The 128,602-nt window shown below is 45.9% G+C and overlaps 5 protein-coding genes across 6 annotated transcripts; 2 read left to right on the top strand and 3 right to left on the bottom strand.

Moving 5' to 3' along the window:
- Positions 1 to 4,601: 4,601 nt before the first annotated feature.
- ARL9 (ADP ribosylation factor like GTPase 9) lies at positions 4,602 to 14,528 on the bottom strand. 2 transcript variants are annotated; one of them, XM_056848738.1, is made up of 5 exons: positions 14,347 to 14,528; positions 9,877 to 9,883; positions 8,474 to 8,669; positions 7,233 to 7,408; positions 4,602 to 4,781 (listed from the first exon to the last, which is right to left on the bottom strand). In XM_056848738.1, exons 1-5 carry the CDS (start codon positions 14,526 to 14,528, stop codon positions 4,602 to 4,604), a joined length of 741 nt encoding a protein of 246 aa, XP_056704716.1. The 2 variants fall into 2 exon arrangements, with proteins under 2 accessions (XP_056704716.1, XP_056704717.1); XM_056848739.1 differs by lacking the exon at positions 9,877 to 9,883 and having other exon boundaries at positions 8,474 to 8,642; positions 14,358 to 14,528.
- Positions 14,529 to 21,701: 7,173 nt separating this feature from the next.
- Positions 21,702 to 53,008, bottom strand: SRP72 (signal recognition particle 72). The gene is made up of 19 exons (XM_056848504.1): positions 52,600 to 53,008; positions 47,916 to 48,036; positions 45,193 to 45,316; positions 42,345 to 42,488; positions 42,017 to 42,128; positions 41,497 to 41,528; positions 36,991 to 37,115; positions 36,822 to 36,879; positions 35,726 to 35,857; positions 33,877 to 34,005; positions 33,365 to 33,437; positions 32,667 to 32,731; positions 32,147 to 32,242; positions 30,743 to 30,846; positions 29,091 to 29,168; positions 26,372 to 26,509; positions 24,217 to 24,254; positions 22,832 to 22,991; positions 21,702 to 21,905 (listed from the first exon to the last, which is right to left on the bottom strand). The coding sequence occupies exons 1-19, from the start codon at positions 53,006 to 53,008 to the stop codon at positions 21,725 to 21,727; spliced, it is 2,319 nt and encodes a 772-aa protein (XP_056704482.1). The 3' UTR covers positions 21,702 to 21,724.
- Positions 53,009 to 58,572: 5,564 nt separating this feature from the next.
- LEPROTL1 (leptin receptor overlapping transcript like 1) lies at positions 58,573 to 67,316 on the bottom strand. Its single transcript, XM_056848665.1, has 4 exons — positions 67,280 to 67,316; positions 62,310 to 62,385; positions 60,881 to 61,067; positions 58,573 to 58,809 (listed from the first exon to the last, which is right to left on the bottom strand). The coding sequence occupies exons 1-4, from the start codon at positions 67,293 to 67,295 to the stop codon at positions 58,693 to 58,695; spliced, it is 396 nt and encodes a 131-aa protein (XP_056704643.1). The 5' UTR covers positions 67,296 to 67,316; the 3' UTR covers positions 58,573 to 58,692.
- A 3,400-nt stretch (positions 67,317 to 70,716) lies between these two features.
- Positions 70,717 to 106,593, top strand: SARAF (store-operated calcium entry associated regulatory factor). The gene is made up of 6 exons (XM_056848502.1): positions 70,717 to 70,804; positions 74,374 to 74,552; positions 78,817 to 79,201; positions 81,924 to 82,023; positions 84,814 to 84,929; positions 106,466 to 106,593. The coding sequence occupies exons 1-6, from the start codon at positions 70,717 to 70,719 to the stop codon at positions 106,591 to 106,593; spliced, it is 996 nt and encodes a 331-aa protein (XP_056704480.1).
- A 5,183-nt stretch (positions 106,594 to 111,776) lies between these two features.
- Positions 111,777 to 124,324, top strand: REST (RE1 silencing transcription factor). The gene is made up of 3 exons (XM_056848923.1): positions 111,777 to 112,699; positions 117,225 to 117,308; positions 122,563 to 124,324. The coding sequence occupies exons 1-3, from the start codon at positions 111,787 to 111,789 to the stop codon at positions 124,314 to 124,316; spliced, it is 2,751 nt and encodes a 916-aa protein (XP_056704901.1). The 5' UTR covers positions 111,777 to 111,786; the 3' UTR covers positions 124,317 to 124,324.
- The last annotated feature ends 4,278 nt before the right edge of the window (positions 124,325 to 128,602 follow it).

The following is a 128,602-nucleotide window of genomic DNA, read 5'->3' as shown; positions in this document are numbered from 1 at the left end:
GGGACTTCAATGCCATAGAGTCCAATGGCCAACGCAGCCCTTTTCTCCAGGGGAACTGATCTCTGTCGGCTGGAGATCAGTCATAATAGCAGATCTCCAGCTAGTACCTCTGGCGGGTTGGCAACCCTAATAAACAAGTACATACAAGATGCATACACCTTCACTGCAAACCATGCAGAAGACTTCTGAGCTGATCTGCTGTAATGATGAGCAGGGCCAAAACTGGAGGGGGGGTGAGGAGGGTAGCCGCTGTCCCTGTGGCATGCAGAGACGGTGGCACAACTGCCCCTCCTACCAAGCTCGTTCTTCCTGCAGGCAAAGCAGTTCTCTACATATAGTATGACCTCACCTAGAGTATTGTGAGGTTAGACCTCACCTAGAGTATTGTGTTGTTTTGGGCACCGCAATTTAAGGATGTAGACAAGCTGCAATGGGTCCAGAGGAGGGCAAAAAAGATGGTGAGGGGGTCTGGAGAACAAGTCCTATGAGGAAAGGTTGAAGGAGTTGGGTCTGTTTAGCCTGAAGAGGAGAAGACTGAGAGGGGATATGAGAACCATCTTCAAGTACTTGAAGGGCTGTCATATAGAGGAGGGTGCCAAGTTGTTTTCTGTTGCCCCAGAAGGTCGGAACAGAACCAATGGGTTGAAATTAAATCAAAAGAGTTTCCGTCTAAACATTAAGAAGAATTTTCTAACAGAGCGGTTCCTCAGTAGAACAGCCTTCCTCCGGAGGTGGTGAGCTCTCCTTGCCTGGAGGTTTTCAAGCAGAGGCTGCTAGATGGCCATCTGTCAGCAATGCTGATTCTATGACTGTAGGCAGATCATGAGAGGGAGGGCATCTTGGCCATCTTCTGGACATGTAGGGGTCACTGGGGGTGTGGAGGAGGAGGTAGTTGTGAATTTCCTGCATTGTGCAGGAGGGTGGACTAGATGACCCTGGTATTCCCTTCCAACTCTGATTCTATGATTCTATAACTAGCTCCGTTTCTATTTGGTATCTGAGGAGGAGCTTGTAAGTAAGAAAGCAGGAAAGACTGTAAGAAGAGTGTAAGTTGTATGTGTGGTGCATTTGTATTTCTGTTGCAATTGTTTTTTAAAAAAATAATAAAATATTACTGTATTTTCTGGCGTATAAGACTACTTTTTAACCCAGGAAAATCTTCTCAAAAGTCGGGGGTCGTCTTATACGCCGGGTGTCGTCTTATACGCCGAATGCTGAATTCCGAGCCGGACTGGAGAATCTGCCTGGGGAGCCGCCTCCGCTTTGTCCATGTCCACCGGAGGAGGGAGGGGAGGCGAGCCCGGCGAGGGCGCTCACTGCCCAGCTCGGAGTCGGAGCCAGGTGCGCCGGGGTGCACGGAGGGAAGTGCTCGGCTGTGCTCCAGCGGCAGCGCAAGGCAGGCATGCGGCTGGCTGGCCGGCTGGCCGGGGTGGCCACTCTCTTCTCCTGGCACAGGGTGTTTTGGCTGCCGCCTAGCACACCCAACATGCCCCCTTTCCTCCCCGGCCTCCGCTTCAGCTTCTGTCTTTATGGGCTCCCCTCCCCTCCAAACCCTCCTTTAGCCCCGCCCTCCACGGGCCGTCGGCTAAGTCCTCCCCTCGCCTTTAGCCTCGCCCTTCTCGAGGGCCCTTACTCTCACCCCCGTCCCCCTCTTCTTCCCCGCTCCCTTCTCCCCTCGCCGACTCCCCCTGAGAGCCATGTCCCGCCGCTCCGGGTCGGCACACACTCTTCCATGCTGGGAGGTCGGCCCCCGGCCTCCTCCTGTTCCTCCCGCCAGCCCCGCCTCCCGGCGCGCTGCCAGCTCGTCCAGCCGCCCCCGCCCCCTCTTTCTCCCACCCCGGTAAGTGGTGTTGTTTCCCCGGGGGTTGAGCCGCCCGAGGACCGGGGGTGGCCGCGGGGTTGGGGCGCAGTCCCGAGGGCCGGCCCCAGGCCGCGGACTCGGGACAATCCCAAACTCTATTTTAACTGTAAAAATGGGGGGTCGTCTTATACGCCCATTCGTCTTGTACGCCGGAAAATACGGTATTTAAAAAAAGCAAGCACACAAGGACAAAAATAAATCTGATTTTATAGAAAGGAACTGCTTTGGTATACAAGTGAGAGAGAGAAAAAAGTTCCTAGAAAACCTCTGAAACTTTTCAAAGTTTAGAAATTTTCTTCAGTGTTTGCAAGAGGTACAAGTCAGAAGCTGTTTTTCTTAAAAGTTCTTACAATTGGATCCATGTGGTTAACCTCCTGAGAATGTTATTAAGGGGCGGGTGGGCAGAGGAAATGGGAGTCAACGTCAACGCGATGCATTTTTCTGTACTGATGCTGCTTACTTGAGGCATTCGATGTAATGTTTGAGACCTTCAGGGAAGCCGCTTCATACAATGGAGGCAGTGTCTCTGGAAGTGAGTCGTCAGCAGCAGTGGGGGATCATTCAAAACAGAGAAGCAAGTGGGAGATGTGCTCTTTTCTTCTTCTAGGGGAGGGAGTAGATCAGAAACACGCAGCCTCTGCCCATCAAACCGGGATCCTCCATGCTCTTTCTTTTCTTTGTTTCCCCGTTCTTAGACCGAGGTCTTGAACAATAAAAACCACAAAACCGAAATAAGCCCCATCTCTAAAAACACCTCCCTTCGACTCTTCTCTGCAGCCTCCGGAAAACGAGCGACAAAATAAGTACGCTGGGGGGTCAGAGTCCTCTAAGAGGAACTGAACCTTTTGCTCCAAAGTTGCTCGAGATGATGCGGACCATTTGCTAAAACACGGTGTAATCCATTTTAGCCTAAGTTGGTATGAGTAAGGACAGTGCAAAAGGATATGTACCAAGGAGTCCAATGACTGAAGAGGGCAGGGACGCAGCCGGTCTGAAAAAGGGATCTTAACATACGGCCCAGCAAAACCATTGAAACAGGGCAATTAAATCGTGAATGCGTAAAGATCCTCCATGCATGAATTCCACAGAGCTCTGACTAGTAGATAAATGGCCTTTCCGGCCTTGACAGGGCAACTCAGAAGAATACAGAAAGCTCCAGCTTGGGATTCCTCAACCTCGTCCAGTAGAAGAAAATGCCGACACAAAGAAAAGCCGGATCCTCTCAAGTTCTTACGAGCTGCAGTTCTTTTTTAGGGGCTCCCCCCGCCCCTCTTTACACAGTGCAATCAATGAGACGGCAATTTGAAAGAGGCTGGAGGGGGTCGATACTCTCTTAACCCCCCCCCTTAACCATTTCCCCAGCCTTCTCCAAAGCTGCTTGTGGGAAAGAGAAAAGAATATCCATTATCTTTCGCCTCAGTGGCAGGGGGCAGATTTTTTTGGACAAAAATTTCATGCTAAGAAAGTGTTGGGAAGCCTCTTTTCCCTCAAATCACAGCCTCCGCAGCGACATGTATAAAAGGGCAGCAAAAAGTCTCGCAAAATCACCACCTTTTCTTGAGACCTGCCCAAATGTTAACAGAATAATTCTACTTATGGTGTGGTAAGGAATGAGCAATACATTAATTCCTTCAAGACTGGCGCATGAAGCAAAAGCGCCATGCGCCGCTTTTGGCCCTTCAGCCCTTTTCCTCCCCTGTGGGTTCTTCTAAGCCCAAGTTTAACCAACTGAGGCCTCAGCCACACGCAGCCAAAACAGAGGCTCTGCCTGCAGCCAGTCTGCCGTTTTCCCCTTCGAGATGGAGCAAAGGAGAGTTTTTTTCTCTGCTCTGGCTTACAAGGGAAAGCCCTGAGACAAGCCTTTCGGACTAAAAAAAGGCCCCAAAATATCTGAGCTGAAAAGGCCATGAAGATGTTCAAAAAAAGCAGCACCCCCTGAAGTATACGCAGCTAGAGGTTCTGTTCCTTGTCTCTTGGCCCTATGGCAGGGGTGGGGAACATCAGGCCCGGGGGCCAGGATCCACAAAATCATTTGCTCTGGCCCTTCGTGGGTCCTGGCAGATCTCTAGCTCAGAAGGATCTAAGACTGGCAATCCGCCCCCTCCCGCGGACAGGAATAGCCTCTATTCAAGGCGGATGTGAGTTTGTTTTATTGAGAAAAGGAACCTTTTCCCCCCTTGCAGAAGAATCGTTAGCTATGGAGCTGCTAGGACTGCCCAAGAAACTGTGTTAACCCTTTCCCACCTGGACCATAAAGAACTGTATTCCCTCTGTACTACAAGTCGGTTGGGGGCAGAAGTGGTGACAATGGAGGGGTTAAAGGGGGCAGGGAAGGAATGCACGCGCGGGGGGGGGGGATTCTTAGCCAGTGTGACCTCATTTCACCCCTGCAGGCGGAGGTAGCAGGAGCCAGCTGTAGAATCCGGCCCCGACCATGCGGAGCAGGAGCAACTCTGGCATGCGGCTGATGGCTGCGCCCGACTGGTGCAACAGGCCATCCTGTGCCACCAGGTGAGTGAGTGCGCCACCAGTTGGATGCCTGCCTGCTTGCCTGCGCCCGGGGGGTCATCTGGGGCAGCTGCTTGCTTGGGGCTTGGTCAGCTAATTTTTAAGTTGATAATTTTGTATGGGATGCAGTACCTGAGGATCAACACTGCGAAGTCCAGATGCAAAGTAATGCTATTTGACGGCTGGAAGCGGTGTATCCAAGAACACTCTAAGTCCCGTGGAGGTGCCCCAATCACACCGCTTCTGAGACCAGCCCTGCAATCAGTTCCCGCGTGTCCTTCATGCCGGAAGAGATTTCGGAGCCGTCTTCTGCCACGTGCGTGCCAATCAGGAACATCTTCCTCTCGTCCCCAATGTCGGACAATGCCAAAGCCTCGTGAATGTCCGTAATGCAGTATGCCCCTTCGAGATCCTGCCCGAGAAAAACAAAAAAGCAACATCACCCTTTGGTTTTATTTTATTTTTTCCTAAAAGGATCATCAGCTTGTCCAGAGTACCACCAGCAAAGGTTGATAATTAAAATGGAATACATTCACCAAGCCGGGGCCACCACAAAGAATGCTCAGGTACAGTCAGATGCCCATTTAGAAGAGAAGAACAGTTGGTTTTTATACCTTGGTTTTCTCTATAAGGAGACTCAAAGTGGCTTACAATCAACTTCCCTTCCCCTCTCCAGAACAGACACCTAGTGAGGTGGGGGGGCTGAGAGAGTTCAGAGAGACAGCGTGATGTAGTGGTTAAGAAAGGTGGAGAACCGGGTTTGTTTCTCCACTCCTACACATGAAGCCAGCTGGGTGACCTTGGGCCAGTCACAGTTCTCTCCGAACTCTCAGCCCCACCTACCTCACAGGGTGTCTGCTGTGGGGAGAGGAAGAGAAGGTGATTGTAAGCCGGTTTGAGACTCTCTAGAGCAGGGGTGGGGAACCTTTTCCCCCGCCAAGGGCCATTTGGATATTTATAACATCATTCGCGGGCCATACAAAACTATCAACTTAAAAATTAGCCGACCAAGCCCCAAGCAGGCAGCTGCCCTGGATGACACACACACACACACCGGGCGCGGGCAAGTAGGCAGGCATCCAACCGGTGGCGCCAGTCTTAGATCCTTCTGAGCTAGAGATCTGCCAGGACCGACGAAGGGCCGGACCGAATGATTCCCCGGGCTGATGCTCCTTACCCCTGCCCTAAAGGTAGAGAAAATTGGGGTATAAAATAAAAACAACTCTTTCTCTTCTAGCCCAAGGTCACCCAGCAGGCTTCACGTGGAGGAGTGGGGAATCAAACCCGGTTCTCCAGATCAGAGCCTGCCGCTCTTAACCACTACACGCTGGCTGTTTGCACGGTGCTCCTTTCAGGAGGCCTAACTCTGACGAAGGGAGTGGCATCGGTGAAGCGTATCGAGAGAGGCGGCAGATATGCAAGTCCCAGGCCGCGAAGGGCTTTATAAATCCAAACCAGTGCCTAGTACTGAACCAGGGGATTAAATGGCTGCCAATAAAACAACTGTAAAGCGGATGTGATCAGCTCACCTTGCCTTGTGCCTGGTAACAAATGAGTCACACCGTTTCGTATCAGACGAGGTTTCCGTACTGTCTACAAGGGCAAGCCCATAAAATCTGAACCGTATGAATTGTAAGCAGTAGCTACTACAATACTGGGCAAGTGAGTACGGTAACTTTGTATTCATTGTGTATGAATTTTAATAATAAATAGCGGTTAAAATGTATGTTATGATTGCTTAAACAACACGCCTGAAACACTGATTAAAAATACAACTGAGGAAGTGTTTTTACACGGAACGGCTTGATGTGCCTCTGGAGGAGAATATCCATCTTGTGCATCATTGCTGGACTTTTTCCAAGTGCAACAGGGTTGGACTTTCCCTATGAGACTGAATTACATCAGTGTAAAAAAAATACACACAATAGGCCTAAGGCCAAACTTACAAACTGATGTTATAGCTGCAATAGCAACTTGTTAAAATTTGCAAAAACAGTCTTGAAATATATGTATCTTTGTTTGTTTGTTGTTTAGATAGGTTATGTTAAGTTAGACACTGGGATATATTACACTTGGGTGTGTTTGTTAGACAATTTTGTATTTGGTATCATGTTATATTGGCATTAAAGGTTTTATATGAATTTTGTGGCTGTACTATGTGAATTGTGACAGTGATAGAAGGGCAAGCCCTACATACAGTGCATTACAAACGATGGTGGACTTAGTTCCTTCCTGCACAGGAATATTTGAACATGAGGCATAAAACTGGACATCTTAAGAACTGATACGCACACTAAAGAGATGCGGCCTGCAAATGATCAGCCCAGGAACCCCTCGTCAAGAACAAGAGACGTGCCCCCCACTTTTCCATTACAAAAGCCACCCTTAACAATGAACACATCGCCTACTTGCCTAGTCCCTTTAACTGGAGATGCCAGGGATTGAACCTGGGATCTTCTGCATGCTAAGCAGATTCTCTACCACTGAGAGAATCTGCTTGGCTTGCAGAAGGTCCCAGGTTCAATCCCCGGTATCTCCTGTTAAAGGGACTAGGCAAGTAGGTGATGTGAAAGACCTCAGCCTGAAACCCTGGAGAGCCATGGGGAGGGGCTGTGGCTCAGGGGTAGAGCATCTGCTTGGCATGCAGAAGGGCCCAGGTTCAATCCCCAGCATCTACAGTTCAAGGGACTAGGCAAGTAGGTGATGGGAAAGACCTCTGCCTGAGACCCTGGAGAGCAGCTGCCGGTCTGAGTAGACAATACTGACTTTGATGGACCTTGATGGTCTGATTCAGAATACGGAAGCTTCATGTGTTCATTGTCAAGGTGTGACTTCCGCCATGAATTCCAGAGCTCACGATTACCTGCTTATTGGCGAGGATCATCACGGGCAAGGTCGAGTCACTCTGGACTAGCTGATGAAGCAGCTTCTTTGCAACGGGCATGCGCTCGTGATCGGCCGAATCCACAACGTATATGAGCAGCAGGACTCGCGAGAGGTACATCTTCCAATAGGATCGCAGAGACTCGCTGCCCCCGACTGCAAGGAAGACGGCAAATCAGCAAAATTGTACGCTAAGGCTCCCCCTCCCCCCAGTTCAACAGGATTTCTTCCCTGTGGGGAGAGCCAGCGTGCTGTAGTGGTTAAGAGCAGTGGTTTTGGAGCGGTAGACTCTGATCTGGAGAACCGGGTTTGATTCCCCACTCCTCCACATGAGCGGCGGAGGCTAATCTGGTGAACTGGATTTGTTTCCCCACTCCGACACATGAAGCCAGCTGGGTGACCTTGGGCTAGTCTCAGCTCTCTCGGCCTGTCCTACCTCACAGGGTTTCTGTTGTGGGGAGGGGAAGGGAAGGTGATTGTAAGCCCGTTTGATTCTCCCTTACGTGAAAGTTGGCATATAAAAACCAACTCTTCTTCTTCTGAAACAGCCATTTTCAGACTGTGTTTCTAGGATCTTGCTGGCTCGATGGAAGCTTGTAAGGCAGGGCGTCCCCAAAAGGTTTGAGCCTGCAGGCACCGCTGGGAGTTCTGACATAGGGTGGTGGGCGCAGCCACAAAATGTGTCTAAGATTTCAGTGCCATTCCATATTGCCCTGGTAATACTGGGCACGCTTTCTTCCAGGACTACATACATGCCTGTCGTGACTGAGCTTCTCATAGAAACTTAAGAGTTGGAAGGAGCTTTATAGGACAGCTTTTCTTTTAATTTTAACTTCAGTAAAAATACACACACGTAACATTTTTCTGCATATCTGAAGTATGCAGAAACTCAACCTCTTTTGCAAGTGGCCCCATTTCTCGGGTTGCCAACCTCCAGGTACTAGCTGGAGATCTCCTGCTATGACAACTGATCTCCAGCCGATAGAGATCAGTTCCCCCTGGAGAAAATGGCCGCTTTGGCAATTGGACACTACGACATTTAAGTCACTCCCCTCCCTAAGCCCCACCCTCCTCAGGCCCCGTCCCCCAAAAAACCTCCCGCCGGTGGCAAAGAGGGACCTGGCAACCCTATCCCATTCCACTGCTCTACTACAGACCGGCACAAGACCATCCAGTTGCTATTAGAAGAGACGGCTGGTGGTGGGGAGATAAAACACTTACTTTCTAGAAATTCCACCTTGGAGTTCTCTGTGCTGACGCAGACTGCATTGAAGCCCTCGGTGGGAGCCGTGCTGTGCTTCACTTGGTTAGCTGTCAGCGAGTGGAGAATGGTGGTTTTCCCAGCGCCATCCAGGCCCAGAACCAAGATCTGCTTGCTTTGGGGCTTTTGCTGCAAACGTACAAGGCAACACAACCACTCACGAAGACAGTACGGACCTGAACTGGAAACCTGCACGGAGCAATTTGTACAAGTGTATCTGGTTTGGGTGCCCTGACCTGGGTGACCCAGGCTAGCCTGATCTCGGGCGAAAACGCACGGTCGCTTTATCCTCCTTTAATCCCTGTTTTAGCCAGGATCGAACGCACATGCGTATGCATTCGATCCTGGCTGAATCCTGTCTGAAACAGGGATTAAAGGAGGATAAAGTGACTGTGCGTTTTCGCCCCTCGGATGAACTGGATGGCCCAGGCTAGCCTGATCTCGTCAGATATTAGAAGCTAAGCAGGGTCAGCCCTGGTTAGTATTTGGATGGGAGACCGCCAAGGAATGCCAGGGTCTCCATGCAGAGGAAGGCAATGGCAAACCGCATCTGTTAGTCTCTTGCGTTGAAAACACTGCTGGGTTGCCATAGGTCGGCTGAGGCTTGGCGGCATTTGACACACACGCAGATGGTCTGTATGACCCCAGTCAATCATCTCTGTTCTAAACCAGGGCTTCTTAAACTTTTTTCACTCGCGACCCCTTTTCGCCTGAAATTTTTTTATGTGATCCCAGGTATATAAAATAGGTGTACAAATCAAATATTTACTGAGAATACATCATAAAGAAATTTATTTTAAAACAATTCTTTGGTATACATATAATTTAACCATTTATTAAAGACAAAAGCAAATTTGCATACTGTTGCCAAATTTTTCACAACCCCCACATTCAGTTACACGACCCACAGTTTAAGAAGCTTTGTTCTAAACCACAGTTCACCATTCCAAGGATTCCAGATTACAAATGGTAACTTGAAGAAGAGGAGTTGGTTTTTATATGCCGACTTTCTCTACCACATAAGGGAGACTCAAACCGGCTTACAACCACCTTTCCTTCCCTTCCCCTCCCCACAACAGACACCCTGTGAGATAGGTGGGGCTGAGAGAGCTGTGACTAGCCCAAGGTCACCCAGTTGGCTTCGTGTGTAGGAGTGGGGAAACAAATCCAGCTCACCAGATTAGCCTCCGCCACTCATGTGGAGGAGCGGGGAATCAAACACGGTTCTCCAGATCAGAGTCCACCGCTCCAAACCACCGCTGTTAACCATTACACCACACTGGCCATATATTACCATCACCCTCGTCAGGAGAGCTAGATTGACCCACCGGAGAATTTCACATTTCATGCTCCCCTTTTGTGCGACCTCTCTCGCACGCAAACATGCTTGGGTTGAAAAGAACACACACTCCCCAAAAATCTTAGCACATCTTAATAACTACGATCCATCAAAATTCAATTGTCTCGCTACAAGAGATTAACACAGCTGCTTTTTCTGGTTTCAGGACATTTAAATGCCATCGAATAATATATATTTTTTTAAATACAAAACTGATTCTGAAAAACATTCAATCATAAAATGCCAATCAATCCAGGACTTAACTACAATGAAAAAATCTGCTGAGAGGAGGGGTCCTCATAATACTACAACACGGGGTCATCTGCTAAAGCTGGAGGGTGAGAGGTTCAAAACAGATAAAAGGAAGTATTTTTTCACACAACGCATAGTTAAATTGTGGAACTCCTTGCCCCAGGATGTGGTGATGGCTGCCAGCTTGGAGGGCTTTAAGAGGGGAGTGGACATATTCATGGAGGAGAGGGGTATTCATGGCTATTAGTTAGAATGGATACTAGTCATGCTGCATACCTATTCTCTCTAGTATCAGAGGAGCATGCCTATTATTTTGGGTTCAGTGGAACGCAGGCAGGATGGTGCTGCTGCACTCGTCTTGTTTGTGGCTTCCTAGAGGCACCTTATTGACCACTGTGTGAACAGACTGCTGGACTTGATGGGCCTGGGTCTGATCCAGCAGGGCCTTTCTTATGTTCTTATGTCATGCTTTCTGTACTATTCTGATCCTTCCAGGAGACATTACTGCCAATGCAGTAGATGCACATTACATTTCCCACCAATGGAAGGGGGACGGGCAATGTCTGCTGATTCCCCCTTCCCACCGCAGAGCCTGTTCCAGAGGGCGCCCCAGCTCCGCAGCTCCTCCTAGTTGAGTCAGTTACTAAAACTATACTTTCAGAGCAATCCTAAACAGGTCTGGTGTCCTTGTATTTATTCGTTTTTTTATTGAATTGTGTAAATATTTTAAATGCTTTTTAACGTTTGCGGCCCTGGGGACTCTATTTGGAGAAACGTTTTAAATAAAGAAACAAATGCTCAGAAATAAGTTTCATGATATTCATGAAAGGCGTCTTTAGGATCGTGGCCTTAATCTGGATAGTGCATACTGTTAGGGTGATTATCTTAATCTGTTAGTCACCAAAGCAAGAAGAAACCAGCAAGCGATCACGAAAGAAACTAAACGGCATGAAGTTGCTCATTACAAAGTCTGTTCTGTGTTCAGACCACCTTAATTCCTGTACTTCTGTCAAGGTAAAACAAAGGTGGGAAAGCTTCTATTCTGATCTGTCTTTCCAGTCTGGCATTAATAGGATTCCACTCAACCTATGCTAGTCTAATCTGTCCTTGGCCTCAAAACAAGAAAAGTCGCCAGAGGAAGACTCCCTGCTGTGGATTGGTCTACAGAGCAGAAAATTTGTGCCTCAGTACAGGAGTGATCCTGGAGAGAAATGAAAAAGAACCCAACACCAAGGGATAGCTGTGAATCTGCAGAAAAAAGGAGTTAGGTAGTAGTAGTAGTACTAGAAGAAGAAGAAGAGCTGGTTTTTATATGCTGACTTTCTCTACCACTTAAGGCAGAATCAAACCAGTTTACAATTACCTTCCCCTCCCTACAACAGACCCTGTAAGGTAGGTGGGGCTGAGAGAGCTGTGACTAGCCCAAGGTCACCCAGCCGGCTTCATGTGGAGGAGTGGGGAAACAAATCCAGTTCACCAGATTAGCCTCCGCCACTCGTGGAGGAGTGGGGAATCAAACCTGGTTCTCCAGATCAGACTCCACCACTCCAAACCACCGCTCTTAACCACTACACCACACTGGCTCTCCACACTAGCATATCAGGGAGAAGGCTGCAACACTTTTCCCTTACACACCAGCTTTCTATATGCAGGGATTCCTGTTTTTTTAAAATATTACATTTGTATTCCGCCCTTCCTCCAAGCAACTCAGGGCAGGATGCAAGGTTTCCCTCTGCCATGTTATCCTCACAACAACCCTGTGAGGCAGGGTGCAATCTGTCATCGGTCGAGGTCACCCAGTCAGGTTCACAGCTGGGTAGGGATTTAAACCCTGCATCTCTGCAGCCTAAGCCCAACACTCGAATCACTAAATCACTATGGAGGGAAGAAAACTCAGTGACAGAAGCTCCACACTATAAATGGATATGAATGAGATTTTATTGCACATGAAGTGGGGTGTAAAACAAACGCTTGCAAGTTTTTAAGTTTTTAATACGCCTCGGGAATCCTCTTTATTTTCACTCCAAGAGGGTGTGGGTGAGTGTGTGTGTGCTACAACAGAGACCATTTATGCACGTGAGGTTTTTGCCTTGGATTTGCTGCTCTCTAGATGCACATTTTCCCCATCCAAATTCTCAAAACTGTGCAGCGGGGTTTTTTTTATTTATTTAGTTAGTTTTAAGGATGGGAGAGATGTGCATCTAGAGAGGAGCAAATCCAAGGCAAAAACCTCCCATGCATAAATGGCCTGTGCTAATCTGTTGTAGTTTTCAAGGTGTGCCAAGATTTTTTTGGAGGGGAAATGTGCATCTTAAAAGGTGGGGGAAATGTGCATCTGAAAAAGTAAAGGTAGTCCCCTGCGCAAGCACTGGGTCATTCCTGACCCATGGGGCTATGTCACATCCCAACATTTACTAGGCAGACTATGGCCATTTCTGCATGGGAGGTTTTGCCTTGGGTTCTCCGCTCTCTGGATGCACATTTTCCCCATCCGAAGTCTCAAAACTGTGTGTGTGTGTGTGTGTGTGTGTGTGTTTATTTATTTATTTAGTTTTAAGGATGGGAGAGATGTGCATTATGAGAGGAGCAAATCCAAGGCAAAAACCTCCCATGCATAAATGGCCTGTGCTAATCTGTTGTAGCAAGACGATTGAGTTGATGGATCCTAATTTTTAAGGTGTGCCAAGTTTTTTTGGGGGGAAATGTGCAAGTTAAACGGTGGGGGAAATGTGCAAGTTAAACGGTGGGGAAAATGTGCATCTTAATAGGTAAACTGCGCAAGCACCGGGTCATTCCTGACCCATGGGGCGATGTCACATCCCGACGTTGACTAGGCAGACTATGGCCGTTTCTGCATGGGAGGTTTTGCCATGGGTTCTCCGCTCTCCGGATGCACATTTCCCCCATCCGAATTCTCAAAACTGTGTGTGGGGGTGTGCGCGTTATTTATTTATTTATTTAGTTTTAAGGATGGGAGAGATGTGCATCTTGAGAGGAGCAAATCCAAGGCCAAAACCTCCCATGCATAAACGGCCTGTGCTAATCTGTTGTAGCAAGACGATCGAGTTTTGATGGATCCTAGTTTTTAAGGTGTGCCAAGATTTTTTGGGGGGGGAAATGTGCATCTGAAAAGGTGGGGGAAATGTGCATCTGAAAAGGTAAACTGCGCAAGCACCGGGTCATTCCTGACCCATGGGGCGATGTCACATCCCGACGTTGACTAGGCAGACTATGGCCGTTTCTGCATGGGAGGTTTTGCCATGGGTTCTCCGCTCTCCGGATGCACATTTCCCCCATCCGAATTCTCAAAACTGTGTGTGGGGGTGTGCGCGTTATTTATTTATTTATTTAGTTTTAAGGATGGGAGAGATGTGCATCTTGAGAGGAGCAAATCCAAGGCCAAAACCTCCCATGCATAAACGGCCTGTGCTAATCTGTTGTAGCAAGACGATCGAGTTTTGATGGATCCTAGTTTTTAAGGTGTGCCAAGATTTTTTTGGGGGGGAAATGTGCATCTGAAAAGGTGGGGGAAATGTGCATCTGAAAAGGTAAACTGCGCAAGCACCGGGTCATTCCTGACCCATGGGGCGATGTCACATCCCGACGTTGACTAGGCAGACTATGGCCGTTTCTGCATGGGAGGTTTTGCCATGGGTTCTCCGCTCTCCGGATGCACATTTCCCCCATCCGAATTCTCAAAACTGCGCGTGGGGGTGTGCGCGTTATTTATTTATTTATTTAGTTTTACGGATGGGAGAGATGTGCATCGAGAGAGGAGCAAATCCAAGGCCAAAACCTCCCATGCAGAAACGGCCTGCGCTAATCCGTTGTAGCAAGACGATCGCGTTTGGACGGATCCTAGTTTTTAAGCTGTGCCAAGATTTTTTTTGGGGGGGGGGAAGAAACGTGCATCTTAAACGGTGGGGGAAAATGTGCATCTTAAAAGATCAAGGTTGTCCCCTGCGCAAGCCCCGGGTCATCCCAGACCCATGGGGCGGTGCCACATCCCGACGTTGACTACGCAGACTATGGCCGTTTCTGCAGGGGAGGTTTTGCTTTGGGCTTGCTGCTCGCTAGAGGCACCTTTTCCCCATCCGAGTTCTCAAAACTCTGCAGGGGGGGCTGATGGTTGAGTTTTGAGAATCTGGATGGGGGGGGGGGAAAGGTGCATCCGGAGAGCAGCAAAGCCCCCCAGGCCTAAGGGCCCCCCTTCCCCCTCTTCCCCCTTCCCCTCTCCTCCGCGCCCTGCTCACCTGTGCCGGCGGCGGCGGCGGCTCGGCGCGCTCCGGGCGAGCCCTTGCCGGCGGCGGGGAGCCCGGCGGAGCCTGGGGGGCCCGACGGCTCCTCCAGACGGCCACGGCCACCCCGCCGGCCACGGCCAGGGCGCTGCCCACCAGCGCCCAGCGGCGCAGGGGGCCCGGCATGGCTGCAGAGGGGAGGCGCGGGGCAGGGCGAGGCGGAGGCCGGCGGGGACCCCGCCCCGGCCGCCAGTCCCTGCAGCCTGGCCTGGCTCGCTCCTCCTCCTCCTCCTCCTCTTCCTCTTCCAGCCTCCTTTCCCTCTGCCAGCTTTCTCTTGCGCGTAGCCGCCTTCCCCATTGAGAAGGCGGCCGGACCCCCCCCCTACCCAAAAAAAGCCCCATTCCACGCTGGTGTTAGATGCAAAAGCATCCCCCTATCCCTTGGCACAGATCTGCCAAGAACAAGGGACCATTCAGGTTCTTCCTTTAGAACACTGGTTCCCAGCCGGACCCCCAGGGATCCACGCGAACTAAATTCAGGTCCGCGAAACAAAGTTACCAACCCATAATAAATTAATATTTTCAATTAAAAGTTCTCTATTATAAAAATATATATTCAAATATTATTCTAAGTTTAATGTTTGACTAACAGTTATGATTAAAGTTTATTTTCAAATTCTCGGAATTTTTATTTTGGACCTTGGGGTCCCTGCGCCGAACAAAAAAGTCCTAGTGGTCCCTGGTCGAAAAAAAGGTTGGGAACCACTGCTTTAGAAGCAAGAGGGTTTTTTTAATTATTATTTTTGCCAGCAAAAATTGAGAGAGGTTTCAGCCATCCGGCCGCAAAAGGGAAACTCTCCGAACAAGTCCCCTCCTCCTTTTCACTTTTATACAGCTCTGGAGCTCTTTGTTGTCACTGGAAAAGGCCGTCATGATAGGAAAGGTTGGGGGCAGCAGGAAAAGAGGAAGACCCAACAAGAGATGGACGGACTCAATCAAGGAAGCCACAACCATCAACCAAAAGGGAGGCTGCAGCCAAGAAATTAGAAGGAGACTGAGACCGGGAAGGGCTGCCATGAAGGAGCTAGAAAAGATTTTGAAGTGTAAGGATGTGTCACTGGCCACCAATACTATATTAACTCATGCCATCGTATTCCCTATTACTATGTATGGGTGTGAAAGCTGGACAGTGAAGAAAGCTGATAGGAAGAAAATAGATTCCTTTGAAATGTGGGTTTGGAGGAGAGGGTTACGGATTCCGTGGACTGCCCAAAAAACAAATCAGTGCTTTATAGATCAAATCAAGCCGGAACTGACCCTAGAAGCTAAAATGACTAAACTGAGGCTGTCGTATTTTGGTCACGTCATGAGATGACAAGTCACTGGAAAAGACAGTCATGCTAGGAAAAGTTGAGGGCAGCAGGAAAAGAGGAAGACCCAACAAGAGATGGACGGACTCAATAAAGGAAGCCACAGCCTTCAATTTGCAAGATTTGCAAGGCTGTCAAAAACAGGACATTTTGGAGGACTTTCATTCATAGGGTCGCCATGAGTCGGAAGTGACTTGATGGCACTTTACACACACACAGAGCTCTTTGTTAGATCAAATTTCTTTCTGACGTACATTGCACACGCCCTGTGATGTGTTCGTACCCCCGAGCTCATTTTACGACTAGCTCAACCCTTGTTTTTCTTGCACAAGCATGTATCAGCATATGACCTCATCTTAAGAATACACCTGTTCGGCAGAAGTACTGCTCCCTACTGGCTTAAATAAATAACTACAGCTTATAAATATAAATGATCTTCTTATAGCTTGTGAGTGACTATTAAATCAAAATAAACAAATGCTACACTTCCAACGCTGGCCCAGTGCCGGAGTGACGTCTAAGCTAAACAAGCTACAGCTTAGGGCCCCACTCTCTTTTGCCACCCCGCAAAAAAATTAAAGTGTTGCAGTAAAACGGGTTCACGGGGGAGAGGGAGACCCAAGATGGTTATCAAGAGTCCAGTAGCACCTTAAAGACTAACAAAAATATTTTCTGGCAGGGTGTGAGCTTTCGTGAGCCACAGCTCACTTCTTCCGATACAGCTAGAATGTGAATCCATCTGTCTTTAAGGAGAGGAGAGTGAATTCAGACAAGCGTTAGTATGTAAATGTTAACAGTATGTCAATGTGAATAGCAGGCGTGATGGGGTTAGGTGTGGTGTGCAGAAGAGTCTGTGATGTCCAGGGGAGAGATGGATGTGGAGAAATCAGCATTGGTCATGAGCCATGAATGCAAGGTCTTTATTCCGCCCAGGTAAATGCACTGACTTTACTGCAGACTAACACGGCTACCCACTGTGAATGATCAAGAAAACAGTTTATTTGCAGCTGCTGACTCAGAGGCCCTAATGGGCAGAAATTGCTGAGTCCCGATTATACTGGGGAAGAGATATTTATCCAAATTCAAGTTATGACAATACATCAACAAGTTATGCATATCGGATTGTATTACAGACAGAAAGGCAACTCAGTACAGTTGCAGTTTCATCCAGTTTCTCCTATCATTGCTTATCGTTCACTCTGACACTCCATGACTCTTAGCCCAGTTACCCAGTGCACAGAGCAGGCTTGTAGCTAGGCAGAAATTCCTTCCCTGGCAGTCTGGAAGCCAATTATTACCAGGAGATCTCTGGGGTACTGTCACAAAAGGGGAAAAAAAACTGGATGTACATTTCCAAAATATAATGATGTGGTAAAATGGTTTGTAGAGGATAAAAAACAAACAAAACAAAACCTACATAACAGCAACAGTGTTTTGTGTTGTGTAGGCTCCTATGATGTAAGTAATGCCCCCCCCCCCTGCTAACCTGCTCACTAAAATATCACTGGTTTGCTCATTTCCACATTTAGGGTGCCTACATTCTGCAATGGACTGGTTGCATGGCAACATGTAGCATGCAGCTGCAGATTGCAGTGCAGCACAGTTGAATGTAGGTCAAGCTGTTGTACCTGTTATCTAATATTAAAGAGTGCTTGTAGACTGATGATACCTATTAGGTCTATAAATTACCATATAGCATATATTCAACACAAAAAACAGCAACAATTTGTTGTTGACAAAGGACAGCTGGACATATAAAGGGCCCCATTACCTTCAATAGCTTAGGGCCGCATCAAACCTAAATCCGGCCCTGCACTGGCCATATCTAGTAGGGTGGCCAGGTCCCTCTTCCCCACCGGCGGGAGGCTTTGGGGGCGGAGCCTGAGGAGGGCGGGGCTTCAATGCCATAGAGTCCAATGGCCAAAGCGGCCACTTGCACCAGGGGAACTGGTCTCAGTAGGCTAGAGATCAGTTGTAATAGCAGGAGATCACCAGGTAGCACCTGGAGGTTGGCAACCCTAGATATCTTCCTCGGGTTGCCAGGTCCCTCTTTGCCACCAGCGGGAGGTTTTGAGGGCAGAGCCTGAGGGGGGCGTGGTTTAGAGAGGTTGGCAGCCCTAATTAGACGAGGAATAGAGAACAAAACTGCTGTTATCATACTGTGTGTGTGTGTTAAGTGTCGTCAAGTCGCTTCCGACTCATGGCGACCCTATGAATGAAAGTCCTCCAAAATGTCCTATCTTTGACAGCCTTGCTCAGGTCTTGCAAATTGAAGGCTGTGGCTTCCTTTATTGAGTCAATCCATCTCTTGTTGGGTCTTCCTCTTTTCCTGCTGCCCTCAACTTTTCCTAGCATGACTGTCTTTTCCAGTGACTCTTGTCGTCTCATGACTTGGCCAGCTGTCATACTGCCTGTGTGCAAATCTATGGTGAGACCACACGTGGAATACTGTGTACAGTTCTGGTCCCCACACCTCAAAAAGGATGTTGCAGAGCTCAATCAGGTGCAGAGAAGAGCAACCCAAATGATCAAGGGGCTAGAGCAGCTGCCCTATGAGGAGCGGTTAAAACACTTAGGGCTGTTTGGCTTGGAAAGGTGGTGGTTAAGGGGAGACGTGAGGTCTGTAAAATTATGCATGGTATGGAGAGAGTGGACAGGGAGAAGCTTTTCTCCCTCTCTGGTAATACCAGAACACAGAGGTCTGCTGAAGCTGGAGGGTGAGAGAGTAAAAAAATAACTAGAATTATTTCTTCACACAACGCATAAACTGTGGAACTCCCTGCCCCAGGATGTGGTGATGGCTGCCAACTTGGAAGGCTTTAAGAGGGGAGTGGACATATCCATGGAGAAGACGGCTGTTCATGGCTACTAGTCAAAATGGATACTGGTCATGATGCATACGTATTCTTTCCAGGATCAGAGGAGCATGCCTATTATATGAGGGGCTATGGAGCACAGGTAGGATAATTCGGCTGCAGTCGTCTTGTTTGTGAGCTTCCTGGAGGCACCTCGTTGGCCAATGTGTGAACAGACTGCTGGACTAGATGGGCCTTGGCCTGATCCAGCATGGCTATTATGTTCATTTCCAGCTGTTGGACCCCCCCCCCCACATACACACACAGCTACAAGTAGGGTTGCCAAAACTCCAGGTGGTGGCTGGAGATCTCCCGCTATTTCAACTGATCTTCAACCAATAGAGATCAGTTCACCTGGAGGAAATGGCCGCTTTGGCAATTGGACTCTATGGCATTGAACTCCCTCCCCAAACCCCGCCCTCTTCAGGCTCTGCCACAAAAATCACTAGGTATTTCCCAACCTGGGGCTGGCAACCCTAGTTTTCCGTGCTTTATGTAAATTGTTAGTCAATGGGAAAGACTTGTAGCAGATGCTTAGTGCTGTATATAAACAGTACCAAAAGGGATTTTCCCTCTTTACTAAAAAAGTTCACCATGGGAATGTTCTTACCGTGCAGAAAGACTGGTGTGAGAAAGCCAACTCAGAACATGGTGCCACAAAGTGACTTCACACGCCTGAGCTCCACCCTGCCCAGCCGCCAGCCCCAAATCTCCAGTCGTTTCCTAGGCCAGAGTCTGCAACTCTAGTCCTAGGAGGATGTTATCTCGGCTTAGGATTGCAGAAATATTAATGAAAAATGAGCAAGACTATGTAGGTTGCATTTCAAGCTTGCAAACTGGTATATTAGTATACACCAAGGAAATAAACCTGGGCCTGGGTTGTAGTAGTGCTGTTTCAGCTATCAGGCAGGCCTACTCCCCCGCAAAAGGAAGACCAGGAAACATACATATACAGCATGTCAGGTTAGATTTCCCTGAGGTGCTACTTTTCTGCATGCGGGGAAGGAAGAATGTTTGATCGTATGAACTTGCAATCTGAAGTTGCAGAGGCCAGGTGCAGGAATTGTGATGAGAGTCAGCTGACAGGATACCTACCCTCAGGAAAGAAGCAATGGAGGTAGAATTTTTGGTGAACTGTAACTCCTTTCCCCCCCAAGTTCAAATTCATAAATGCTGTGTAGTAAGCTCAATTTTGTCATTATTATTTTCATTCTAGGAGGCATATTCCTGAAAACAACAGCGTTGAGGGGAAAAGTTCCGGGTGAAGAGCTGATAACCCTTTTTTCCTGCTGACGTTGAATATGGTTACTTCAAAAATGGTATTTCCCAAGCTCAGTTTTGTCATATTTGTAATACAAAATTAAAATGGCATGTTACATTTCTTCATAACAGACTGATTCTTCAGCAATGTCTATTGCTTACGGGAACAAAATGTATATTTATTTACTACATTTCTACAGTGCTTAACCTCGCTGCTCTAAGCAGTTTACAGTAAAAAAAAATCTAGTACATGTTTATAAGTCAAAGTAACAACAAGTTGTACTGTGAGATTTGTTGCTAGTAGACTCTGATCAGTTATGTGCCATTTCTTTTCTCCCAAACAGCTGTTGCCAGGTTGATAAGAAGTGTTTTCACAGGTTTTTATGGGAAAAGGAATCATATTTGTTTTGGCAACTACAGTTCCAGCAAGTCTTATCTTCACATGATTGCTAGCACGCACACAGTGAAGGGAACTCAAAATAAAGGGGCAACCCTGTCTCAGCCTCGACCGTGTAGACGGGAGACTTCCCCCTTCCTTGTGGGGGAAATTGATTGCTACACTGATGCTTTTGTTATGCACTTGTACCCTGGGTTCCAATTCAGTGCCTGTGCTTTGAAACTCACCAGCTGATATCATCCAAGCTGTGCACCCCCCATTTTGTGAAGCAAGATGTGTAATGGCCAGAGGAAGTGTTTTCAGTAGTGATGCCCTGTTTATGGAGCATACTCTTGAACACATGAAGCTGCCTTATACTGAATCAGACCCTTGGTCCATCAAAGTCAGTATTGTCTACTCAGACCGGCAGCAGCTCTCCAGAGTCTCAGGCAGAGGCCTTTCACATCACCTACCTGCCTAGTCCCTTTAACTGGAGATGCCAGGGATTGAACCTAGGACCTTCTGCATGCCAAGCGGAAGCCACAACCCCTCTTCCCACCAGGATCTGCCTGGGAACCAGCTTGCCTGCTCAGCAGAGGGCAAAGACATCCCTATTCGCCCAGGCTTCTCAGTCCTGTCCCCCAACCAATCCATCTGACTGGAGATGCCGGGGATTGAACTTGGGGCCTTCTGCATGCAAAGCAGATGCTCCATCTCCAAGTGCCACAGCCTCTCCCTCAAGGCTTAGTCCCTCTTATATCAGGGGGAGAGCAGGAGGAAATCGACTCCTCTAGCAGAATGGATCCTCTGGACCAGAGGATCCCAAACTTTTTGAGTCATGGAGCACTTTTCAGGAGAGAAATTCATCATGGAGTACTAATTTTCACCTAGCACCTATATGCTAAACCGAACGACAGTAGTATTTTTCTTTCCAATCTCTTCACGGAGCACTAGGAGATGCTTCACGGAGCACCAAGTGCTCCCTGGAGCACAGTTTGGGAACCTCTGCTCTGGACCAATTCCAATGGTTCGTGGACAAGTCTAATCACTAGCAGCAAAGTCCTTACTTCGGGGAGGGGCTGTGGCTCAGTGGCAGAGCCTCTGCCTGGCATGCAGAAGGTCTCAGGTTCAATCCCCGGCATCTCCAGTTCAAGGGACTAGGCAGGTAGGTGATGGGAAAGACCCCTGCCTCAGACCCTGGAGAGCCGCTGCCGGTCTGAGTAGACAATACTGACTTCGATGGACCCAGGGTCTGATTCAGTAGAAGGCAGCTTCATGTGTTCATGTACTGACATACCCTTTACCCAGCGGTCAAGACCTGGATTGTCAGATTGTGTGAAGACCCTCCAAGGGTGCCAGGTGCAACTGAAAGGAACTGCAGAGAGCAAAGTGCAAAAGGGAAAGGAGGGGGGGAAGAGACATGCATTCAGGCCCGTCCTGCTTTTTGTTGTCCTTTATTTTATTCTTGGTATTCACAACTGGGTGTGTGTGTGTTAAAATGCAACTGCCCACTTGCCGCGATCACCAGCCTCCTTTCCCGCCTTTCTTTTTCTTCTGCTGCTGTTTCTTCTTGGTCGCTGCTGCGCCAACAGGCTTTTGGTGTCTGGGGGGTATCATGTTGCTCGTCGACGCAGAAGGGGCTGCAGTGACGGTGCCAGGCCGTGGGGAGGTGGGGGGGCTGCTGGCGGTCTTGCTGGCGTCCCTGCAGACAAGGGGGCAGTGGAGGACAATCAGCACGAGGCCAGAGGCGCCACAGATTCTCCGGCTGCCATTTGAACGAGGGGCATAAAACACCCTGAAATCCCTCCCTCCATCCTAAAAGGTAAAGGCAGTCCCCTGTGCAAGCACCGGGTCATTCCTGACCCATGGGGTGACATCACATCCCGACGTTTACTAGGCAGACTGTGTTTATGGGGTGGTTTGCCACTGCCTTCCCCAGTTGTCAACACTGGGTACGCATTCCCCACTCCTCCACACAAGCAGCGAAGGCTAATCTGGTGAACTGGATTTGTTTCCCCACTCCTACACATGAAGCCAGCTGGGTGACCTTCGGCTAGTCACAGCTCTTAGAGGTCTCAGCCCCACCTACCTCATAAGGTGTCCGTTGTGGGGGGAGGAGGAGGAGGAGGAGAAGAAGAAGAGTTGGTTTTTTATATGCCGACTTTCTCTGCCACTTAAGGGAGAATCAAACCAGCTTACAATCACCTTCCCTTCCCCTCCCCAGAACAGACACCCTGTGAGGTAGGTGGGGCTGAGAAAGTGTGACTAGCCCAAGGTCACCCAGCTGGCTTCGTGTATAGGAGTGGGGAAACCAACCCAGTTCACCAGATTAGCCTCCACCACTCATGTGGAGGAGTGGGGAATCAAACCCAGTTCTCCAGATCAGACTCCACCGCTCCAAACCACCGCTCTTAACTACTACACCACGTTGGCTCTGGTACAGAAAGTCGGCATATAAAACCCCTCTTCTTCTTTTTGTTTGCCAAAGACCGTGCAGGATGGTCATCCACAAGCAATAGCTACAAGATCCTCAATTCACGGAGTTGGAAGGGCCATAAAGGCCATCCAGTCCAACCCCGCTGGTCAGGGGATATCGGAAGGACCGAAAACGCAGACCTGGTTACTCACAGTTCAGAGGTCACTGCCGATGTCGCTCCTTGGGTCCCTTTCCCGATCTGATCCTTCTTCTTTCCCTTCTTCCTCCCCCGGTAGTAGGAACGTTCCCGCATGGGAAGCCAGCGCTCCGGGTCGGGAGTCACTTTAGGATCGTAGTTCTTTGGCAGTTTTCCTAAGACACATTCAGCATAGGGGAGTCACATACCCTTACCCTGGTAAGTAAACAGCTGAGCTGCAGGAAAACTCTGACTAGTCTGAACCAGAGCTTAAGTGCCATAGCAAAGGGCAGACGTATTGTTGAATGATCGCACAATGCTTTTAAATTCCTTTCCAGCAAAACATATTTTTTCTGTTGCAATCGACATCCTCTACCTAGCCTTTCACAGGCTTATTCAAGAACACCTAGCAAAAGTTTCTAAACACAAAAAGTTTAAGGTAAAGGCAGTCCCCTGTGCAAGGAGCCCTGTGGCGCAGAGTAGTCAGCTGCAGTAATGCAGTAAAAAAGCTCTGCTCACGACCTGAGTTCGATCCTGACGGAAGTTGGTTTCGGGTAGCCGGCTCAAGGTTGACTCAGCCTTCCATCCTTCCAAGGTCGGTCAAATGAGTACCCAGCTTGCTGGGGGTAAAGGGAAGACGACTGGGGAAGGCACTGGCAAACCATCCCATAAACAAAGTCTGCCTAGGAAATGTCAGGATGTGATGTCACCCCATGGGTCAGGAATGACCCGGTGCTTGCACAGGGGACCTTTACCTTTTTTAGTCCCCTGTGGAAGCACCGGGTCATTCCTGACCCATGGGGTGACGTCACATCCCAATGTTTACTAGCCAATATTTACAGGGTGGTTTGCCATTGCCTTCCCCAGTCTATCTACACTTTACCCCCAGCAAGCCGGGTACTCATTTTACTGACCTCAGAAGGATGGAAGGCTGAGTCAACCTCGAGCCGGCTACCTGAAAACTGACTTCCGCCGGGATGGAACTCAGGTTGTGAGCAGAGTTTTGACTGCAGTACTGCAGCTTACCACTCTGTGCCACGGGGCTCTTAGGACCCGTTCAAGTTTAACTGCGTTTAAACCCAAGAGACCACAGAAGGAGCACTGCTGGACCAGATTCAAAAGCTCGTCAACCTGTTTCCGGTACCTGGGAGCCGGATGCTTCTGGGAAGCCTACAAGCAGGGAGAGAAAGCGACAGCCCCTCCTCCTCAAGCCGTGGTTCACGTTGCACAGTTGCTGGGCGTTTCTCTGCTCTAAGTGAATTCTATCTGAACTTGGTTGAATCTGTTTGGAAAATCCTTAACACACGCAGGCAATTTTTAGGTCTCTTCCCCCACCCCATGTCACTGCGCACCTCTCAACTCATCAATTAGCCAGACAGCTCACAGCAGCAAGGCACTCACCTTTCTTCTTCTTCTTCTTCTTCTTAACATCTCCTTGGCTAGAAAACAAAATGAAGATACATGAGCCTGTCTGAGATGCAATGTAGAATAGAACAGAAATTTAATTTATACCCCACCCTCCCCTGGCAAGGTCAGGCTCAGGGTGGCTAATATCATTCATATAGAAACCCTCCAATATATATATATATATAATATATATTAGAAACCCAGATAGATAGAAGATAGAAGATGGATGGATAGAAGATACACAGATGGATAGAAGATAGATGGATAGAAGACAGAAGATAGACAGATGGATAGAAGATAGATGGATAGAAGATAGACGGACGGATGGACAGACAGACATCTTGGAGGGTTTCTAAAGGGCCTAAATCTTTTTCCAGATCCAGAGAAGCTGCTCTTTCTCTTATCAGATGCCAATCCTGATGTTGCCTACAAGGTGTCACTCTTTGCTTTAGCAGCCAAGAAAATCCGAGCTAAAGCTGTTTTTAATCAGGGAACTTAACATATTTAAATACTAGCTTCTTTGGAGGGGGGGGGGGGTCAGACTGTTTTAAAGTTATTTCAGTGTTATTTTATGTTATTTTAATGTTCTGTTATGGTGGATCGTGATGGCCTTTGGCTGCAGACAATAAACTTTATATCGCATATATGTATACATGGTACAAAAAATTTAAAATACAGTTTAAAAGACTACATTCAATGCATTAAAAGCAGAGATAATGGAAGATGGGGATTTTTTGGGGGGGAGAAGCAGGTTAGCCTGTATCTGCAAGAGACATCCTGGGATGTATCCAGATATCCAGATTTCAAAGAGTGGGACTTTCCTGCTCCAGCCCAGTGAGTGTTTGTTCCTGGGGGTCAGTAGAGGGACCAAAGTATGGGTAAAGGTGTGTGTGTGGGGGGGGGGGGTATGAACTGGGAGGGGGGAGTTGGTGGAAACCTCTACCCCTTCTTCTGCAAACATGAGGATTTAAAAAAAAAATTAAAAAAATATATATAATAGGACACAGAAAAGAGAGGGGGGGAGGGAAAATTATATATATATCAGTGTCCGAGCTTTTACATAATTTACAGCCTCATTGTTTTGTCAGAGCCTTGTGGCGCAGAGTGGTAAGCTGCAGTACTGCAGTCAAAAGCTCTGCTCACGACCTGAGTTCGATCCCGACAGAAGTTGGTTTCAGGTAGCCGGCTCAAGGTTGACTCAGCCTTCCATCCTTCCGAGGTCGGTGAAATGAGAACCCAGCTTGCTGGGGGTAAAGGGAAGATGACTGGGGAAGGCACGGGCAAACCACCCCGCAAACAAAGTCTGCCTTGGAAACGTCGGGATGTGAAGTCACCCCATGGGTCAGGAATGACCCGGTGCTTGCACAGGGGACCTTTACCTTACCTGTTTTGTCAGTTGTTCTAGACAATTGAAACATCTGAACAATTCTCTAAACTGCTCTAAATAATTCCTAATCTAACAATCTTAATCATTATTCTCTAATGAGTATTTATAGCACGTGACTAGTAATCATATAAGGGTTGCTACTTTGTCTTACATTCAGTCATTAAATTCATCCTAATCAAATGTGCTAGTCTACGACCGTAACAACAATAAACTAAACATCCTAATCAAATGTGTTAGTCTAGCCATCAGTGCAAAATCAAACAATTTATTAATCCACTCTGGGATGTCTGGAAGTGAGCTAGATTTCCAATATGTACCATAAAGAATTCTGGTGGTGGTAGTTGCATGTTGACAAAGGTCTTTATGGACTGAGTTCACTTGAGGGGCCGTTATGCCTAGCAACGTGTATTTAGGATCTAGTTCGAAGTTCGAACAAATGAGGAATTGAACGGTCTATTTTGGGGGTAGGGGCCATCAAGCCGCAGCCAATTTATGGCGACCTTGTAGGGTTTTCAAGGCAAGGGACTTGAGAGGTGGTTTTGCCATTGCCCGTCTCTGCGTAGCAACTCTGGACTTCCTTGCTCATCTCCCATCCAAGTAATACCCAGAGCCGACCCTGCTTAGCTTCTGAGGGCTGATGAGACCAGGCTAGCCTGGGCCAGCCAAGTCTGGGCAGGTGTTCTGATAAAACCCATTTATTCTGTTTACTAAGCTCATCCTGTTTACAGCAACATTACTTGAGAGGCCTTTTTTTGTTTTTACCCTTGCTCTTTTGGTTGACTCTCGTTCGTGGGCTTCCCTCCTTTCTTCCGGACGAAGGTCGCCCCGTGCGAGTTTTCCAGCGCATCCACGTCTACTTTCAAAGACATCGTGTCCGAGGAGGGCAAGTGCTTGCTAAGACTGCCAGGAGAGAAGAGTTTAGGAATAACAGGAACGCAGGAAGGAAGAGGAGGTGAGGCGCTATTTCAAGGCCATCCAGTTCAACAGAGGCAACAAGGGAGGCTCCAAGATGAAGAAATCTGAAGAATCCCTGGCTGCACGGTTAAATTGTGGAACTCCCTGCCCCAGGATGTGGTGATGGCTGCCAACTTGGAAGGCTTTAAAAGGGGAGTGGACATGGTCATGGAGGAGAGGGGTATTCATGGCTACTAGTAAGAACATAAGAACATAAGAAAGGCCCTGCTGGATCAGACCAAGGCCCATCAAGTCCAGCAGTCTGGTCACACAGTGGCCAACCAGGTGCCTTTAGGAAGCCACAAACAAGATGACTGAAGCACCATCCTGCCTGTGTTCCACCGTACCCAAAATAATAGGCATGCTCCTCTGATACTAGAGAGAATAGGTATGCAGCATGACCAGTATCCATTCTAACTAATAGCCATGAATACCCCTCTCCTCCATGAACATGTCCACTCCCCTCTTAAAGCCCTCCAAGCTGGCAGCCATCACATCCTGGGGCAGGGAGTTCCACAATTTAACTTTGCGTTGTGTGAAAAAATATTTCCTTTTATCTGTTTTGAATCTCTCGCTCTCCAGCTTTAGCAGATGACCCCGTGTTCTAGTATTATTGGAGAGGGAGAAAAACTTCTCCCTGTCCACTCTAGTAAAAATGGATACTAGTCATGATGCATACCTATTCTCTCCAGGATCAGATGAACATGCCTATTATAATAGGTGCTGTGGAACACAGGCAGGACAATGCTGCTGCAGTTGTCTTGTTTGAGGGCTTCCTGGAGGCACCTGGTTGGCCACTGAGTGAACAGACTGATGGACTTTATGGACCTTGGTCTGATCCAGCATGGCCTTTCTTATGTTCTTATGATGCGTACCCATTCTCTCCACGATCAGAGGAGCATGCCTATTATATTAGGTGCTGTGGAACACAGGCAGGATAATGCTGCAGTTGTCTTGTTTGTGGGCTTCCTGGAGGCACCTGGTTGGCCACTGTGTGAACAGACTTCTGGACTTGATGGGCCTGGTCCTGAGCCAGCATGGCCTTTCTTACATTCTTATCCATCAGTAGAGAACGTGGTATGGAAAGGGGTGGGGTAGTGGCGGCTTCTCCATTTGTCCTCTGGCCCTACTCTGGTGCAGCAGGCTTCTAAAAAGGGAGAGGAATGCTTGGCAAGGACAGCCAGGGACCAAAACCAGAGCAGCAGTTCTAATCTTTGTTCCAGAGGAACCCTGAGGTCAAAAGACTGTCTCTATTGGTCTTCCTGTGCAAGTCATAGCCACAAGGGTGTTGTTGCCTCACAACACACAAACACATGAATACATGAAGCTGCCTTATACTGAATCAGACCCTGGGTCCATCAAAGTCAGTATTGTCTACTCAGACCGGCAGCGGCTCTCTAGGGTCTCAGGCAGAGGTCTTTCACATCACCTACTTGCCTAGTCCCTTCAACTGGAGATGCCGGGGATTGAACCTTGGACAATGTGAAACCCAAAAGCCTTGGCCAGTGTCCTCTTCAAAGCACATGACTAAACCCAGAACGTGCCCTAGAATCCTCTGCGGTGCAGGGGTATTTTCCAAGAGGGGCTTAGGGGTTCATCAGCAGTCAAGATGGAAGTTTTACTCTGAAGGTGGATAACTTTGAGTTGGCTTTTATACCCCACTTTACCTTAAGGAGTCTGAAAGCGGCTTACAATCATTTCCCTCCCCCAACAGTCACCTTGTGAGGTAGGTCGGGCTGAGAGAGTTCGGAGACAGCTGTGACTAGCCCAAGGTCACCCAGCTGGCTGTATGTGTAGGAGCAGGGAAACAAACCAGATCACCAGATTAGAGCTCGCTGCTCATGAGGAGTGGGGAATCAAATCCGGTCCACCAGATTAGAGTCCGCCACTCATAGAAGAGGTTTTTTTTATATGGTGACTTTCTCTCCCTTTTGGAAGAAGAAGAGTTGGTTTTTATATGCCGACTTTTCCTATCACTTAAGGAAGAATCAAGCGGGCTTACAATCACCCTCCCTTCCTCTCCCCACAACAGACACCCTGTGAGGTAGTTGGGGCTGAGAGAGCTCTAAGAGAGCTGTGACTAGCCCAAGGTCACCCAGCTGGCTTCATGTGTCGGAGTGGGGAAAACAACCCGGTCCACCAGATTAGAGTCTGCCACTCACGTGTAGGAGTGGGAATCAAACCTGGTTCTCCAGATTAGAGTCCGCTGCTCTTTAACCACTACACCAAGCTGGCTCTTGAAGAGTACCAATGAAGCAAGAAAACAGATGGATTTGAGTCCAGTAGCACCTTAGAGACCAACATGGTTTTCGGGGCATAAGCTTTCATTAGTCAGAGCTCATGCCCTGAAAACCATGTTGGTCTCTAAAATGCGACTGGACTCGAATCCAGCTGTTCTACTTCATACCAACATGGCTACCCTCTGAAACCATCTTTGTTGTAGCAAGGACGCCCATTTAAGAAAGCAGGAGAGGAATGCCTCTTAATACCCCCCACCCACCTCCCTCCACCAACCTAGGAAGGATACACTTTCGCTTTCTCGGGATCAACCAAGGAGTATGCCGAGATGAGCTGGGCCAGGGTATGGATGTCCTCCGGGTTTTGCCTGCAAAAAATTGTCACGGCTGTAAGCCATCTAGGATAGAGACTGTGTCCAGAGGAGGGCAACAAAGATGGTGAGGGGGTCTGGAGACCAAGTCCTATGAGGAAAGGTTGAAGGAGCTGGGTCTGTTTAGCCTGAAGAGGAGAAGACTGAGAGGGGATATGATAACCATCTTCAAGTACTTGAAGGGCTGTCATAGAGAGGAGGGTGCCGAGTTGTTTTCTGTTGCCCAAGAAGGTCGGACCAGAAACAACAGGTTGAAATTAAATCAAAAGAGTTTCCGTCTAGACATTAGGAAGAATTTTCTAACAGTCAGAGCGGTTCCTCAGTGGTACAGGCTTCCACAGGAGGTGGTGAGCTCTCCTTCCCTGGAGGTTTTTAAGAAGAGGTTAGATGGCCACCTGTCAGAAATGCTGATTCTGTGACCTTAGGCAGATGATGAGAGGGAGGGTATCTTGGCCATCTTCTGGTCACTGGGGGTATGTGGGTGAGAGGAGGTAGTTGTGAATTTCCTGCCTTGTGCAGGGGGTTGGACTAGATTATCCTGGTGGTCCCTTCCAACTCTATGATTCTATGTAAGCAATCCAGTGTAGCATACCACTTCTGTACAATGGCAACTGAGTTATTCCTAGGGTTTGCCAATCTTCAAGGGGGGGGGCCTGGCAATCTCCTGGAATTACGACTGATCTCCAGACTACATAAATAGCTTATTATTTATTTTAAAAATCATTCCACTTCTCCTGGAGAAAAAGGCTGCTTTGGGAAGGTGGGCTGCATGGCATTGTACCCTACCGAGGTCCCTCCCATCCCTCTACCCCACTCTCCCAAGCTCCACCCTCCAATCTCCAGGGATTTCCAAACCCAGAGTTGGCAACCCTAGTTATTCGCCAATTCACTTCAAAGAGCGACAAGCAGGTTTCGAGAAACACACAGCCTTTGAATTTCTCTTTTGGAAGAGCAATCCCAAGCTGAAGACCCAGAAGATACATGGGTGATCGGTGGGAAGAAGAGTTGGTTTTTATATGCCGACTTTCTCTACCACTTTGGGGTAGGTGGGGCCGAGAGAGCTCTAAGAGAGCTGTGACTAGCCTAAGGTCACTCAGCTGGCTTCATGTATAGAAATGGGGAAACCAATCCGGTTCTCCAGATCAGGGCCCACTGCTCCAAACCACCGCTCTTAACCACTACACCACACTGGCTCTCAGACTCCCCATCTCAGCAAGGTACTTGGGCTGGAGGAAGGGAGAACCACAGATGGCACTCTGTTAGGTAGTGAGGGGCCTGCTTCACAGGGTCATTTTTAAAATCAAGGCCAGAAAATCAAGGCTCTCCTTCCCTGAAGGTTTTTAAGCAGAGGCTAGATGGCCATCTGTCAGCAATGCTGATTCTATGACCTTAGGCAGATCATGAGAGGGAAGGCAGGAAAGGTTGCATCAGTGTTTGGCTCTCGTGGCCCTTTCTTGCATGCTCAAGGTCACCCAGCGTCCACCGCTCACGTGGAGGAGTGGGGAATCAAACCTGGTTCTCCAGATCAGAGTCCACCGCTCTTAACCACTACACCATGCTGTAAGACTTACTTCCACAGCTCCTCGAGATCGCTGATGGCTTCCTTCTTCCGGCCGTGCTTCAGCTTAAAGTTAGCCGCTTCCCTGATGAGCAACAAATGAACTGAAGACTTTGGCTGAAAAACAGTAGCTGCTTATGTTATGTTTATGCAACTGGACACAATCGATAACGGTCGCTTCTCTCTGCCACACACTGCTGAAGCAGGTTCACCCACCCAGCCCTCAGGGGACCCCGGAAAGCCAGCGCCCACATGCAGGAGTGTGCTTTGCTTCCAGGGGCTGCAATATCAACTCTTCCCTAATGTGGTACCTCTCCATGTTTCAGGAAGTACGCACGGCAGACGGGAGCCACCATTGCTGCCAGAAGCCAGCTGCCTGTGCCCCGGACAGGGGAGATGCGAGGGGCGCTGGAGCCTGCTCCTCTTCTTCTGTCCCCCCCTCCTTGGAGGGGTGAGGCTGTGGGTTGTTTGCCCCCCCCCCCACGTGGCTGCCCCAGTTGCCCATCAGCTAGGACTGCCCCTGACAGTAGAATTACCCCATCCCCAGCTGAAGTTGCTTGGAAGAAGAAGAAGAGTGGGTTTTGTATATCCTGACTTTCTCTATCTTTTTAAGGAGAATAAAACCGGCTTACAATCTCCTTCGCTTCCTCTCCTCACAACAGGCACCTTGTGAGGTAGGTGAGGCTGAGAAAGCTTGAAGAAGACTGTGACTAGACCAAGGTCACCCAGCAGGCTTCACGTGTAGGAGTGGGGAAACCAACCCAGTTCACCAGATTAGAGTCCACCACTCCTAACCACTACACCACACTGGTTAGGCCAGAGCAATAAAACACGTCGGGAGGCAGTGAGCAGAACTGAGTGTAAGAATTGGAGGCTTCATAGAGCCAGCATGGTATAGTGGTTAAGAGCGGTGGTCTGGAGTGTTGGAATCTGATCTGGAGAACCAGGTTTGATTCCCCTCTCCTCCACATGAGCCGTGGAGGCTAATCTGGTGAATTGGGTTGGTTTCCCCACTCGTACACATCAAGCCAGCTGGGTGAATTTGGGCTAGTCACAACTCTTAGAGCTCTCTCAGCCCCACCTACCTAACAGGGTGTCTGTTGTGGGGAGAGGAAGGGAAGGTGATTGTAAGCCAGTTTGAGTCTCCCTGAAGTGGTAGAGAAAGTCGGCATATAAAGACCAACTCTTCTTCTTCAGTTCCAGTATGCAGGAGAGCACTCATTCTCTCATGGAATGGTGTCTGAGAAGCAGCATTGAAGACCATCTCACCAACACCAATGAACCGAAGGCATGAGAAGTTCTCTTTTTCCTGCAACAGTGTACACTCAAAATGAATCCCAAAAAATGTGCATGCGCACACACAGATACATACGCCAAGCGCCCCATCAACTGGTATCCCATCTAACAATTTACTTGCCTGGAACTTTTGATACCACTCAATGGTTTGTGTCAAGACCTCAATGGCGCTGTCGATGTCTTCTTCGTGGCTGTACATTGTTACCAAGGCTGAAACCTGCAACCGTTCAAAAGGCAACTTTAAAACCAAGTTATTGAGAAACCTGCTCAAGGCAGCTTGCGACTAAGATGACAAAACAATGCCACGAAAATGCAACCATTCAGAAATGAGCCGGAGGATTCGTCTATCGAACACCAGAATGGTGAGAATGTGTGACCATTTAAAAATATTTCTGTTATACCGACATCTTTAATACTTTATTCAAAGTGACGTTTGAAAATAATAAAATCACGCTGATGTATCACCCAACCAAGATCAAAACATCCCATTCACAGTGCAATCCTGTGAAGAGTTACTCCAGTCTACTCTCACTAAAAGCAATGGTCTTAGACTGGTGTAACTCATCTCAGGACTGCACTGTGAGATTTGCACAAGGCACCAGGAGTGATTCTGCACACGCTTAACTCAGGCAGCGACTCACCATGCCTGGCTTTTGCCTCAGCTCTTCTATGCTCCTCAAGATGATGCATGCTTTGGTAATGTTGCCTTAGACAAAACAAACACAAAAAGCGTTGTTACCCATACAGCCTTTTCCCAGCTCCCTACCGGGGGGCTTTGAAACAAGAAGGAACCTTCTTTTCGTTCGAGATGGGTGAGAAAGAGATGCAGAAACCTTTAACTAGGCCGCTGTGTATGCCATAGTTCTACAGGAGCCAGGTTCTTGGGAATTTCAACTTGCATTTAAACATAAAACGGCCACGTTTCTAGCCCTTATGACTGAAACCACAAGTGAAATTATTTTCTGCGGAAGTTACAGTAACTTCAAAGATGGTCGAATATGATTTCCAGTTGAAAGGGAGTATTGCTTCAGTGCCTTGCACAGACTAACTAAATCAGCACAGATTATGCCATACAACGAAAAACTGCAACTAGGCCCCCACCCGCAATAAAACAGACATGTTCAACTTGCAATATTTGTCTAGCTGCAGAACTCAGGTTTTCTGGTACTGGAATTTATAATCTCTGTCACAGAGTTCACCCACCCACACACACCTTTCCCTTAAGAATCACCACCAAAGGAGTCTCCTTCTGGGGGCGGGGGAAATAGACTTAAGATTGTGGAAACTAAATAATGCTGCAGTCGAATGCCAGCGAAGCCTCTTCCCAAAGGAACAGTACCTTGAGCCACTTTCAGCTGCGCCATGGTCAGTTTAATCTCCGCTGCTTTCTCAGGGTGCTGATCTGCAAACTCCTAAAGAGGCAAGGAGCAGGAAAATGAGTCAAGAGACTTTCAGACAAGACCAGCTGCAGAATTTATGGGACAGGAACCTGGCAATTTAAAATTTAATCAGAAGAGTTTCCGTCTAGACATTAGGAAGAAATTTCTAACAGTCAGAGCGGTTCCTCAGTGGAACTGGCTTCCTCGGGAGGTGGTGAACTCTCCTTCCCTGGAGGCTTTTAAGCAGAGGCTAGTTGGCCATCTGTCAGCAATGCTGATTCTATAACCTTAGGCAGATGATGAGAGGGAGGGCACCTTGGCCATCTTCTGGGCATGGAGTAGGGGGTCACTGGGTTTGTGTGGGGGAGGTAGTTGTGAAATTCCTGCATTGTGCAGGGGGCTGGACTTGATGAGCCTGGTGGTTCCTTCCAACTCTATGATTCTACTCTCCAGCAAGGAAACTACAGCCTACCTGTAGAAGGTCTATTGCCTTGGCGTACTGCTTCTCTCGACACAACTGAGCTGCCTGGATTAATACAGGAAGGAGGTGTTCGGGGCTCTGCGACTGTAAACTTGATGACAATTTGCGACACTGATCTGCCTGCGGGAATAAGGGGAGGGGAGAGAAATCCAGTTAGAAAGGCGGGTCGTTCAAGAAAGAAGGCAAAGTTTATATGTGTTCCACAACAAGCAATGAGAGTTTGACTACAGGAGGAACAGCAAGTCCACCTTGCTGCAGCTCATCACAGACAGACCAGATGTAATGTTAGCGCAGATACTGCATTCGCGATTTTCATGGGGGCTCCTACTGCGATTTGGCATCTTAGTCTAAAAACACTGAAATGAACAAACGTTTCACCGATGCAGTGCTGTTTTACCAGATTGCACTGGAAGAAGAGGGAAGAAGAAGAAGAGGGAAGAAGAAGAAGAGGGAAAAAGAAGAAGGAAGAAAGAAGGAGAAGGGAGAAAGAAGAAGACAAAAGGGAGAAGGAGAAGGGTTGGATTTTATATGCTGACTTTCTCTACCACTTAAGAATCAAACCGGCTTACAATCACCTTCCTTCCCCTCCCCACAACAGATGCCCTGTGAGGTAGGTGGGACTGAGAGCTCTAAGAGAGCTGTGACTAGCCCAAGGTCACCCAGCCAGCTTCGTGTGTAGGAGTGGGGAAACCAACCTGGTTCTCCAGATTAGCCTCCGCCGCTCATGTGGAGGAGCGGGGAATCAAACTCGGTTCTCCAGATCAAGAGTCCACTGCTCCAAACCAATGCTCTTAACTACTACGCCACACTGGCTGTCTCTCATCCAGGCTGATCATGAGCACAGCTTTGCACCCAAGGGGCCCCCAAGCCTTCTCCATTCCAACCCTGCCATGATCCACTGCTCAAAATGCATGAAGAGGAAATGTCTAGATAGGCATATGAGGAAAGAATGAAAATGAACCCTCTCTTGTAATATTTACTTCTGCTGTCAATGCACTGAAAGTCAAACCTGTTTCACCTTTCTACTGGCAAAGCCTCAGCAGGAACCTGAGCAATGGAAGAACCTCAAGTGACACTGGGGTTTCCTACCAAAGAGGAAGTGGAAACAGATTCCTCCCCCGTTAATGACTGACAGGAGAAGAGGGGGGAACAAAATGGGAAAGGGGTTTGGAGCAACAGGGTATAACCACATCAGGGGATTTACAGTTCACTAACTGAAGTGACAGTGTAAAGTGATCTTCAGGCGAATCCAGGAAGAAGGAGTTGGTTTTTATATGTAGACTTTCTCTACCATTTAAGGGAGTCTCGAACCAGCTTACAATCACCTTCCCTTCCCCTCCCTACAACAGACAGCCCTGTGAGGTAGGTGGGACTGAGAGAGCTCTAACAGAACTGTGACTTGCCCAAGGTCACCCAGCTGGCTTTGTGTGTAGGAGTGGGGGAAACAAATCCAGTTCACCAGATTAGTGTCCGCAGCTCATGTGGAGGAGCGGGGAATCAAACCCGGCTCTCCAGATCAGACACCACTGCTCCAAACCACCGCTCTTAACCACCACACCACGCTGGCACTGGATCACACAGTACAGCCCTTGCCTGTGGAATGCTTTTCTGTTTGGGAGAAGGATTCCTGTCTAGTATTATCCCCATGTTAAGCTTTCTCTAAAGTAGTCTCTCTTTTTAGCATGTAGAGAATTCACTCATAAATTCCCCTCATATGCATTCTGGAGTGGTACAATAGCCAGAGGACTGTATCTCTTGATTCTCCAAATGAGCAGCACAGCTCCTGGGAGCAGAGAGACAGATCACGCACCAAAAAAATCAAACAAACATAAATCACTACCTGGTTGGTGTACATGGCCAGTAAAGCTTTGTTAAACTCTATCGCTTGGAGCTGCTTTTTGGAGAGTTTATGCTCGACGCCTTCCGCGTTGGTCAGCTTCACCTTCTTCTTTGAGTCAAAGACATTTTGGTCCTAAGGAAGTTAAATGGCACAGGGTAAAGGGCTTCATCCATTTGAATGGGACACCGCGGCAATTTGACACACGGCCCCGCTCCTTTCCGACTGGGGCACAAATGCTTGCAAGAGCACAGGGGTGGGGTACGGATGTTCCGGGCAAAATCATTTTATGAAATCTACAGAGGACAGGGCTAGTAATGGCTAGCGGCTGTGAGAGCTAAACCGAAGCTCCACGTTGTGAGGGAGTGAACTTCTGGATGCCAGTTGCTGCAGAGCAAAAGGCAGGGAGGGGAGGGTGCTGAGGCCCAGTTTGTGGGCTTCTCAGAAAGCACCTGGCTGGCCCAGCGGGCAACAGGACGCTAGACGGATCCAGCAGGGCTCATCTGACTCTTACCTTATTATTTCTACTTATTCTTTCTCCTCTGACTGGTCCCCCGCTACTGCATATGGCTTTAAGGGCACCGTTTTTAATGGATACTGAGGATTTCAAATTGAAATTGACATGTTTTCCAAGAAGATTACTTTTAGCCAGAATAGAGCGTGGTAATCTCAGAGAAAGAAAAGTAAGCAAAAGCCGATCGCGATATATTGGTCCTGATTCTTTCAGCTGCTTTTAAATTGGTATTTGACGCATTCAACAAAAAAGCTAGAGGCTGCCTGGCATGCCATTTTGGAAGCCAATTTATATATTGGCCCCGGTTAGGGATGGACTTCCAGCACTACCTGGAAAAACTCTTCATGCAGGCCTGAGAGGTGAGCCGCAGCAGAGGGGGGACTCTTAATAACTCCTCCTCTCGTCGGATTTGGAAAGCAATTTCCAAAAAGACGATTTGTTGATGTGTTTTAATTACTGATGGAAACTGCCGTGAGCTGCCCTGAGCCTGAGCTGGTTGGGAAAGGCCGGGATAGAAGCCAAATAAACAAACAAATAAATAATGTTCTCGCGCTCCCTTGACAAATAATCTCGGGAGCTCTGTACCTTGTTGATGGTAATGATGTTATTAGCAATGACTGCGAGCAACCCCACGTCCGTTGGCCTGTAAAGGGGAGAACGCATTTACAAAAGTTACAAAGGTTCCATCCAACCCCCCCCCCCCCCGAAAAAAAAGGTGGTCAGAGGAAAGCAAGCAGATCAGGGAAGCCCTTACTTCAATTTGATTATCTGATTGTAAAGCTGCAGAGCTTCCTCCGTGTGACCCTGAAGCTGCAAAATGTAAGCCATCTGGCCGTGAATGATAGCCAGCTCAGACTCAATATCTTCTTCGGTCACATCCTAAAGGAAGGTATGAAAATAAATGTTAACACACCACCTTCATAACACTTAGAATTCATCTGCTTACAACTTAAAATGTAGTATAATGCAGTGGTTGTTATCTTTTAGCCACCACCGGTAATGGCAATATCATGGGAGTGGGAACTAATTGCCAGAGATCACGACACACCAGATTGTTCTCCTCCACAAGCCCCACTCGAGCTAAAGGGGCTTGCACTAGAGAATGTCCCCTGTGACTCGTACTCAAAATGACAGTGTCGCAGTTCGTGCTGTTGAAATGACTACTCTTAGAAAGGACCACTTCCTGAGAAGTGATATGTTATCTTATAAGTTTATGAAAAGTGGGTATCATTAATAAAAACGCATTTATTCACAACATATAATATATGCTTGTCGGTACAAAGTCTTAAAATATTATATAAGGTTAGACATCATTAGTCTATGTTTCTGTTGCAAGTAATCATTCACAATCTCTATGCCTCTATAAAAGAGCATCTTGTCTTAATACTATAATGGTATTTCATTTTAGAATATATTTCAGTTACAGAAATCTTGTAAAATATGGTTAGTGCAATGCACATTCATTCAACATATAAAGTTACAGAAATCCTGTCAAAATATGGTTATTACTTTGGAAAAAGACTTGATTAGAAGTATCTTAACTTAACATTCAAAACTTCATAATATTTCAGTACAGAAGACCCACTATACCTTGGTGTGTCATTTGCAAACCTTTAAGAATCTAAATTCTATGAGATTAGATGAAGTTGTCCCAAAGCATATACACTTTCTATGCCTAGACTAAGTCTTAAAACCTTAAAGACTTTCAGTATTCTTAGCCTCTGGAAAGACTTCTGATCATCATTAAGATCAGGAATATCTATGTGCATGCTATACATGGTCCTTTTAATATCAGACAGCAAGGCAAAGCTTATGTAAAAGCCAATCAATACACTAAGTGTTAGCTTTAAGCTGTTTAAATTGTCCTTTTATGAAGTCTCTCTGGCTGTATCAATCTTAGAGTTCTGTGTGTGAACCTGTGGTTCAATATGATCGGTGTATGCGCTGTGTATTGTGTCAGCATTGTGCATTTATCACAGAGTACAGAGATTCTCCTTTCTCGTCAGGAACATCTCTGGCTTCTGCTCTGAGGAGGTTCAGAATGTCCTCGGTTAATTAGAGGAACTAATCTGACTCTATCCCAGAGATCTATCTTTTAGTCCTATATTCAGGTGGTTTTACAATCTTCATACTTGCCAGCATTGAGAAGCCAAACAGGTAGATAGATCTTTGTGAAACTCCATTAATCCCTGTTAGGATCAATGGGCTTTCAGTGTTCCAAATATGGAAAGATCACTACACTTAGATTCCCATTCAAAGGATAGGAATTCTAAGGGCCTCCATCCTCTTTCAGGAATAGAGCAGTCTGCTAATATTCATTTCAGACATCCAGCCTCAATGAGTACTGGATATACTGAAATGGATCTCCTTAAACGAGTATCCAGCTTCACAAGAAGACTGTAAATATTAGAAGGCCTCTGAGAGCTTCTGTCCACGAAAGGATCAGAGTCTCAACGTTTTACATCTCAGGCCTGATGGAGAAATGTTATGTCAGGTCAGCTGCAGTCTGCCCATCAATAACATTCTGAAGATCTGGCCGTCTTGCCCTGCCTTATATCAGAGTTATCAACACATCTGCAGTATGTGTTGTTGCCCCTCCATAGTGGGTTGTTGCCCCTCCAACAGTGGGTTATTATTCCACTGTTGAAATGTGTATTACAAGTACACCATTATATTAGCCAAGGTAAGCACTTTGTACTTTGGTTCGCGTCTTTTCTCCCTCCTAGGTGGAGACAGTTGCTTCAACACTTTACAGGGAATTTCCCTGAGCTGCAAGGATAACATTACGTTGGTACTGTCTTATCTATTCCTCTGGCAATGTTCCCAGAGAGTGCAGTGAAGCATTCTTCCACAGAAAGACCTTGACTATAATTTGATTTGGTTTACAGATAGGCTTCAAAACATTTCTCCTTTAGTCATTTAAGATCATTATAGGGTTGCTAAGGGGTTTCTACGGAATTTCAATGGCAAAATCATCAGAGGCCGTAACAACAGCTTCCTAGAAAAAGGATGAAGGAAAGCACTAGGTGTGGAAAAAGGAGGTCACCCTAAAGCCCGTCTAGCATGTCTGATCTCAAATACTATACAACAGGCGTGGGGAACCTTTTTTCCGCCAAGGGCTATTTGGATATTTATAACATCATTTGCGGGCCATACAAAATTATCAACTTAAAAATTAGCCGACCAAGCCCCAAGCAGGCAGCTGCCCCAGATGACCCCCCCCCGGGGGCACGGGCAAGCAGGCAGGCATCCAACCGGTGGCGCACTTGCCCACCTGGTGGAACATGATGGTCTGTTGCACCAGCTGAGCGCCCCCCCCCCCGCGCATTCTGGTCCTGCCCTCTTTAACCCCTCCATAGTTGCCACTTCCTCCCCCAGCCCTCTTGTAGTACAGAGGGAATACGTTTCTCCATGGCCCGGGTGGGAAAGGGTTAACAGTTTCTTGGGCGGTCCTAGCAGCTCCATTTGGCCTGGAAGAGCGGGATAACAAATGGAAATAATAAATAAATAAATAAAGTAGCTAACGACACTTCTGCAAGGGGGAAGAAAAGGTTCATTTTCTCAGCAAAACAAACGCACATCAGCCTTGAATAGAGGCTATTCCTGTCTGCGGGAGGGGGTGGATCACCAGTCTTAGATCCTTCTGAGCTAGAGATCTGCCAGGATCCACGAAGGGCCAGACCAAATGATTTCGCGAGCCTTAAATGGCCCCCGGGCCTGACGTTCCCCACCCTGCTCTACAATATAACAGAGTAGAGCTCCTTGAACACATGAAGCTGCCTTATACTGAATCAGACCCTTGGTCCATCAAAGTCAGTACTGTCTACTCAGACTGGTAGCAGCTCTGCAGGGTCTCAGGCAGAGGTTTTTCACATCACCTACTTGTCTGGTTCCTTTAACTGGAGATGCCAGGGATTGAACCTGGGACCTTTGGCATATCAAGCAGATGCTCTACCACTGAGCCACAGCCCCTCCCCTAAATCTGCAAGCATCTACTGCTCCTTACTGCTTCTACTTTGTTCTCACTGTCCCAATCTTGAAAAAGGTAGTCTGTGAATAAACGGAATTATGCTCCTTGAATCTTCTCCTTCCGTGCTATCTGTTTGCCTGGAGTTTAAAGCATGTTCCTTTATTCTGGTGACAGAACATGCCTTGAAAACCCTGCAGGGTCATTGTTAAGTCAGCAGTGACTTGACGGCACTTTCTATCACCGCAACAAAAGGTACTTTGTTTTGCCTACATCACACATAAAGTGAGCATAGCTACTTAAACCCATTTCTGGCTTAAAGCTTGGTAATAAAAGAAGTTCTGGGTTGGTTTTTCTGTCTTTCTGTCTTTCTGTCTTTCTGTCTTTCTTTCTTTCTTTCTTTCTTTCTTTCTTTCTTTCTTTCTTTTTGTCTATTTGTTTCGCAACTAGCATTATTGATGGCCCTGGTTACCAAGGGTGCCCAGGTCCAAGTCTGCAATGGTGCAGCCTTAGGGGAAAGCATTCACTTTAACAAGATACTCGGGCAATTCACACAGTCAAACTAGACAGGATGCAGGGAGATCTGCCATTCAATCTACCCTGTGTTTTGAAAGAGCAAATTGCAGCCACCAATTCAGGTCAAGGCCTGCGCAGGGAAGGGAGAGAGGATTTAAGCCTATCTTTCAGCAGCCCTGGAAGCAGAAAAACAAATAAAATAAAGATGAGCATCTGTCTTCTTTCCTTCCAAATCTAATAAAAATTCAGGGGCGGTAGGGGGCGGTGGTGTTTTCAACGGATGAAACTATAGCGGGTTGGCACGAACAAATCCATCTTCCCTTCCCCAGTGGCTCTGATCTACTGGGGGCACGGCTCAGTGGCAGAGTATCTGCTTGATATGCAGAAGGTCCCAAGTTCAATCCTCAGCATCTCCAGTTTAAAAAAAGGATCAGACAGTAGGTGATGTGAAAGACCTCTGCCTGAGACCCTGGAGAGCGGCTGCCAATCTGATGGCCCAAGGGTCTGATTCAGTAAAAGAGAGCTTCAAATGTACAAGAGTCACAGACAGCTGCAATTGACTTTTTGAAAACACTAGGAAGTTCCAAGAAAGGACTTTCCAGAACCTTGTCTAGTTGGCTCCTTCAAACTTAAGATGCTAAACATCAGGATTATAAAGGAAAAGCAAGATGACCTACCCCTACGGGATTTATATCACTAGCATACAAATAAGATAACCCTTTTTGTTTGGCAAAACATATACACACGCCCGGCTCTACTTAAACAGCAGCAACTTACCGAGTCTTCTGCAAGAGACTGACGACACAGCTCTACAAAGAAAAAAACAAGACAGATCATCTCCGGCATAGACAAGAGCCATTGATCATGAGCTTGGTTGGCTGGTCCCTTTATTTCGTTACTGTGATTTTTTACATGTATAATTTTTTTATAGCCTACTTCCTACTGTTTTGATTAACTGAAATGTCATGCTTCTGGAAAACCCGAGGGAGAGAGAGGGGGAGAGACAGGAGGAGGGGAGAGAGAGAGAGAGAGACTATTGACAAGCAGCACATAAACAGAGATAAACAAGGGAAGCAGTGGCACAGAAGAGACGGCGAGGCACATAAGAGTTATGGGTTATGGGAAGCCGTGAAAGAGTTCTCAAACAGATGGACTCAGGCACCTCCTGAAATTAGAGCCGTCAGAATCCTCCCTCCTTTCTAGACTGTATTTTGCTTCTCTTGAGAAGGCAGGCGCCATGCTTTTCCCCTCTGCAAAATTTAAGGAGAAAAGATGCGCTCCATTGCCTATCCGTTACCTTCTGCTTTCTGAAGGCTTTTCATTGCGTCATTCAGCCTGCCTTGGCCAATCAACGCACAGGCAGCGTTATAGCACAGCTCATAGGTAGCTTCTTGGAGGCCCAGATCTTCCTGCAAAAGAGCAAACAATTCCACTGCTATATTAGCAGAGAGTAAACACACGAAGCTGCCTTACACTGAATCAGACCCTTGGTCCATCAAAGTCAGCACTGTCTACTCCAAACTCCACCACTCCAAACCACCGCTCTTAACCACTACACCATGCTGGGTTGAAGGGCAGGGACATTCACACACCACCACCACCACCACCACCACCAACTTACTTACTGGCACCACTTTCTCCCAGGCGCTCTGTGCAGCGACCACCGCCGAAAGGTTCGTTTTCCGTTCCTCTTCATAGTCATCTTGAGAGTTGCGGATGAGATCCCGATACACAGCGGAGCAGTCGTCGTAACGTTCCAATCTGTACAGCTAAAAAAAAATGGGCGGAGAGGAACCTAATATCAGCTCAGTGAACCAGAGGCGGAGTTGAAGCTAGCAGCAGGGAATCATGCATTCATTTGCCAGGATCCAGCAATGCATTTCCATTGGCGGAAGGATTTCCACCCACAGAGCGCAACTTTCTCAACTTTCTCACCTGCGCCCTCCTGCTGCAGCCCCAAATGCTCCCCCACAATGTAGCAGCAGGGGGGCATTTGGACTGAAGTGAAATGTGAGATGGGCGCGTTCTGAAGAAGAAGAAGGAGTTGGCTTTTATGTGCTGACTTTCTCTACCACTTAAGGGAGAATCAAACTGGCTTCCAATCACTTTCCCCTCTAATCACCTTCCCCTCCCCACAACAGACACCCTGTGAGGTAGGTGGGGCTGAGAAAGCTTAAAGAGAGCTGTGAATAGCCCAAGATCGAAGAGAACTGTGACTAGCCAAAGGTTCTGCAGGCATAAACACTTCTTCCCTTGGAATGCTCCTCTTAATCCAAATCACAATCTCATAATCTTTACTACAGTCTTGCTGGGTAGGCTAGGAGGAACTCTACAGCGATGAGCAGAGCAGCCTGGACAGAGAGGCAGTGGCTGAACAGAGTTTGTGACCTACAGCACAATCCTAGAGAGTTACTCTAGATTAAGTCCATTGAAATTAATGGGCTTAGATGGGAGTAACTGCCTTTAGGATTGTAAATTATCTGGACAAAAGACTTCTAGCTCATGCTACTAACCAATATGCTACATCCCAGCATGGAAAACAAAGACTTCACATTCAGAACAACACTGAAGGATTTTAAAACTTCTCCAAGCAGAGAAGAAGAAGAGTGGTTTTTATATGCCGACTTTCTCTACCACTTAAGGGAGAATCAAACCGTCTTATAATCACCTTTCCTTCCCCTCCCCACAACAGATACCCTGTGAGGTAGGCAGGGCTGAGAGAGTGGACTAGCCCAAGGTAACCCAGCTGGCTTCATGTGTAGGAGTGAGGAAACAAATCCAGTTCACCAGATTAGCATCCACCGCTCATGTGGAGGAATGTGGAAACAAACCCAGTTCTCCAGATCAGACTCCACCACTCCAAACTACCGCTCTTAGCCATTACGCCATGCTGGCAAGGTAAAAAGACTAAACCCACAACAGCCATTTAACACAACCAACGTGTCATGCAGGATCAAGGCAGCCATTGTCAAACAGCCTTAAATACAGAAGAGGAGTTTGCCAAGTAGTTTTTGCCACATTCTGCATTTTAAAAAATGCACAAAGGCAGGAAAAGATCACACCTCCCCTTTGCTTCAAGGGAAAAAACCCATGTTCTAGACATTTTTATCTTACATTTTCTATTTCAAACCCCTTCCCATTTCAAAACAGCTGTCCATAAGATAAAGAGGACAAAAAAGAAAAGAAAAAGTACAGAAACAAGCCTACTCAGTAAACAGACACTATTTTACTTTGCCTCCAATATTCCACACAACCTTAAAACTAAGAAGACACCCTGGGAGGCAGGCGGGGCTGAGAGAGCTCTAACAGAGCTGTGACTAGCCCAAGGTCACCCAGCTGGCTTTGTGTGGAGGAGTGGGGGAATCCAACCCAGTTCTCCAGATTAGAATCCACTGCTCCAAATCACCGCTCTTAGCCACTACACCACACTGGTAAATAATAAATAAACTCGCAAGCACATCACAACTCCAGCCAACAAAGACTACATTTGGGAGAAGCTCTAGTTTCATACTGAATCACAATTTGTCTATCGGGCTAAGGCTCTTTCCTGGACCTAACACCTAAGATCCTGAAGATGGAGTCACATGAAGCTGCCTTTTACTGAGTCAGACCCTTGGGCCATCAAGGCCAGTATTGTCTACTCAGGCTGGCGGCGGCTCCCCAGGGTCTCGGGCCAGAGGACTTTCACAACACCTCCTATCTGACCATTTAACTGGAGATGCCAGGGATTGAACCTGGGACCTGCTGCATGCAACACAGGTGCTCTACCTCAGCCCCTCCTCATAGAATCATAGAGTTGGAAGGGACCACCAGGGCCATCCAGTCCAACCCCCTGCACAATGCAGGAAACCAACCACTACCTCCCCCCACATCCCCAGTGACCCCAACCCTCCCCCCGCCATGCAGGATCCCACAATCAAAGCACTCCCGAAAGATGGCCATCTAGCCTCTGCTTAAAGACCTCCAAAGATGGGGACTCCCACCATCCTCCGAGGCAGCACATTCCACCGTTGAACAGCCCTCACCGTCAGAATGTTCTTCCTAATGTTTAGGTGGAATCGCTTTTCTCTTAGTTTAAATCCATTACTCCGTGTCCTAGTCTCTGGAGCAACCGAGAACAAGCTAGTTCCCTCATCAACATGACATCCCTTCAAATATTTAAACATGGCTATCATGTCTCCCCTCAACCTTCTCTTCTCCAAACTAAACAAACCCAACTCCTTAAGTCTCTCCTCATAAGGCATGGATTCCAGACCTCTGATCATTCTGGTCGCCCTCCTCTGGACACACTCCAACTTGTCAACATCCTTCTTAAATTGTGGAGCCCAAAACTGGACACTTGGAGCCCAAGTCCTCCTGAAGTAACAACTGAGCTCTACCGCTGAAGGACACTGAATTACACGTTTAGAACCAAGACTGAATCCCACCCTTTTGAGCATTAACAGAAGGCAGAGTTTTCAAAGCAGCCATTACCACTTGTCCATAAAGCTCCTTGAGCTTGTCTGTCTGCTGGGTGGCTCCTTCAATGGTCTTCAGGGCATTTTCGATCCTGTTCAGCCTGTATTCACAATAAGCCTTCTCGAAGGCTATCAAATCGCTGCAAAAGAGAAGCCAGAATCGGGAGGTCATTCCTAAGTATTCATTTCCCACAAAGACATTTATACTTGCGGGAATCGCGTTCCTGTTGGCTCATACTGGAGCACCAGCATTACACTGAACAAGATTACGCAAGGACGGGAGGAAGGAACACGGGTTTAAATTAGAAGACAGTCTGGAGATGTTTCAAAGCTGTAATCTACAAAAACGGTTAGTAAAATAACCTCCGGCAGGCCCATATTAGCAAAACTTCTCATTGTCTAACACAGCAAAAAGACTTTTAGCTAGGGATGTAAACCCCGTGGCACAGAGTGGTAAGCTGCGGTACTGCAGCCCAAAGCTCTGTTCATGACCTGAGTTCAATCCCGACGGAAGTCGGCTTCAGGTAGCCGGCTCAAGGTCTACTCAGCCTCCCATCCTTCCAAGGTCAGTAAAATGAGGACCCAGCTCGCTGGGGGTAAAGGGAAGAGGATTGGGGAAGGCACTGGCAAACCACCCCGTAAACATCGGGTTGTGACGTCACCTCATGGGTTAGTAATGACTCGGTGCTTGCACATGGGACTACCTTTACCTTTTCAGCAGACCCATATTAGCAAAGCTTCCCATTGTCTAGCACAGCAAAAATACTTTCAAGCTAGGGATGTAAACTATTAAATGCTTACAGGAGTCAGTGACAAGGTTTCATTTACACAGTCTCAGTCTAACCTACCCCACAGGATTGTTGGGGGGGGAGGAGGAAGAGAAGAAGAAGAGTTGGTTTTTATATGCCGACTTTCTCTACCACTTAACGGAGAATCAAACCGGGTTACAATCACCTTCCTCTCCCCACAACAAACACCCTGTGAGGTAGGTGGGGCTGAGAGCTCTAAGAGAGCTGTGACTAGCCCAAGGTCACCCAGCTGGCTTCATGTGGAGGAGTGGGGAAAACCAATCCAGTTCACCACATTAGCCTCCACCGCTCACGTGGAGGAGTGGGGAATCAACCCGGTTCTCCAGATCAGAGTCCACCGCTTTAAACCACTACACCATGCTGGAGAGGGAAACGACATAAACTGCTTTGGGTTCTCAGTGTGGAGAGAGACTGGGTACAAATGAATATTAAATGTTTAAACAATGAAATGACAGCCAACTGGATACTCTCACTGACTTTGTGCTGCCTTTGGTTCACATCCTTCCCCTGTGCCTTGCTATAATTGCTCCACTGCTGGAGTCTGGGGAGAAGCAGTTGTTTTGCAAAATAAGAAGCCACTGGTTGGAGTGGGCAGCTGCAAAATTTAGGACCCCCTGCAGGGCAGCCAGGTCAATTTCAAATAATGTATGGAACTGGGGACCTTGAAACAAGAGACCTATAGAAAATTTCCAGGATCCATGATTTGTCCTCTTTGGAGAAAGGGGCATTTGGCAAATAGACTTCTTTAATGCTCATAAAATGTTCTGGTTACAAATTATAAATCTCCACCAGAGTAGCAAAAATCAGTAGCAAAGCCAATAAAATGTGAGACTGCGTACACGACAGACTGTGAGCCTGTTAATGTTCAAATGATAAAACTGTTAAGAAACAGCTGCTTATTTTTTAAAAAAATGAAGTTTATACTCATACTACAAGCCAATTTTGTTCATTCAATGGAATTTTCTTGTAAAATGCTGACAGAAAAATAAATTAAAGATAACAAGACTATTAATGCGTTGATAAGCAGAGTAAAAGGAACCGGTGACACTATGCCAACATTTACCTCTTGAAGAGCAAATATGTTTACAACAGCTCATAAAAGAGGTGTGTGTGTGTGTGTGTGTGTGTGTGTGTGTGTGTGTGTGTGTGTGTGAAGTGCCGTCAAGTCGCAGCCGACTTATGGCGACCCCTTTTTGGGGTTTTCAAGGCAAGAGACTAACAGAGGTGGTTTGCCAGTGCCTTCCTCTGCACAGCAACCCTGGTATTGCTTGGTGGTCTCCCCCTCGAAATACTAACCAGGGCTGACCCTGCTTCGCTTCTGAGATCTGACGAGATCAGGCTAGCCTGGGCCATCCAGGTCAGGGCAAAAGAGGGCGTAGGACCCCATAAAGGAAGAAAGGAGGGCCAGCATGCAACCTCTGCGGCTCAATTCTCTGTCAATCACAAATCAGCCCTGGGGGCTTACAGTATGCACCCCTACTCTCAACATGCTGCACAGAGAACATTTCCCTTGATTGGATAAAGCAGCTTAATACTTAAGTCTAGAATTTAGTGCTAAATTTTAAAAAACTGAAGAAAAACTCTTCCGTGACAGCCATGTAGCCCAACAGCCAATCTAGTAGTAGTAGTTGGTTTTTATATGCCGACTTTCTCTACCACAACAAACACCCTGTGAGGTAGGTGGGGCTGAGAGCTCTAAGAGAGCTGTGACTAGCCCAAGGTCACCCAGCTGGCTTCATGTGAAGGAGTGGGGGAAACCAATCCAGTTCACCACATTAGCCTCCACCGCTCACGTGGAGGAGCGGGGAATCAAACCCGGTTCTCCAGATCGGAGTCCACTCCTCCAAACCACCGCTCTCAACCACTACACCGTGCTGGCTCCCCTTAACAAGGGATGCTATTTGAGAAGTCGTCAGTACTCACCACTTACCTGGTCAGAACTTTGGTGTGGGTGTGAATCACGCTGAGGGCTTCCTTGAAACTTCCGCTTTGGATAAGACAGACGATTTTGCAGTGTAGGGCAGTCAAGTCGTCCTTGTTGACCTGCAGTACTAGAAAACAGCAGAAGCAGTGCCTTAAACTGAACTGTTAACCCACATCTCTCCAACTAACCATAGCTTCCTGATTAGATCACAGTGCTCGTAAAACAGCATTGAGGGGACATAACTGTCAGTCCCTTGACAAGAAGAACTGCAAAAGACAAACTTCCTGCATATGCAGCTTGCCCATCCCTATAGATTCCATAACTGTAGGATAAATGTTCAGTTGTAGGGCAGGGGGTGTGTGGAGCAATGAGGGGACCCAACCAGCTGGGCCAATCCCATACAATAACTAATTATATGAATTCTATAACATGTGAATTCCAGAACATTCTCTGGAACTCACTGAGGCTCTGTGGCTGATTAGTAACTCTTGGAAGGGTTTTGAGAATGTAGAAAAACCGAGAGCTGGATCAAAGAGTCCACAAAGCTGGCTTAGAATCTTAAACTGGTTAAGAACAGAGAAGAGGAAGAAGAAGAGAGGAGGAGAAGAGAGAAGAAGAGGAGTTGGTTTTTCTATGCCAACTTTCTCTACCCCTTAAGGAAGAATCAAAGCGGCTTTCAATCACCTTCCCCTCCCCACAACAGACACCCTGTGAGGTAGGTGGGTCTGAGAGAGTGTGACTAGCCCAAGGTCCCCCAGCTGGCTTCATGTGTAGGAGTGGGGACAACTCAAACTGAGGACAGCATGTTGCGAGTGTCAACATTAAGACAGCGTTATGGGTTACCAGTTAGTACCCAGGTGCTAATCAAACTGCTGGTTCCAATCTTAAAGCCCTTTGCCAACAGAGTCCACGGCAACTTATGGAATCCCTCCTGCTAGGTACTCTCTCCAACCCGGCTCTGTCAGTTCATCAACCGGAACCTTGCTCCTGGGGTCTTCTAGGGCCCTGTCGGCTGCCACAAGAAACAGAGCCCCCCTTTTTTTAGTGCTGTGGTATTCCTTCTGTTAACTTAACCCATTGGGGACCAAATGGCCTTTGAAAAGGTTAGTAGGCTACCTTATTGCAGAAGGCATTTGAAAACAGTGTGAGGAGCTGACAGGTTTCGTAAGGACAATTTCTTGTTGCTCTAATTGTGACCTTGCTTGCTACCATTATGTTGCTTTTATAGTAGGGATGGCTTTTACTATGTTTGTTTTGTATTGTGAGCTGTGGCATCCTACACCCTGGCTATTTATGCATGGAAGGTTTTGCTTTGGATTTGCTGCTCGATAGATGCACATTTTCCCCATCCAAATTCTCAAAACTCTGCATGGGGGCTTACTTTTGATTTTTAAGAATCTGGATGGGGAAAATGTGCATTTAGAGAGCAGCAAATCACTAAGGCAAAACCTCCCATGCATAAATGTCCCCCAACAACATCCTTGGAACGCAGCAAGCTTCAGCGAAGTCTGCTCTTGAAATAAGAGGCCGCATCACATGTCACACAGCCTCTGCACAAATCAAAACATGCAACAATCTACTTATTTGTTAAAAAGGAGCAATTTCACACAGCTTCACTTTGCCACATGCAAGACTGTAAACACAGCAACACTCTCCGCCAAAACCTTCCCGTACATCTGGCATTAGTGACAACCTACATGAATACACAAAGCTGCCTTATACTGAATCGGACCCATCAAAGTCAGTATTGTCTACTCAGACTGGCAGCAGCTCTCCAGGGTCTCAGGCAGAGGTCTTTCACATCACCTCCTTGCCTAGTCCCTTTAACTGGAGATGCCTGGGATTCAACCTGGGACCTTCTGCATGCTAAGCAGATGCTTTACCACTGAGTCACAGCTCCCTCCCTACACATGGGCATCTTATTTCTCACACGGAAGCACCTTTCTGCATAAGAACCATGAATTGTGTGAAGGGAACATAGGTTTGCTTCAGAACACAGTAAAAGCCAAAGGTCCTACCTGTACTTGGCATCTTGTGATATTAGGTTTTGCAGATAACCTTAAGTATGTAAATATAATGGGATGGTGCTGGCCAGAGGCCAAGGATTGCAGGGTTCCTGCACCTTAGCAACTGCACAGGAGAGGAGGTTGCTCCAAGTAAAACATAAGTGAAAAAGCTCTACATGATTAAACTTGCACTTCTGAACAGCTATTAGACACATACACCTCTCTCCTTTGCATCCAAACACCCTCTCTATACCTGCCATTTTCTTTGACTTCTACTCTTTTAAAAAAGATTATTTCTATGACAGATGCATACTCTTCTCTGTGTTAAGTGCCCTCAAGTCGCTTCCGACCCTATGGTGACCCTATGAATCAATGTCCTCCAAAACATCCTATCTTTAACAGCCTTGCTCAGATCTTGCAAACTGAGGGCCGTGGCTTCCTTTATTGAGTCAATCCATCTCTTGTTGGGTCTTCCTCTTTTCCTGCTGCCCTCAACTTTTCCTAGCATGACTGTCTTTTCCAGTGACGCCTGTCTCCTCACAAAGTGACCAAAGTACGACAGCCTCAGTTTAGTCATTCTCGCTCCTAGGGTCAGTTCAGGCTTGATTTGCTCTATAACCCACTGATAGTTTTTTTTGGCAGCCCACTCTTCTACAGGACAATTATTGGTGAGGGATAGGGTTGCCATATCCCTCTTCGCCACCAACAGGTGGTTTTGGGGCGAAGCTTGAGGGCAGAGAGTGGAGGGACTTCAATGCCATAGAGTCCAATTGCCAACGCAGCTATTTTCTCCCCGGGAACTGATTTCTATTAGCTGGAGATAAGTTGGAATAGCAGGAGATCTCCAGTTAGTACCTGGAGGTTGGCAGCCCTAGTGGGGGACACCTCCATTTTTTAAAAGAATGGTGATAAATCTGCCCTACCCCACCGGGGTGTTGTCGCAAGTGCAAACCTTTGGGGGAAGGGACCTTTGAAAGTGGTTAGGATTGCTAGGTCCTTCTTTGCCACCGGCGGGATAATTTTGGGGTGGAGCCTGAGGAGGGCGGGGTTTGGGGAGGGACTTTAATGCCATACAGTCCAGTTGCCAAAGGGGCCATTTTCTCCAGGGGAACTGATCTCCATCAGCTGGAGATCAGTTGTAATAGTGGGAAATCGCCTGCCACCACCTGGAAGTTACAAAACAAAACACACACCTGTGCTGTAACTGGTAAATAAGGAAAAAAGGCTCAGCACAAGGCTCCACTTAAATAATGAAGTCACACAACTTTCAAAAATGTACGTCACCTGTGATCGCAATCACTGTATTGAGCTTTTAAACATTAACTTATAACTAATACAAACATTACAAAAGTCCATAAGTAGAAATGCGTGTGTGTGTAAAGTGCCGTCAAGTCGCAGCCGACTTATGGCGACCCCTTTTTGGGGTTTTCAAGGCAAGAGTGGTTCGCCAGTGCCTTCCTCTGCACAGCAATCCTGGTATTCCTTGGTGGTCTCCCATCCAAATACTAACCAGGGCCGACCCTGCTTAGCAGCTTCTGAGATCTGACGAGATCAGGCTAGCCTGGGCCATCCAGGCCAGGGCATAAGTAGAAATCGACCTATACATTTCTTCCACAGACGCAGACCCTCATTAGTTAAGTGGAGCCGTGTGCTGAGCCTTTTTTTCCTTACTTACTGTTGTGGCAAAACGGAGGTTTGTGGAGGAGAGAGACCCGAAACCGTTAGTTGAGAAAAGAGTTTTATTGCAGCTGCGGCTCAGCCGCCTTCACAAGCATAAAGACTGAGCCCCGATTGTACTGGGGAATGAACTTTTATCCTAGTTCCACGCTAAGACAGGACCCGTCACATTTGGTGCTTATCCGGTAGTTTCACAGAGTCAGGAGCACAGCGGTTCCATCATCCCCTTTATCATTCACGTCTTTTCCCCCACTGACTCAACACACAAGTCTTGCACTGCAGCAGACTTTTTCCTTGCTGTCTCGTTACCACCTGGAGGTTGGCAACCTGAGGTCAGGTTCACGCGAAAGGACACAAGCAGCTGTCCTCGTGCAACACGGGAAGGAGGAGCGGGGAAGAAGAAACGAGGAACGGCCGCTGGCGGGGATCCTTCGGTCATTGTAGCAACCACCCCCCACCCCGGGAGTCCCAAATAGGTGATGGGGTAAATGGGGGTTCGTGGGGGAGAGAGAGACCTGAGATTGTTATCAAGAAAAACAGTTTATTCCAGCTGGTCACCCAGTCGCTCTAGCAAGCAAAATAACTGGGCCCCGATTAAACTGGGGCGCACACTTTTAACCAAAATCGATGCCTTGAGAGGACGTGTCAACATTCCCCTGACATTTACCCTACTAACTTAGCGCGCGCACACACACAGCTAGCTAGTATCCAGGCAGACATTCTTCCCCTGGTAACTCAACACACACACACATAGAGTTATCTTGCCCAGCAACAAGCTAATCCCTTGCTGTCCTAATACATTTACAGAAAGGAAAAGAGATTGTTACAAACTGCTAAACCAGTGGATCTTCCACAGTCAGGGGAAGTCTACCTTGCTGTCTCATAGGCCAGCAGGGAGAAGCCGCAGCAACTGGGGGCGGGGGCGGGGCGGGTAGGTGGAATAGAGGTAGGTGGAATAGGACCCCCCCCCCAAAAAAAGGCCACGTGACTCCCGGCCCCTCACTCACTCTTATTGACCGACTTGAGAGCGCGGGCGAAGTCGCCGTTCTGGCCGCAGCGGCTCACTTCGCTCCAGAGCGAAGCCGCCGAGGCGACCCCGGCCGCGCCGGCGCCGCTTCCGCCGCCCGCCGACACCACCGCCGCCGCCATTTGGGCCGAGGTCGAGAAGCCCGGGGGTGGGTGGGTGGCGACGGCGAGAACAGGCCCGAGGGACGCCCTCTCGACCCGGAAGCGAACCCCCCGCGCACCCGTGCTGTCGTGTCGCCTCTCTATGGTGCGGCCTCGGCCCGCCGCGGAGGAACGCCGGCGTCCGCCCCCCACCCCCTCTTTCCTGCGCATGCGCGGCCCGGAGCGCTGAGCTGAAATGAATGGATCGAAATGAATGGGCTGGAACGCGCTGTAATCCAAAACGGCCATTAGAAATGTTAGTAGGTCTGCAGTAGTAGAAAAGGGCAAGAGGTCCAGTAGCACCTTAAAGACTAACAAAAATATTGTCTGGTAGGGTATGAGCCTTTCGTGAGCCACAGCTCACTTAATCCAAAACTGCCATTAGAAATGTTAGTCTGTCTGCAGTAGTAGAAAAGGGCAAGAGGTCCAGTAGCACCTTAAAGACTAACAAAAATATTGTCTGGTAGGGTGAGCCTTTCGTGAGACACAGCTCACTTCTTCAGATACTGAAGAAGTGAGCTGTGGCTCACGAAAGCTCATACCCTACCAGACAATATTTTTGTTAGTCTTTAAGGTGCTACTGGACTCTTGCCCTTTTCTACTACCGCCATTAGAAAGAAAAATAGGGCATCCCTGACCTTTCCTCCCCACATCCCGTGCCCAGAATGATCATCAGGTCAAACCACTAGTTCTTCCCAGACTGCCTTACTTAGGGGTTGCCAACCTCCAGGTAGTAGCTCCGGGTAGATAACTCCTGCTATTACAACTGCTCTCCAGCCGGTAGGGGTCAGTTCACCTGGAGAAAATGGCTGCTTTGGCAATTGGGCTCTATGGCATAGAAGTCCCTCCCCAAACCCTGCCCTCAGGCTCCGCCTCGAAAATCTCCGGCCGGTAGCGAAGAGGGACCTGGCAAACCTAGTCTTACCCCAACTCGGGTTAGGATGCCAGAGATGCAGTCACCCCCACCAGTGTAATATATGGATGAGTGACGCGTGGAGGTGGAACAGAGCCAGGGTTTCTTGGATGACATCTCCTCTTGACCCATTCTAATCAGGCTTCAGGGATGGACCCAAGACTGCATTGGTTGCACTGGCGGACAATCTTCGTTGGAAGGGGTCTGTCGTTGCTGGTATTCGTAAATCTTTCAGTGGCCTTTGACATAGTTGACTGCTCCACCCTTGTTCATGTTAAGAGTCGTTCTATGGTGATTTCAGTCTATTTTGTGAGAGCAGACAACAATCTACTGGGTAGGGTTGCCAACTCTGGATTGGGAAATTCCTGGAGATTTGGGAATGGAGCCTGGGGAGAGTATACAGCAGAGTATACTGCCGTGGAGTCCAGCCTCCAAAGCAGCCATTTTCTCCAAGGGAACTGATCCCTGTAGTCTGGAGATCACACGAACACATGAAGCTGCCTTATACTGAACCAGACCCTTGGTCCATCCAAATCAGTCTTGTCTACTCAGACCGGCAGCAGCTCTCCAGGGTCTCAGGCAGAGGTCTTCCACATCACCTACTTGCCTGGTCCCTTTAACTAGAGATGCTGGGGATTGAATCTAGGACCTTCTGCACGCCAAGCAGTTGCTCTACCACTGAGCTATGGCCCCCATTGTAATTGCAGGAGGTAGGCTTTCTAGGCGGCTGCTAACGGTGGGCAAACTCCCGGCAATTGTTGCTGATGCCCGCTGACGCTCATCTGGTCAGCAGACAGAAGCAGCATGGCAAAATGGGGGGCGGGGAGAGAATCTTCATAATCGCACGACGTCGTCACTTCTGGTGCAACCCAGAAGTGCCAAGATCACACCAGGAAAGGTGCTCTAGCACTTGCCCATAAACTCCAGAGATTTGGGGGCGAGTGCTAGAGTGTGGCCCAGGTGCACATCTAGGTTGCACTGGAAGTGACATTACTGCACGGTGCCGAAGATTCTCCCCCACCCCAGTAAGTACCCGTCTCCTACCTCCCACTGGTTGCCAGTCTGTGCCTGGCTACCCTACCAGGAGGTCTCCAACCCCCACCTGGAAGTTGTCATCTCTCTCTGCACCAGCTGCAGCCCTCAGCCTGCCAACTTCTGGGTGTTCCTTCCCGAAAGGGCATCACCTGGCATCAACAGGCACCCATGCTTCCCTGCCAGGCTCTTTAGCTATCCTCATGAAACAGAAAAAGAGTAAAAACGGCAGCTTCATACAAATGTATGCAAATTTGCATTTATACAGATCGAAGAGACCTGTTTTGGATGATAAAAAGGTAAAGGTAGTCCCCTGTGCAAGCACCGGGTCATTACTGACCCATGGGGTGACGTCACATCCTGACATTTACTAGGCAGGCTATGTTTACAGGGTGGTTTGCCGTTGCCTTCCCCAATCACCTACACTTTAACCCCAGCAAGGTGGATACTCATTTTACCGACCTCGGAAGGATGGAAGGCTGAGTCAACTGTGAGCCAGCTACCTGAAACAACTGCTGTCAGGATCGAACTCAGGTCGTGAGCAGAGCTTTTGACTGCAGTACTGCAGTTTACCACTCTTGTGCCACGGGGCTCATTTTGGATTAGCTGGGTGCATAAACTTAATCTGTACACACAGCCTCGTCTATATCCCATTGGGAATGTTACAACAAATTTTAAGCACCGAGCCGTGTACCTGTTGCTGAGAAACCACGGGCAGATCCTTCACATGGTGCTTGGAACAAAGAAGTCTTCACCTTGTTAGTAACAGAACATGTTCGTTAAACAGCCAAAGCAAGGTGGTATTTAAAATGTTTTATTGTTTTTCTCATCAAAAGTTCTCTTGGTAGAAGGATGGCAATGCTATTCAGTGCATATTACATGAGGGAAGGGAAGGAACACACCTCTCAAATGTCTAACCTGAAAACCATAGACAGTGCTGTGTCTAAAAAGGAGCCAATTGTCACCACAATGCTGCCCACACAATTCACACACAGAAAATACACCATATTATTAAATACAAAAGTGGGAGCTTAACTGAGGAGTTGCCATCAAGAAAAGCAACAGTAGTACATGAGAGAAGAGAAGCCGTTTGTTATCGGACATGATTCCGAGGGTCACAAAATGAGGTCACATCCATCTGTATAAGGTCAAAGAAATACACCACCCTTGGTGCCTAGAACTTCGAAGGGAGCTTTGGGGATTTGAAAATGCAACTCAGCATGATAACGCTAGCAGTGCGATCCTATGGTGCACTATTCTGGTCTAAGCTGATTGGAGGCAACCGACTTAGACTGGAGTAACTCTCCATAGGACTGCACTGCGAAAGTTGTGTTTCCAAATCCTGTAAACTGGAAAAACAATTCCAAGTACTTAAGGGATTTCCATAATAAAAAACATGGACCAGATCTAGACATCTGTGACCAGAGCTAGATCTGTGCCTCCAAGGAAGCTTTGGCCCTATGTTTCTTAAACATCAGTTGCTTCTGTCTCCTGGCTGTTTCAGAAATTCGCATCGTAAGCAGAGTATGGGGGATGGTAGAGTGGGCATGTATTGTTTAGAGAGGGACACACAAAAATCCCCTTCGGCACCCCAAAAGTAGCCCTTGAGCTCTCAGCCTCAGCTCTGTTTGGAATCAGTCTCTTCAAAAACCATCCCACACTGTGCCCATCTTCTGCTCTTATTCTGACGATACAACACAGATGTCACTGTCCCCGATCACCTGGCTTTGGAGTTTGCTTCGCATTTGAAGTCATTTTAAACAAAAACACACAGAAACCCAGTGGCGCTTATGCCGCCAATAAAGAGTTGTTAAAAAGATAGCAGTTTCTGGTGCTTGCGAGCATCATGCGCGTGGATCCAACCCCAAAATGTAGCTGAGTCGGTGACAGGAGATCCGCTTATGAGTTCAATGCAGCCCTTGGGCCCTTCTCCTGGACGCCACCCCTTGCGGCGCACCGGGCATTACCCGCAACCAGAGGTCAATACATGGCTCATTTATATTCATCCAGCTGCCCTTCAGCTCTCCAAGGTCCTGCATAGAGCCCTGGAAAGGTACAGGGGGGCAAGAGGGTCCTACGAGAACTATGCAAGTAAATGCCTTGGATCCCAATTGTGCAAGCAAATGCCTTAGCTCTCCCACTGGTGGAAGCCACTTCCTCTGGCAGAAACAGGAAAGTATCTTTACCTCTCTCTACAGACTCTCAGTTGGCCTCCCATGCTGTCCCCACTGACTCCTGGAGGGGGCACAATTTCAAGGGGGCACAGCGGGAGGAGGGAGGTCAGAATGTTTGCTCCCACATGCTCTGGCGCGCTGCGGCGCAGGTATGCCCGCAGCTCAGCCTTGGAGAGGCAAGAAAGTTCCATTGACCTATCCCTTGGAATGGATCCATTGTGGATCAGGCCCCAAGTTGACAATTAAAAAAGAAAGAAGGTGCAGACAGGCATCTAAACATCCAACGGAGGAGTCCACAACTAAACATCACTCCAACAGAATAGCAACTAAGAAAATGTGCAAATTTGTGGCTAACAGACAAGACAATTAAGAGGTATGCAACTAATATTAAATAGTGAAAAATTACAAGTGGTATACTCTAACAGATCTACGGGTATGATCTAACATTTAATACATTAATGCATAAATTGAAACATTGACAATCACTACAAAAAAACAACCCTTCAGTCAAAGATTTGCCGGACAGCCAAACTTTGACAATATTTTAACCTACAGCGGAAGGCTCGGTCTCCGTTTCAAAAGCCTTTTGATACCGTGTATAAAATAAATTACAAAAAAAAGGGAAGGAGAAATCCTCCTGTTACACGCTGCAAACGCAGTGGGGCACAATCGGCCGGGTAGTTCCCTTGCAGAACACCCCCGTGGAAAATAACACCAGGCGGGCGAGTGCATTTTGCACGGGGCTCCCGCAGGGGAACTTCTCGTTGGGATGCGCCCATTAAGTCAGTAGTTCCATGGACGAGCCACTCGTTCCCCCCCCCCCTTTGGTACAACATAAAAGAGTCGACACAGAATGTCAAAAGCACACAATGTTCATAAACAGAAAGGTTCCAACTGTTTTTTTAAAAAACAAAATGAGATTTTAAATATCAGATTTCCCCGCTATGAGGTGCCTCCAGTCAGTTAGAGCATCTGAAAATAAAAAGCTTACAAATGTTTGCATGATGAGCACGAGCTCTCAAAATAATTAAAAACATAGAAACCCCTTTGTCAAAAGCTATCCCGCCCCGTGCTAGTGGCATGATCTTCCCCCGCAAGCGCCACACAGGAACAAGCGACTTACCGAGTCCTCCTCTTCTGCCCTTCTCATGTCACTATGCAAAATTCTCCAGGCATGCAGTCGTCTGCTAAGTTCATGGCACAATCGAGCCAAAGCTACACGCTCTTAAGTCCTCTTGGGCTCCAAAGGCGGGAGGGAGTGTTAAGCGCATGCTGAAGTCTACTGATCTCGGGACGGGGGGAGAGACTCAAGGCGCAATCTTATGCACATTTCCTGAGGAGTTAAGCCTTGCTGAACTCAGTGGGACTTAATTCCAAATAAACATGCTGAGGGTTGAGTGGCAAAAAGCACTTCCCTTCGAGGGGGTTCTTCACTTTCAACTTGTCGTCAGTTCGCTTATACTATTGTACATTACAGCTTAAAAAAAAACAATAACCCAGGGTTATAAAAAAGAAGAAGCCCATGTTATCTTTAAACACAATTGTGATTTTTTAAAAAAGTACACATTTAAACCTCGCATTTAATGAATTCCGGCTCCCTCGTTAAAAGAAAACGGCGCCAACAATGGAAAACGTCTGAAATCAAAGAAAAGGTTAAAAACTGTATGTGAGCGGAGGGGAAAGGGGATTACGGAGCGTCCTACGCTCAGGGTCCCTCTGTGGAAACAGTACATTCGCTTTATTGCCCGTTCTCTCTCTTGGATGGATGGCCACTGAATGACGCAAGATGCCCGATAGTTCTCTGGAGCGTTTTTTCACCACTGCTGCCAGCTGAAGTCGTCGTTGCTGCCGAAGACCAAGAAAAACCCTAGGATGGTGGCAAATATGACCGTGTTCCCCGTGAGGACGAGCGCGCAGGCACCCCACTCGATCTAGGGATGGGGGGAAACACACGCACATACAGAAGTTAATTGAGGGTTCACAGAATCATAGAGTTGGAAGGGGCCATTCAGACCATCTAGTCCAACCCCCTGCTTAATGCAGGATCAGCCTAGAGCATCCCTGACAAGTGTTCGTCCAGCTTCTGCTTAAAGACTGCCAGTGAAGAGGCTCCAGTGAGGCTCCAGTGAGGGTTAATCTTCTTAATCCTATAATAGCTAAATTCACAGAAAGTTCGGAGCAGGTATGGCTGGAAAAGTTATTAATCGGCAAAAATCTCATGATCTCGAATCAAATGGCCAGATTTTGTGCTTGTGTGGTTAAAAGCCCGGAGGAAGAAAGGGACTGCTGGAAAGGATAAGGAATTGTAATGTGTATAGAAATACTGCTCCAAGTTTTACACTGTGTTTTTTTTTTTTTTGAGGGGGGGCTTAGTTAGTATTTTATCAGTTTTGGTAGCAATTATTGAAATGCAAGGTTTTAGGTTTTTGGAAATGTAGCACAGAAATGCAATATGATATTTTCTGATCTATGACTGCAATACATTATTATTGTTATACACAAGTTACGCGTACAGAAGGTCGATGCAAAGGTGTTCTCGCCTGCTACATCACCCGCTATGTTTTAATTTGTATTTCTATGCCACGTTTACAACCCCACTCTTCCTTCAAGCAGCTGAAAATTGGTTTTAAGATGGTTCCTAGGTAGTCTCCCGTTCAAGTATTACTCGGGGCCCGATCCTACTAGCTCCAACAGTCAAATGGTACTGTGTGCCTTTTGATCGTTCTCTGGGGCTGAGCCACTGACGTACTGTATCTTTAGCTTCTGGTGGATATGTGAGCAATTTCCAGCCAGCAAAATGTTAGGGTCCCCTGGCCGACATTGAAACAGGTGCAAATCTCTCCAAAATGGCCAGGTTCTGGTGCACTACTGTCAGCAGGAACTTTTTCAGGTATAGGAGAAGGAGAAAAGTTGGTTTTTATATGCCGACTTTCTCTACCACTTAAGGCAGAATCAAACCGGCTTACAATCACCTTCCCTTCCCTACAACAGACACCCTGTGAGGTAGGTGGGGCTGAGAGAGTGTGGCTTCATGTGTAGGAGTGGGGAAACAAATCCAGTTCACTAGATTAGCCTCCGCCGCTCATGTGGAGGAGTGGGGAATCAAACCCGGTTCTCCAGATCAGAGTCCACCGCTCCAAACCACCACTCTTTAATCACCACACCACGCTATACAGCTGCTGGAAAAGAGACTGACAGTATCCTTCATCGGCAATTAACCCAACTGAAGGTTAGGAATACCTCTAACACAGTACACAGCATGAGGGGGAGTCTGAAGCTGTGTAAGATCTGTGTGTTGGGGCCCAGGATGACGGATATTTGGAAAGGCACAGCACCGCAACTGTTTGTTAAGTGAAGGTTCTGTGTGCGCACTGCGCCGAGTTGGATTGGGGTACATGTGGACACCACCTAATATGTTTATGACACACGTGGATCCTCAACCATGTACTCCCATACACCAGGAGGTAGGCTGTGCCAAGCACAGTGCTTCTAAGATAGGCAATTCTACCACACAGGTGAAGGTGCCAGCAGTTAAGGAATGTTAAGTAACACTCCAACAGTTGAGAAGGAGCAGCTTGTTAATAAGAGTGAAACCTTCCAAAATAAAGACCAAAACCTGCTTCGTTTTCAGTTTCAAAACACACTACACGCAAAGCCCTGATAAGAGAATATTAGCATGGCACTTGAGCAAGCTAAAGATTTGTGTTTTGATCAGCTTTTGAACATGCTTTATCGTTCTGCTATGATTATTCAGCACAACGCATGAGAGAATGGAGAGAACATTTCAGAAGCTTCTGCAATAATAACAGGAGGCTCCGGAGCACAGTTTCAGTTTCACTGGAGTTTGCCCTTCCCACCCCCCAGAGTGGCAAAGAATCCTCGGGCTGGCCCCGAGACGGCTTTAAGTGAATCTACAACTTTCACTTGTGCAACGACTGCCATTTTAAAATGGCCAGACTGTCACCACTGCTGAGGACGTGCTCAAGAGGAGGAAATACTAACCAGGTCTGCTCTGGCAAACACAATTGGAAGCCCGAACGCTGAGACGACAATGCCTGTCGTCAGAAATATGGCAAGTTCCTTGCAGGCGTTGCTTGTGGCGTCTGTGTCTTCCACCACTCTTCTTGCTATGCAGTAGGGAATTGGAGAGAGGATGTAGAAGAACAGGACAAACAGGGGCCAATATGTGCTAGAAGCAAAGGGGGGGAAAACACAAACCTTTCGTTAATTTGCGAGCCTTCTCCTTGCAATCGCTTCAGATAAACGGCCCTCATGCAATTACATTCACCCAAGGTTTTTGGGCAGCACCGCCATTACTGTTTAATCATTGAATGCTGCATATGTGGAAAGACTTTTTTCCCCACTTCCTAATTAATCATCTCAACTAATGCCAATGCCGAAATAGGTATAAGAATAAGAAAGGCCAGGCTGGATCAGACAAGGGTCCATCAATTCCAGCAGTCTGTTCACACAGTGGCCAACCAGGTGCCTCTAGGAAGCCCACAAACAAGACGACTGCAGCAGCACCATCTTGCCTGTGTTCCTTTACAGCACCTAATATACTAGGCATGCTCCTCTGATACTGGAGGGGACAGATAGGCATCATGACTAGTATCCATTCTGACTAGTAACCATGGATAGCCCTAGACCTCCGTAAGAATGTAAGAGAAGCCACGCTGGATCAGACCAAGGCTCAGGCTCATCAAGTCCAGCAGTCTGTTCACACAGTGGCCAACCAGGTGCCTCTAGGAAGCCCACAAACAGGACGACTGCAACCGCATTAACCTACCTGTGTTCCTTTACAGCACCTCATAGAATAGGCTTACAATCACCTTCCCCTCCCCACAACAGACACCTTGTGAGGTAGGTGGGGCTGAGAGAGTTCTGAGAGAACTGTGACTAGCCCACGTTCACCCAGCTGGCTCATGTAGAGGAGTGGGGAATCAAATTCAGTTCTCCAGATTAGAGTCCACCCCTCTTAACCACTACACCACACTGGCTCTTAACCACTATACCACGCTAGTAGAGCCCTTTTTGTAACTGGAGAGGATTTGGGGAGCTGGTGTGTTTCTGACCAATTTTGTTGCTGCTGTTCTACCATCTTCATTTTTATTACCCCAGAGTTGGTTTAGTAGCAGGCTCATTCCTGAGAATAGCTACATAGGCACGTTTACGTTTCTGGGGGGAAAAAACACATTTACATTGCCTGTCCTGATTTTCCTCAGGATCATCCCTCCTTCATCTAACTATGCCAGACGCACTCTGCATTACGTGTTGCCAATTAATTTAGCACCAAGGGTTCGAGGAAGGAAGGACAGAGACGGAAGTTAAAAGGAACGTCACTGGTCTGTTGCTGCGATCAATAAACATGGGTGAAAGAAGAAGAGAGAGAGAAAACTGAAAACAGTGCGTGTGGGAAAATATACATTACTTGTACTGTGGAAGGGCACATCCAAGCATCAGGAACATAAGCCCGATTGCTCCCCCGAAGGACAGGCTGATCAGAGCTGTGAAGGAGGAAAAACAAAAACGTATCAGTCACTCAAAGTACGCGGACCATTTTCTCCAGGTACCGCCAAGAGCTAAAAGAGAGACCAAGATGCAGTTTCTGTTCTCCCCTCCTGACCAGCCAATTCAGGAGTCTGAACACTGAAGACACAAGACACCAAATGCTGCTTTTAACGGTGCAACTTCAGCTAGATGCAGGGAAACGGCAAGCCCATAGTAGAAGGAAGGGCTCCCCCTTCCGAGTCACATCTGAATTAGGCATAAACTGACAATTCTTAAATATATTTATACTAGAGGTGCAGGTACAGCATTGTAAAGATGGAAACATACTTTATTATACAATTTTAAATGTCACATATGTAAGTACAGGCAGATGGGGACCTGTGGGGAGAGAGAAATCCTCTCCCCCTCCCCACCGGCAGACCCTCTTTCTGTTCTGCCCTCACTTCCCCCTCCCCTTCCTCGATCTCTTTCTCCTTCGGATGCTAGTAACTGGCTCCACGGCCACAATGTCAATGGGTTTTTCTGCAAACTCGGAGTGGGGGGGGAGATCCACAGAGTGTAGTCATGGCCACCCTCACTGTAGAGATTCTTTGCTGTGTATTGTGGCCAGCCTCTGTCTGTTAGTTATCAAAACTGGTGCTGAGAATTTTCTAGCTGACACTGCAACAGTTATTATGTCAAAAAAGCTCTTGTATCCAGAACCCTTTAGTGGTATTTATATATCATATGTCAGAGCATTCAAAGTGTTCCACATACGTTATCTTTACAACAACCCTGTAATCATTATTAAAATTATTAACAATAACTGATATTTATTATTAAGAAGTTCACAAGGTTGGAAGAGACCACAAGGGCCATCCAGTCCAACCCCCTGCCATGCAGGATCCCACAATCAAAGCACTCCCGACAGATGGCCATCCAGCCTCTGCTTATAGACCTCCAAAGACAGGGACTCCACCACCCTTCGAGGCAGCGCATTCCACTGTCGAACAGCATTCACTGTCAGAAAGTTCTTCCTAATGTTTAGGTGGAATCGCTTTTCTCTTAGTTTAAATCCATTACTCTGTGTCCTAGTCTCTGGAGCAACAGAGAACAAGTAAATAACTGTTATTGTTTCCCACATGTTTGAGGCAAGGGGATCAGAGAGAGAGAGGTTTGTTTAAGTCTTCAAGTGAGTTTATAATCAGGGCAACGTTTCCAATGAGGACCTCCTGATCCCCAGTTCAGCCACCTAGAGCTGGTTCCTAACTGAACTTAATGCTTAAAAGAATATATGGGCTCCCACAGCATTTTCAAAAAGCAATCAGAAATGCAGCAGAAAGGAACAACCTGGCTGGGGACCTTTATATGGAAGAGAACTGTAGTCTGCTCCAGTGATTATCGTAGGTACTACTTGCTTTTATTGCACTGGCTTATATTTGTAATCTACTTACTGTATTGTTCATCACATACCTTGTTTGTTGTTTGCATTATTCTCTAATGCGGTAAGCCTATACCTAATGCATTGTTCATTGATGAACTTACCCTGTCTAACTGCATTGTTTTATATTCTGTAAGTTGGTTTCAGGTAGCCGGCTCAAGGTTGACTCAGCCTTCCATCCTTCCGAGGTCGGTAAAATGAGTACCCAGCTTGCTGGGGGTAAAGGGAAGATGACTGGGGAAGGCACTGGCAAACCACCCCGTAAACAAAGTCTGCCTAGAAAACGTCGGGATGTGACGTCACCTCATGGGTCAGGAATGACCCGGTGCTTGCACAGGGGACCTTTACCTTATTATATCCGGAACAAGAAAGATGGACGATAAAAGTAAATAAATATAACACTTAGGATTGCACTGCTAGCAATCCACAATACACTATGCTAGCCAGTTTAAACAGTACAGAACTAGTTATTTACTCCCTAGTCATTAATAATAACTTGAATTATTACTTGTAGTCTAATTTCCACTCCTCCTCCAATTATCTGCAGTTCAATTCTCATTTACCCTCATAGTCAGCCTTTACAGCTGAGAGAGAACGACTTGCAGATGGAAAGATCAACTTGTCACCACTCACATCAACAAACGAACTTTTTCTTCCCTATTACTACACAATGGGTTCACTTAATCTCACCCCCCCCAGATCTGTATGCAATCATGCTCTAGAATTTTAAGAAGAGGTTAGATGGCCATCTGTCAGCAATTCTATGACCTTAGGCAGACGAGAGGGAGGGCATGCTGGCCATCTTCTGGGCATGGAGTAGGGGTCACTGGTGGTGTGGAGGGGAGGTAGTTGTGAATTTCCTAATTGTGCAGGGGGTTGGACTAGATGACCCTGGTGGTCCCTTCCAACTCTATGATTCTATGAATTATGTTATTTATAGCACATAAGTCCTGAAACGGAGAATCCCGGTGAGGATTTTGTTTTTAGATAAAGGAATGCCACTAGATCACTTGTGCCCACAGATAGCAGGCCTGCCAAAATAGTCTCCGCCCTGGGCCAAACTAACATGATATGCTCAGAGATCCATGCCTGTGGCTCCTCGAGTGTTTGAAATGCAGCTATCAGGCACGCAGAGACTCAATTTGGATTGAAACTGTGGTGTGAAGGACTTAAGCCCTCCATCACCGCTTTCGATCTAAACTGGTTGCAGGGAGCTGCGTTTTGCCCTGCCAGAGCAAGTATAGGGTAGCTATACATTCCCTCAAAGGGGCAAACAACAGCCCCCCATGCCTGTTTTGGATTGGGGAAGGGGTGTGGAGGGCTTAAACTCACTCTTTCCTCAGGGTCCCAATTCAAAATCAGGCCCCTGCACACCTGATAAATAATCACAGGGGGATCTAGACACATGAACATGTGAAGATGCCTTGTACTGAACCAGACCCTTGGTCCATTGAAGTCAGTATTGTCTACTCAGACCAGCAGTGGCTCTCCAGGGGCTCAGGCAGGGGTCTTTCACATCACCTACCTGCCTAGTCTCTTTAACTGGAGATGCTGGGGATTGAACCTGAGACCTTCTGCATGCCAAGCAGATGCTCTACCACTGAGCCACAGTCCCTCCTCAAGGGTCTCCCTTGATTTAACCCCCACTATGGGATAGGAACTCCAGATGTGAAAAATTAAGCTAAGCAATTCTTGTGGCATCTTACAGTGGTGGCACTCCCCCAATCGTTCTCAGAAAGGCATCCCACCTACGCTGCACCAAAAGGTACTGCCTATTTGTCATAATTATGTCATTCATTCTCAGCGAGAGAAAAGAAAGCATGCGCAGATTGTGGCTGTTTTTAATTATGTGATGAATGTTGTGAGTTACATCCAGATGGTGAAGATGGAAACGTTTTAAACACAGACACAGCTATCAAAGCCTCAGGTCTTTTCTAGGCAAGGTTCAGCAATGGGTAACTGTACAGGCTGAGGGCTGACCCACAGATCGGACACACTGCTTGGCTTCACACACATTTCTTTGGAAGCGAATCCTGTTGAGCTCGAAAGTAACCCATTTCCAGCGGGGTAGCTGTGCTAAGCTTAGCAAAGCAGCCAATCACCTCGTGGCAACTTACAGCCAGAGACATTCATCCCCGTCACAAGTTTTCACAGACAACAAAGGGGATCTCATCCATGAAAGCTGAAGCCACATTAACTGCTAGCTTTTAAGACACCACAAGAAACTCCACCCCCACCCCCAGTTCAATAGGGCTCACTTCCACAGAAGTACGTGCACAGGATTTCAGCCCAAAGGTCCACTTAGCACACTGGTTCCCAACCAGGGGTCCGTGGACCCCCAGGGGTCTGCGAGAACTAAATTAAGGCCCGCGAAACAAAGTTATAAACCCATAATAAATTAATATTTTCAATTAAAAGTTCTCTATTATAAAATATATATATTCAAATATTATTCTAAGTTTAATGTTTAACTAACAGTTATGATTAAAGTTTATTTTCAAATTCTCGGAATTTTTATTTTGAACCCTGGGGTCCCTGAACCGAACAAAAAAGTCCTAGTGGTCCCTGGTCAAAAAAAGGTTAGGAACCACTGACTTAGCAGAAGGTGTAGTTCCTCTTCTCCATCTTAAAAAAAAGGGAGGGGGAAGGGAAGAAGCTAGCAACCACGGCTCAGTGGCAGATCCTCTGCTTGGCAAGCAGAAGCTCCCAGGTTCAATCCCTGGCATCTCCAGTTAAAGGGACTAGGCAAGTAGGTGATGTGAAACATCTCTACCTGAGACCCTGCCAGTCTGAGAGCCGCTGCCTGAGTACACAACACTGACTTTGATGGACCAAGGGTCCGATTCAGTACAAGGCAGTGTTCGAGAGGAACAGTTTGCTTAACACTTTCAAAGGATCATGTGCCCAAACCAACTATAAGCTACTTTTAGGAAAGTCACAGAAAGCGCCAAACCCTTCAAACTCTGTACTTAAAAGGTACACTGCCGTTGCATGTGGAGGCTCTATTCGCCCACTGCAGCCAGTAAGCATTGACAGACCTTGCATACAGCCCTCAGAGGCATACTGCAGCCTCGCATGAAGATGCTAGCTTCGTTAATCACTGTTTATAGATATGAAATATACTCCTTAAAAAAAAGAAGCGTCTAAACCAGCTTGCTTAGGTCGACCTGAGCCAACATTGCTCCTAAGGCTGCAGGAGACAATCAGAGCTTGGGGGGTGGGGGTGGGGGGCTCCGAAGGCCTCTTCGCCCGCTTCCGCGTTTCCCTGCCCGAGCAGCATCACACCCCCAAGCCCGGCGCCTGTTGCCATGGAAACCGAGCGGGGCCCCGGGACCGTCGGGCTACGTCACCGACGGGGCTGGAGGGGGGGGCGTCCAGGCCTGGTCCGAGGGGAAGCCCCTTCCTCCTCCTCCTCCTCCTCCGCCGCACGGCCCGCGCCTCGACCCTTCCCCGCCCCACCGAGCCGCTACCTTTGATGCCAGCCATGATGCCGCCGCTGTTGTTGCCGCACAGGCCGCTCCCCGCCAGCCACGGACAAGCCCCGGAAGTGCGCGCCCCCGGAGTAGGCGAGGCTTCCGGCCGTCCGAGGGCGCGCGCCTGGCTAGGCCTCGAACTCTATGGTGCGGAGGTCTGGCCGGCTGAGTACGCCGACAGCGGCTGGGCGGCGCTCAAGCCATTGCAATGTTGTCGGGTTGCCAACCTCCAGGTAACGAATCAAAAAAAGTAAGGGCACCTCCGTGCCTATACCACAAGGTTTGGAAATTAGCACGGGAGAATGGGTACAAAGAAGCACATGGACAGGATACAAAATAGCATTGGTATAATAAGTGACAATGATGAAAAAGACAGACAGGTGTACAACATAGAATCTTAAGTTGCTAAATATATACAAAAATACAAGGTAGGTGTAGAACAATTCTTTTGGTGCAAAGCAGGAGGCAAAAGTCCTCTTCTGGATTCCACTAATAACCAGTTTCTTTAGGATATCCAATAGCAGGTATAAATCCATAAAATGGGGGACGGCCGTTTCACATTCTTTTCTTCAGCCCCATATTATGTCATCCATTTTGTAAATAAATTACATAAAAAAGTAGTCTGTTTAATTCAGTCTTCTACAGCAGCAATATAACCAGTTCCCGATGGGATACAAGTATGGTATAGACTATTCTTTCTTGCTCACAATTAAATACAAAACAGGTGTTAGCACCTAACTCTCCAAGTCTGGAGAAAATGGCCGCTTTGGCAATCGGACTGTATGGCATTGAAGCCCCTCCCCTCCCTAAACCCCGCCCTCCTCAGGCTCTGCCCCAAAAACCTCCCGCTGGTGGCGAAGAGGGACCAATGTTGTATTTTGCAATAGGCCTAGTGACTGAGTAGTTGTATTGAACTCTGGGTTGGGAAATTTCTGGACATTTACAGTTAGGGTTGCCAACCTCCAGGTAGTAGCTGGAGATCTCTTGCTATTACAACTGCTGTCCAGCCAGCAGAGAGCAGTTCACCTGGAGAAAATGGCTGCTTTGACAACTGAACTCTAGGGCATTGAAGTCCCTCCCCAAACCCTGCCCTCCTCAGGCTCCGCCCCCAAAATCTCCAGGTATTTCCCAACCCAGAGCTGCCAATCCTATTTACAGTGCATTCCCAAGGAGAGTCATTCATTTCAATGGGCTTAAATTGGAGTAACTCTCCTTAGGAATGCACTGTTAGGGTTGGAGCTTGGGAAAAGTGAGGATTGGGAAGGTCCTTTGTAGGGTATAATGCCCTGCAGTTCAGTCTCTAAAGAAGCTGCTCCCAGGGGAACTGATCTCTACAGCCTGGGCTTGTAATTCTGTGAGATCTCCAGGCCCCACCTGGAGATTGGCAACACTAGCCTTGGAATCCTAGTGAGAAAGGCAGACTATAAATGAAAATTAGATAAATCTATAGTTATCTCCAACAGTGGGTGATACTCCTCTTGGTAGACTATTGGACTGGCTCTGTAGACGTTTTGCATCATGAGAGCCAGCGTGGTGTAGTGATTAAAGAGTGGTGGTTTGGAGTGGTGGACTATAATCTGGAAAACCAGGTTTGATTCCCCACTCTTCCACATGAGTGGCTGATGCTAATCTGGTGAACTGGATTTGTTTCCCCACTCCTACACACGAAGCCAGTTGGGTGACCTTGGGCAAGTCATTCTCTCTCAGCCTCACCTACCTCACAGGGTGTCTGTTGTTGGGAGGGGAAGGGAAGGTGATTGTAAGCTGGCTTGACTCTTCCTAAAATGGTAGAGAAAGTAGGCATATAAAAACCAACTCTTCTTCTGCTGCTTGGTTTGTCTTAGGAGAAGAAGCCAGGTGAAAACTGCCAGAAATAAATTCCAACCTTCCCAAGCTCTCACCCTCACATCAACCCTGCAAAGTAGGTCAGGCTGAAGGATGGAGTGACTGGCCCACCCAGCAAGTTTCCATGGCACAGCTGAACCTCAGTCTCCCAGATTCAACCTAACACTCTGACCATTCACTGTGGTTTTGGTCCTACCCACTAACTTCAGTGGGATTGATTCCCAAATAAATAACTGGACTGCTTTCTCATTATGTCATGGACAATGCAAGAATTCTAGATTTTCTTCCAGCCCTTGAACTTTCCTCCTAATTCCACCCTCATTACATCATGTCAAAAAATACAAAAAAACCCTTTAATGGCATAAATACAGTATTTCTACTTAAAATTCCTAAAACAATAGGTAGCAAAAGCTAAAATATATCTACATCCAGTGCTGCATGTAAAGTGCAGGGTACCATTGAGTGCGGCATGCTTAGCGAGGTTACAAGGAATCTAGCTATCGCCCAAGTTACATGCGGGTTGCCATCGTTTAGTAGATATCGTACAAGCCCTGCATCAGTTTGAGCTCGGCTGTTGATTAAGAGGGGTACTATATATTTCTCTCTGGCCGACGTATGGAGTTCGTAGTGCAGGAGGATGTGGACAGCTGATTCTGGTTGTTTTTTGGCACATGAACAAAGTCTCTCCTCATAGGGGATGTTTGCGTACCTGCCTCTTGTAACTGCAGACGGTAAGAGGTTTAGATGTGCCAGCATAAACTGTCGCCTTAGAGGTGGGGAGATAAGGGAGGAAAAATAATTTGGCAAGCTGCCTATTTCTGGGTTAATCCCAAAGTTTAGTGGGGAGCATATTCTCCGGGCCATAACGTCCGTCCTTCAGTATCAAGGATCCTTTGCTCAAGCAATCTATAAGTTTGCTATCACGTAGTCACTGCATTACATCATGTAGTGAGACATTTGACTCACACCCCTCCACCATTCCTCTTAGTCATGTAGTGACATTTCAACACAGATCCTGTGAAAATACTTCTCATTAATTTGTTTTCACAAGTTAACACATCTATCTGTTTGTATTCTATCCTTCTGCATACATAGCTTTCCCTTCTCCGTCTTATCATCACAACATCCCTGTGAAGTAGTTTAGAGAGAATGAACTGGCCCAGGGTCACTTGATGAGCTTCATGACAGCGTGAGCGCTTGAACCCATGTTCTTGTATGCTCTTTTTACCGCTGCAGCACCTTATCCCGGATATACACGAAGCACAACGCTATTGGCTAGTGTGCCTTTTGTTTGCCCCCCCCCTTTTCTCAGCGTACCAATAGGATTGCTGGGAGGGCCATCGGCCCAATCCTATCCGCGCGTTGTACAACCCCGGCTCTCCCTCTCATTGGCTCAGGGTGAAGCGAAGGCGGGGCTAAAAAAAAAAAGCTGACTCGCGCGATGATGTTCCGGCGTCTAACAGACGGCAAAGGGAGCCGAGGGGGAGAGGAGCGGGCGTTGAAAGTGGCAGTTGACGCATGCGCCGTCGCAACAGTCGCTGACGGGGGAAGACGGTTGCTGGCCTTGAGGCGAGAGCCGAGGCGCAGTCATGGCGGCGCCGTCGCGGGGGCGGCTGTGGCTGTCGCTGTTGGTGGTGCTGACGGGGAGCGGAGCGGCGTGGGGCTGGCAGCAACAAGGTCAGGCCGGTCTCAGTTTCATTACGGTCGTCCGTTCGGGGAGGGGGAGCCGAATCAGCCTGTCGCGGCAAAGATATTTTTTTAATAACATTTTTTTAATTGTTTTTTTATATTGCAGTAGTTTCCATCATTCGTTAATTATATGATAAAAACAATATTTCTCTATTCTATATAACTAATTAATTCATATCTTTGCGTTGACTTCCCCTCTCTCCTCCTCTTATCTTTTGGACAACTTTATTGTCACCTTGGCCTTTAATTTCTAATTCGATACAGTGCTTCGTATCTAAATTGGATTACAATTCTTCAAATCTAAATCATTAATCTTAATAATATGTCTACCTTAATCAAATGAATTAGGACAAAACATAACCTTCAATGCTCCCCAATTTAAATTCATTTTGACGATATATGGTCCGTGCCTCCCATTCTCCCACAAATTCTGTATTCTCCTTTTGATTTACTAATGCCGTAAGTTTAGCCATTTCTGGTAGTTCCAACATTTTATTTATCCAGTCACATTTTATTTATCCAGTCTGTCGCGGCAAAGATAAACAGGAACCTTCTCGCGGCGCTTTAAACGACAGCTGAGATGTTTTAGTCCGTTATCAGCCTCCTTGGACTACTTGGTCAAAGGCCTCTTCCCAGCCCTTACTAGACAGACACCTTTACAGGAAGCAGGACAGGCCCTGCTAGGGTGGCGTGGTGGTTAGGTCAGGGTCGGGGAGACGTGGGTTCGAATCCCGAACCTTCTAGGAAGCTTGCTGGGCGACTGTGGGGCTCTTTCTGAGCTCGGCCTACCTTGCAGGGTTGTTGTGAGGAGCGGAGCGGCGTGCGGCTGGCTGCGGCAGGGCCACAGTCTGGGGAGAACATTGGACCTGGGGTGGACTTTAGCTCAGTAAAACATCTGTCTAGTCTTTCTTGTTTAGTCTATCTAGCTAATCTATTTTATCTATCTATCGCATTTCTAGCCTGTCCTCTTCGGCCAAAACCAGGCTCAGGGTGGGTAACAATAGTAAAATCACAGATTGTGTGTGTGTTTATTTATTTATGTTTTAGACTTATAACCCACCCTCCCCAGCAAACTGGCTCAGGGCGGGTAACATCATTTAAAAACACAAAAATCAATATATGTAATCCTTAATAAAACCAAACAATAAAACTCTAAAACCCTAACATAATGACACACTAAATTCTGAGTGTCTATCTGTCTATCTACACAGACACACCAATAAAAATATGTTAAAACAGTAAAATATCGACTCACAAATTATTAAAAAAACATGTTAGTTCAATGGAACCTCCTGTTCCAAGCCTTTGCATATCCAAGTCATGGCAGGCATGGATTCTGATTCCAGCCTTGCCATAAAACTGGCTAAATGACTACGGGCCGTTGAGTGGTATTAATAGGGTCTCAGTTCCTGGTAGCTGAGATGCGTCAATTGAGCTTTTGATCTACCCCTGAATGCCAGATGCGGGGCGCAAAGAATGTGGCGTTCTGTTTCCTTTGCTGGCAGGCTTCCTGGTGGGCATTTTGACAACAAGCTGTGTTTAATGATCAATATGTTCATTGGTTCTTGCTGGCTTTTGCAGACATTTACTTGTTTACTGTTTTAACTGCCGTGGAAATCAACTTTCAGTCTAGTTCTACTGAAAGGTGGGCTTAAAAAAGCACTGTGTAGTTACGTTTTGGCCATTTGCTGTGGGAAACAGGATGCTGTATTATACTTATATTTTGCTTCTCTTCCATGCTAGCCTTCAAAGTAGTGTACAAGGGTTTTTGGACGATTCCTGTATCCAATAATATTATCGCCGATGTTGCTATTAATTACAGTAAAATGCTAGTTCTAATAACTTAATATTGGCAGTAGCTGATTAACAGATGTCAACGTCACAATTAAGTAATGTTAGGAGACAAATGTCATCTCTGTACCCTGTTTGTAAGGTTCACTCGAGTGGAGGCTGTTGGAGTCAGAAAGGTGATCTAAGATGAAGCCTCTTGAGTCTGATCCAGGAACGCCATTTTTGAATGTTAGTAAGCATTTACTAACAGCGTGGTGTAGTGGTTAAGAACGGTAGTTTGGAGAAGTGGACTCTGATCTGGAGAACTGAGTTTGATTCCCCACTCCTCCATGAGTGGCGGAGGCTAGTCTGGTGGACTGAATTGGTTTCTCCACTCCTACACATGAAGCCAGCTGGTTGACCTTGGGCTAGTCACAGCTCCCTCAGCCCCACCGACCTTACAGGGTGTCTGCAGTGGGGAGGGGAAGGGAAGCCAGTTTGATTCTTCTTAAGCAGTAAAGAAAGTCGGCGTATAGAAACCAACTCTTATTCTTCATTTCAGTCCCATGGAACTTCTCGTTCCAATCAGTATGCTTGGGGAGGGTGGCAGTCTTTATGGCCTTCATGGGAAGAGGCACCTGTATGGCTGCCATTGGGAGAGGAGTCCAGTAATGACCAGGGTGTGATCTAGCAAGGCAGTTCTTTATGTATCATATTGTTAGCCTTGACAGTTAATAGCTCAGTCCTTGGAAGGAAGTCCTGCTGAGCGCAGTTCCCAAGTAAGCATGGAGAGGTTTGCACTCTAAACAGCACTTCTATGTTCAGGTGCAGTGTACCTTACCAGCATTGTGAAATGGTTAGAGTGTCAGACTAGCATGTGGGTTCAAATCACCACGCTTGTCATGAAGCTCACTGGCTGACTTTGGGTCAGTCTCTCTCAGCCTAACCTATCGGGCCAATGTCCTAACACTGCCTTGCAGTGTTGTTGTGGGGATAAAATAGAGAAGGGAGAATCATTTATACTGTCCTGAGCTCCTTGGAGAATGGGCAGAATCAAAATGTGGTAGGTTTCTATATGGCACGGAAACAGAACCAGAGAAGAAGAAGTGGTTTTTATATGCCGACTTTCTCTACCACTTAAGGGAGACTCAACCCGGCTTACAATCACCTTCCCTTCCCGTCCCCACAACAGACACCCTGTGAGGTAGGTGGGGCTGAAAGAGCTGTAACAGAGCTGTAACATGCCCAACGTCACCCAGCTGGCTTCATGTGTAGGAGTGAGGAAACAAATCCAGTTTCACCAGATTAGTGTCCGCTGCTCATGTGGAGGAGTGGGGAATCAAACCCGGTTCTCCAGATCAGACTCCACCGCTCCAAACCACCACTCTTAACCACTACACCACTCTGGCTCCTAGAGGTTGTAGTATGTTGCTTAAGAGCTTCCAAAGCTCTGATCTAACAAGGCAGTAATCAAGGCAGTGATCATGCCATTCTTCTTCCTTACACCTGTTTATATGGTGTTCTGCAGAAAAAGCTTCAAACGTATTTTCTTCTTCGTGCTTTCAGTCACTGAAGAACCTCGTAGCTATATTCCTGTGTTGTTAAATAAAGACTCGGGATTTGCCACAGGGAGACAGAAGCTCACGACAGGAGTGGTTCTTCTGGTAGCCCTTTTGTCGACTTTGAAAGCTGCCTGCTCCAGCAAATACGTTTAACATCTACGCTTGCAGCTTCGGCATCATGTTCCTCGAGTCTCGGTATAAATTAACGCGCGTATGTTCTTTCAGAAAGAGTCCTGTTGCGAGATGTGCAAGCCCTGACGCTCTACTCTGGCCGGTACACCAGTTCCCGGCGGACATCTCCAATCCCCCAGTTGCAGTGCACCGGAGGCACAGCTGGATGTGCAGCGCACACCCCTGACGTTGCCCAGTGTTACAATAAAGGCTGGGATGGCCATGACGTACAGGTACGTTGACTTAGAACTAGTATCAGTTAAATGATGTAGTGGTTAAGAGCGGTGGTTTGGAATGGTGGATCTGGAGAACTGGGTTTGTTTCCCCATTCCTATGGATGAAGCCAGCTGGGTGACCTTGGGCTAGTCACACTCTCTCAACCCCACCTAACAGGGTGTCTGTTGTGGGGAGGGGAAGGGAAGGTGATTGTAAGTCGGTTTGAGTCTCCCTTAAGTGGTAGAGAAAGTCGGCATATAAAAACCATCTCTTCTATTAAATTTATATCCTGCCCGTTCCCTGACAGAGCAGGGCTCAGGGTGGCTCATGTCCAACAAGACTACAGTGTTTAATTTACTAATATATAATACAATAACTATTACAATCCAGTCTACTCAATCTAACAATCAGAATCTTTACAGGCTTGATTTCTGGTTTAAATACTTGCTCTAGTGTTGAGAAACTAATATTTTTGTTATAAGACTCTGATGGGTTTGTTTCCTATAAGACCTCCCTGTTTGTCTTGGCAGCAAAGAAAATAAGATCCAACATAGCTGCTAAGAGAGACAATTCTGTGAGCTGCTTTTGATTGATTGATAGGTCTTTCTGGTTTGCCGGGATTTCGCTACAATTTTCAGCTAGCATTGTTTTGCGTTTTATTAATTTAGTTAACATAGTTTTGCATCTTACTAATTTTGAATATTTTTATTATGTATATTTATAACTATTAGAGGTAATTGTTGACATGTTTGTAATGGCCTATGGCTGCATGCAAATAAAACTCATTCAACAGTCACAATCTCAGCAATTTAAATCAAGAAGAGCTCCAAATGTCTTTCATATAAGTAGTGTTGGAATTTTCAGGTCGGAAGTGAGTGTTAGCCAATAACAGATGGTACAGAAGTGGTTTGTCATTGCCTTCCTCTGCGTAGCATTCGTTGGTGGTCTTCCATCCAAGTACCAACCCTACTTAGCTTCTGAGATCTGACAAGATCAGGCTATGCTACGCTGTCTTCCCTCCCATCTCCTCCCTTACAACACAACTTTTTATAAAAAATTGATTGGTTAGAGAAGCGAGATTATTATTTTAGTTTTTTCTTCCTTCTACTGTGTTTCTCTGTCCTTTTCTGGGAATGGGAAAAAGGAGGGGGAGAAACCTCTGATAGAAGACAGAAAAAATGTGCAAAGCACCAGAGATTACAAGGCGTTTATCTAATAACTTGTTATTACTATTTTGTAAAACTTTGGAGTAGCTACAACAAAGGTTCAAATAAATTACAAAACATGTATTACAGTGTACACTGTAAAAAATTTTAAAAAGTAAAGTCCCCTGTGCAAGCACCGGGTCATTCCTGACCCTTGGGGTGACGTCACATCCCGACGTTTAACTAGGCAGACTTTGTTTACGGGGTGGTTTGCCAGTGCCTTCCCCAGTCATCTTCCCTTTACCCCCAGCAAGCTGGGTCCTCATTTGACCGACCTCGGAAGGATGGAAGGCTGAGTCAACCTTCAGCCGGCTACCTGAAACCAACTTCCGTTGGGGTTGAACTCAGGTCATGAGCAGAGCAGGACTGTAGTACTGCAGCTTACCACTCTGCGCCACGGGGATCCTACGCTGTAAATTACAAAACATGTATTACAGTGTACACATGTTTTGTAATTTACAGTTCACACTATAATACATGTTTTGTAATTTATTTGAACCTTTGCTATTACTATTTTGTAAAACTTTGGAGTAACTACAAATTATTAGATAAACACCTTGTAACCTCTGGTGCTTCGCACATTTTTTTCTGTCTTTTCTGGGAACGAACATATAGGCAGTTCAATATAATTATGGGTTTATATTGCTACTCTTTTGAAAACTGTACCAACAGGCTTTAGATAGATGACCTTGACTGGGTACTATTTGAGACAGATCGATAGTGGGGTGGTAGTGGCTGGCTCGCGGGACCAATAAGAGCTCTCAAGAGTCCTGATCCGGCCCACGGGCCTTATGCTTGACACCCCTGCCGTAGACCTTGTAGGTCTGCCCCTCCCTAGGCCTCAGTGCCTGGGCTGTTGCTGGGCCTAGATGGCTTTTTCCAGCCCCGTCCTGGCCTTCTTTGTGGCCGCTGTTGCTGATGCCTCCCTTGGGCTGCTCTGCGGGTGGACTGCAACTGGCACCGGCTGCAAAGGCTGCCTGGTCGGTGAAGCGGCTTGCAGTCCGGCACCATCTCCGGGCAGGCTTGATGGCTACACCTTGCGTGGATGGCGAGTTGGGAGGTGAAGATGGCCCCAGCGAGAAGCAGAAGAAAAAAGATAGCCAGTGAGGACCGTCAGACCGGTAGTTCTGCACTGAAGGGAAATCCTCAGGGTAAACTTGCAACCTTAAGGCCATTTATGCAAAGTTGATTTTGATGCTTGCTCAAAGCTGCTTTTTTAAATCCGCCCTTTAAAATGACTACTCACGGTCCAGATGCAAGAGAAGAAAGTCAAACAAATTCCACCCTCCCACTCGCCTGCTCCTTTGTTCCTTTGTTTGCATAGCCATTAGCAATCATCATTTGCATAGCTAAGCCTCGCTGTGATTTTTCATGGTTCCTTCAGTAAATGCTTAGATGTGGGGGCAGAACAAATACAAAAGGTCACGTTAAAGGGGCTGTTATGAAATGTAAAGCAGGTATGCACCGGCTTTGCAGTGAGTGAAGAAATCAAAAAAATATGCGGGGCACTTCAGCCTGAAACTAATTACCAAGCATAAATGGCCTAAGAGTTTAAAGACCCTTGCTACTGAGCATGCCTCATCTGGCTACTTTCCCCAATGCCATTCTGAACGCCCACCTTGCAAGCCCTGTTAGGCGCATAAAGACTGGAACTCCCTTTTTCTGTGGCTCTCTCAGTGGTTTGGCATTGTTTGTGTACCAACTCGTGGACTGTTGGCGATTTGTCTGCTTTCCCAGCCACAAGAAACAACGGATGGAATTTAAAAAACAAGATTTTAAAAGAAAATTTGAGAATTTTCAGCCATACTTATCTGTTGGGATAAGTAATTGCCCGCTCTTAAAATAGAATGAAAAAACAGCACCTCTGTGTTACAGGAAATAATCCAACTAGTAAATATACATAGGCTGACCACGGTGATAAACAACCAGGTGTTAAATTATAATATCAAATTTTAAACAAACCATCCTTAACAGTTGCTTTTAAAATAGTACAGGGGTTAAAACAAAAAAGCACGACACAGCACATGCTAAGTTCAAACAGGGTATCTCCAGTCGGACAACTCGGTTTGCTTGAGTCATTAACGAAGTTATTGGTGTCTTTCCTTCTGTAGGGGTGGAGACAGACACGCAGTGTTTGTAAAAAGCACACCGTCATTCTTGGCTCGAGGCAAGCTGACTCTTTCCAGGCAAAGGAGTAGTTGCCATGAGCTGTCTCTGATTAATCACAAGACGGCTGCTCCATCTCTGAATGGAAGTTCTGATGCCTCCCAGCCTCATCGATGTAATTGAAGATAGATTACTGAGCTTCCAATTAAAAATGTGATTTAAAAAATAAACAGTGTCAATGCACACTACTTCAAGTGAGTTGCTGGATATATTCAAGTCCACTAATTAGCTAAAGCCCTGACCTCCTCAGATCTCAGAAGCTAAGCAGGTGCTGTGGCTCAGTGGTAGAGCATCTGCTTGGCGTGCAGAAGGTCCCAGGTTCAATCCCTGGCACCTCCAGTTAAAGGGACTAGGCGAGTAGGTGATGTGAAAGACTTCTGCCTGAGACCCTGGAGAGCTGCTGCCGGTCTGAGCAGACAGTACTGACTTTGATGGACCAAGGGTCTGATTCAGTATAAGGCATCTTCATGTGTTCATGTGCAGGGTCGGCCCTGGTAAGTATTTGGATGGGAGACCTCCAAGGAATACCAGGGTCGTTATGTGGAGGCAGGCAATGGCAAACCACCTCTGAATGTCTCTTGCCTTGAAAACTCAACCAGGAATTGCTAGAAGTCAGATGTGACTTGACAGCAAATATATATATATACACACACACCATTGAAAAGAATGAAAGATATCAAAGGTCAATATAAAATTAACATGTTACAAAGTTCTTGTACAGTCACATTCCCACAAGGGCAAGATCTGTCAAGTTTTCAGAACTGGTATATTTTTTGGTACCTTGGATACCCAGAACTCGGTTTGCAGAATGTAAAAATACTCCTGCATGAAAACTTTGTCTTCCAGTGCATACAGAGAAAAGCAAAAACAAACAAACAAAAAAAACAAAAATCCTATTTTGCTTTTTCAGTGGGAGTGCAAAGCGCAGATGGATCCTTCGTACCACTTTGGAAGGATTGACGTGAGCTGCGAAGGCTACGATTACCCGGACGACCCTTACGTGCTGAAGGGCTCATGTGGCCTGCAGTACACTCTAGAGCTGAGTAAAGACGGGCAGCATAAGGCCAGCTACTTCGGCGGCAGTCCCCACTCTGCTACTGCTCACGATTCCATCGCTTCCGGGGCTGGATTGGTCCTGATAGTGTTGTTTGTGGTGCTTGTGTATGGCGTTTATAAGCTCTTCCTCTGCGACAACCGGCCACAGCATGGATTCTCTTACGGTGACGGGCCATCGGGAACCTACGGGCAGGGTCATCAGAACCCACCTACACCAGGATTTAAATCAAGTTTCACAGGTGCATTTATCACTATTGTTATTATTGTTATTATTATTATTTACATTTCTAGTCCGCCCTCATTCCCAGCCAGGCTGGGCTCAGAGCAGGTTACAACATTCAAAACCATAAAAACATCATCTCCAACCACAATATCTTAGCACAACTATAGGATAGAATAAAATATCAAGGTGACATTCTCATAATTTTAAGGCTATGGTTTTATTATGATGTTTTATTAATGTTTGATGGTTTTATGTGTTTTAAAGGTTGTTACCCACCCCGTGGCACAGAGTGGTAAGCTGCAATACTGCAGCCCAAAGCTCTGCTCACAACCTGAGTTCAATCCCGACGGAAGTAAGGTTCAGGTAGCCGGCTCAAGGTTGACTCAGCCTTTCATCCTTCTGAGGTTGGTCAAATGAGTACCCAGCTTGCTGGGGGTAAAGGGAAGTTGACTGGGGAAGGCACTGGCAAACCAAAACAAAGTCTGCCTAGAAAACATCGGGATGTGACGTCACCCCATGGGTTAGGGATGACCCGGTGCTTGCACAGGGGACCTTTACCTTTATACCCGCCCTGAGCCTGGCTTGCTGGGAATGAGGGCGGGCTATAAATTTGAAAAATAAATAAATAAATAGCAGGGTGATAGCAGCCGCTGTAGACCCGTTTGGGCAGTGTAACCTCCTACAATCAACAGGAAGTGGCAGGGGGGGAGGATGGGGAGGCCAGCAACGATGTAAAACTTGGGCTGCCCTGGCGGAATAGCTTCGTTTTTCAGGCCCTGTGGAACTCCTCAAGATCCCACCGGGCCCAGATATTACTAGGAAGACTATTCCACCAGGCCAGAGGACAGCTGCACACTCCTTGGGCTGGGGACCACCAGTAGATTATTGTTCAATGAGCGTAAAGCTCTCTGGGGGGCATGCCAGGAGAGACGGTCCCATAGTTCTCACCTCACTATACGGCCACAGAGACACAGAAATATTGGCAGTGCTAGGGTGATATTTGCGTGGCAGTCAGATGGTAGGAGAATTGAGTGATGTCTGTTTTTTCCCATATGTCACACCTACCTCAGGTCCACAATAGCTGTTGCTACAGCCTGTGTATCTCATGGCAGATTCTTGTGTTTCTAATGTGACACATTAGACTAAACCAGCAGTGTTGGAAGTGTTATTTGAAAATGAGGGTCTGAGCTTGGGGTGATGATCTTTCTGTCCCTCTTTTAAATATCAGTCTCTGAAATTATGGGTTAATTTTAGGAGGTTTAAGGATGGAATACACAAACGGTGTAGGTTTTCTGCTGGAAACTCTACAGTCAGTCAAGTGCAAAGGCATACAGAAACCAGGGGCCTTGTCGGTTGTACTCTTGCTGTTGACATAAGTTTCTTGAAGGTTATAGCCTTGAGCAGACTTGACTAAGACGGAACTATTCCGCCAGGCTTATGGTTGAGGTCAGCTACGGTTTCACCTATAAACACTTAGCACCCCGTTTCTATTTCTGCCCTCTTGCTGATACCACTGTTGGGGCGTATCCACCTGCTCACCCGGTTGCAGCCAGATATTTGGATTTTCGATTTTTGGTGCCACTGGACATTTTTGTCCTCCATTGTTTAGATTGTACCGGGCTGTTTTAACAGTAGTTTTAATGTTTTTATCGTTTTAATTCTGGGTTTGTGAGCCACCCTGAGCCCAGCCTCTGGTTGGGGAGGGCGGGGTGGAAATGAAATGAAATAAAAATAAAATAAATAAGCAAGTGGTTCTCAGCTTGCTTGCTTCTGAATAAACACACCTGAAATTTGGCATTCCGAAATGTCAAAGGCATTTTGTTTTCTAGCCTTGAAGGGCTCTTGTCTTGCATTTGACTACTAAAGTGGTGCAGGTTAAGTTTTTAAATTTCAGGCTGGTCTGCATACTTACACCCACTCACTAACATGGAGTGATGATTTGCACGGTTGGCTGGGCATCACAGATCACTCACCCCCAGACAGGAGCATTTTATCACACAGGGACTTAAATGGAAGCCGTCCAAACCGTCAGCTGCAAGTCCTAAGCACTGAGTAAACAACTGATAACAAAGGCTGGCTGAACCAACCCATGCTGTGTTTTCCCAGCAGACTCTCTTCCTTGCAGTTCTTCAACAGGGTCTAAGACCACTAGAGAAGGGAAGCAGGGAGGGGGGGAACCAGCACCCAGAAGCGGGGGGGAGTCGGAAGGTGCCAGAAAGCTGAAAATGTTGCATTGAATATGATAAACTCCTCCAAATGAGTAATACATAAAATACAGTCCATATAAAGTCCATAAATGGAAATCCTCAAAGCAAAGTGTGTCTTGAATATTCCAAACAGCGATGTTCAGTTCCAATTGCACATTTCATGTGCAAGAAATTGGAATTGGAACTGAACATCGCTGTTTGGAATATTCAAGGTACGCTTTGCTTTGAGGATTTCCATTTATGGACTTTATATGGACTGTATTTTATGTATTCCTCATTTGGAGGAGTTCTAGTTGCAATATTGTACACAAGTTTGGAATTTTGTCTTGAGTATTAATATATTTGAAGTGTGGTTATGATATGCTTGGCATCCTCTACTTTCTTTTGATTTAGCTCTTGTCGTTAGTACAGAGGTATTTTCTTTTTTACTGCGTTAAATATGATGACAGTTGTGAAATGATCTGAAAAGACCATTCTTCCCCATTAAAAAAATTACAAGAAATACTTCTCTGTGCTTATATTTGAATGAAGGAGCTGCCAGTGGTTTCGGTTCGGATTCAAGTTCAGGACCGGGTTTCTGGACCGGATTAGGTGCCGGAGGGCTGCTGGGATATCTAGCTGGCAACCGAAGGTAAGCACTATGACTAGCCATCTTGGGGTGCTCGTGTGGTTTTGTCAGGGGTCTCCATCTCCTGATGAACAGTGTATTTGCATGGCAGGTGGGGCGGGAGAGATGGATTTTGTTTGCCACTGATAGCACTATCAAATATTAAGCATGGTTGCTCACAGTTTAACTTGTTAAGAAAAGGATATGGATTTCAAAAAGTTGTCATCTGTTAATGTTCTATTTCTTCAGGTTTAGCAGGCTTTGGTTCAGCCATCAGAAACTTTATTACAGTGCCTGATGAAACCCAAGAGTTCAGTTTTGTGCCAAAATGCATTTCAAGCTGGTTACCTAGAACCTAGGCTGGCCGCTTGAGATCATAGAACTTGGCTTTCCCTGACACATAATCACCTTCTTTTAATGACGTTCTTAGCTTTGGAGGTGCATAGCCTTGCATAATTCAGGTGAAGAAATCCCTGCTACAGTGTTAAACCTGAAACTTCCAAGGAATGCTGTTTAGCTGTTTCAAAATAGACATTATCGTTTATTACAGCAGATCTACTTGCTATATAAGGATTTCCTAAACTCTGGTCACTAAAAGTTCCATTCTAAATTACTGTAATGTGCTTTTGCTTGGTGTTCCTTGTTTCCGTTTTAAGTCTTTTGTGTTCTGCTACATACCTAATTTTTTTATTCGCATACAGATATGATCATGTTTCTTCTTTTAGTTTTCCTAAATTGGCTGCCTTTTCACATCCAGTTTAAGAGTCTGGTTCTTAATTTCAAATGTATTCACGCTGTAGCTTTGCATTTTCTGTCTCAGATTTTTCTGCAGTAACCATCTTCGTATACTTTGGTCCCCAGATTTCTTCCTCTAATTTTCATCTTTGTATTTTTATTGTTCCTTTATATATTGAACTCTCTACCGGGTTGATTCTTTCCCCCACACACACTTATTTTTGCTAATCTGTGTTTACCAATCTCCAGCTTTCAAATATATCTTTGGTTATCTTGTTCTTTAGATTGTCAGCCTCCGGGACAGGGTTCTCCAGGACTGCCTCTTCATCTGACTTTATATGTGTGTGCTTGGTGTGTGAGTGCATGCACACACCATCAAGTCACAACTGACTTATGGCGACCCCATTGGGTTTTCAAGGCAAGAGACGTTCAGAGGTGGTTTGCCATTGCCTGCCTTCACGCAGGCTGAGAGACGTCTGACAGAACTGAGACTGGCTATATAGAAGCTAAAATGACTAAACTGAGGCTATCCTATTTTGGTCACATTATGAGAAGACAAGAGTCACTAGAAAAGACAGTCATGCTAGGAAAAGTTGAGGGCAGCAGGAAAAGAGGAAGACCCAACAAGAGATGGATTGACTCAATAAAGGAAGCCACAGCCCTCAATTTGCAAGATCTGAGTAAGGCTGTCAAAGATAGGACATTTTGGAGGGCATTGATTCATAGGGTCGCCATGAGTCGGAAGTGACTTGACTGCACTTAACACACATAATTTTAATTGTAAAGACATGTTTTATTTATACCTTCCATATTGCTGCCTTGTGCAATTTATAGTGTTGTCCTGAATTTCTGTGTCATGCGAGAAAGCTTGCAAGTAAAATAACCTTCCTCGGGATGCTGTTGTTTATCTCCAGGAACCTATTGGGGTTTTGCCTCAGCTAATTAACCTGCAAGGGACTAGATCAATTCCCAGAGCCATTCCATGGAGAAACAGTTTGAATGGTTCACTTCTGCCAAGATAATTGTATCCAGTGTAGGCAGCAGCTACCTCCCAAACCCTACTGAATCAAAACTTCATTTATTTTTACAATCATGATTTTTTGGGGAGTATGTTTAGGAAATCAACCAATCTGGACATTATTTGTCCTTAGTCATGATGTGTGCATTAACAATCAGTAAATTTGGTAGTTCTATTTTGTACCATTGAAATGTACTGGCTGTTTAATGGAACCACCGTTTCAGCTGTTGCACAGTGCAATTATTCATGTTCAGATGCACCTCATGGGGCAGTCTTTTGAGCTGCGGCAGGAGGGGGAGAGATGTGAGAAAGTCTCAGGGGAACTTTCTTGAGGTTCTACTGAAAGACATTTTGATTCACCCACCTTAGAATCATAGAGTTGGAAGGGACCACCAGGGTCATCTAGTCCAATCTCCTGCACAATGCAGGAAATTCACAACTACCTCCCCCCCACACCCCCAGTGACCCCCACTACATGCCCAGAAGATGGCCAAGATGCCCTCCCTCTCATCATCTGTTTAAGGTTATAGAATCAGCATTGCTGACAGATGGCCATCTAGCCTCTTCTTAAAAACCTCCAGGGACGGAGAGCTCACCACCTCCCGAGGAAGCCTGTTCCACTGAGGAACCGCTCTAACTGTTAGGAAGAATTTTCTAACATTCTAGACGGAATTTTTGTCCTTATTTTTGTCCATGGTTCAACCTGTTTTTAAATATTATTCACCAGTAACAAGATTCAACTTCAGTAATGACTTGGAAAAATAATGAAATTAAAACATACTTTTGAAGTATGAAGCATTCAATAAATAAAATAAATAAAATCTTTAAATAAAGATATGTTTAATACTAGTTAAAAAGTTGCTGGGGACACCTTTTGTCTTAAGATTTAACTGGGTAGATATTGCTTTTCTACTGTATGTAATTTTAAATTTGAATATGCGCCTCGCTGACAGTCATAGGTCCAACATTACTTGACTCTTTAAATGTTACGTTAGTGCCTATTGGAAAACATATCTCTGGCAGTGATCACTGAAATTATTTAAACCGTCTCCTCTGCCCAGGTCTCCTTCATATTCTCCATACCACAATACGTGGACTACTCCGACTGCTCCACCTCCTGGATTTGGGCCTTCATATGGCTCTGCGACCACGAGTTCAGGGACAAGGACAACTTCAGGTAAGAGAGATGCTGTATAACCTTTGATACCCGGGTTTGATTTCCCACTCCTCCACTTTCTATTTTCGATTAAACGTATTGCATCGGATGACATGGTTTGCATTGCCTGATGACCTGCTTATTATGTACAAAGTTCTGTATTGTGCTACTGTGCCACATGTCACTGTGGTTTTGAGTTCTGCTTCCTCCGCCCATGCTCGGAAGTTCACTTTTCAAGCACAGGGATGTAGTCAATTGTCAGCTCATTATGAAAGCTATGGAGGAAACAAATTGGCAGGTTTACATTTTGAGCATTCATTTATTTATTTACTTAATTTATTCCCAGGTCTCTCCCTTCTGGGGGCCCAAGGTGGCTTACATAATTCTCCTTTCCTCCATTTTATCCTCACAACAACCCTGTGAGGTAGGCAATTGAATTTCAATTTATTACGGTCATTGACCAGCAAAGCAAACATTCAAGAAATTAACACTGATTAAAAAAGCAGAATCTAACAATATACCTAGTACTGTTTTGTAATTTTATGCTGGCCATTGGCCTCAACAAATAAACAAAAACAAAAAAACAATATACCATTGTTTGACAACAAGTTATTTTCTATGGGATAAAGAATTTTATGAACAGATTGATGGAGTAGCTATGGGAAGTCCTCTCAGTCCAGTAATAGCAAACTTTTACATGGAATATTTTGAAACGACAGCATTATAATCGGCACCTTACAAACCTACAGTCTGGTTCAGGTTCGTGGATGATACATTTACTATTTGGAGCCATGGTGAAGAAAAATTAATGGACTTTCTAAACCATCTCAATAATATCCATCCAAACATTCAGTTTACCATGGAAAAAGAAATTGAGGGTAAACTCCCATTTCTTGATACCCTTGTCATCCGTAAAACAAACTTTCAGTTAGGTCACAAGATCTACTGGAAACCAACTCACACAGATCGCTATTTACACAAAAACTCCATCCACCACCCCCGACAGAAAAGAGGAATAATCAAAACATTAATGGACTGTGCAAGATGGATCTGTGAACCACAGTTTCTCAAGGAAGAAATTAATCATCTAAATCACGCACTGCTAGCAAACAGCTATTTCATAAATGAAATCAGAAGGACCATTAAACCAAACAAAAATCAGAAAACTCAGGAAAAACAGTCTCCCATAGGAAAGGTATTCCTGCCATTTATTAAAGGAGTCACTGATAGGATGGAGAAACTTTTGAAAAAACATAACCTACAAACAGTGTTTAAACCCACCAAGAAAATACAACAGATGCTACGATCAGCAAAAGACAAAAGAGACGCCCTCACCTCTGCAGGAGTATATCGTATACCTTGCAGTTGTGGACAAGTTTACATCGGGACCACACAATGCAGCATACAAACAAGGATAAAAGAACATGAAAGATACTGCAGACTTGGCCAACCTGAGAAATCAGCAGTGGCTGAACATGGACTGACCCAAACAGGACACAGGGTCTTATTCCAAGACACTGAAATACTGGACAATTCTACCAACTATTTTGTCAGATTGCACAGGGAAGCCATTGAAATTCATAAACATCAGCACAACTTTAACAGAAAAGAAGAGAGCTTAAGAATGAATAAGGCTTGGCTTCCTGTCCTGAAAACCTCCACACTAACAAAGACTACAGTCCACAATAGACATGTGGATTAGCCTTGGATTCCACATGTTAACAGGATAACACTTCAGGATACAATGGTTCCATATTAACATACCACACCCTCATTAGCACATCATCTTGATTCTTACAGGACAATGATTTGCACATTACCTTTAATACTTTGCAGGACAATGACTCAGCTCAAACCCAACCCCCTTCTGACTATATATTACTTATCCTATACACTTGTCACTGAGAGACACTGTCCAATGTTACTCCTCTGAAGATGCCTGCCACAGCTGCTGGCGAAACGTCAGGAAAGAAAATACCCACGGTTACACAGCCTGGATAACCTACAAGAACCAACAGTATACCTATTCGTAAGATATTCAAAAGAATTAAGATTTGATCAGAAAGTATTAAAATATAACAATATCTATACGTAAAAACATCGATTAGAATAAATACTGACAATAAAATTAAATATTTCCATTAATAGTACCCATTCAGGTACCCATTCCATTTCCCTTATCAGAGTTAGACCAAGTACTTCTGAGCTTAATACCTAGCCTTGCATACTTGGCGACTTTGTGGGTTGTCTCACTATTCTTGTCTGAAAGTATTATCTTTATTTGTGTGGATCTTTGGGTAGTTGGAAGGCCAGCCAAAATGGGCAGTATTAGTTCTTGCCGAATTTGATTGTAAATCCCGCAATCAAATATCACATGTTCTATTGTTTCTAACCTGTGAGGTAGGCTAGGCTGAGAGTATGTGACTGGCCCAAGGTTACCCAGCAAGCTTCCATGGCAGAGCAGGGATTTGAACTTGGGTCTCCCAGATCCTGTTGCATCACTCTGACTGTAATGTAAAGTCAGAGTAGCTTTTATAGGGTTGGTTTCCTTCTATGGAGGCCTGTGGTGCCTTCCAATAACCTCTTTATTTGTATAGTACAGGTGGTTAAGAAAGTGTTACGGGGATGCTCAGGAAGCCCAGCAGATATTGCATATTAAAATTGATTAAAAATAAATTGTTTTTAATCTGAATCTAATACAAACATTTCATCTGGATGTTAAAACTGAATTCATGATCCTCTCTCAGACACACTGAGTTAAAAAGCTTTTCCCCCGATTTCTTTTCCAGAAATGACTTCTGAAGTTGAGCATTATACACTGATAATTTGGTCGTACTGCATTTATTATTGTGGCCTTTTATTGATTATGAACAGCATGGATCATTACTTTCTGGTTCTTGAAGAACTATTCTGTTGTTTATTAAAATACTTTATAACATTTTTTTTAAAATCCAACCCTTTCTTCAAGTTCAGGGTAACATAGGTCATACCCCTCCTCCCATTTTACTCAACATCCCTGTGAAGTAGGCTTAGGCTGAAAGGGAATTACTGGTCTAGGTCCTCTGGTGAGTTTAGTAATAAGAGTAGGGATTGGAATGAGAATGATGTAAACTGCTTTTGGCCCCATTAGGCTACTACCTTGTCCATTATACCATATGGCTTCCCTTATAGAACTGATAGAATCATAGAGTTGGAAGGGGCCATAAAGGCCATCTAGTCTAACCCCCTGTTCAATGCAGGATCAGCCAAGAGCAAGGGTTCTCAACAAGGGGGGAATTCCCCCTGGGGGTGGGAATTTTAGGGTTCCAGGGGGGGAAATTGGGACCACTATTGAGCAGATTGTGATTTCCTGTAGAAATCTGTAAAATTGTAGTTTGTTTTTAATTTAATCTGCGACATTCAATAAAGTTTATGACTATCTTGGGAAGGGGGAATTATATTCTGAACAATGGTGAAAGTGGGGCATGGAGCAAAAAAGGTTGAGAACCAGTGGCCTCGAGCATCCCTAACAAGTGTTTGTCCAGCCTCTGCTTAAAGACAGCCAGTGAGGGGGAGCTCACCACCTCCCTAGGAATCTGATTCCACTGTCAAACAACTCTTACGGTAAATTTTTCCCCCTAATATCCAGCCGGTACCTTTCCGTCCTCAATTTAAACCCATTATTGCAAGTCCTATCCTCTGCTGCCAACAGGAACAGCTCCCTGCCTTCAAATACTTAAAGAGAGCAATCATGCAGCCCGCTCAACCTCCTCTTCTCCAGACTGAACATTCCAACTCCCTCAGCCTTTCCTCGTAGGGCTTGTCCTCCAGGCCCCGATCATCCTCGACGCTCTCCTCTGCACCCACTCGATTCTGCCCACATCCTTTTTGAAGTGAGGCCTCCAGAACTGCACACAATACTCCAGGTGTGGCCTGACCAATACAGTGTAGAGCCGAACTATGACATCTAGAGTCATTGGCCCACAATGCAGCACAGGTTAACGCATGCTTCAACGTACTGATATTAATGGGCTTAAACACACTCAACTCTGTGCTGGATTGTGGTCCTTGTCTTCAAGATCTTGCTTCATACATGTGCATGACTTCAGAGCAAGTCTGACCAAATGCCACTATCTTTGTAACTGCCACTCTGATCTTTCTCTTTTTCCCTCCTCTGTAGGTTATGGAGGCACAAAAAGGAGATGAATTTGTCTCCTCGTCCGCCGGAGCAATTGAATAAAAGCAACAACATTCCAGCAATTTTGAAGCTTGCTTGTCGGGTCACTTGTAAGAGTCCAGTTCTGGACTGAGTTGTACATATTCCTGTATCAGCCTTTTACATAATATACTATGATATTTGAAGTTTAAACCTATGGCGTGTTGGATAACTGTTTGGAAAGGCAAGTAGAAATTTAGAATTAACCATTTTTTTTTAACAAAACAAGACTGCAATCTTATTCTTAGTACTTAAGTAAATCCTGTTGAAAGCAGTGGGACTTGAATCTACTGAGTAAACTGTAGTTGGGCCCAAGTTCTAGCTGACCTTGGCCTGGCATCCCTCATGTTTCTTCAGCAATCAACGTGGGTTTACAGTCCTTTGCCCCAAACCAAGGGTTGTGTGTAGGGCTTCGGGACGCTGGCCATAATTTGGATCTGACCCTGTTGTTGGGGAGAATGGGCTTGAGAAGCATGCACGCAAATGCCCAAGGGGCCTCCTGGATCATGATTTGTGCCTGCGTTAATAACCAAGGAAGGAAAAATTAGTCATTTTCAGAGAAAGGTAGCGCAGGATTTGAGTCCAGTCGCACGCACCTGATAGACCAATGAGATTTCCAGGATATAACCTTCCAAGAATCAAAAGCTATCTGATGAAGGGAGCTTTCACTCTCAAAAGCTTATACTGGGAAATCTTTTTTTTTTGAAGATTTTTTTTTTAATTTTATGCTTAGAAATTACAAACATTAAACATCTAATACATATGCACCGTACAAACACAACGCAGACTGATACATCAGAGTTCATTATAGCTTAATCTTACAAAATCTTGCATAATCTATTTTACGTCAAATGTATCAGTTCTTGCTCAAAATCTTGCCATTCTCTTCCGCCATCCTTCTTTGGCAGCATTAATTGTACATAATATAAAATTATAAAGAAGGGAGGAATAACAACTTAATAATTCACCCTTATCATTTCTAATAAGATTACAATATAAGATCTTCATATTTATTTGACCATAGTTATTTATGTTTATATTTTAATAGGATATCCACCATGCATAAATTGTTAATTTAATCTGCTCACTGTCTGTCATAAGTTTCTAACAGCCCATTCCTGAGCTGGGACGGCGGGGAAGAGGCGCAGTAGCGCCTCTTCCAAAGCCGTTTCCCTGACGCCGTTAAACAAAAAAAAGCCGTTTCGCTGCTTTTTTTTTTTGTTTAACTGGGGCTTTTTGCCCCATTGAAAACCGCAAGGCTGCGCCTGCTAAATAGCAGGCTCAGCAATGCTGTTCCGGCCGCCGGCGCAAGTGGCCGAAAGTGGTGAGGAAGTCACCCAAGTGGCAGCTCCTACCCCCAGAACGCCCCCCTGCGCCGGCGTGGCCTCTCCACACCGTTGCTGACGCCGCTGAGAGGCCACGCCGGTGGAGGGGGGAGGTGCAGTACCGCGGCGTTCAGTTGCTGGCGGGACTGGCCTCGCCGCCGGCGTGAATGTGTGTAACCGTGTGATTACACGCATTTACGCCGGCGGCCAGGTCACGCCGCCTCCTATACACTTTCAGCCCCATTCTTAGGAATGGGCTGTAAATTAATTTAATTTATCCATAATATTTCTTAAACAATATATAGTTTTCTATTCGTTGACTATTATATATTTCCAGCTCATTTAGGTTCTTAAACCAACACAATTCCCAGCATGAATTATCACTTACCTACTTCTTTAACAAACATGAGCTAGCACTTACCTACTTCTTTAACAAATCCACTCTATTCCATACATTTTTTATAAACTAAATACAAATATGTTTTATCAAAGCCAATTAAAAACTATTACTATACCTGGGAAATCTTGTTGGTTTTTAAGGTGCGACTGGACCCAGATCTAGCTCTTCTACTGCAGACCAGCACAGCTACCCACCTGAAACTATCTTCAGAGAAAAATATTTATCAATTGCGGTAATAGAGAAACAATATCATTTGTAATTGAATACACATGAACACATGAAGCTGCCTGATACTGAATCAGACCCTTGGTCCATCCAAATCAGTACTGTCTACTCAGACCGGCAGCGGCTCTCCAGGGTCTCAATCTTTCACATCACCTACCTGCCTAGTCCCTTTAATTGGAGATGCCGGGGATTGAACCTGGGACCTTCTGCACGCCAAGCAGATGCTCTACCGCTGAGCCATGGCCCTTCCCCTAAACCACTAGATACTCAATATTATGGGGCTGGATTCTGCAGGTCTGTCCCAGTAGCAAAGGTGCCTCCTGCCTGCAAAAGGAGCCCTTCACTGACGCACCTAGAGTGTCTTGCTTCAGGCAAAGGCTCCTTCCACCCAAGGGAATCGTTTCCCTGAGCAGAATGGGTCTGTGCAATCCAGCTGATGGGCTGCAGTGTAAAATGCCTTCAAGTCGCAGCCAACTTATGGTGACCCCAGCAAAGGACTTTCAAGGCAAGTGAGAAGCAGTGGTAGTTTGCTATTGCTATTCCTCTGCAGAGCCTTCCTTTGCAGTCTCACACATGAAGCTGCCTTATACTGAATCAGACCCTTGGTCCATCAAAGTCAGTATTGTCTACTCAGACCGGCAGCGGCTCTCCAGGGTCTCAGGCAGGGGTCTTTCACATCACCTACCTGCCTAGTCCCTTTAACTGGACACGCCAGGGATTGAACCTGGGACCTTTGCATGCCAAGCAGATGCTCTACCACTGACCTACAGCCCTCCCCTTCTACGTGCTACCCTGATTAGCTTCTGAGAGCTGACGAGATCAGGCTGTATCATGCCGCCTTCTCTCCACAGTGGCTGGTATAGCACACCTTTAATTTGGCCTTAAACGAATTGGGGTAGACTTGAGTCACCTTAAAAGCTGATCCATGATCTAGCTCCTGCCATAGACCGCTAATGATACTTCATAATTTGTGGCATTGTACAGCCAGTTCACAGGGGGTTGGGTGAGAATTGGGATATGGGCATCCATACAGATTTCCCTATCAGTTGCTTAGGCGGAAGACAGATCTGTGCTGGCAGCAACAGAACAAGAAAGGGACCTTAGGGTGGTAGTGGATCGCTCGATGAAGATGTTAACCCAGTGTGCGGCTGCTGTGAAAAAGGCAAATTCCATGTGGGCCATAATTAGACAAGGAATCAAAAATAAAACTGCTTGTACAAATCTATGGTGAGACCACACTTTGAATACTGTGTACAGTTCTGGTCACCGCACCTAAAAAAGGATATTGCAGAGCTTGAAAAGGTGCAGAAAAGAGCAATGATCAGAGGGCTAGAGCAACTAGCCTAGGGCTCTTGAGCTCAGAAAGAAGGTAGTTAAGGGGAGACATGATAGAGATCTATAAAATTATGCATGGTATGGAGAGAGTGGAAAGGGAGCTTTTCTTCCTCTCTCATAATACTAGAACGTGGGATTATCTGCTGAAGCTGGAGGGTGAGAGATTCAAAACAGATGAAGGATTTCTTCACACAACACATAGTTAAATTGTGGAACTCCCTGCCCCAGGATGTGGTGATGGCTGCCAACTTGGAAGGCTTTAAGAGGGGAGTGGACATGTTCATGGAGGAGAGGGCTGGCTATTCATGACTACTAGTCAAAATGAATACTAGTCATGATGCATACCTATTATCTCCAGGATCAGAGGAGCATGCCTGTTATATTAGGTGCTTTGGGACACAGGCAGGATAAATGCTGCTGCAGTCGTCTTGTTTGTGGACTTCTAGAGGCACATGGTTGGCCACTGAGTGAACAGACTGCTGGACTTGATGGACCTTGGTCTGATCCAGCATGGCCTTTCTTAGGTTCTTATGGATCCTTCCTTCTTGATTTGGTACAACAGAATCTGGGTTGGAACTCGTGTGCAGAACTACTTTTCTGTGTTTTACATGTGCCGGACTAGTTTTCTGTGTTTTACATATGCTGGATTACTTTTCTGTGTTTTCTTCCATGCCTTTGGCCCTGTTCTGTATCAGAAGATTGTAGTACTTGAATATAACCATCCAGTCTTAACCTTACTGAAAGTTTAAAAAAATGTGGATGTTGGCTTGTTTTCCTTCTTCCCCCAGTCTGGAAATTAAAAAAACAAACAGGTTTGCATTTAAAAATTCTAAAATAAACTATTGTCATGCCTTCTTAAATCTGCGTCACAGCTGAGTTTTAAGCAAATGTGATTTGTTGCTTAACAAGTCCGGCTAGGACTAATAGGTGGAATCCTGAGAAAGGGCCTTCTTGATCGATGGTGGAATGCGCTGCCTCGGAGGGTGGTGGAGTCCTGGTCTTTGGAGGTCTTTAAGCAGAGGCTGGATGGCCATCTGTCGGGAGTGCTTTGATTGTGGGATGGCAGGGGGTTGGACTGGATAGCCCTTGTAGTCTTTTCCAACCTTGTGAACTTGTGATTGTGGCATCAAAGCTGTGGAATTCCCTCACGAGGGAGATCCGTCTGTCCTTTTCTATCACTACCGCACTGGTCAAGATTTTGCTGTTTTGTCTGGCATTCCCTCACTAACCCTCCTTCCTGTTCGTGCGTCTGCGTGTTTATGTGTCTAGTTTAATTGTTTTATCAATGTTTTGTATTTTAAAGCTTGTTAACGTTTTTGATGGATGCCTTGGGGATCCTGGGTGGGAAAAATTGTTCTGGGCCCTAGAAAGCCACCCATCTGTGGACAATGGAGCAACTTAAGGTGATGGTGCTTGCTGTGGAACATGGGAGAGGGTCACCCTAAGAAGAAGAGTTGGTTTTTATATGCCAACTTTCAATCAAACCCTTCCTTTCCCCTCCCCACAACAGGCACCCTGTGAGGTAGGTGAGGCTGAGAGAGTGTGACTAGCCCAAGGTCACCCAGCTGGCTTCGTGTGTACGAGCAGGGAAACAAATGCAGTTCACCAGATTAGCCTCTGCCATTCATGTGGAGGAGTGGGGAATCAAACCCGGTTCTCCAGATCAGAGTCCACCGCTCCAAACCACCGCTCTTAAGCACTACACCACTGCTTTTCCTCTGCAGTACCTTTTCTCCTGACCCTCGATCCTGTTTCCCTGCTCCTCCTCTGCAAATGCCTCCTCCCCTCTCTTGCACAGGAGAGACAGTTGGGGGGTTGGAGAGGCTGGGAATTCTGTGTTTGCTGTCTCCCCCCTCCCTTTCCCATCTAACTCCAGTCTAGACTGCTAACTTTAAACTGAAGTAGAGTGGTAAAGCAGTAGCTTTTCAGACTACTCTCTGGGAATGCTGGATTTGTGTGGAAGCTCGTGCCGAGGGGCCTGAACTAGACGCTTGGGGTGGCAGACAAGCCGGTGTCCCCTCCCCCAAGTTGCCGAAAGTGGACACGCTATCTTCTGCCGCGTGCAACCGCTGGAGAATCTTCTGGCTGCACTCTCATTGTTAAGGGGTGACAACATGGCTTAACAGGCACAATGGGTGCCTGATGTAAGCTGACGGGGCATGTTAGAACATGCCCCAGAGTCATCTTCTGCATGCTGGGATTCCACAGCTGATGCCAGAGAAGGTTCTTGCAGGGCACATCCGAAAGGGAAATGGGGGGGAGGATCGCATCTATTTCTGCTTCCGAGCATTACAGAGTCAAAACTGTTGTCAAGGCAAAGTAACATCAGCCGTCCATATGGCCATTGTTATAGACACTTGCTAAATGGTTTCTAGAATAATTCTCTAAACTTCTTATTTTTAATAAGTATTCATGGCACATCATATAGAGGTTGCCATTTTGTCATGAATTTGTCCATGGAGTTCATTTTTTAATAGGTGAGCTAATCTAGCCATTTGATGCAAAATCAAAGAGTTGACTGCTCCATTCTGTAGTAGCAGGTATTGTGCTGGATTTCCAATATCTCGCGTAGGCCATTCTAGCAGCCAAAGTTGCGTACTGATAAAGATCCTTGTTATTAGAATTCACTTGGGGAGGGTTTATACCCAACAGCATATATCTGGGTTCTAATTCAAAAATTTACTTGCAACATTGTCTTGAATTTCTCTTTGAATTTTCCGCCAGTACCTTTAGCGTGATGTAAAAAAGTTCCTGCTGCGTCTGAATACTTCCAACAGTTCGCTTGATCTGCTTTGTACATTTTTTGAAGCTTTTTTGGAGATAGATGCCATCTATAAAACATCTTGTACCAATTTTCTCTGATGGATTGGGAAGATGAAAATTTTATCTCTTTAGTCCATAACAGTTCCCACTGACTGTTCTTGATCTAAGGGCTTTGTTGCCGAATCTACTGTAGCTGCACAAGGAAGATGCTTATTACAGTAGGTTTTATTAGGGGCTGGGGGAAGCCACGCTTCAGCGGCAGAGCATATTCTCTCCCCGACCTCCTAGCTTCAGTCCCCGTCATCTCCAGCTAAAAATATCCCAAGCAGCAGAAATTATGTCCTGGAGTATAGAATCATAGAGTTGGAAGGGACCACCAGGGTCATCTAGTCCAACCCCCTGCACAATGCAGGAAATTCCAAACTACCTCCCCCCCACACCCCCAGTGACCCCCTACTCCATGCCCAGAAGATACCTAAGATGCCCTCCCTCTCATGATCGGCCTAAGGTCACAGAATCAGCATTGCTGACAGATGGCCATCTAGCCTCTGCTTAAAAACCTCCAGGGAAGGAGAGCTCACCACCTCCCGAGGAAGCCTGTTCCACTGAGGAACTGCTAACTGTTATAAAGTAGCATGGGGATAATGAACCAATGGGCATGGGATCTTCATACGTTCAAAGCGAAGCCATCCGTGTTTTCTCCTGCAGATGCTGTTACTTATGCTGGAGCCAACAACACTTGCATCATTCCCTTTCAAGCATTTGAGGACAGTCTGTTCTACAGTGGAAGAAAATGACAGGAATGCTTTTCTCCCGATACCTGTAAACCACTCAAGATGTCTAGCTGAAACAATCAGTCGGCTTATTTAACTGTAGGCCATTCTTTGAAGGAAAAAAAACCCTTTAGATCTGGTGAGGCTCCCACGTGTCTCAGTGCAGTTTGTGCAGATCCTGGTGGATCATGTCTTATGTTACCTAGCGGAGAACAAGAGTCACATGGATTGTGCGTCTCTGGAATATTACAAATAACACCAGTTTCACTTCACAGGGTGCCTATAATCAAAGTATTCTGAAATTCTCAGCTATAATGCCATCATCATGTTGCACCTTTGGCTTTCTGGGAAGAAGAACAAACACCAATGAAAGCCATCCAGCTGAAAATCATTTTTTAAAAGCAGTTGATCACACATCTCATAACTAGGGTTGCCAACCTCCTGATGGTGGCTGGAGATCTCCAGCTTATAAGAACTGATCTGCAGGCAATAAAGACCAGTTCCCACGGAGAAAATGGCCGCTTTGGCCATTGGACTCCATGGCATTGAAGTCCCTCCTCTCTCCAAACCCTGCCCTCCTCAGGCTCCACCCCTAAAATCTCCAGGTATTTTCCAACCCGGAGCTGGCAACCCTACTCATAACACCAGAACAAATGCACAGGGTCCCTTCCTTCCAAGACAGAGCAAACACAAAATGTACCAATAGAAGCATTGCATGGCTTTTCTTCTGGGATTTTGCTTTGGGCCATCATGGCTGCCTTCGGCCTGTAGAGCTCAGCCATCTGCAGAGTGCTATCTGTAAGCTAAAGTCCTGTTGTGTGATGGGGGTTGGGGGGAATGGGAGGGATGGGACCTTCTGTCCTTTCCCCCCAAACTCCATTCGTTCACCACCACATCAGAAGCTTCGGAAATTTAGGGCTGTGGTATCTTACCAGGCTTTTCCTTCAGCAGAAGAGTTGGGGGAAGGAAGGCTCCCCTGGGCCACAGGAGGGCTTCACACTTGGCTGGCAGGATGCCAGCGATTATAATTTGAAAGGGTTTCCTGCTTTTGAAAGCTGATTGGGTTAATCCTGGTTTGACTGGTTTGGCCTCATTTTAGATGCCAGCATGGAATGACTCAGAGAAGATTAGCATTTCAAAGTGCTGCTCTGACACAACAATCCCATTTACATTTTGAGCCTGGGCTGAAGCAAAGTTTTACAGAGGAAAGAAATGCTATTACTAATTGTAATTTGTGTGTGCGTGCGCATCTAAGTAAATAATACAAATTGTACGCACATAAACATGACGTCCACGACACATAGGTTTGCCAACCTCCAGGTACTAGCTGGAGATCTCCTGCTATTACAACTGATCTCCAGTGGTGTATTCTGGCTCTCACTTCTTTCTTCCATAAAGCAAAAGAGACAGTCCTGATTTCTTTATCTCAGTGGAGCAGGAGGTCCTTCAGAGAGGAGAGGCTTGAGAAGAACCCTGGACACTTTTGATTGAAGCATCCTCCTGCCATTTTGTGATGTCAGCACTGTGGCAACTATTTTGCACAGCTAGGTTTAAGACCAGTGGCTCCTTAGGGACCAACGAGATTTTCTGGGCATGAGCTTTGGACAGTCAAAGCTCCCTTCATCAGGTACAGAAGGGTTGCCAACCTCCAGGCAGCAGCTAGAGATCTGCTATTACAACTGATCTCTAGCCAATAGAGATCAGTTCCCCTGGAGAAAATGGCTGCTTTGGCAATTGGACTCTATGGCATTGAAATCCCTCCCCAAACCCTGCCCTCTGCAGGCTCCACCCCAAAAAACTCCCACCGGTGGCGAAGAGGGACCTAGCAACCCTAAGGTACGGATATTATGAATCAAGGCCTGGCATCTGTAAGCTAACCATTCCGGGGAAACTATTAAATCCAGTGTCAGATCTGCATATGAATTCCCCACCCAGAAGCTTTGCTTGACTTTGAAACTTTTTTTTTCTTTTGCAGAGAGAAACTTCAAGTCTGTCTGCATTCCAAGGAGGGGGAAATGCATCCCTAAGGGGCCATACAGGCCATCTAGTCCAAACCCCTGCTCAATGCAGGATCAGCCTAGAGAGCATCCCTGACCAGCCGCTACTTGAAGACCGCCAGTGAGGGGGAGGTCGCCACCTCCCTAGGCAGCCAATTCCACTGCTGAACTACTCTCACTGTGAATCCCCCCCCCAGTATCCAGCCAGTACCTTTCCACCCATAATTTCAACATATTATTGCGAGTCCTATCCTCTGCTGCCAACAGGGACAGCTCCCTGCCCTGCTCTAAGTGACAGCCTTTCAAATACTTAAAGAGAGCTATCATGTCCCCCCTCAAACTCCTCTCCTCCAGAAATATCCCCAAGTCCCTTCGGTCCAGAAAGGGAACTAATAGAGGTGAAGCGCTGCCAGGAATCCAAGCACGAAGCACTTGTAGATTTATGCCAATGCGCTAAAACAACCATGCAGGGTGCTCATGTGTATATTTATGACTTATTGTGAGACCTCATGTGTGCCACTTTCTAATAAAGGGCTCACAACAAACCAGTGTTTGGGCCATAGAAATGTTGTGCATTGTGTCTCAACATGTCAGCGATCGGTAGTTATTAAGCTGTACAGTCTCAGTTATGCAAATGTGCTTTCTTATACTGGCTCTTTGTTGATCTGAGCTTTGACGTAATTCGGCTCTTGATTTATAAAAAGGTTGCTGACCCTTGAGCTAGACAGGCTTGAGTCGGGTGCTGTCGAGGACGAGTAGCGGTATTCTGTGACTTCCCACGCTGGGCCCTTTCCAGTTATCTATTTATCCATGTCAAATTTGTCTCCTCTGTAGCTATAGCAATGCTCGCTGTAAAACTGCTGTAGGGTTTTATACTTATCTAGAGTTCCAGAGATGCAGTAGAATCATAGAGTTGGAAGGGTCCACCAGGGTCATCTAGTCCAACCCCCTGCACAATGCAGGAAATTCCAAACTACCTCCCCCCAACACCCCCAGTGACCCCTACTCCATGCCCAGAAGATGCCCAAGATGCCCTCCCTCTCATCATCTGCCTAAGGTCATAGAATCAGCATTGCTGACAGATGGCCATCTAGCCTCTGATTATTATTATGTAGTAAAAAGGTAAAGGTCCCCTGTGCAAGCACCAGGTCATTCCTGACCCATGGGGTGACGTCACATCCCGACGTTTCCAAGGCAGACTTTGTTTGCTGGGTGGTTTGCCAGTCCTTCCCCAGTCATCTTCCTTTTACCTCCTGCAAGCTGGGTACTCATTTGACTGACCTTGGAAGGATGGAAGGCTGAGTCAACCTTGAGCCGGCTACCTGAAACCAACTTCCGTTGGGATCGAACTCAGGTCTATTATGTAGTATTGTGTGTGTGTGTGTGTGTGTGTGTGTGTAATGTGCTGTCAAGTCACAGCCGACTTATGGCGACCCCTTATGGGGTTTTCAAGGCAAGAGACTAACAGAGGTGGTTTGCCAGTGCCTTCCTCTGCACAGCAACCCTGGTATTGCTTGGTCCTCCATTTTGGAGGACATTGGTTCATAGGGTCGCCATGAGTCGGAAGCGACTTGACGGCACTTAACACACACACACACACACACACTGCTTGGTGGTCTCCCATCCAAATACTAACCAGGGATGACCTTGCTTAGCTTCCGAGATCTGACAAGATCGGGCTATATCATGTTGCCTTTCCTTCCTAGTAGTATTGTAGGGCTTAGCTATAACTATTAGATTACCTCGATGGCATCTGAAGACATGGGCCTGGGTCCACAAAGCTGATGCTGAGAAAAAACCAATTTTTCATTTTTCACATAAAATATCTTAACATTCAGCTCAATAAAATGCCACATTGTGCCACAACCATTATGTACACTGCATGGAACTCCCAGTAGTAATGTAATTTGGTTACCACACAGATTCTCAGAATGGGTTTATTTTGCACCTTTTATTTTCCTGCATAATGCCCCAAGAGGACAAAATGGAGACTTGGAGACTTTGAGTCCCCACAGAGGAGGAAAAACATGATATAAATATCTTAAAGAGATAAAGATTATCAGTTTGGGAGGACTAGGATATGGAAGACCCGGGTTCAAAACCCAGCTCTGCTATTGAAGCTTGCTGGGTGACCTTTGGCCAGTCGCACACTCTCAACCTAACCTACCTCATGGGGTTGTTGTGAGGATAAAAAAGGAGAGGAGAACGATGTCAGCTACTTTGGGTCCCCATTGGGGAGAAAGGTGGGATATAAATAAAGAAAATGAAATGATGCAGGGTAGCATATCTGCTGTCTTGTTAGAGTGTCTACTTGCCTCCGCTTCTACTGTACTTGGTTTATCAATACAGCAAGGACTACGAAGTCTGCAGCACCCCCTTGGCTGGGGGAACTGGGGAGTACATAACCATTTAGGAAGCATTAGCATGGACAGTCGCAGAGGGATGGTTCATCTGCTGTGTGCAAAAGTTAGTCAGGATAGACTGGTTTCTAGTGAGGGGGGGAAGTCCCTTGTGTATTGGAAACAAGGAATCTAAAGAACGGTAAAACAATACAAAGCTGTGAATCCCAATGCTTAAGAGGTTTAGGTCCTTTTAACAATATTTGCAAAGGATAAACAAGGAAAAAATGGAAAATATCACAATAAAGCAAACTACTATGGGTCTATTTGTTTATTTTTGCAGACTTCCCCCCCCCCCACACATATATATACACAGTAACACAACTTCTTTAAAGGTAGGCTGAATTTCACTATGAAACAGAAAGGTTGTGTTTTTTTTAATAGTCCAAAGATAGGGTTGCCAACCTCCAGGTACTAGCTGGAGATCTCCTGCTATTACAACTGATCTCCAGCCGATGGTCACATCATGAGATGACCAGAGTAACTGGAAAAGACAGTCATGCTAGGAAAAGTTGAGGGCAGCAGGAAAAGAGGAAGATCCAACAAGAGATGGACTGACTCAATAAAGGAAGCCACAGCCCTCAATTTGCAAGATCTGAGCTAGGCTGTCAAAGACAGGACATTTTGGAGGACTTACATTCATAGGGACGCCATGAGTCGGAAGCGACTTGACGGCACTTAACAATAAAAAAAACCAAATATCAGCCGATAGGAATCAGTTTCCCTAGAGAAAATGGCCGCTTTGCCCATTGGACTCCATGGCATTGAAATACCTCCCCTCCCCCAAACCCCGCCCTCCTCAGGCTCCGCCCTAAAAAACTCACTGCTGGAGAAGAGGGACCTGGCAACCCTGTCCAAAAAAGAAAGCTGTGGACCCAAAGGCCTGCAAATAGCAATTAGGTGAAACTGAACTGACTGCCTTGCGCCCTTCAGAGATTCATCTCCAGCAGTAGCAACCCCCCACCCTTCTGTTTCTTTCTCCCCTTTCCCACTGCACACAGCTTTCCCACTGCAGCATGTGGTGAAATCAACATCCGGCCGCTGGCCTATCTTTAGCGACAGCCCATAACAGAAAATGAGCTGGGAGATAACACCTGGGGGGGGGCAGTAATCCACTGCTGGAGGTAGGGCGAGTCAGACCTCTCCCTAGGGTTGCCAAGGATCTCACTCAATGCCCAGCACTACCACTGGCCACTAAATGCCTGGCAAACTTAAATTGTTTGAGTATACATCGTTCCTGAAAAAAAGGGGGGGGAGTCTTCTGGCAGTCCATTCCACAAAACAGGATCTGCTCCTCAGAATGGCCTGGCTTGGTTTAACCTGCCTGCGTAATGACACTCCCAACAATGCTTGATCCCCAGAATAGAACTACTGCGGGAAAGTATACTGAGAAGAGGTGGTCCCGAGGGTATGACATCCCCATACCATAAAGGCTTTTAAAGGTAATAAAGCAACTGGCAGCCACTGCAGGTCTTCCAGTATTGGTGTAACATGTACACCTTGACTACCCTGACTAATAGCTGGTCTACTGTATTTTGTACTGGCTGAGGATTCCAAATTGTCCTCAAGGGCAGCCCAATGAAAGTATGTTACAGTAGTCCAGCCTCAAGATTACTGTGGATCAGATCACTGTGGCTGAGTCTAAATAGGGAGACCCAAACTCAGCCATGATGGGGGGGGGGACTACTTTTTTTAACTTCCCAACCCAGGCTCAAAAGTGTTGATCTAAGTGAAGGTCTGAGCCTCATGAGATCTGGTTGACCCTATTTAAATGCTAACCCTAATTTCCCCAAGCCTTGATTGCTTCTCAGCCTTCCAGGCTCTTGCTTTCCTAGAACTTTGCTTCTTTTCCTTAGGCCTTCCTACACGTCCTGTCTCTTTCTAGGGTTTGGGCTCAGCCGATGGCAGCTAGAAATGTAAAGACAAGAGATGCTAGGCTAATCTAAATATCTTAATTTTAATTGCCCACTTTCATGGTCATATTGCCTTGCATTTATCGCAAGCGTTCAAAGCTCTTTGCATACCATCTCAGTAATCCTTGCTGGCACCGACCCTGTAAAGTAGGCTGTGATTTTCATACTGCAGATGAGGATAACACCCCCCATTGACCCTCAGCAGTTCAGAAGTGCTGCAACAACTCTACCGTTTGGGGCTCACTTGCAAAGTAAATCTACATTATTTTGCCCCTCCTCAATGTAAAATGAAAGAATCTCAGTTAACGCTAGAGTTGCCAACCTCCAGGTACTGGCAGCACGAAGGCTCAATAATATAGAAACACATTGGTATATTCATATAAATTATAATAAGAGCATTACTTCATGCAAACAATGAAAGTAAGAGTTCTCAAATTCCATACAACAAATTCAAAAAGGCAACATAAATTCTCAATGACGAGAAACCTCAAAGAAAGAGGGAGATGCCCGTCCCTAGGATGAACATAAATACAAATAGTCCAAAAGTCAAAATAAAGTCCAAAAGTTCAATGAATCAAGGATAACGTGTGGCTAGTCGTTGGTGCACGTTTCAAGGCTTTCATCAGCTCCAATGAACAATATTTTCTAAACATTTACAAAGCAATCACAGGCTTCTGAATCCATGGTAAAGATTGGCTGGTTGTCCAAACGACAGTCAGCTGTGAAAAAAGCACGAATATCATACAGAGATCACAATGCTATATGTCAAAGAAAAAAAAGCATAAATTTATATAATGCTATGAGAAATTAATCCAGCCTACCTAGAGAATGTGTCTATTGGAAATTCCTAAGCGAATGTATCCTCGAGTACGCGGTAAGTGGTAGGAGAAATACAAAGGGTTTTATCTGCCTAGCAACCAATCATGTGCCTCGAGAAGTTCTGAGTGCTTTTAAAGGGAAAGAGGGCAATATCTTATACAAAACAGGAAAGATCAAACTCATTATTGAGACCACTGAGGGTTAGGGTTCGGAAGGCATAGATGAGTCGGGACTCCTGTTGGAGCAAGATCTTCTTGGCATTCTGTACATGAAAGGGTTTTGGTTTGAAGTGCCATAGTACAAAGAACAAAATATCCGTGTCGGAATGCTGCAGGTCAATGTAATGTTGCACAAGGGGCCCCTCTAAGTTCCGTGCGCGTATGCGCGCCCTGTGCTCCCCGATCCTGAGGCGCACAGGGCGGGACGAGCAGCCAATGTACATCAAACGGCACGGGCAAAGGACCGCGTCCACAGCCATGGCTGTGCTGCAATTGCTGAACTGTTTCAAAGTGTAAGAAAATTTGGTGGAAGAAGAATGAACGTCTTTAATTGAAAGACTGTAAGGACACATGGCACAATGCCCACATTTATGATGTCCCGTGGTCTGCAGTGAGTTTGGTGGAAAAAGATCAGTTTTAATGAGAATATCTCAGATGGAACGAGTCTTTCTCATTCCCAAAATGGGAAGTTTGCTACAGCCGGGGATATCCTGTAAAAGGTGCCAATGTCGAGATAGAATCTTCCTTATGTCATATGACAAATGTGAATATTGTAAGGAAGCCACAATCCTCTGCCCGAGAGGCTGGAGGTCGAGTGATGATGCAGGTTCCTTGTTGAGCAGTGCAGATCTTGACCTGGAATGAGTTCTATTGAAGGAATGTTGAATAATGTGTGAAGGATATCCTCTTCTTTGAAAGTTGGATGCTAAACTCTCAGATGATTTCAGAAAATCCTGTTCATTGGAAGAGTTTCTTTTAAGCCGAAGAAATTGGCTAAAAGGTAAGTTGGCCCTTAAATGTAATGGATGTAAAGATGTAAAGTGCAAATTGAAGCCAGAATCGGTTGGCTTAGTAAAGGGTTTAACAGCCAACTTATTGTCCAATGATCGAAAAATGGTGACATCCAAGAAAGCAATTTCTTGGGTGTCAAAGGTACCAGTGAAGATTAATGAATGATGCAACGAATTGAGCCAAGAAGAAAAATTATGAAACGAATCTGAATGGACAAGTATGGCACAAACGTCATCGATATAACGTCTGTACCAAAGAGTCTGTGATGAGAAAAAAGTAGAAGAATAAAGACAAGTTCTCTCAAAATGGATCATGAAAATGTTAGCTATGGATGGGGCGCAAGCAGCCCCCATCGATACGCCGCGGATTTGCAGAAAGAAGGTGTCCTGATAACGAAAAAAATTGTTCTCAAAGAGAATGTCCAATAGATTGATCAGGAAGTGTGTAGGAGGTGTTTGATCAGGGCGAGAGGAAAGGAGATCTTCAATAATTAGCCGGACTTCATCAAGGGGAATATTATTGTACAATGCAAATACATCAAAAGTGGTCAAAATCGCCTCTGAGGGGATGGATAATTGTTCAATGTCCCGGATTAAGTGTCTGGTATAAGACAAAAAAGAGGGGGTATCCCTGGCAAAACTTTGCAAAAAGGAATCAAGGTACCTGGAAATGGGTTCAAGCAAGGAACCAACTAAACTAACGATGGGTCTTCCGGGGGGTTGAGATAAAGATTTATGAATCTTAGGAAGCGTGTAAAATATTGGTACGCGTGGGTATTCAACCAACAAAAAGTCAGCGGTATTCTTGTCTATGTAAGTCAAAGACGAAGCTTCAAAAACTGTGGTTTTAATGATGTGAACTTTTTTGGTGGGATCCATGGATAGTTTTTTATAATAAGTAGTATTGTTCAGTTGTCTCCAATTTTCGTGGTCATAATCAACTCGATTTTGGATGACTAGACTGCCCCCCTTGTCAGCAGGTCGAAAAACTATCCTGTGACAAATCCCGAAGAATGTTCATCTGTGATGTAGTCATATTGGGATGAACTTGCTGATTAGCTCTATGGGTTTCCAATTTCTGTACGTCCCGAAGGACTAAAGATTGAAATGTAGCAAGGAAATGACTACAATTTTTAGGGGTATACGTAGATTTAGGTTTGAAAATATTTACAGGCTTGATGTGAGGTTGAGTATCCCGAAAATATTCTTTTGAGTATTCGGAAAAATTTAAACAAATCAACCCAACTTTGGAACCGGGAATAGCGGGGGGTGGGGACAAAACTAATGCCCAATTCAAGTACCTGCTGTTCCTCAGATGTAAGTGTCCTGGAAGATAAATTAAAAATCAAGTTTTTGGTTTCTGACGTCCCCATGGTCTGGTGTCCTTGCTAAAATCCGTACCTCCTGATCTTAAGGAATAAGAGGAACCGTATGATCCCAGGCTGGAGGTTCTAGAAGTATTGCGTTCCGCGGAAGAATCGGATTATTTGGAGGAACTCTGCCCTGTCTCTGCGGGCGTCGTGTGCCTTGACCTAACCAGAAATAAACCCGATCCTGGGCGTAATCTTCTTGATCCCTGGTAATTTTCCTGTTTTTGTAATTGTCAATGTTGGAAGCATAGGCGGCAAGTTCCTTTTTAAGTGTTTCTATCTGTGAATTGAACACATCATCGGTGACTGTAGCTTTAAATTCTTCTTGAGCTTTAAGGGCTTGTTCTTGTACCGCATCCCTAACTATGAGGGAGTGTTCAACGATAAGAGTCATCAAATCTATAGAGCACTTGTTAAGGACTGCTACCCATTTTTCTCCAAATTCTTTATCAGATTGGTGTAAAGCGGGAGCTTTTTGAATGCGCAAGCCCCGACTGGGCTCTTGCTCTTTGCTCGTGACAGACTGAACACGGCCACCCATCCTGACCTAAGCGGGGCAGCGTTGTTTAAATTTTTTTTCAAAAAAAATATCTTTTAATTAATTAATTAATTAAAAACGAGAGCATTTTTTACATGAAAAGTTAAATTTTAATTAATTAATCAATTACTTAAAAATGAGAGCATTTTTGCAAAACAAAAAATTAACTTTAATTAATTAATTAATTAAAAGAACGAGCATTTTTGAAAAATAAAAAATTAATTTTTAATTAATTAAAAACGAGAGCGTTTTTACATGAAAAGTTAAATTTTAATTAATTAATCAATTAATTAAAAACGAGAGCATTTTATAAAACAAAAAATTAACTTTAATTAATTCATTAAAAGAACGCGCATTTTTGAAAAATAAAAAATTAATTTTTAATTAATTAATTAATTTAAAAACGAGAGCATTTTTTTTAAAAAAATAATAAAAAATTTTTTTATTTAAAAAAAATGCTCTCATTTTTTAAAAATGCTCTCACTTCCCACCCTAGTTTGCTGGCGTCGGCCCGCAACCACGCTCGGCGAGAGCGGCGCGCCCAAGCACCTGGCCGGGGCCCTGCCGCCCATCCGGGGCCTCCGCGTCGCCCTCACGGCAGGCTCCGACCGAGGCCAGGCCTGACCTGAGGGGAGGAAGGAGGAGGGGGTGGGGAGAAGCCATGAGTAAAGGGGCGGGGCCAGGCCGCCGCCGAGGCGACGGTGGGCGGGGCCTCCCTGGCGGCGGCCGTTGCTGCTGCTGCTGCTGCTGCTGCGGCCGGGCGCGCGCGTGCGCGCGCGCGTGAGGTGAGTGTGGTGGAATGCGCGCGCCGCCGCCCTGAGGAGACTCCTCGGCCGCCGTCCCTTCGACGCTCCCCTTCCCCAGAAAAGCGGAGGGGAGGCGACCGGGGGGGGGGGTGTCCGGGCGGAACTGAGGGACGGAGAAGGGGGAAGGTGAGCGTCCCTCAGGCGAGGCGGCGGCGGCGGCCCGTGAGGCGGGAGGGGGGAGGGGGGAGGGGGAGGCGGGCGCGAGCCGAGCGAGGGAGCGCGAGCTTGTGGCGCTGTCCAGGGCTGATCTGCAAGCTCGCTGCTGCGCATGGGGACGGCGGCGGCGGCGGAGGGGGTGGAGTGTGGCGGTTGTGGGCGCGGGTGGGTGGGGAGAGAGGGCGGGCAGGCCCCGGGCGGCGAGAGGAGGGAGGCCCGGCTCGGCCTGGCGAGAGCGCACCCCCCCCTCTCGCTCCTCAAGCAGGCAGGAAGCCGCTGGAAGAGCCCCCACCCCACCCCCACCCCCGCCAAGGGCGACGTCTCCCTCCGGCCCACCCGCCCTCGGCGGCAGGAAGGAAGAAAAGAGGCGAGGAGGAGCCGCCTCTCGGGCCGAGGAGGCCGCGGGCAGCCGCCCTGGTGGGAAGCTGGACAGCGATTTCTCCCCGCTCCCCCCTCCCCGTCGCCGTGAGTTGAGGGGGTGGGGTGACTGGGAGGGGGGGGGATTGCATGATGAATGGTTGTGCTGATGGGTTCTTCTCTCTCTCTCTCTCTCTCTCTCCCCCCTTTCACTCCCCACCACCCGGCCCTACAAGGGGCCGCGAGCGGGCCTGACCACGTTTCCTGGGAAGGGTGGACCTGGCGCAATGCTCCTCGCCTCTCTCCCCCCCACTTCCCAGCACATACACACATGCAAGCTCCATTTCTCCCCCCAGTGAACTCATACACACATACATGCTCCATTTCTCCCCCCAGTGCACACATACATGCTCCATTTCTCCCCCCAGTGCACACATACACACATGCAAGCTCCATTTCTCCCCCCAGTGAACTCATACACATATGCATGCTCCATTTCTCCCCCCAGTGCACACATACATGCTCCATTTCTCCCCCCAGTGCACACATACATGCTCCATTTCTCCCCCCAGTGCACACATACACACATGCAAGCTCCATTTCTCCCCCCAGTGAACTCATACACATATGCATGCTCCATTTCTCCCCCCAGTGCACACATACATGCTCCATTTCTCCCCCCAGTGCACACATACATGCTCCATTTCTCCCCCCAGTGCACACATACATGCTCCATTTCTCCCCCCAGTGCACACATACATGCTCCATTTCTCCCCCCAGTGCACACATACATGCTCCATTTCTCCCCCACCAGTGCACACATGCATGCTCCATTTCTCCTCCCCCCCAGTGCACAGGGGAAGAGAGCCAGGAGATTCCCAGCCCCAAACACACACACACATCCCTATCTGTGTGTGTGTGTGTGTGTATTTGCTACTCAGAGTTGAGGTAGGCTTGCAGCTCCAGTGTGGAGGGGGGGGGAATGCTGCTGGCCGAAGCCACAAAAACCCAACTCCAGAGTCACTTTGGAGGCATAACGAATTTATTCCGGCGTTAACAAACGTAGCTCTGTTTTGGTGTGGTTGGTCGCAAGCTTAACACGGCAACTCCCCTTGAATTACTATCAAAGTTGGTAAAAGTTATTTCCTCCTCCCCTCCCCCCCCAAACAAGCTCCCCGATCCTATCTTGGGGGTCTCCGAGCATCCCCCCCGCTTCCACAACATGTAAATCTTATTTACCTTAGCAGAGGCAACCAGGTAACGATTTCTCTTTCTTCCGCCCCCTCCTGCCCCAATTTCTTGTCTGGGGGGGGGGATATTTCGGGCGTGAAAGGAAAGATTCCCCCACCCTGCCTTCGTTGGCTCGGGAAACCCCGCAAGAGAAAGTTTGCGGAGGAGTTATGGCAACTTTTCTTTTAGAGGGGGAGGAAAGTAAAGAGAAAATGGGGGGTCGAGGTTTTTTTTTGATGAGGCGAAGACCCCGAACAGGGGAAAAAAACACAACAAAAAACGCCGACTTTAGTGAGTTTGTGATGTGTGCTGCAGGCAAGTTTTTTTTGCGGAAAGGGCTGCTTTGTGCGGCTGCTGCTGCTTCTACTTGGTATTTGAGAAAATGGCCGAATGCCTATTTCTGGAATGCAAGAGCAAGCCGATGGTGGTTGGGCTTGGTGGCACACATGAAATTCAGCCGGGATGGGGGTGGGTGGGAGAGAAGTGCTTTAATTGCCATCTTTGAGGATTTGTAGCCTTCGAATTGCTGTCCTTTGAGTGCCTACTTGAGAGTAAGGCCCACTGAACTCAGCAGGACGTAACTTCCAAGTAAATATGCACCGAGGAACCGTGCTGTGAAGGGCGAGAGAGAGCTTCTTTTGGCACCTGGAAACTTCCAAACTTTTGAAGGGAGCTAGTTTTCTTTGCTCGCTGAGTTCAGCGTTGTGTATGTAGGTCATTGAGCTGGTTTGCGTTTAGGCCAAAATGAGACCAGTGCTGAAGTAAATGTCTCTCTCCCCCCACCCCAAGCTGCTGTTGGTTAGCTCCTTTCAAGCACAAATGATCTGCCCAGCATACTTTTGTTGTTGAGAAATACACATATATGTTTGAGGCTGTATGGTCTCTCTCACACACCCCAATTTCAGTAATGTAGCAGAGGAGAGGGCGACAAAAGAAATCCTGGTGTAATTTTTTTGGGTACGTTTTGAAAATAAATCTTTAATCCTGCAATTTAAAGCATGGGAGAGCACCCCGGTTGTGCCATGAATCCCTGAACCTTGTTTAAAGCAACGTAGAGTTGTATTTATTCAGTATGTATTTAATTTGAATTAACTTGGAGCACATGCCTTTACATGTAAGCTTCGCTGCTCCATGTTTTACTTGAATAGTTTGGAAGTTCCTGCCAGGATAAGGAACTTACATTGTATTTATTTCCTTGATGGCCCTGCTTTCTTGCCGAGAATCAGTGCTGATTACAAAATTTAACTCAATGCAGTAGGAACAATGTAATAAAATTCGGTAAGTAGGGTATGTTTAGATATGCTGGTATTGTAACACCATGTAGTTGTAGTGTGATTTAAAAAAAATCCCAAGTAGTCCGTTCGTATGGGCGGACTTCTGAAAAGGTTTTAGTGGAGACTGAAGTATCATAGAGGAAGTAAGGCCAAATTCAGTGAACTTTAAGAATGGCAATATTGCTTTTTGGTGTAGTAGTACAAGCAGATCTTCTGCAACAGCTGTTGGTGTCTCATCAGATATCAACAGGGGGTAGCTGTGGTTTTCGTACACTGCTTGTGAGCTTTCCAGGGGCTTCAGTCTGGCCACTATTAAGAGACAATGTTGGACTTGCGTAGCCCTTTGTTCCATTACTGTATGCTCTTGCATTTTTGGAGTATCATAGGAAGCCTGGCTCCTGCTTCTCAATTTCTAATGATGGCATTCTCAAGATTACTTAACGCAAATTATTTAACTTTTATTCTTTCACATTTGCAGTCTGTATGATTGGGATGGTAAAAAGGGATGTGTTTTCCAGAATCAGTGCACATTTGTAAAATGGGAATTAGACTACTACCTGCATTAATCATTGTGGTTCCAAAGTTTGCCTTCAGGGAACTAGCAGCTTGTTTTGGTGGCTGCTGTGAGCAGATGTGAACAGATAGACACATATTCCCACAACACTTGTGTCTGCATACCTACTCTCTTAGTCTTGGCTCTTTGACCTCTATTGAACCATGACTACTTTGGGTTATTTGTTAATTTCTTTGTTCTCGTCTGACCTCCCCCCCCCCGCCCCCATCCTTCTTGTACTAAACTGCCTTTTTAGCTTCTTGTTTGATAGGATTCTTCTGCTGTAGCATGTACATTACCCCTAGTTGTAACAATTGATTGGTTCCCTGGCTTAGAGGTTGCTGTTGAGAAGAGTGTGCTGGGCAGCTCATAGCTTGAGGTAGCCTTAGTGTTGACTATTATTGATTTTTGGTAGCTTGTCTACCCAAGAATATGCTCTGGACTCTTTTGAGAGTGCTTGAAAGTAAGGTAATTTTCAAGCAGCACAGTAGCGGAAACTGGCTTCTTGCATAGTGAGCAAGACAGGATGGGAGAAGCTGTTCCTTTTTTATGATACATGGTAGAAGATGAAATAAAAATGCTTTATTACATGTGATTCATGAGTGATAATAAAACCATGCAAATTCAGCTAAAATATGCTAGATATCAGCTTCCTATTGGAAGATATTTAATGTGGCTTTTAAATAATGTAAACCTGACTGCTTGACATACTCTAAAATGGATTTTATAAATTCTGTTACAGTTGGTCAATTGATTGGTCTTATATGGGCAGATAATATTCATTATTTCGTCAGACAACTGGATTTGATCATGGTTAATTCTTATGAAATACTGACATTTTAATTCCAAACGTAACCCGTTACTTTTGAATATATTTACCTTTCATTTTGTGAGATTGCACACTTCTTCTTGGCTTGTATTACACAAACCCGGGAATAACCAAACAACTGCAAAACTTAAAAAAAGAAAGAAAAATCAGCCTATAAATTAGGCTATGGCCATAGCATAGCATAACTATGTCTTCTGTAAAAGTGAGGGCGAGACCCTGACTCTTGCAGGGCTGGGGATCAAGGAGCCCTCAGTTTTTTCTCTTTTTGGACATAGTTCATTTTTTTAAAGGTAGATTGCTACCTATACAAATAATCTGGGCTTTGTGGAATATGTTGCAATATTTGTCCATGGTAAAATATTAGAGGCAGCTTAAGTAGATTTTTTTTAAAAATGTCCCTTATGAGCATAGGATAAAAGCAAGCATGTGAACAAGAAAAAAATAATGAAAAGAAGAGAAACTGTCCCAGAAACCTTCTGTTATTACAGGTTTTTTAACTTATGATTTTAAGTATTACCTGAAATTCTTTTGCTTTTGAATATTGTAGAATGGGTTCTTCATAAGAGTGGGGTTCATAAAATCTTTTTGTTTCCTTTTAACAGAATTGTTACTATGGCAACACAGGTACTAGGGCAGTCTGGTGGCAGCAGCCTGTTCCCTGGCAATACTAACCTTGGCATGGCGCTGTCAAACGACATGTATGACTTCGGTGAACTTTCTAAAGCTGAGCTGGCAGCTCCTCAGCTTATTATGCTGGCAAATGTTGCCCTGACAGGAGAGGTTAACGGCAACTGTTGTGATTACATGGTTGGTGAAGAGAAGCAAATGGCTGAACTGACAACTGTGGGCAACACCAACTTTTCAGACAGTGACGGAGAAGATGCAGATGATGCAGATGATGTGGAGAGTGATCATGAAGACCTGGAAGACATGGAACTGGCAGCCCTTGAAGCCCCTTTGGCCCCTCATACAGAAACTGCAGAAGCGACTGAATCTTCTGTTCCTCCAAGCCCGGGCAAAGACATCCCACAGAAAGCACCAGAGGTCCCAGATGGTCCAGAGACTGGAGATGACAAATGTAAGAGCTCGAAGAACAAGCCGTTCCGTTGTAAGCCTTGTCAATACGAGACAGAGTCAGAGAAGGAGTTTGTGGATCACATCCGGGTACATGGTGCCAACAGATTCATTGTAGAAGAAAAAGCTGAGAAGCACGGCCAGGTTAAAGAAACAGAGTCTAATGGCACAGATGAGGTAGATTTCTCCAAGGGGCCCATTAGATGTGATCGCTGTGGCTATAACACTAGCAGATATGATCACTATCTAGCTCACTTGAAGCACCACAACAAAGTAGGAGAAAATGAGCGGGTCTACAAATGCACCATCTGCACATATATGACAGTGAGTGAATATCACTGGAAGAAGCATCTAAGAAATCATTTTCCACGGAAAGTATACACGTGCTCACAGTGCTCCTACTTTTCTGATAGAAAGAACAACTACATTCAACATATTCGAACTCATACAGGTGAGTGTTGTATCCCCACATTTATTGATTTGATGTATTTAAGCCTTGCTTTGCAGCCAGATTGGCTCCCAGTGTGGCTTACAGGTAAAGCTTTGGCTTTCCCCCCAGCCCGATGAAAGAAGCTTCATCAAGTACCACAGCATCTCTTGGGACCTGGCAGAACATTGTCAGTTGCTAGAAACCATTGGGGGGAGCTCCCAGATGTTAGTCCTCCACTCTCACAACCACTTTCCAGCTGTTGATGGTTTTAATAGCTGGGCCTGCCAAATTAGAAAGGCCTTCCTCCTAGAAGAGTACTACAAGTGTTGGTGTCTGTTCTACTCAGGTCACTGCTCAGTATAATGCTTCACCCTGAACAATTATTGCAGTGCACTTCGCATATCTGGGTCTGCCACGTAGGACTCATTGCTTGAATCCTTCACAACCTATACCCTAGGCTTTTTTCATGGGGAAATGAAGGGTATATAAATGTGTTTTAAACTTGACTGAGACGAAAACCATATGCATCAGGTCACAATCTCTTATTTCAGAACAATACCTGGTTTTGAAAGGATCTGGAGTAAACAGGTTGTAGAATGCAGACCTAATGTAAATTGATTAACATTTTAACTTAGTTGTCACAGTGCTAAAGGGGCAGGGGTCGCTGTTGTAGACACTATTGTCACAGCTACTCCCCGTGATAGCTAAATTAAATCTTTTTCTGTTCAGAGGCAAAAAAATGCCCATGATGTTTTGTGCTTTGGAAAGTGCTTTGAACAGTCAGCTAACTTGTTTTTCCTTGCTCAGCTTTCCCCCGACCCCCTTATTGTTTGTGAGAGTCAATCCCGAAACATTTAGGGGGGGAAATTACTTTTAAAACAAATATGCAAGTAGAAAATAGTAACATAGTCTAGAATCAACAAATGTGACGTTATTACCTGAAACTAATTTTATTTTGAAATGCAAATCAGAAGCCAGTTATCTGAATTAATGGTGACAATAATAAACTTTTATTAATTAACATCCCAAGCCTACCAGCCACAGTAGTTTGTAAGATTGGGTTAAAGGGATTTGGTAGTATTAGCAGTTAATGAAATCCGTGAATAGACTGGCATCTCTTATATTTCAGACCCCAACATTTCCCATATGTCAGAACCCAATGTCAGGCAGTAATAATAACCATAGAAAATAAGCTGCATATCTTAGATATTACAACCATGAGCATGCAATGTCAGCATGAATTCTTTTCCCATTTTTGTTTAGATTTTGCACTAATAGAGCTGCCATCAATTAGGCTCAGATTGTTTGTTGTTTCTTCCCCCCCCCAAAAAAAGATATCAATTGATGAAACTTTGTATATGGAAAGAACAAACCATTTTTGGTGTTTATGTTTCAGAGAATTTCATAAGATACTTAGAAACAGAGTTAGCAAGTTAGAAATTTAGTGTACCATTCCAAAAGAGAAGAGTATAAATATTTTTTAAAAATTAAATAACTAGTTCTGTCCTGATATTTCTAAGAGAAGGCAGTCTTCATCTACACCAGTCGTTCCCAAACTTTTCAGGCCACCGCCACCTTGATTCTACAAATTCAATCCCAGCGCCCCTACCCTATCCAACAACACAGTTGAAGGGGGCCACCTATAGCGCCCCTCTGCTGCCTCCTTGTCTCTTAGTGCCCCCCTAGGCAATCCCACCCCCCCAGGGGGTGTTACTGCCCACTTTGGGAATCACTGGTCTACACTGTAAATATTGGCAACCCCAGTTGGCAACCCCAGTTGGCAACCCCAGTTGCAGCCAGTTGCAGCTGGTGGACATATAGTGGCAGCAAGTGGTTGGCACTGCATTGTGGTGAGGTCCATTTTTACCTGTCACCCCTGTTCAAGGACTACCTAGAAAGAACCAAAGAGGAAAGAACAAAGGAAAATAGAATAGTGTTTAGTAGTAGGATCAAACAGCATGTGTGTTGCTATACATTACATGTGGTGGTGAGCTACAAATCTGAGAGCGTGGCACCACCTAGGTGCTTTTTCAATTTCTCTTCCCGTTGGTGTTTTTCATGTTTTGGGATTTACTTGTATACCAACATTACACATTATTTGTAGGGAGTACTCTGTCTTAGTGTTGGATCCAGTTCAGTCTTTCCATGGGTGCAAGTGCTTCCGCCCATGAAGAGTGACTTTTGTGGCTCCTGAGGCAGCCCAAAGTGCTCCCTGAGATTCTGCTCATGTAGAACAGGGGACCTTCAGGAACAGGATATTGGAAAGGCAATCTGGGCAGCTGTAGGAGTGGGGGAGCTGTGAAAGATACACTTTGCAGGCAGAACTCCTTGAGCTTGTGTAAACATTGTTCTGGATCCAGTCCATGGGTTTCTGTTGAGGCCGTTCTATGGGGCTGTGATCCTGTGAGACAAATGACCTGTCGTAGGAATGGTTAGGGTAGCTAGTAGTCACCCAGAAATGTGGTTGTGCTCCTTGTCTCCCCCACTTGCATATGAGGTTTATACCAGTATAACACATCACGTTCACATCGCACTGATGTTCTGGCAGCATATCTCCAAGGGACTTTCAGTACTTTGTGTAACTACCCTTTGCCTTCTGTGTGGGAGACACAGCTAGCAACCATTCAGGGAGGAACAATTGTTGAGTCAATGCACAGTAGGTTCATGTGGGTGGTGGGAATGAAAATATTTGCAGCAGTCAAAGTTTGAAGTGTGGGATCCCTCTCTACCTGTATGGGATCCATCGTCAGTTGGCGGTTGGAGGAGTGGAGGACTTAGTTAGGGTTGCCAGGTCTCTCTCTGCCACCGGCGGGAGGTTTTTAGGGCGGAGCCTGAGGAGGACGGGGTTGGGGAGGGGAGGGACTTCAATGCCATAGAGTCCAATTGCTAAAGCGGCCATTTTCTCCAGGGGAACTGATCTCTGTTGGGTGGGATCAGTTGTAATAGCAGGAGATCTGCTAGTACCTGGAGGTTGGCAACCCTAGACTTAGTCCAGTCCTTGTGTTTTGAGGTGGAGCACCTATAAGAGCTTTCTGAACAGTATTGACAATAATCTGTAACTGTGCTTGTTTTCCACCTTGGCTGTTTGTGCAAAGGGCACATTCCTATAATCAAAGTCTCTCCCACCCACCCACATTTTAAGATGTGTGACATGAGGCCAGAGAGAGAACCCTGTGCTCTGCACCCTGTTACCTGAGCTATGGGTGCTCTGGATGGGGTTTTATATAATGCTTAGGAAAGCTGAGATTAGCTGGTGTGGTAGGAGGCGGGTGCACATGTGTACATGTGGAGGGGAGCTTAGTTTTCACTCCCATTGTGTTCAATTGCTGGTATAATGTTGGTGTAAAATCTAGAGACATGAAGGCCTGGGAGGAAATTGGGAAGACTGGGGAGCACTTAAAAAAACAAACCTGCTATGCATGTTAAAAAACAACAACCACTTTTGGAAAGAATGACATGCTTTTTAAAACAAGTTTTTACTTACTCAAAATGTACAGAACGAAGAGTTTTATCTGTAGCATTAGATAATGGTAATTCCTACGTCTCCTGCAGGCAAATACACAAATTTTAAGGATACAGTTATTGCTTAAATGTTAATAATTTTTGGCAACAATTAATATGCTGTTGAGTAATTTATTAGTTTGGTATTATAAAGTGGCAAAAATGCTTGTAGTCTATTGAAACTGCTTGAGACTGTTCCTGTCTAAATAATATTGTCTTTTCTTTACTACAAAATTTGTTTTCTGATTTTCTTCCTTGCCGCTGAGATGGCAAAAATTAAGGTAAATTTTGCTAAGGTGCCAGGGGTTGCAAGGATTTGCAGCTCTCTCTCAAGTATTGATTATGTGGCGGTTTTATACTACACAGCTTTTTTTTTAATTTAGCATGTGTTGTGTTTATTTTTTAAATATTTTATTTTCCTTGTAAATAAAAGAAACAGAAAAAATTAACGACATAATACAGTTACATCAAAATAAGAAAAAAGTGTGTATGTGTGTGTGTATACACACACACACACACAACAATCAGTGGTAATAACTAATAATAAATCTAAATGCAAATTTCTATAAATATTTTCAGATATTGGGAAATAAATCCATATATAGTTGTCAACCTGCTATTCATTCAGATGTTTCCCCCTGTTAAACCTTTCCCCCCTCTCCTATTCCTCCTTCCGTCCTCCCTCCCCCCTCCTCTCTCCATAAATAATACAGAGTAAAAATCTAAAAAAACACATAACGTATATATCAATATGTCTCCTCCGCTCTCCATTTCATGAAGATAATGAATAATATGCTTTCCATTTATCTTGCAACTCTGTAACAATTCTGTGCAATTTCACCATTGCTGCATACTCTGCTAGTTTGCTTTCCCAGTCTTCCCGCTGTGGACAGTCATCCGATTTCCATTTTGTCGCAAATATAACTCTGGCCACCATTGTCATATATCTGAATAATCCTTCCAAGATTTTTGGAAGATTTTTAGGCAGCATGCCCAGCAGCTAAGGGTGTTGTGTTTATTTTAATGCCTCTGCTTGTTTTCTTAGGTGAACGTCCCTATCGGTGTTCCATGTGTCCATACTCCAGTTCTCAGAAGACACATTTAACCAGGCATATGCGTACGCATTCAGGTTGGTAAAAAGGCAGTTCAAGGGCTGTAGTGGTCAAGATGTTGTTTATATTGGTTATAGGCCTAATAATCTGGTGCTGGCATAGTCTGCACTGCAGGCCACATCTGCTTCCTTAAGGTTTCTCTGGGATTGCTAAATAGTAGCCAGCTGGATGCATTGCATTGCTAACCCTGGGATATGTGAAATAGGTTTTGTGGGGTCATACATCAGAGGTATTACCAGAAAATAAGCTGTCTTTGAAAAATTCTTCAACTGTTTGTGAAGTTTGGCTCTTGACTAGGGTTGCCATCATCCAGGTAGTAGCTGGAGATCTCCTGCAACTACAACTGATCTCCAGCTGACAGAGATCAGTTCTCATGGAGAAAATGGCCACTTTGGCAATTGTTCTCTATGGCACTGAAGTCCCTCCCCCCTTCAAACCCCACCCTCCTCAGATTCCACCCCCAGAATCTCCAGGTATTTCCCAACCTGGAGCTGGCAATCCTACTCTTGACTAGGTTAATCCCCCCTGCCCCCCAACGAGATTAGCTTTCATTATGCATTGGGTAAGGCTTGTTTTCACCAATTCTGTCCTTAATTCACTTCTATACATTTTGTCATTTTAGGGTAGGGTCACTCAGACTAAGATCCAAAGCAGATTGTGCTGTTGAAATTCTTCCTGTATTTTCCTTTCAGAAAATGGTCCCCTAGGATCTCCAAACTGTTATATACTTTCTGTTTTCATTTATGTAAAAATATCTGTATCCCACTTTATAACCCCAGGAGGTTCACAATGCCCCATAAAAAACATCCTCATAATACGTAAGTAGATTTATAGCAGGAACAGAAACAATGTGGTGCCAAGATCCCTTACAGTGCAATCCTAAACAAAGTTGCACCCTTTTAAGTCCGTTGAAGTCAAGGGGCTTAGATAGGATTGCCAGGTCCCTCTTCACCACCGGTGGGAGATTTTGGGGGTGGAGCCTGAGGAGGGCGGAGTTTGGGGGAGGGGAGGGACTTGAACACCATAGAGTCCAATTGCCAAAGTGGCCATTTTCTCCAGGTGAACTGATCTCTATCGGCTGGAGATTAGTTGTAATAGCAGGAGATCTCCAGCTACTACCTGGAGGCTGGCAGCCCTAGGCTTAGAAGGGTGCAACTCTGTTTAGGATGGTACTGAAAGATTTCCTGCCCTCATCCTTGATCTTTCCAGATTTCCCTTTTGGCTACTCCGTTCCTGGCAGAAAATCTTACTGAAGATCACAGGGACATGGGAGTGGGCTCATTGAGGCCTATATGGAGGCTGGCCTTCCTTTGCTAGTAGCTGATAGATTCTAGGCAGTAATGCCTTTTGAAGACCTCTGAGTAAGGAAGTGGGGTTCAGAAGTTGGAGACAATAAATGTTTTTGTTAACAGTAATTCTGCCCTGCTTTTATCCCCCCCCCCCAAGTGTGGTATATTTATATATAGCTATTTGGGTTGCCTACCTCCAGGTGGTAGCTGGAGATCTCCCACTATTACAACTGATCTCCAGGCAACAGAGATCAGTTCCCCTGGATAAAATGGCTGCTTTGGAAGGTGGACTCTATGGCATTATACCTTATTGAAGTCCCTCCCCTCCCTAAACTCCACCCTCTCCAGGCTCCACCCCTAAAATCTCCTGGTATTTCCCAACCTGGAGTTGGCAACCCTAATAGCTATTCATAACTTGGTGGTGGATATACGTGTAAGAACTGTTCCTTTAGTGATACAATCATAAAATTGGCTGATACATTCCTCTCAATATTATGGACCATTGCAGATGTGGAGCTATTATCAGTTCTGATTACTTCCATCTGCCAAATTTGAATTTACTTAAAAGGTAAATTTGTGTCTCATCAACTGCATGTGCGTATTAAGAAGTCATTTCTGTTGTCAGAGTTAGTAGAAACAGTTTCTCTACGACTTGGTCATGTGTATTCATTTAAGTCTTGAAATTAATTTAACCATAATTTAAAATGAAATTGGTCCTGGACCGCATCCATGTTATCATCATGGCATGCCAGGTCTCTAGTTTCTCTTCTGCCACTGCTCCCTGATTTGATGTGGGCCTGAGGACCACGTGTGATTCTGCTTGGAGGCCGTAACACAAAAATGGGAGTCTTGTTATGACATGGTTTGAAGACAATTGGCTAGACACTGGCCCTCACATGCAAAGACTGCAGCATGTATAATTTCTGAAAGGTGCTGATGTCAAGAGAACCATCCACACACATGAAGTTGCTGTTTGAAGCTTGAACATTTTGTCACTCAGAGCTTATTCCATGTTCTAAGAAGGGTCTGTCTGGTTGGCCAGAAACTTCTACAGTTAACACATCTTACATTTTTGGGAGATGCGCCAACAATCCTGAGGGACATCATTACCAAATTAGAACAATATCTAGTCTGATTGGTAGGGCTGCCAACCTCCAGGTACTAGCTGGCGCTCTCCTGCTATTACAACTGATCTCCAGCCGATAGAGATCAGTTCCCCTGGAGAAAATGGCTGCTTTGGCCATTGGACTCTATGGCATTGAAGTCCCTACCCTCCCCAAACCCTGCCCTCCTCAGGCTTCTCCCCAAAAATCTCCAGGTATTTCCCAACCCAGAGCTGGCAATCCTAGGCCTACTTGAGATAGCAGGCAGCTTAAGCACAAGAACAGTTTAAAAGGATTAACTGCTTGTGTGTGGGTAGTATATACCTTCAAGTGTTCATTTACACTGGCTTTGTATTTGTTGGAATTTGTGTAGGGGCATTGAAAGAATATCTTTGAATTTCTGGACAGGTGGCTAAGGCAGCTTCTAAAAGGGAAAGACTGGGGTGTGCGGGCAGAACATTTGTGCATTTTTTGAGGGGAGTTTCCAGATCTCTGTGCTAAGTGCCATCATGTTGTATGTAAGATTGTCACAGACCGTGTAATACCATTTATTAGTAGGGTTGCCAGGTCCCTGTTTGCCACTGGTGGGAGATTTTTGGGGTGGAGCCTGAAGAGGGTGAGGTTTGGGAGGGGAGGGACTTCGATGCCATAGAGTCCAGTTGCCAAAGCAGCTATTTTCTTCAGGTGAACTGATCTCTATTGGCTGGAGGTCAGTTGTAATAGCAAGAGATCTTCAGCTATTACCTGGAGGTTGGCAACCCTATTTATTAGGGCTAGCTGCAATAACAAAGTAGTTTGCAAACCTTTGAGCTCACCAGAACTCTTCCTCAGGGTGGATGTTACAATATTCAAAAAAAGAATGTTGGGGGAGGGGAGAAAAAGATATGCCAGACCATGATTTTAAAGGCCTTCTCTCATCAAAGGACAATGCCATTTTACCAAAGGTGCCAACAGTACCTGTGGCTGAAATGTGAGATAAGAGATTTGTGGTACAAATCAATTAACAAGAGAATCCTTAAGAGTGAAATGATGGAATTTCTTTCAAGATTCTACAGCCTCCTGCTCCTACTGGGGCAAATTATGCATGCTGCTTTAGCTGTAGGTCATGAAGCAACAGGCGGGGTGGGGGGTCCTTTTCAAAGCATCTCTGAAAGAGGGTGCTTTGAAACAGAGAAGCTGCAGATGGGAAAGGCGTGCATAACCCTTCCTCTGCCGGTCTGTTTCCCTTGAATTTCCCCACCCGCAGCTTCCTTTTCCCCAGCCTGTGTTATAAAGCCTCGTTTAAACATGAAATCATGGTGTTGCTGTTGGTTTTACATTTTTAGTCAGGTACATACCTTCAAGTAAGGTAGAGACATTTCTTCAAATTTATTTTAATCTTTTATTTGTGTATTTATAGCAAAAATATATTTCTAAATTTCTTATGTGGGTTAATGTTAGTAGAGCACTGTTTACCTCGGGGTTGTTGAGATGTATAGATCCATGTACTCTGAAGGGTCAAGGCAGATAACACAATATAAAATCTAATTTTAAAAGAGTACAATTTAATTGAGACTGTAGTGCTTCTTCTCATGTGCCATTTCCCTGATTTAAATTCTGTCCTGGCTCCTGCTGTTCCCCCCCCCCCGGGGGGGAACAGTACTTGTATATTTCTATCTGTGAGGCAACTCCTCAAGTGCTGTGATCCTGATCCAGTTTGAGCCCTCTCCATGACTATGTTTATCCTTTAAGAGCGGTGGACTCTAATCTGGAGAATCAGGTTTGATTCCCCTCTTCTCCACATGAAGTCTGCTGTTTGATCTTGGGCTATTATTCACAGTTCTCTCATACTCACCTACCTCACAAGGTGCCTGTTGTGGGGAGGAGAAGGGAAGGCGATCGTAAGCTGCTTTGAGACTCCTTACGGCAGAGAAAAGTGGGGTATAAAAACCAACTATTCTCTTTCTTCAAATGTGCATCATATTATTTGACTTGGCCCTGAGAAGCCTGAGCCCCCTAATTCAGCCTTGACCATTTGATAGGAGTTCTTCTTTCCCAGGAATCTGTGTTAGGGTGGCAAATGCTGCGGGTGTCTTCCCCTCTTGTTCTCAAAATCTGAAGTACATCCCCCTTGGTGCATCTCACTTCCTTCCTTGTTTAGACAACTCTTGGGCAGTAGACTAATGAAACATGTTTCATTGATAGAAGATTGGAAAGGCTATATCACATTTTGCTGAATTATGAGAAATCTACATGTGGGGGAATGCGTGGAATAAGTAAATATATTTTTTAACAGCGAAAATGTTTCCCTGGTGCATCAGCTGGATAGTTTTGCAAGCATTTAGAAGCATGGGTGACGTGAATTGCTGCACAAAAGACTGACCATTTTTATTGCTGGCGTACTCCCGCCTTCTAGATATGAACGTTAATGTATGAGTCGCTGATCAGATAGAACTGTATAAAAGGTGTGGGAGGGGCAATTTGATCACTCTAAAGAAATGTTAATTTAAAAAAAACTCTGGGAGAATACAGTACATTGTGAGATGTGTGGTGTGATATTTATGTAAGACTATTCATATCTAATTTTCATTTTTCTGCACTGCCTTCAATGGACCAGTTTGGTATGGATTCCAATTGCTAATATTACTATAGAGTGATCTCTCCTGGTATGTATCGATCATAGACCAGCATATGTGGCTTAGTTATCACTTGCATGTTTGTTTTTGTTATCTTCTATTTTTATATTTCGTTGCTTGTCTTTTGTGAACGTGTCAACGTAAAATCATTTATTTTAATTCAATAATACAAAAGCATGGACCAATCCGTAAATGTGTAGCCGCACAATTAAATTTGCTGTCTGTAAGGAAATCACTGGTAATTGTTCCTTTCCCTTGCCTCAGGCGAGAAGCCGTTCAAGTGTGAGCAGTGCAGCTACGTGGCCTCGAACCAGCACGAAGTGACTCGGCATGCGAGGCAGGTTCACGACGGGCCCAAACCCCTGACCTGCCCCCACTGCGAATACAAAACGGCCGACCGAAGCAACTTCAAGAAGCACGTTGAGCTCCACGTCAGCCCGCGGCAGTTCCTGTGTCCCGTCTGTGAGTACGCTGCATCAAAGAAGTGTAACCTGCAGTATCACATTAAATCCAGGCATCCCGACTGCTGCGGCATCACGATGGACGTCTCAAAAGTAAGACTACGGACTAAAAAGAGTGAAGCGAACGCTTCGGAAAACGTTGGTGGTGATAATAAAGGGGGACAAGAGAAAACAAAGAAAGAGTCTACTGAAAAGAAGAGCGAGAAGGCTGTAAAAGAAGAGAAGAAGGAGAACCTGTCTAAAGAGAAGAAACCAACTAGCAACATTGCTACAGGCCAGGTGACGACCCGAAGTCGCAAAACAGTGGCTGAAAAGGAGGCAGTGAAACCTGACAAAACGACCGAGAAGCCTGATAAAACAAGGAAGCCAAAAAGAAAAGCTGATGCTTTGCTTTCAAAAAAAGATCCTGTACAAGACACTGATGTAATAGCGAAAAAGAAGAAGAAAACAGAGAAAAAGTCCTCCAAATGTCAAGACTCTCAAAAGGTTGACAGCAAATCCGAGGCAGGCAGAAAGCAGAATTCTTGCCATAAGAAAAACAAGAAAAAGAAATCCCAGAAGAGTAAAGCGAGTAAAAACAACAAAACTCCTGACAGCAAACATGTCCCAGGTGAGGAGCCCGTCTCTGAAGCAATTCCGGTTACACAAGATGGAGAAAGTCAGGCATCTAATGACCCTTGCAGGGAAAAGCCACTCGCTGATGCGCCAAATAATGGAGAGAATCAGGGAGTTGTCGGCGATGCTCTGAATAACAGAGAGAGCCAGGGACTTGTCCTGAGGGAGAATCTGCAGGACCCAGAGCCACAGCCTGCTCCGCACGTGGCCAGCACCACGGAGTTAGAGGTGAAAGACCAAGAAATGCCCCCGGCCGAAGAGGAGGCTGCAGAAGCTTCTCAGAGTGAAGTTGAAACAGAACTACCTCTCATTCCTGAAGCCAGCTCTGAGGACCTTCCTGATAGCGCCTCAGAAAAGGAGACCGACGTGCCAAAGGATGCTTTACCAGATTCGGCCCAAGAGATTCAAACCACGCACGGCCGCGAGACGGAGTCGGCAGCTAATCCTGATTTGGTTCAGGCAACTCAGCCGATGGAAATTTGTGAAGCAGAGACGGTAACTGCCCCACGTCTGGAAGACAACCGTTCTGCAAAAGGGCTGGAGGCTGAAACCCCAGCAGGAGGACCACCGCCAGAATCGCCAGAGAAAGCTGAGCGGAGTGCTAAAGCAGAGCTGGCTTCGGCGTCTCCCAGTGGCGTAACAGTGAACGAAAGCCAGGAAATGGACGAGGACGAGGGCATCCATAGTCACGACGGCAGCGACATAAGCGACAACGTGTCGGAAAGGAGCGACGATTCCGGATTAAATGGCGCCCGGTCGGTGCAGGAGGAAACGAGTCAGAAGCCATCTCAAGCAGTGGCAGAAGCCGAGGCCGTAAAGGAGAACTATGTGTGTATATTTTGTGACCGTTCTTTTAACAAAGAAAGTGAATACAGTAAGCACCTGAACCGTCATTTGGTGAACGTGTACTATCTCGAGAAGGCTACGAAAGGGCAAGCTTAACCAAACTGCTGTTTTAACAACAGTGTTTTTTCTTCCTCCGTAAGATCTTCTAGAGCTTCGGTACAGTTCTTGTAGAATCTTTGCTTAAGCTCTGTTGGCTTATATACTTTTAAAGTTTGTTGGGTTGTGTTTTTTCCTGACCTGTGAGGAAATGTTGAGCTAATGAACTATTTGTATCTCTTTGTGTAGAGAGGGCGAGTAGGGTATGTAATGCTGTGGCTTGTTAATTCCGTGTAATCTCCTGGATTCTGGAATCACTTAAGTATTTCTGAGAACTCCCCCTCCCCCCCAAGCTCTTCACGAATAGTTGGGTTTCAGGTGGACTCAGAGCGTCCTGCACAAGCAAGAAGAAACAAACAAGAATTTCCGAGAGCGATGCTGTGATCCTGTACATTTCTATATGTTTGCACTGACCTCTACAGGAGACGTTCTCAGTGGACTGGACCTGTTCCAGTCATTGCATTCCCGGGAGAAATTTCAACCTGATCAGAGACATGGGCATACGTTCTCTCTATCCCTGCCCTTGCTAAAGGTGAAAAGTGAATCTGAATTACCAAATTTGTCTATAGCATTCTCTGATCATCCAATCCAAGTCCCTCCCCTTTCTTTTGGCTTCAGAGACCTACCGCAGTGTGGTAGCCGCTTCCACGCCGACTAATTCTGTGCCATGCACCCTGTGTGTGTATGTGAGCAACAGAACCACAAAGGCATAGGCCCAGCTGTGTGGGTCTTTTCTCACCTACTTGGAAATTCATGTGGTTGGCCCTCCCCAAGTCGTTCTGAAATTCAAAATACTCAGCTGTGTGTGAATGGGGTCTTTATGCAGACAGGTAATTAAGAAGATACAGTATTCATAGAAACAAAGCACAGGCAGTTTACCCTGTTCTCCATAAAGGGGGTGGCTTTGAGTCCCAGGTATCCGAGACTCATCCCAGGTTAATATGTCCCTGGACAAATGCACAAGCCCTCAGTGCTTGATGACCCAAGCGTTTTAAGAACAGAAACGGGAAGGACGTTGCTCTGATACTTCAGTCTGTCTTAGTTTTAGTTTATCTTAACCTGTTGGTGTGATGAGTGCTTAAAGAACTCATTAGCTGATCCTCAAAAAAAAATGCGGTGACTTATTTTGTAAAAACGGCACTTTGGGAAAATGTTGGCTAGCAGTAATCACTCGGTCATATTTTTTAAGTTGCATATACATTTCAGGTCCCCCTAATCATGATCAGCAAGCCAAAATGTTGAAGTAATCTTTCCATCTAGTTGATTGGTGAATCCATGTTTGGTAAATACTACTTTAACACAAAGTGATTGGTTCCTTTTGTGCTTTAAGAGAGGAAAAAATATTGCACATAATTTGTCCTTATTTTTTACCTATGCAGTTTAAGCCTTTAGAAGTTTAGTATTTGTGTTTTATACGAACTCTTTTATATATGCATGTTTGGTTTTGTTAATGGATTTCTTTCCTTTAAGGCTGATATTTTGAAGTTTGTTGCTTAACACGGCCAGTGTTCTCTGCCTTTCTTGACCACAAATTTAATGGTTTCTCATATTGCTTGTTATTTTCATGAAAATTTTGGACTCGGCGACACTAGCTGTAATTGCACACCTTTGGAGCTTAATTTCACAGATTACTTGTCTCTGAGAAGTTCTCCTGCACAATCCTCATGGGATTAAATGGGAGCTGCACCGAGAGCTTGGTAGTGCTCTTGCAAGAGCTCTCGGTCTCCTCGTTGGGGTTTGCACAGAGGAGCTCCCCAGTAGATTATGTCTGCTGAAAAAAGTTGGGGATTTCCTCCCAAAAATCCACTTGTGCATATTTCCTGAGCAGTATGTCTGTTCGATTGAGACAAATGGTTCCATTGTGTAAAATTCCATGCATCAGATAAAAACAACTGGTAAGCAACAATCCTTGAAATACGGATGATGTAGAAATACCTGTTCCTTATTCAATCAAGTTTTAATTAAATTCATTATCCCTGTCCATTTATGGCCGGTGTAGAGAGAAATAAAAGCGATTGGGTGCTGGGCTTGCAGTCACTGGGAGAGAAGTCACGAGTAAAGTTCGATGCCCGGGTCTGTTCTCATTAAGGCTTGATCCTTTTGGACTAAACAAACAGTGAGAAATCAGCGGTTGGTTTGCAAAACTGAGCGAGACTCGTCTCTCCAGTACCTCCGCTCTGTACGCCCCCAAGTCTTCATTGTTGTCCTGAAGTCTGTAGATATATGAAAGGTCTCCGGAGCTCTAGAGAACTGCCACTATGGGAAGCTTGCGCTGCTAAAGGGCCCAATCCACTAGGAGGTTCTCCCGTGTCATCCCTGTCATAATGAACCAGAGCAGAGTTGATTTGATCAGCGCTTGTGCCAGAGAGCTTTTTAATGGATTGAGTCCCCAAATAGTGATTAAAGGTTTTAAGTTGCAAAAATATTTACTTTCCCCTCGCTTGGAGACTGCTGAGCTTGCATTGGTTGGAGTTGTATTTAGATTCTCTCCCCCCCCCCCACATCATTTGTTGTTGTGTTTCAACATAACTTGGCTGAATAGAGGAACCTGATACTTCTGTATGTATTGTGGGGTGGGGGGGAGCTTGTATAGGGAGGCCAAAGATCTGAGGGAGAAGAATCCCTTTAGGGCAGAATAAATTGTATAACATTAGATATTTGTGTGTGAATAGCTTATGTTCCATACTTAACTTGGCTGCGACAATCATTGTCAACTGAGAATCAAGTTGCAACTATATTTATGTTGAACCATTAAACATTGCTGAGGTGTCTTCCTAACCAGTTAGTCGGAATAGTTATAGACGGCATTATCGTTGGATGTAAAATATTGTCATGTTTCGCAAGAGGTTTGGACAGCGGCTGGAAACTCCAGACCCGTGTAGAGGTTTTAAGGATCTCTTCATTTTTTAAAAAAAAGAGATGTTACCATTTTGTAAAAGCCTTTATGGCCCCAAGCTACATTTTTAATGAATCTTTTTTTAACCAAATTGGTTGAAAAGGATGAAGGCAGATATGTGGCTATAGTGTTAACCACATTAGTAGATTTGGTATTGCATGAAATTGCTATTAATGTTGTTCAGAGTACATTTCTAGTATGTGATCAGGGCTTGAGATTTCACCCTTGGAGAGATAGTACAAGCCAGTGCCTAGGTTGGGGTGGTATTTTTGAGCACGAGAGTGCAGGCAAGTATTACGCGAACAAATGTTCATGTGACGCGACGGCTGCGTGTCCCAAGATAACTTTGGATGTTGTGACTGACTCGTTTTCTGTTTAGAAAAAAAATTGAGCTCAATGCTTCCACTGGGCAGTTTTTTTTTAAAAGATGTACCAGTAAAAGGTGGGAATGTCATTCCTGACTTAAGGTTAGGCAGTGAATGCTAAGATGGGGGGTGGCGGGTGATAAGTGAAATTAGTGTGAAAATGTAGATAACTTAACTATGTTTCTGCCTAAAGTAGATACTTCCGAAAACGAATGTTAGGGTTGTTGCAGGAATTTTGGACACAACTTTCCAGCTTCTTCTGTATTAAAGGGCTTCTCTCCGCAGCAGTGCCTGTCGCGCCATCCTAACGTGACGCAAACTGCTCGTGTCTTGCGTTGTGCATACCTTGTTAGGCAGTGTGGCTAAGTGGAACTTTAGTGTTTGTTTAAGGAAGCACTAAAAATGAGCGCCGCATGTGACCTAAAGAAAAAACTAGGAACTTGCAACACGTTTTTACATTGCTGCTATTTGGGGCGTGATTGACCCCAAGGGCTGGAACTTTAAAATTTCTTTTCTTTTTCTTTTTTTTAAATAGAACAAACTGACAGGTCAGTTAATACTCATAATGCTGTTGATTTCAATGTTAATTTTTTGCTGATAAATTGTAAACAGAGGTTCAGATAGATTTATTGCATCTTGGTTGTGTAGCTAACAACCTGAGATACGATATTAATTGCATCCAGGTAGCTTAAAGAAATAAATGGTTTCTTTCACACATGTGTATATACTTTTTCCCCTCTCCTTAAAAAACAACAACAACCACACTAGCTAATGAACATTTGCAAGCTGGCACTGAAATATTTTTATGTTGGGTTGCACCGTGTTTGAAGCTTTTTACAGTGCAATACTTGTATTATTTTCTCAATTTAAACCAAAGGTAATTTTTTTCATGCTTTCTATCTACTGTAGTGCATGAAGAGCTTTTATACATTTGTAATAGATGTAAAATCAGAGCAGATCACATGTCCTGGGTTTTTTTTTTTTATTTACCTAAACTATGTACAAGCCTTTGTCCAAAATGTAAG

The sequence above is a fragment of the Euleptes europaea genome, chromosome 4 (genome assembly GCF_029931775.1).
Source record: "Euleptes europaea isolate rEulEur1 chromosome 4, rEulEur1.hap1, whole genome shotgun sequence".
NCBI classification, from domain to species: domain Eukaryota; kingdom Metazoa; phylum Chordata; class Lepidosauria; order Squamata; family Sphaerodactylidae; genus Euleptes; species Euleptes europaea.
This window is presented reverse-complemented; position numbering and strand designations above follow the sequence as displayed.

Excerpts from the sequence above, each read along its gene's own strand:
- ARL9 (XM_056848738.1), bottom strand. The coding sequence starts at position 14,528 with ATGCCGGGCCCCCTGCGCCGCTGGGCGCTGGTGGGCAGCGCCCTGGCC. Across the intron at positions 7,409-8,473 it reads CAAGGTGGAATTTCTAGAAA|TCGGGGGCAGCGAGTCTCTG; the intron begins GTAAGTGTTTTA and ends TCTTCCTTGCAG. Across the intron at positions 4,782-7,232 it reads TGATCCTCGCCAATAAGCAG|GATCTCGAAGGGGCATACTG; the intron begins GTAATCGTGAGC and ends TTTCTCGGGCAG.
- SRP72 (XM_056848504.1), bottom strand. The coding sequence starts at position 53,008 with ATGGCCGTTTTGGATTACAGCGCGTTCCAGCCCATTCATTTCGATCCA. Across the intron at positions 42,489-45,192 it reads AGGAGCTTTATGGACAAGTG|CTGTACAGATTGGAACGTTA; the intron begins GTAATGGCTGCT and ends ATTTTTTTTTAG. Across the intron at positions 34,006-35,725 it reads TGGCCATGTACACCAACCAG|GCAGATCAGTGTCGCAAATT; the intron begins GTAGTGATTTAT and ends TTATTCCCGCAG.
- LEPROTL1 (XM_056848665.1), bottom strand. Across the intron at positions 61,068-62,309 it reads TGTGCCCTTCCACAGTACAA|CACATATTGGCCCCTGTTTG; the intron begins GTAATGTATATT and ends CTTTGCTTCTAG. Across the intron at positions 58,810-60,880 it reads TGTTTGCCAGAGCAGACCTG|ATCGAGTGGGGTGCCTGCGC; the intron begins GTTAGTATTTCC and ends CCCCATCCCTAG.
- SARAF (XM_056848502.1), top strand. The coding sequence starts at position 70,717 with ATGGCGGCGCCGTCGCGGGGGCGGCTGTGGCTGTCGCTGTTGGTGGTG. Across the intron at positions 79,202-81,923 it reads ATTTAAATCAAGTTTCACAG|GAGCTGCCAGTGGTTTCGGT; the intron begins GTGCATTTATCA and ends ATTTGAATGAAG. Across the intron at positions 82,024-84,813 it reads TATCTAGCTGGCAACCGAAG|GTCTCCTTCATATTCTCCAT; the intron begins GTAAGCACTATG and ends TCCTCTGCCCAG.
- REST (XM_056848923.1), top strand. The coding sequence starts at position 111,787 with ATGGCAACACAGGTACTAGGGCAGTCTGGTGGCAGCAGCCTGTTCCCT. Across the intron at positions 112,700-117,224 it reads ACATATTCGAACTCATACAG|GTGAACGTCCCTATCGGTGT; the intron begins GTGAGTGTTGTA and ends TTGTTTTCTTAG. Across the intron at positions 117,309-122,562 it reads GCATATGCGTACGCATTCAG|GCGAGAAGCCGTTCAAGTGT; the intron begins GTTGGTAAAAAG and ends CCCTTGCCTCAG.